Source organism: Schistocerca piceifrons, chromosome 4 (genome assembly GCF_021461385.2).
Source record: "Schistocerca piceifrons isolate TAMUIC-IGC-003096 chromosome 4, iqSchPice1.1, whole genome shotgun sequence".
NCBI lineage: Eukaryota > Metazoa > Arthropoda > Insecta > Orthoptera > Acrididae > Schistocerca > Schistocerca piceifrons.
Window position 1 is genome coordinate 225,709,995 of NC_060141.1, and position 144,179 is coordinate 225,854,173.

The window sequence follows — 144,179 nt, forward strand, 5'->3', positions numbered from 1 at the left end:
TCAGTGCCAAAATCTTGAAAAAATTTCAATCTGTTGTAAATATAATAATGAATGAAAATTCATTATTCATTAGATACAATGCACTCAGACAGAGAGTCATACACTCCTGGAAATGGAAAAAAGAACACATTGACACCGGTGTGTCAGACCCACCATACTTGCTCCGGACACTGCGAGAGGGCTGTACAGGCAATGATCACACGCACGGCACAGCGGACACACCAGGAACCGCGGAGTTGGCCGTCGAATGGCGCTAGCTGCACAGCATTTGTGTACCGCCGCCGTCAGTGTCAGCCAGTTTGCCGTGGCATACGGAGCTCCATCGCCGTCTTTAACACTGGTAGCATGCCGCGACAGCGTGGACGTGAACCGTATGTGCAGTTGACGGACTTTGAGCGAGGGCGTATAGTGGGCATGCGGGAGGCCAGGTGGACGTACCGCCGAATTGCTCAACACGTGGGGCGTGAGGTCTCCACAGTACATCGATGTTGTCGCCAGTGGTCGGCGGAAGGTGCACGTGCCCGTCGACCTGGGACCGGACCGCAGCGACGCACGGATGCACGCCAAGACCGTAGGATCCTACGCAGTGCCGTAGGGGACCGCACCGCCACTTCCTAGCAAATTAGGGACACTGTTGCTCCTGGGGTATCGGCGAGGACCTATCGCAACCGTCTCCATGAAGCCGGGCTACGGTCCCGCACACCGTTAAGCCGTCTTCCGCTCACGCCCCAACATCGTGCAGCCCGCCTCCAGTGGTGTCGCGAGAGGCGTGAATGGAGGGACGAATGGAGACGTGTCGTCTTCAGCGATGAGAGTCGCTTCTGCCTTGGTACCAATGATGGTCGTATGCGTGTTTGGCGCCGTGCAGGTGAGCGCCACAATCAGGACTGCATACGACCGAGGCACACAGGGCCAACACCCGGCATCATGGTGTGGGGAGCGATCTCCTACACTGGCCGTACACCACTGGTGATCGTCGAGGGGACACTGAATAGTGCACGGTACATCCAAACCGTCATCGAACCCATCGTTCTACCATTCCTAGACCGGCAAGGGAACTTGCTGTTCCAACAGGACAATGCACATCCGCATGTATCCCGTGCCACCCAACGTGCTCTAGAAGGTGTAAGTCAACTACCCTGGCCAGCAAGATCTCCGGATCTGTCCCCCATTGAGCATGTTTGGGACTGGATGAAGCGTCGACTCACGCGGTCTGCACGTCCAGCACGAACGCTGGTCCAACTGAGGCGCCAGGTGGAAATGGCATGGCAAGCCGTTCCACAGGACTACATCCAGCATCTCTACGATCGTCTCCATGGGAGAATAGCAGCCTGCATTGCTGCGAAAGGTGGATATACACTGTACTAGTGCCGACATTGTGCATGCTCTGTTGCCTGTGTCTATGTGCCTGTGGTTCTGTCAGTGTGATCATGTGATGTATCTGACCCCAGGAATGTGTCAATAAAGTTTCCCCTTCCTGGGACAATGAATTCACGGTGTTCTTATTTCAATTTCCAGGAGTGTATTTCGAAAACAACCACTATTTTGATTATATATATATATATATATATATATATATATATATATATATATATATATATATAAGTAACCTGTACAATTAGGGTCAATATGATCCCATAAGCACACACACACACACACACACACATATATATATATATATATATATATATATATATATATATATTTTACCCTATAAGCACATTGTAATATGTATATGTTACTGTAAAAGTAAGATGATTCATAACTCCTAGAATTAACTGGTGAAACTGAACTTTTACAGAGGGACTAGTAAGTTTTATGATGTATCCATAACAACCATTAAACACGCATTCATTAAAAAAACCAGCTTAGTAGTTTATTGAAATTTTTTGTATTTGTTATAAATTTATGCATTTTAAATATTTTTGCATTCCAATATGATTATAAAGAGCAATACTCCATATTAGTAGAAAATGTTGTAAAAAAATGTTACCTTGTGAATAATAATTTTTGTAACAAAGCTGACTATTGTGGCATTTATTGTAATTTAATAACCTATACAACCAACTCTTTCACGGCTGAAGTCCTCCAAACAAGAAATCTGAACAGTCAACAAGATAAAAATCCAATTGAGACAGCAATAAAATAATTAAAAAAGCACAAACATTTGCAAGGTGCAATAGAAATGGCTGATGGGCCAATTAAACTTCAAAATTTTAGAACATATTACCATAATCTTTTAAAGGCCGAAGGCCGAAATGTTTAAGCTTGAAAAACAAATTTAAAAATTAATTTTGTGAAATTTTTAACAAAATAAAAACAAATTACCATAAGCCTTAAAGTTAAAGTAGGTTACAACGGCAACCCATCCAGGGGACAGCCACGGACTGACCAACAATTAACGTAGTGAGGTGAAAGTACGTTAAAAACAGGGTGTAAAATACATGATGGCGGGAACACGGGCCACGCACGGCTCACTGGTGTATCGTTGTTAACTGTTGTCAAATCTTCTGTTTTTGCTGCTTCCTCACATGCTGCAGACACACTTTCTACCTCTGTTCCTTCATTCGCTGGCGTCAATTCGTTGACCGTCATTTTCAGTTTCCTTTGAGTCAGTGGAAGTTGTGTTTAATGTTGTTTCCTAGTCTTTTTCAGTGTTTACATTTATTATAAAATCACATGGAACAACTGAGGTCACAAAGACCATTTTCATTGGAACCCCAACCATGGCTTCATATGGTGAACATCAGATCTCTTAATGAAAAGCCCGATTTTCCATTGCTTCCACATACTTCTGCCCTTCAAACTATTCTGAAGCTTCATCTGTTTCCATCGAAGTTGATAACATTTTCAATATCCTGATTTGCTCTTTCGACTGATCCCTGGTACTGACAGTGCCTAGGCCTGTTGTGGACTATCTTTATATTACTCCACAACCCACATAAACCGTGAATGACTTGGCTACAAAACTGTCTACCATTAACAGAACGCGGTATACTTGGGGCACGAAAAACGGTAAAAATATCCAAAAGGTAACATGCTACTTCATCATCCCATTTCTAAATTAGTGTGCGGAGGATAACAAATTTTGTCAAATGATCTTGATATACAAGTATGAACTTTGACTTACTGTCTGGATTTGCCTGCATGTCGATTAAGTCAATTTGGCATCGTGTATTCATTTCACTGTGTATGATAGGTTTCATTACAACGCCACTTTTCAATGTTTTTTTTTGCTTTTTCTGAGATGGCTCACATAATCTCAAATAAGTAACGATTGATTCGACAGTTGCATTCTTGTACTAACGATTCATTTCCGTAATCGTCTGTGTTCGGCTACCTTGGCCTATAGCAATGTGGGTATCATGTAATACATTACACAGTCCATCAAAACAAACGTAATAACGAAATTCTTCTTCTCCAGCAGACACCAGTGCAATGACTTTCTCTTCACCTCCGATGTTGGGAACATCATTGTTGTTGTTGTTGTGGTCTTCAGTCCTGAGACTGGTTTGATGCAGCTCTCCATGCTATTCTATCCTGTGCAAGATTCTTCATCTCCCAGTACTTCCTTCTGAATCTGCTTAGTGCAGTCATCTCCAGGTCTCCCTCTACGATCTTTACCCTCCACGCTGCCCTTCAATGCTAAACTTGTTATCCCTTGATGCCTCAGAACATGTCCTACCAACCGGTCCCTTCTTCTTGTCAAATAGTGCCACAAACTCCTATTCTCCCCAATTCTATTCAATACCTCCTCATTAGTTATGTGGTCTACCCATGTAATCTTCAGCATTCTTCTGTAGCACCACATTTTGAAAGCTTCTATTCTCTTCTTGTCCAAACTATTTATCATCCACATTTCACTTCCATACATGGCTACACTCGATACAAATACTTTCAGAAACGACTTCGTGACACTTAAATCAATACTTGATGATAACAAATTTCCCTTCTTCAGAAACGCGTTCCTCGCCATTGCCAGTCTACATTTTATATCCTCTCTACTTCAACCATCATCAGTTATTTTCCTCTACAAATAGCAAAACTCCTTCACTACTTTAAGTGTCTCATTTCCTATGCTAATTCCCTCAGCATCACGCGACTTAGTTCGACTACATTCCATTTTCCTCGTTTTGCTTTTGTTGATATTCATCTAATATCCTCCTTTCAAGCCACTGTCCATTCCGTTTAACTGCTCTTCCAACTCCTTTGCTTTCTCTGAACATCAAATCGCTTCAAACGTCTGTAGTGAACAGATTTTTTATTGGAAAAGATTTTTGTTTTGTCACTTCACTGAACTGATTATTTTATTGTTCAGCAGTTACATAAAAATTGTTATCTTTCTTCTTATTCACTGACTCATCTAAAAGTTCATAAAATCTCTATCTCATAACATAACTCATTCAGAAGTAAAGCTGCAAAAGAAATACCACTAAAACGAGTCTCAAAGATGACCATACGCACGATGCCCGACGCTGACTGAAACTATGCAGCGGTGAGCTGACTGAGAACTCATAATTGCCAACAAAGAAACTTACCTGAATACAAAATTCGCAACAATCAAACTTGTCCGAACCTGCACGACGGAGGCGGGAGTCTCCGATCAAGAGTTTACCAGTTTTCATTGGTAAATCCTAAGATGTCTCTCAGTGAAAGTTCGAAATCTATGCATATAGTGGGAAATTTCAGACGTTTACGACACCGCGATGTGGGGCGGCGGGTGGAATAATAGAATAAATATTTTGTATTTATGCTGTTTGCCGTTCTCAACACTGGCTCTCTAACCACAATATTGGCAACCAGAAAGTGATTAGCAAAACGTGAAGCCTGTAATTAGAATTCCTAGTACCCACTTCATCTGAGCAATACATTTATAGCTACAGCTTATAGCTCTAAGGAATTAGGAGATTGTCTGGGATTCATAATCAAAAACCATTCTCTCTAAAATGATCGCTATATTCTGAAAATCACGGACCAAAAAGAATCCACACAATCCAACTACCAGAGCAATTCAGAGTCTAATGCGCTGAGGCAACTGTAACTGTTCAAATTAAATGTTTAAGTGAATGCTCGCCATAATTTGATGATAATGTTCATCAAATGCCACGCTAATAATGGTAGAATGTCTGTCCTGCAGCGGCACGTGAAAATACGACATATGCAAACTAAAGATAGATCATTAACTTCATCCCAAAATTAACACTTCACTCGAAAATGATTTCATGGTTACGCATATCCCGAGTAACTTATTACTGCATCAGAGGCTGTTTATATCAACGGTACCGACGCGACGCGACTCCCGGCACAGGTGGTGCGCTAATCAGCATCTGGAGAGAACTGGGGCCTTCCTCTTTTCACGCAGCGTTCTTACATATAAAGCCGCGGTGCAGACGGCTATGGGAACGCCTGATCAAATCTGCTCTCCAGACTTGCCGTTGGGCTGGTAATGCACCACTTTAAGTTATCGAATAAATCATTGCTTCCTTTGCTGATGGCCAATGAAGCTTTCAATTTAATTGTGCAATCAGCACACAAGTAAGTAATCATAATAAAAGTCTGACATGGCTACGTCAAATACTTTGGGCGAGAGAATTAATTTAATTACACTACATGCAGTAGACGAGCTCTGAACTTGCTCTTTGGAGATACGCTATAGCTGTAGTTTTATAGTTATTCTGTTGAATCTTCTCACATGTTTATGATCATAGCGGATCTCCTTCCTACTTAAATTTAAACATCCTAGCTTGATTTATTCGCCTACTTAAACTATTTTGCTTCCTTAATTTCTAAGACAAAAACCAGAAAAACATCAATTTCAACTAAAATTTTAATTTGTGAGATCCAGAATACTGTTTCTACTAAATTATTATGCAAAAGGAATCTAAATATAAATTTTTAAGTTTCTAGCTCTTTTCTGTTGCGCCAATGATTTTTACAGAAAAACATCCAAATTTCGAGAATGGTTAAAGTTATTGAACTGATATCCAACACATACTGATTTTGTATTACTCCTGACATGGTAGAAACGTTTCAGGTTATTTACTTCATTTTGAAGTATTGTGCAGTATTTATGACGTCAGAGCTAGTTACAGAGGACTAGGCTGGCACACAATGAAAAGACTGATGTGAATTCTATAAGGCGTGAGTATGCTGCTTTCCTACATCACCCTCTACTTAATTTTTTTGAATGTAAATGAAAAAAATTAATTACAAAAGGGATGCCAGAGTACAGCTTAACTCCCTATGAAAATTAAAATTGAAATGTAAACACATAGAAATTTTAAAAGAAAATTTATTACCTACTTCAATTATTTAAATTGCTGGCATGTTCACTGCCTCTTAAGCAACATTATCACTCAAAATTTAAGCAAAATCAATGAAACAATTTGGCATACATATTACCTTCGACAGACAAACACACAAAAATATGTAAAATTATGAAAATCTTAAATCCAGTAAATTGTCTGTAAATATTTTTACATACACAAATTCAAAGACAATAACACAGTTATTCATGAGACATAAACAGATAATTATATCTTAGCAGTCTTTTCTAAAGCTGAAAGAAAATTTCACAAATCATGACAATTTCGTTTTTACACACGTGATTGTAGCCACATTGGCTGGCGTTCTACACCTCCATTCACAAGGGTAGAGGAGGGGATGTTGTTATGGTGTGCATCCTTCACGTTCACTCTAAATTACATGGGGAAAGAGGAGGGGTCACTGCGAGATGTGTCCAAGTCATTCCATGCTTTCACGCAGCTACCAGGCTGCCATTATCAGCTTTGTCCTGTAGAACAAACAAAAAGATTGCCTCAGACTCTGTTCACTTAATATCTAAGGGTGGGTCACAATGAAATGGGAATATATACATTTTATCTTTCCATATGTTACTGGAACGAAGTTAACAGAATTTTTTCAATTTTAATCTTGCGGTTACTTAACTGTCATAAAATCGGTAAACAAATGGCTCAAAACGCCATTAGTCATGTACCATAGAAAATTTATGCTCAAGGCATACAATCATAAATCCTATTTAATCTCAATTTATTATTTATGGGTCGGAACACTGAACCTATGCTCGGTACATTCTTAACAAATCTGTATTTTATTTACTTAACTGACTCATCTTCGATTACCTTATTCTTAGAGATAGTATGAGTATATTTGATTAGCAGTTTTCTTCTCAGCCTCTTTGTACATGTGAGTAACTTGTGGTACTAGTACAGTACTGAGTGTTAAAAACACACTACGTTTAGTTGGCTACCAAATCCACTTATTGGTCCTCTGCTGCTGCGTCAGTTCCACATCTGCAGTTATGTACTTACTTCACTGAAGTGTATTTACACTGAGCTATAGATAATGTTTCACGTCTGCCATTATGTTACTCAATTATGTTGCTAGTGTATGTACTTATTTAACACTCACTCTATTAACATTTAACGCATAGGGTAGCACATTTATTTCATATGTATAGTGTATTGCAGCTGATCAGTTTGCTCACGTTGTAATCCATTTCCACTTGATTGGATGCTGAAACCACAGGTAGTTTCTCTCGACCTACCACTAAAGTGCATTAAGTAATTATGGCCGAGCGTAATGCTAAATTCCTTAAACCTATAGGACACCATGAGCTGCTCTGTCTCATCTAACATAAGGGTACCTATGGTCGAATTCACGCCTCCAACTCATAACCTCAATACTTGTAGGTGTGTCCTGTTACACACTACACCAAATAACGGGCAGCTCCAACCTTATAAATATTTCAAGGACGTGTCCTTCACTTCTCAACCACAAACACTGTTCAATTCTATTACACTGCCATTCCTTGCTACACAAGGTAAGTTCATTCTTACAACTTATCTGCATATTTTTCATAACACTAAGCAATCTCTTTTACTATTAATTAGTTAGCTCTACAGCATACAATAGGTTTCACTGCCACTTCAGATCCTGCTTGCACACGAATTTGTATATCTTTTTAAATTACTGTTGGTGGACCATTTCCAATAAAACAACAACTTTGTACTTATAATATTACCAGGGTTCTATACATACTTGTTACTCAAATACCTTTATATCTTAATTACATCATACTTATCTGTTGTTTATGTCACTGTTAGGTTTGTCACATTAGGTATTTTATTCACTAATCGGTGGATAGAATGGTTACAGAACTCATGGCTTGATAGCCATGACGGAAAATATTTCTATTGCAAAGAAGGAGTCGAAACTTTGCTGGATAGGAAAGATCATAGAGTGAGACCTGAAAAGGAAAGAAGATCTCACACAGCTGGGACTGCACAGCTGCCACACTGTATAGAGGTTACAGAACAATTTCCTCTCTACAGAATTCATTAGTTTATTATTGGCTTGATAACCATAACGGAATATTTAATGTGTTGGAAAGAAGAGGTCGAAATTTTAGGTGGATAGAAAAGATGAAGAGAGAGTGAAATCTGAAATGGGAAAGAAGATCTCACACAGCTGGGACTGCACAGCTGCCACAGTGTGTAGAGGTTACAGAACAATCTCCTCCCTACTGAAAGCACTACCTATGAACTTCTTTAGGTCGATCACGTTCCTGAAACCTAATATCTTTTTACTCTTAGGGTACTCTAGCCTATAGGCATTGGCATGTGGTTTTCCTATGATCCTGAAAGGTCCTTGGTATACGAACATGAATTTCTTTGTTTCTGCATTTATTTTCTTTGAATTTTCCTTGGTTTTGACAAGGACTCACTGACCTATTTCAAAACTGGTGGGTACAACTTTTGCGTCATGACGCTCCTTCCTTTCCAATGCTCTTTTTCTTATATTTGCCCTAGCGTTTAACTTCTTCTCGTCTGTGGATATTTGCGTTAGAATAGGGAATTCTACCATATCTGCAATCACATTGTGCGGTTCTTGGCCAAACATCAATTCGCAAGGCGCAAAACCAGTTGCTTCATGCCTTAAGTTGTTAATTACACTCTCAAAATACTTAATGTGCTCTGCCCAACTTGAGTGTTTCCGAGCACAATAAGTCCTGCAAAGCCTATTCAATTCTCTCATAATACGTTCACTCATATTTCCTTGGGGGAAATACGCAGATATTTTCAGATGTTTCACTCCGGCCCTATCCAGACATTCTTTAAATCTGTCAGAAGTAAATTGAGGCCCATTTCCTGACAGCAAACTCTTCGGAACGCCAACGTTCATGAAGAAATCTTTTTCCAACTTTTCTACCAACGTTTTTGCATTTGCTCTTTTAATTGGGTATTGCTTAACATATTTACTAAATCCATCCACAACAACAAAAACATGGGTGTACCCACGCCAAACAAATCACAAGCCAGTAATTCTAGGGTTTCAGTTGGCTCTACTGAATAAATATCCCCTTGTATTCTGGTGTTAGCAGCACGGACTTTCTGGCACACTACACAAGATGCTAGACGCTTGGCAACACGGCGGTACATGTTGTCAAACACAACTTTCTCTTTTAATTTTGCAATGCACTTCTTTGCACCATGGTGCCCATACCTCAGGTGTACATAGTCGATTAGTAAGTCTACATGTTGGGAGGGAAAGCACAGCTTCCACTCAGAAACACCTACCTTTTTCCTCCTAAACAGAATACCTTTATGCAGACAGTAGTATTGCGAAACCTTATGTTTGTTCGCATCTCCCAAATAGCTCTTTACTAATTTCAGCTGGTCATCTGCATTATGCTCACATCTCAAGTTCTTATTCACCCTCTTTAATGCACTTTCTTCCTTTACTTCGTGCAACTGAAACATTCGTACTTCACTTAGGTCTGTTGCTGTAATTCCCGCATCATCACAGAGCTCCGCACTTCTAGATAACCCATCAGCTACCAAATTATCTTTCCCTTGAATATATCTAACCTCAAGGTCAAACTGCTGGAGATACAATGACCATCTTACCAAACGAGCATTCCTCAACTTACAGGTTTTTAAAAAGGTCAACGCCTTATGGTCACTGTAAACAATTATCTTGTGACCTAATAGATACTGCTCAAATTTCTGTACCCCAAATACAATTGCCAATCCTTCCAGTTCTGAGATGCCATAATTCCTCTCTGCTGCCTGTAAAGATCGACTTGCGAAAGCTATAGTCTTGTGCACTTCTTGTCCGTTCTCTATTTCTACTGGGAATATCTCCACAGCTATACCATAGTCACTAGCATCAACAGACATACAGAATGATTTTTCAAAATCAGAATGATGTAAAATAGGACTATTAATTAAAGATTGTCTAAGCACCTCGAACGCCTGTTGACATTCTGCTGTCCAAACCCAAGGGGTATTCTTTTTCAGGATGAGGTGAAGACAGGGCGCATTAAAAGCCTGATCACTAACAAAACGCCTATAGAAGCCGAAAAGACCGAACATCGATCTCAACTGCTTCTTGTATCTGGGAGCCTCAAATTTTTCAATGACTGCTAGTTTGCCTGGGTCAGGCAGAATACCTTTTCCACTTATCATATATCTCAAGTAACCTATTTCCTCTTTAACGCACTCTGTCTTTTCAATCTTTAGTTTCATGCCACCTCTCTCAATAGCCTCTAACACTTCCTCTAATAAAACTACATATATGTTCTTCCCAGGTAGGAGTTGCTATTAACAGATCATCTACGTAGACTGTGATGTTATTAATTAAGGCTGGTCCTAAAACATGGCACATCACACGTACGAAGGCACAAACAGAGATATTAATTCCGAAAGTTACCACACGGTATTGGTAAAACTCCTTCGTACAAGAAAGCTGTGTACTTCCTTAAACTTTCCGCCAGTGGCAAATTCCAATATCCACACGTGATGTCCATAGAAGTTAATAATTTTACTCCCCAGAACTTTTGCAATAACTCGTCCATGTTCTGCGGTCTATCACTTTCCCTAACCACTATTCCATTCAACCAACGAGCGCCCAAGACCAATCTGACACTCCCGTCTCTTTTTGGTACAACAACAAGAGCATTATTGTACTCACTGACCGCTTTTTCAATCACACCCCACTCTAGCATTCTCTGTATCTCCTTTCGAACCGCCTCCTTCCCAGCTACATGTGTTTGGTATGGCTTCCTGAAAAACACTTGGCCAGTTTCACCTTTAATTGACATTCATAACATTTGACCACGCCAGGTCGATTTGAAAATACCTTATGATGACTTTTTAAAACCTGTCTTGGTTCTTCCTTCTGATTAGCTGAAATTTTATCGATTCCCTGCAATTTAGCTTCTATCTTGTCCAAAATAATTGCTTCTTCTTCTGTGTTTAGCTTACTTTTACTAAGATTAACACCTTCGTCCCACTATCTCCTATTTTTCAGAACTCGTATAGGCAGCTCCCAAGTTTCATCATTAGTTACAACATGTTTATCAATAAAAGGTACCGTAATTACTCCGGTTATCGGCAAAATCATTTTTAACTGGCTTCTGTCAGAGTGAACGACACTCTGATATTTTGATAAGAAATCTATGCCAGTTAAAACCTCAATACTGAGATTATTTACAATTAAGCATGGATGATCGATTAAACTACCATTAATGTTAAATGGCAGCAAACCTTCTTGTTTTACCGTTTTTGACACATTGCCAGTAGCACCAATAATTCTTAGTCCTTATACCCTCATTACGGTAAGCTTGTCTTTACTAGGTAATGCATCAAAGAAGGACTGAGATATCGCACTCACCTCACTTCCACTGTCTAAGAGACAACGTATATTGATACCCAACATATTCACTATTATTATAGGGCGGCTTATTCTAGGTTGTACAGGTGGTTCCTCAAACTCATCAACAGTTCCTTTTGGGTTTGTCTCCAACTAAAGTGATCGACATCTGTCTTCATTACATTTAGGTCAAAGTGTGTAGGGGTTTCCTAAATTACATTTTCAGCTGCCTTTTCCAGTCAGTCTATTAATTTTAAATCGAATCACCGCACGACTTCATTACATTTAGTTTGCTGAACATGACCCAAATTACTGTAGTCTGAGCGATTCTGCGCATCCAGACCGGGCATAACACTAGTTACAGCTAAACCACTTTCACTATTATTGTTGGGTTCCTTCTCAGGTGACAACTGGTCACAGCTACTGCGTTCATCGACCCACAACAGGCTACCCTCTACATTCTCACTTACCTACTGTCCTAAATTTATTAGTACAGTATCGACATCCTGCACAGGCACTTTAGATAAGAGCACATCATCCTCATCGTAAATATAAGCATGAATTTCTTCTGCTTCTTCACCTGACAATTCAGTATTTTGTAGCTCATCCCTACCGTTGCACTGCTGCGCCTTCTCTTTCTCTTCCCACTTAGAAAGTGTCTCTAACACTGTATCTATCAAATACTGTGAGTGGTTTAATATTTCTGCAGTATCATTGGATGCTACCGACCCATCATCCGAATCCTCAGTTTGAGTATTCTGATCTGTCACACTAATTACTGTAATTACTGGCTTAGGAAAAGCAACCACCTGGTGAGCGCCAGTATCGTCATAGACGGGAACTAGTTTTCCAGCTTCTTCCTACTACTGTTACCTTTATTTGCATTATAGTTAACTGGCACAGCATTGCTTTCAACACTGTTGTTTACTTGCACATTTTTGTTAGGAACAAAATTACTATAATTTGGATGCCATTGTTGGTTCTGGTAACTATATCTGCAATTCCTACCTTTCTTAGGATGGCGAACACCTACTGTTCTGATGTTTACATTGCCATTCTGCTCGTTCTTAAAATTACTACTAGTGTTATTAGCATTCCTGTTATTATGTGCTTGCTCCTCATTGTCAGCCACACGCTCTACACGTTCCAAATATTCAATGAAACGATCCAGATTGTCTCTAGGGGCAGATATAATTCTAGTTTGGCAATACCATGGCAGTTTGGCTACAAGACCTAGTACTATCAATTCAGGTTTTAGCTTTTCGGCCAAATGTGACAAACGTGTGATCCATGACCTGGCAATCTCTTTAATAGATTCCTTGCCTGCATTGAAGCGTTTCCCACTCGAAAATTCTCTCAACATTTCATTTTGCTTATTGCTAGACCAATACTCATCAATGAAAGCTGTTTTAAATTCCGCTAATGTTTTACACTTCAACACAACATCAGCTGACCAACGCATGGCGTCACCTGCTAAATGGCTTTTAATAAATGAGATTTTCTCTCGTTCAGACCAAGTTGGTGGAATCACATCTTCAGAATCGTTCCAGAAATCTAGCGGGTGGATAATTTTATTTGGATCGAACCGCAAGAACTGCCGACGCCCGATAAAAGCGGCGTATGCAGCTACAACTTGTTGCATACTACCATTACCAGAAGTTACTGAAGCTACTTTACTCTCAATGTTAGCAATGTTAGTACTAATATTTTCTACTCTCATTTCAACATTATCTACTCTTTGCACAATATGATTGGTATCAGTTTTGATTGCGTCTACTTCTGCTTGACATATGTTTACTTTTATATTAACATCTTTAAACCTATCTGGGCACAGTTCAAATTCCGCCTCGATCTTTTCTGGTAACTTGTGCTCCAGCTTCGCATCTTCCATTCGGAAGTCTTTGCGAACCTCAGAAACTTCGGATTTTACTGTTTTATACATCTCAGGTAACTTTTGAGCAACCTTTTTCTTAATATCCTCATGATTGTAACCAATTTTATAATTCAAACTGTCCAGATTCTCTTTCACCTTTTGCAACCAGCCTTGAAGTTATTGTACATTACCTCCAATCGTTTATTAAAATTAGTTTGGCTGGCCACAATCTCATACTTTAATTCAGCATTACTGCTTTTGACCTCAGTTATTTCAGACTTTAATTCAGCTGTCATTTTAGCATTACTGGTAGCTATTGCTTGTAATATAACATTTAAATCAATAGCCCCAGTATTTTTGGGTTGCTCACTAGCTGGTTTTCTATTACACTCAGGTGACGAGAAACTAGCTCCAATACCAGAATCATCAAAACGAAATGAAACATCTGATTGTTTAGTCATATCTAACTTATCCTTTTTAAACTCTACCACCTCTGATGACTGTTTCGTTTTTAACTCATCAGATAAACTATCATGCAATAAATTAACACTTTCTGATTTCTGATTTACTACAGGGGTCTCTACTATTGAATCGTTGCCCTTTTTCACACTACTGTCAGGAGACACTAGTTCGGATTTCACTTTAACATTACTATTTTCATGCATATTTACACCTGAACCGTTGTCTGGATTTACAGTTCCTTCAACAGACATAGGTCCTGATTTAGGTTTAACTTCTGTTTCTTTTTGCGGTTCCATCGCCGACAGTCTTTTAGTGCATGTTAGTAAAAGTTTTAACAGCTTTTCACTTAACTTAGTTCCTTCTGCACGACGTATGGCGTTGCCGGCGCGGCGTACCAGGATTACTGTTGTGACGCGGCGCGTTGAACTGCAGACGGCACCTTGACAACTGCTGTGTTGTGGGCGTAGCCCGCAACAGCAGACGCGGCTCCGGTCGCTCCGACGGATGACTGCGGTGCGGTGAGACAGACTTCTCGCGATGCCAGCAGTGCAGCTAGACTCAGCGCCAGCTCCGTCAATCTAGAAGCGTTGTTAATCCAATCACGTCGTCCACATGCACACGTAACACTGTCTATCACTGTTCCATTGCTCAGCTGCGTGTCGCATTTCACTTCCGAATCCGAATATTTAAAAATCACTTTCACTTTTACTCAGTTTGTTTCCCGGCCGATGCGCCATATGTGGGGCAGCGGGTGGAATAATAGAATAAATATTTTGTATTTATGCTGTTTGCCGTTCTCAACACTGGCTCTCTAACTACAATATTGGCAACCAGAAAGTGATTAGCAGAACGTGAAGCCTATAATTAGAATTCCTAGTGCCCACTTCGTCTGAGAAATACATTTATAGCTACAGCTTATAGCTCTGAGGAATTAGGAGATTGTCTGGGATTCATAATCAAAAACCTTTCTCTCTAAAATGTTCACTATATTCTGAAAGTCACAGACCAAAAAGGATCCACACAATCCAACTACCAGAGCAGTTCAGAGTCTAATGCGCTGAGGCAACCATAACTATTCAAATTAAATGTTTAAGTGAATGCTCGCCATAATTTGATGATAATGTCCATCAAAAGCCACGCTAATAATGGTAGAATGTCTGTCCTGCGGCGGCACGTGAAAATATGACATATGCAAACTAAAGATAGATCATTAACTTCATCTCAAAATTAACACTTCACTCGAAAACGACTTCATGGTTACGCGTATCCCGAGTAACTTATTAGTGCATCCGAGGCTGTTTATATCAACGATACCGACGCGACGCGACTCCCGGCACAGGTGTGCGCTAATCAGCGTCTGGAGAGAACTGGGGCCTCCCTCTTTTTGCGCAGCGTTCTTACATATAAAGCCACAGTGAGTACGGCTAAGGGAACGCCTGATCAAATCTGCTCTCTAGACTAGCCGCTGGGCTAGTAATGCACCACTTTAAGTTATGGAATAAATCATTGCTTCCTTTGCTGATGGCCAATGAAGCTTTCAATTTAATTGTGCAATCAGCACACAAGTAAGTTCAAAAAAATGGCTCTGAACACTATGCGACTTAACTTCTGAGGTCATCAGTCACCTAGAACTTAGAACTAATTAAACCTAACTAACCTAAGGACGTCACACACATCCATGCCCAAGGCAGGACTCTAACCTGCGACCGTAGCGGTCACGCGGTTCCAGACTGAAGCATCTAGAACCGCACGGCCAGACCGGCTGGCACACAAATAAGTAATCATAATAAAAGTCTGACGTAGCGGAGTCAAATATTTTGGGGAGGGAGAATTAATTTAATTACAATACACGCAGTAGCCGAGCTCTGGACTTGCTCTTTGGAGATACGCTATAGCTATAGTTTTATAGTTATTCAAAACTTCTCACATTTTTATGATTATAGCGGATTTCCCTTCTACGGGGCTATTACTAATGATTGTATCAATTTCATAAATTCACTGTAGCTCCATTCATTGACAAATGGTCACGAGACACTACAGATACGTAGAAAACTCATAAAGTTTTGTTCGGCTGAGGCCACACATCAGGTTTCTGCCGCCAGAACGCTCGAGAGTGCAGTGAGAGAAAATGGCGACAGGAGCCGAGAAAGCGTATGTCGTGCTTGAAATGCACTCACATCAGGCAGTCATAACAGTGCAACGACACTTCAGGACAAAGTTCAACAAAGATCCACGAACTGCTAACTCCATTCGGCGATGGTATGCGCAGTTTAAAGCTTCTGGATGCCTCTGTAAGGGGAAATCAACGGGTCGGCCTGTAGTGAGCGTAGAAACGGTTGAACGTGTGCGGGCAAGTTTCACGCGTAGCCCTCGGAAGTCGACGAATAAAGCAAGCAGGAAGCTAAACGTACCACAGCCGACGGTTTGGAAAATCTTACAGAAAAGGCTAAAGTAGAAAACTTACGGTTTACAATTGCTACAAGCCCTGATACCCGATGGCAAAGTCAAACGCTTTGAATTTTCGGCGCGGTTGCGACAGCTCATGGATGAGGATGCGTTCAGTGCGAAACTTGTTTTCAGTGATGAAGCAACAGTTTTTCTTAATGCTGAAGTGAACAGACACAATGTGCGAATCTGGGCAGTAGAGAATCCTCACGCATTCGTGCAGCAAATTCGCAATTCACCAAAAGTTAACGTGTTTTGTGCAATCTCACGGTTTAAAGTTTATGACCCCTTTTTCTACTGCGAAAAAAACATATATCTGGACATGCTGGAAAATTGGCTCATGCCACAACTGGAGACAGACAGCGCCGACTTCATCATTCAACAGGATGGTGCTCCACCACACTTCCATCATGATGTTCGGCATTTCTTAAACAGGAGATTGGAAAACGGATGGATCGGTCGTGGTGGAGATCATGATCAGCAATTCATGTCATGGCCTCCACGCTCTCCCGACTTAACCCCATGCGATTTCTTTCTGTGGGGTTATGTGAAAGATTCAGCGTTTAAACCTCCTCTACCAAGAAACGTGCCAGAACTGCGAGCTCGCATCAATGATTCTTTCGAACTCATTGATGGGGACATGCTGCGCCGAGTGTGGGAGGAACTTGATTATCGGCTTGATGTCTGCCGAATCATTAAAGGGGCACATATCGAACATTTGTGAATGCCTAAAAAGATTTTTGAGTTTTCGTATTTGTGTGCAAAGCATTGTGAAAATATCTCAAATAATAAAGTTACTGTAGAGCTGTTAAATCGCTTCAATCATTTGTAATAACCCTGTACTTAAATTTAAACATCCTAGTTTTATTTATTCGCCTACTTAATCCATTTTGCTTCCTTAATTTCTAAGACAAAAAATAGAAAATCATCAATTTTAACTAAAATTTTAATTTGTGAGATCCAGAATACTGTTTCTACTAAATTATTATGCAAAAGGAATCTAAATATAAATTTTTAAGTTTCTAGCTCTTTTCTGTTGTGCCAATGATTTTTACAGAAAAACATCCAAATTTCGAAAATGGTTAAAGTTATTGAACTGATATCCAACACATAATGATTTTGTACGCAATATTTATGACGTCAGAGCTAGTTACAGCGGACTAGGCTGGCACACAATGGAAAGACTGATGTGAATTTTATAAGGCGTGAGTATGCTGCTTCCCTACAGCGATGGTAAATCTTATGTTTCACTGGTTAATTCTACGATTTAACAATCATCTTGTATATATATATATATATATATATATATATATATATATATATATATATATATATGTGTGTGTGTGTCTTTGAACAATTATACAAAACTGTGCTTGAACTGACACACAATATTTTGTTAGCGCAACGCAATCTGACTTTCAAAATTCCCTACAAAAGAATGGCCCTGACTAACATTAAACTATACCTTTCACAAATCACTTACCTCACAAAAATCTTCGCTGCTCAAGCTACTGCAATACAGCGAGCGCCACTACTGCCAGCTAAATAAAAGATTCAAACTATGGAAGGCACTAACTACTGATAGGGATAGTTAGCAAATGAAAGATATTAATAGAGAACAAACAATGTATTTACCTTGATATCATCATATATAAATATAGCAGTTCATGACAAACTTCAAAACTCCGTCATCTCTCTCCCCACATCCACCACTGCTGGCGGCTCACCTCCAACTGCGCAACGCTACGCGCTGTTCACAGCCAGCTGCCTAACACTACAATGGCGAGTATTACAACAATGCAAAGCAGCCTCAGACTGCACACAGCACAGCCAGTGATTTTCATATTGAGCGCTACGTAACGTTGCCAATAAGAAAACATAAACAGCCTACTTACATAGCCCCCATGCTCCCCACAAAAAATTTTACAAATTTTTTTTGGACAGTGGCCAATAATGATTTGATAAAATTTTTCATAATTACAATAACAAAGAAATCAAATGCACACACTTATTGATACAATGTTGGTCAAAAGCTCAAATTTTCTCACAGTCCATAAAGACAGTCCTGATCATTCATCATAATAGTAATTACAGTTTTTTTACAAAGTCTCATTAGTAAACGAGAATGCACACAGAAGTAGTGGATTTCCATGCAGTCATGAAGAAGTAGTGTCCTCCCATCAGAAAGACAGTGCTGACTCTTGACATGCTGACAGGTAATGGGCCACAACAGAGCAAACCCACAGCAGAGTCATTCGAAGATGATGAATATAGGTAGGTAGGTCATCACAGAGCAGACCCACTGTAGTCCTGGTAGAAATTACGGTGCTGGTGGGCCACCAGAGGTGCAAACCCACTGCAGTCCTTGTAGAAATAATGGTATTGGTGGGGCATCAAAGATGCAGACCCACTGTAGTCCTTGTAGAGATGGCCAGCAGCCATCTGTTGTGACTGTGCAGGTGCACAATCACCATCGAAGAGTCTTGCGGAGAATATAGCAAGTCCATAAACCACCACTTGTGCACTCACAAAGTTTTTGAAATTGTCCTTAGAACGAGCAATGCTGTTATCCAGTCCCTTGCTGAATTATCAACACACGTGCAAACACTAACAGTCCCTACTTCTCACATATTGTCCATATACTATGACCAACAGAAACGTGTGCAGTGAAATGTAACTTACAAGTTAATAATAAGATGAACTGGTGTCAATTACAATTTTATAACATGAGAATACAATTACAAAGGTACAAAATACATCACTAAAAACATAATAATACAGATAACATTTGTAGTAATATGGGCTTTACAAAAGAATAGAAATAAACATATACATCAGTGTTACAGGAATTATGACATTAGTAAATACATAAAAGATCAGAATAACTTTTGAAACATCAATTTCATACATGAGCATTAAAACGAAACAGAATAAATAATGTCTAAACATCTTTACAAAGAAAATAACATATTATAAATGCAAATTATGATTGAGGATAACAGTATTCCTTATCATAGTGAATGTAGCTTAGTATTAGAAAAATTCTACAACATAAGTCTTATCAGATAAACATATGAATACAGGAAAAACATAAATACCCAAGGGTACACAAACATATAGAGGGATGACACCAAAGGGAAAGGACAGGGTTTGTTTTACTACAGTATTTTGCAAACAAAACTTTCTTTACTTCTCAGAGATCTCCCTTCATTCCTCATTATTTCCAAAAGTCCTTTCTATACCTGCTTTCTTTACTTTTCTCGTATAGCCTCTCAGTGCATTTCTTCAAATTCATCGCAACTCACTCTCTTATAGGCTACCCCCTCTTAAGCTAACTTAAATCTACTGAGCTCAGATGCTAAACTAAGGGACGAGGCAATGCAGCAGCGCAAAACAATTAACACAAACAGCAATGACAAAATATTCAAATGGCAAAGCAAGCTACAGTAATTACAACTAATATAAGGTAATGAGCAGCAAACAAAAAAATAGATCTGGCTTAGCAGAGTAACACAAATTAAAGTTCAGTAGCACTATGCCTGGCAAACAGCAGCAGAAAATGAAATACCTATACATGAGAAAGCTCAAGCAGAAAAAATATTACACTAAAAATGGCCATGTCTAATACCTATGTCACATCTTAACACTAAGGTGATGCATCACGATAACTTACTCTATGAAATAAATTAGCAAGTATTGTAAAGAAAATTATGTATGCAGTTCCTGTGAAGGGCAATATCTTTTTGTGCTTTCTCATTTTTTGAAATATATCACAAAACTATTATTTACTGGATCTGTAGACAGAAAATATTTATATTAGTACATCTATAAAATTTTATTTGAACCAATGCAGCAGTGCAGCTAGAAACTAGATATCAAATGAAATAAGCAACTATGTACACAGCAAAGCATAAGAACATCGTTCAATAGCCATGTGACATTTCATAAGTTAGTAGAAAAATCTCTCAACTAGAGAGACAGTAGTCATAATCAGGTGTATAGACATAAAAATATTTCTCGTCATTTCATTAGGCATCCAGTGTAATCATATGTTTTCAAGTTCGACCGTGTCGTTTTTGCGATGCTTTCTACAAAGGAATGTCAGAAGCGAGGTTAATGGCGCCTTTTTTCTTAATTTTTTTTTCTACCTGTGCCGCTGAAAGGCTAATGGCTTTTTTTTTTTTTTTTTTCGTGTGGCTGTCGCCCAGGTGGGTGCCTGCGATGCATTACGTGCAGGTGGTCACTTAACTTTCTTACGGAAATATTTACGACACCAGTTTCCGCTACAGTGACAGTCTCACATAAAAATATTTCACAGGTCAAGAATTAGCGTTGCAAATCTGTAGAAAGAAAATCCTATAAATATAAGTGTCCAAATAAAATATTCGTCGGCATTGTGATACAGTCACGCATTTACGCACATTTCATAACTCTTAAAGTACGAATCTTGGTTTCCAACAACCTTTTTCACAAACCAGAGTCCCTAAACACTACTCATTATTCCTTACCATATTCGTCGACACTTCTTCAATATTTCATCATAACAGCTACATGGCTTAATCAAATAACTCATATAGCATCAGCCTATTAATCATAAACATACCTCAGCGGCATAATACACATCATCGTCGTAAAAATAACATCATAACACCTCAGTCAAATCTCAAAATCGTCGTAGCTTCCTCCAATAATTAAAAAAATTCTCTGCTCATGTCAAAAGTGTCATCTGCCTCAAACGTACTTTAAAAATCATGAATCCATACCAAATATATCATTCAAAGCTCTCATAGTATCACAATGGTTCCGAAAAAATATGAACAGATCACACAGTACAGACAAAATACAATTTCATAAGCGTGAAGTTATCCAACTGTGTAACTGCGTAAACATCTGTCACTGATGTAGTAAAAAAAATGTTTATCTCTCAGTTAAATGATCAGATAGCTGTGTAATTTGTGTGTTAGAGAAATATGGTACCGATGTGTAAAGTTGTATAAGCAAATACCATATTAGCTAGGGTTCCTTGTGGTTGCCACACACATGGTACACAAAGTAAGTGTGTACCCCCTTGAGGATTAATGTAATTATACCCTCAGGTGTTACAGATTACAACATAGAATGAAATGTATCACGGAAAACTTTCTTTGTAATTCAAAAATCTTTAAAAATAAATGTTTCAAGTACAAAATTAATCACTCAAATACGTGTACTGTAGCGCTAAATGTGCGTCTTGTTGCAACATAACCTGTGTGGAAGTGTCGTAGTTATCGTCCTCCGAAAGCTAAGTTCTGCAGAAGTCAATGTACTTACCCCATAATACACAAAAGTGAAATGCTTTGCGTATAAATATCTTAGTTATTACACTTATTGCCATGATGAGGAAAGTACTGTGCTGTAACGTATTGTTGTGCTACGGAAAAGGCAATCTCATTGTAGCTATACCACAAAAGTTACTACTAAAACATGTTTTACTTTGCAGAATAAAACAGAAAAACTGTGCAGAAATAAAACAGAAACACTACAAAAGCAACATTGTAAATCGTCACTCATTAGTAGCGTCGTGATAAAATCGTGTAGCTGTCACATAAACTAACCACTGTGTCATCTGGTATCTCTCATAAAGTACTTTAATTCAGAATGTATATTCAGGTAAACCAAAATGTTGCATTAAAATCTCATTAGCAGTACCAGTATGTGTCCTAAGTATGTAAGCCTGATAGTCGGTACGTAGTCGTGCAACTAACAAGCAAGAATGTACAAATGCAACACTGTGTAGTCTGTTCACTATAACAATGCAGTCGTAATTTCTGTTTAAAAATGTTCCCTAGGTTCTAGACTGGATATTTAACTTCAAACATTGTTGCATGTTAACAGATTCTAAGTCTGTCAAGCATACTAGTAATGTAAAGTGAAAAGTTTTATCGCAATGACAAAGTTAAAAAGCAGATTATCTCTCAGTAAGCGGTTTTACATGTGAAGTGTGGTGCAATCCTTTACTCTTCCTAGTACGCAGACTTTCAACTTCAAAGCAATTATCATGTTGTTTACATCGGTAAAGAATGCTAAATCTTTTCTCAAGGCTAGCGTCTTTGTTATTTTTCCCTGAGCCAGCCGGCGCACGTGGGTGCCTGCGGCGCGAGTCATTGTCTGTCTCTTTGTTGGCGCGCGTTATTATTGGGATTAAGTGACCTAACTTCTACGAATTCACCGTGACGAGAAGGCCCTGCTCTGTTTGAATCCCGCCAGTTCTGATGCAATTCAGGTCTGTCGTTACGATCACATTGTCTGTCGTCATGTCGGTAGGTCCTGTAGTTTCTTTCTTGTCGGTCAAGTGGTGGAGAATTTCTCCCTGAATCTTAACTGCGCGCTGGACCGTTGCGTCTAAAGTTATTCTGTCTCCCTTGATAATAATTATTTTGGTTCCCATATTGTCTGTTTCTCTTATTGTCTCTGTGATAGTCATTACCACGGAGAGGTGATCTTTCCCTGTAGTTATTACTACTCTGCCAACGGTTGTCATACGGGTGGTGTCTGTTTCGGTCACGATTTACGTTGAAAGAATAGGCTTGTTGTGTCCAGTTATTGCTTCTGTCGTCACGAAATTGTGACGGATGTGACTTGTAGTGATTGTTTTCTTGTTTTCGCATCCTGCGACGGTCTGTGTCAATTTCCAGTTCTTGTAACAGTCCCTGAAATGCTTCAATGTCGTCTTTGCAACGTCCTGCTAAAATAATATGTCGTAAATTTTCAGGCAATTTGAGTAAGCAAATGCGGATGAGTTCTGAGGGGCTGTATGGGTTTGAAAGATATTGATTCTTATGCAACATGTCTTCAAAATATTTGACAAGACTGGAAAATTCAGATTGTTCAAAGTGTTTCATCATCATGATGCTATGTTTTACACGGTCTTGTGTAGCTTGAGACCAATATGCTGAGAGGAAGGCATGGTAAAACTCTCCTTCACTGTGGCAATCGTGAATTACCGATCGCATTCTTACAGCTGGTTCATTCTCCAAGTAGCCACACATAAATTCTAACCTGTGCTCCAATGACCAGTTGGGAGGAAAACAATGAGAGAATTGATGGAGCCATGCTTGTGGATGAATGTCGTTGCCAGAATTCTTAAATGTTTTGAATTTACGTGTAGTAATGAACAGCTTATAGTCAAAATCATCATGTCGGCGAGTCGCATATCGGTCATTGTTAGGTCGTGTCGGCCGTTCCATCTCAAAATCCAATGCGCCTTGCCAATTTCTTTCATAATTTCCGAAGTGCCCTGTGTTATTATTTTGTGGTTGTTTCGTATTTCTATGTCCCTCTTCCCGTATTGGAGCGCGAGTGTCCTCTGAAATACGTAATTCTTGTATTACCTGCGTCAACTGATCTTGTACTTCCCGGATTTCTCTTTTGTACTGTGTATTGATTTGATTTTGATTTTGTTTGAATTTTCTTATTTGTTCATACTCTTCTGTGTCAGTGAAGGCTACAGGTGTTGTGTTATTCAAATCATCATCTATCTTTGTAGATAGGTTAGTGAACTGATCTGAAAGTTCGGCTACTTTATCCGATAGTGAAATTATTTCCTCTGTATGTTTTTCTGAACCAAGTTTCAGAGTATCTGCTGTGTCCTTTAAGTTTTCCTGAGTTTTTGCAAGTTGCGTAACCGAATCGGTAGATGCAACTGAGTCAATTTTAGCTTGCAAGGTGTCGTGATTTTCATGAACAATGGTTTGCATTTCTTTTATGGCTGCTTCGTGATTCTGTAATACATTTTCATGCCGCGAAAAAATAGGTTGAAAATGCTCACAAATTTGTGTTTTTACGTCATTACAGACTTTTTGACATTTCGATTCAATGTTATGTAACTCAGTAGTTAAATCTTCACGTGTTTTTTCAAGTGTGGTGTCTAACTTTTGAAGCTTTTGCTGTGTTTGTCTCTGATTTTGTTCCATTGTGTCTAACTTTTGAAGATTTTGTCCCATTTGTTTCTGATTTTGTTCAAGTGTTGTGTCTAACTTTTGTAGCTTTTGTCCCATTTGTTGCATTAACTGTAATAACAATGCACTGGTGTCTGAAACATGTTCCTCAGTGCTTTTCGGCAGTGAATTTGCACCGGCAATATTCACATTTTGACAAGCGGAAAACGTGTCTTGACTCATTTGGGAAAACGGTGAGGACGCAAAACCTGAATCTACAGTATTTGCAAAATTGTGTCCTGTCATTTCGGATTCCTGAGGCGAGCTGTTGCCGACCGATCGATCGATAATGCTTCCCTCTTCACTAATTGTTTCACTGCCTACACCATTGTTTGCCGCCCGCTCCATTTCCCTATGCACAATTACCAAATTACTACTTTGAACATCAGTTAATTCATTACTCGGTGGCGCTAACACACTGCTTTCATTTTCACTGTCATTTCTCAGTTTACTTTGGAGCCTAGTATTAGTTTTTCACACGCCATTATTGTCACAGTATTTCACACGACAACACAGAAAAACACAATTAGAAGTTCAAAAATAAGAGAACACATTAACATAGCACTGAAAATAATATCTAGTTAACTGCAGCTGCGAAATACTTGGTGCAAATCTACATGCATGCCACAACTGTTTTACTGTACAACAATGAAAGTCTGCAACTACAAAGGAGATTTTCTCTACAATTACGCGCTAGCAATAAACAAAATCTACACTAATTACACAAACTACAACAAAAAATCAGAAGATTCCAGTGAGGCATCCTCGGCTAAGGGTCGACATATGAAACGTCCCCTTTGAACAATTATACAAGACTGTGCTTAAACTGACACACAATATTTTGTTAGCGCAACGCAATCTGACTTTCAAAATTCCCTACAAAAGAATGGCCCTGACTAACATTAAACTATACCTTTCACAAATCACTTACCTCACAAAAATCTTCGCTGCTCAAGCTACTGCAATACAGCGAGCGCCACTACTGCCAGCTAAATAAAAGATTCAAACTATGGAAGGCACTAACTACTGATAGGGATAGTTAGCAAATGAAAGATATTAATAGAGAACAAACAATGTATTTACCTTGATATCATCATATATAAATATAGCAGTTCATGACAAACTTCAAAACTCCGCCATCTCTTTCCCCACATCCACCACTGCTGGCGGCTCACCTCCAACGGCGCAACGCTACGCGCTGTTCACAGCCAGCTACCTAACACTACAATGGCGAGTATTACAACAATGCAAAGCAGCCACAGACTGCACACAGCACAGCCAGTGATTTTCATATTGAGCGCTACGTAACGTTGCCAATAAGAAAACATAAACAGCCTACTTACAATATATATATATATATGTGTGTGTGTGTGTGTGTGTGTGTGTGTGTGTATGGTGGTGCACTGGTAGTGATCTGGCCAAATATCTCACAAAATAAGCATCAAACGAAGATACTACAGAAAACGTAACTCGTCTAGCTTGAAGGGAAAAACCAGATGGCGCTATGATTTGGCCACTAGATGGCGCTGCCATAGGTCAAACCTATATTAACAGCGTTTTTCAAAATAGAACCCATATTTTTGTTACACATTCGTGTAATACGTAAAGAAAAATGAATGGTTTATTTGGACCACTTTTTTGGCTTTGTGATTGATGGCGCTGTAATAGTCATAAACATGTGGCTCTCAATTTTCGTTTGGCGCTCATTTTGTGATATTTGGCCCTGGCACGTCGATGGACCGCCCTACGCTTATGGTATTATATTGACCCCAGTGGTACTAGGAGGTTTACAATGTGTGCACTATACTTACTATTTGAGAATGAGTTCATTGTTACATTACTTATTTCTGAACTGGCAGAAATTGGAAGAGTTGTAGCTACCAATTCTTCGCGTCTGCCATAGTCACAAACAACAATAACAGTATTAATTATTGTTATTATTATTATTTCTGTAACACTGTGAGGGCCTTATAGGAATGTAGTAACCATAATATAATTAACATAATTACTGTTGTAGTATAGTGTCAAATAGTTCAGTTATGTGTTGCGAAGTAACTGACAAAACAAATTCTACTTAACTGCCTACGACTCGGAGAAGAATTTTCACGAGATCCTGAAGAATATGTTTCGTACGTGTCTCAATTTTACTTCCAAAGGTTCATGGTACAAAGCAAGAAATATATATGTAGTGGGTGGACTACGTGAGTATGATGTTGCTCATATATTCGTCTCACAATTTGTAACTTCCACCACATTGTGTTACATACTTTAGTTGTATTTGAAACTTAAGGACGGAAGCAACTTTCTCATTATGTGTCGTTGCTAATTAATATCGTTCGATGAAACTTGTAACATATAGAGAAAGACCTGCTACAGTGGTGGTACAGTACAGAAAGTTAGTAAAAACAACGCAGAGTGTCACAAACAGAAATAACACTTTTAAACTGAAATGACACTTTTGTCTAAGACTATAATTACACTGAAGTCGGAGGAATTTGTGATGGTCTACTGCGCTTTATAAAAGGTGGGACGTAGTTCTTAGTAGGGTGTGTGATCACCATGGGCGGCAGTGGCGCTCTCCGACGTGCACCAATGCTACAACGTTGGTAAATAGTCTTTGTGGTAGGGCGTTCCATTCCTCCAGCAGTGCGGTTGACCTCCGCTGAATGGTCGTTGGTGCTTGTGGCCGTGCTGCAGTACGTCTCTCGAACGCATCCCACTCGTGCTCGTTGGGAATTACGTCGGGGGAGCAGACATGCCAGTCCAGTCACTTATAATCTTGCGTCCCAAGAACTCCTCCAACAGTCCATGTAACGTCGTGCCTCCCCACCCTGAACCACTAAAACGACCAAGTTCAACAATGTTGGATATACCCTCATATGGCGAGAGATGGAACCGGTAACGACGGTAATGCATCCAGGAATGTGCACAGAAGACGGTCCAACAGTTGTCAATCGCGCTGATGAAGGAACGGAACGCCCTGCTACAAAACCTTTGTGGTTACCCATCGGAGTACATTTCTCGGTAATCACACGCACTGTTAACATCCATGCCTTGACTTTTGCAGTACCCAGGAGACAATCATGATTTGCGACTACTTCAGTGTATTTATTGTCTTTGAATGAAAGTGTCGTTCCTCTTCACCCCATTGCGAGTTTCTATCGCTTACCTTCTGTACTAAACTTCGAAAACTCAGAGAACTGGCATTTGATACTCACTGCCGAAAGATTCTAGTGCGATTAACATACATGTCGCGTAAGGACCACGAAGATAAGATACAAGAAATTAGGGATCATGCGGAGGCATAGAGACAGTTGTTTTAGCCTCGCTCTGTTTGCGAGTGAAACAGGAGAGGAAATAACAAGCAGTAGTAGAGGGTACCCTCCGCTACGCACCGTACGGCGGCTTGCGGAGTATCTATGTAGATTCTGATGTACTACACTGTAGATGTTATTTCGGGGTTTGTTTCAAGTTTCATCGCGCTGTCATACTTGACAGTGACGAAGTGTCACAGTCTTATGAAACCTTGGCAGCCAGAGGTAGTGGTCATGTTTGTGCGACTTGTGTTTACGTGAATGTGATTGTGCATATTATCTTTTCTGATGAAGGTATGTTTGCCGAAAGCTTTGTTTGACAGTCTTTTTGTTGTGGCTACCGGTAACTCGCAGAAATGGTATAATAGTAATAGTACTTTTAAAATAATTTAGTTAACCACTGCAATATAATCGAATCGTTTAGTTTTTACTCCTTAGAACGTTTTATTTTAACTCCCCTCTGGGTATTTACCCATATGATGGGAACCACTTGTCGGGACATTTTATTCACAGAAAAAAATTATGTAAATACAAGATTCGAAACGGAGTGCCTGTATCAGTATCTATACCCTTACGCGAGTGACAACCTAGACTACACGACAGTGAGAAAAGTTTTGAACCAATGAGAAACTCGTTTGTGACGAATAACGTAACAATTCTACTGGCTCGAATGTTTGAAAACCGAGAAAATATTCCAGGTGTTGTTGTTGTGGATTTGCATGAAGTTTAATATTTTACCACCGAAGCAAAGATCAATAACGACAGAATATTAGGAATAAAATAAAATAAAGAACACCGACACAATTATTATACAGCCTTACTTATTGTGTACAATGCGAAATCTTTCAGAAATCTTGGAGGTGGGTTAGGAATTTTTTAACTCTTAAAGGTAGCATATTGAAAGGTAATATTACATTTTTATGGGCAATAGAAGCTTGTTTTAGATTTAAAACTTGATTCCCAAGAGCTATAGTGATATTTCTGGCTTTACATATGTTTCAGTTGATCACCCAACAGTAAACGACTGAAACGAATGCTTGTTTTCCCGAGAGTGGTGTCTAGGACGAGATAACTGAATAATAAATAATTATTATTCAATACTTTCATGTGGTCATGAAACATTAGTCTTTCTTTTTGGTTAAGAACTTGTCTCCACTAATATTTCAAACGGTTGAACATATTTGTCAGTGTAGTATACGACTCAAATGACAATTTTATTTGAGATTTAAGAATGGGTAAAACGTTCAGTTATAACATCATCCCTAACAGGTGGATCAGAATGAAATATAATTATTCCAAAGAGTTCATTTAAATCCATTTCATAAGTCCTTATAATATCTTACAGGGATTTGTAGTGTTTGTTAGCATTCTCGGTGACTGAAATCACTCGACGCAACTTGTGATTTAAGAACGCATGCAATCCTTACTCTCGGGAAACCGGTAACAGTGTCGTTCGTTTACTTGTGGGTGACAGACTGAATCAGATGGGTCAGTCAGTTCAGCTCTGGAAATACGTGTGATAATTTCGAAATGCATTCGACATAGGTCAAGTAATAAAAATTTATGAGAAGGATTTCCACGTGACAGCTTTGGTACAGCGGCCGTTGTGCAGAATATTTTGGAAACAACAGTTTTGGCTGCAGAATTGATTTCATTGCTTTATTTATTCAAGGCGAACGTTTTGCCTAATACAAAGCAATCTGTGGTTCCCACCACATATAATTTTGTGTCTGAAGACGGCATATTACTTACTGAAGTATCTCCATTCTAGAAACTACAGTCCGCAGCTCGTGGTCGTGCGGTAGCGTTCTCACGCCCGGGTTCCCGGGTTCGATTCCCGGCGGGGTCAGGGATTTTCTCTGCCTCGTGATGACTGGGTGTTGTGTGATGTCCTTAGGTTAGTTAGGTTTAAATAGTTCTAAGTTGTAGGGGACTGATGACCATAGATGTTAAGTTCCATAGTACTCAGAGCCATTTTTTAGAATCACAGTCACAGACAACACATGACGAACATTAAAGATAATGATATCTACAGGAAAATATTGTAACGAGACGATTCATAAAGAATCGTAGAAAGCTGCGGTATAATGAATGGCCGCTCTCTTTAAATACCGGTAAGTGTAAGATAAGGCCCGATAATATCCGATTACGAATTAGTGGTATACATCTTGAATACGTCACGTTGTGCAAATATTTAGGTCTTATATTAAGCAGCGTTTTAGATAAGACGACCAACTAAAATCAGTGTTCGGTTTGGCGAATGGAAGAACTATATTTGCTGTCATAGCCCTGGGAAAACATGATGCATTTGTAAAGAAAATCGCATACAAGACGCAACTGCTATCGATTCTAGAATATTATTCGAGTTTAAGAATGCTGATGATTGGATGGGTAGATCACATAACTAATGAGGAGGTATTGAATAGAATTGGGGAGAAGAGGAGCTTGTGGCACAACTTGACTAGAAGAAGGGACCGGTTGGTAGGACATGTTCTGGGGCATCAAGGGATCACAAATTTAGCATTGGAGGGCAGCGTGGAGGGTAAAACTCGTAGAGGGAGACCAGGAGATGAATGCACTAAAGCAGATTCAGAAGGGTGTAGGTTGCAGTAAGTACTGGAAGATGAAGAAGCTTGCACAGGATAGAGTAGCATGGAGAGCTGCATCAAACCAGTCTCAGGACTGAAGACAACAACAACAACATACGAAAAAATTAAGTAATGTGCTGCCAGGACCGTAATAGGTCGGTAAGGTCCATATGAAAGTGTAACAGAAATTCATGGTGAATTTCAATGGGAAAAACTGGAAGAAAGAAGCGAAGTTCTCTCAAAATCTGGTTGGTTAAATTTGGAAAACCTGTATTCTAAGGACCCTGTGTAGACATTCTGGTGCTACCGTTGTGTATCCGTCGCAGAGGTCTTGACAGTAGAATAAGTTAAATTAGGGAGTGTGTTAGGGCATACTGACAGTTGTTTCTTCGTCGCCCAGTACGCGAACGGAATAGGAATGAAAATCGCTAATCCTGGTACAATATTCCAACCATCATGTTCTGTACATTGGCTTCAGAATATGTAGATACAGAACTGAGCTAGGAAGACGGAACCTGCTGGGTCTCCCTGCACCATCTGTTTGTTTCACTCCTGCTCAAGTTTTGGTGGTTGTATCGTAGAAACGTTTGTTTTCCTACAGATAGTGACGTAACAAGAGCACAGCGCCGGGCTGTCAGGGTGCTGTCGGCTTGAGCCCGGCGCCATTATTCCTGGGGCGGCGTAAGCTCCGGCCGACCTAACAAGTCCCGCTGCGGCCACGGAGGCCCGCCTGCTAATTACGTGACTGGAGTCCCAAGTCAGCCCATAGACCCTATGATCCACCTGTCACCACGCACGTGCAGAAACACCCCTCAGGCCCCAAGCGGAGCGTATTTCTTACGTGACAGCTCGCAGTGTTTATTGCACACCGTGAAGAGTTATTGCTTTTTACGCCGTGAGACTGTATTTACCAGTCTCGACGGGTTTTTATCCCTATGAAAGTTGCTAGCCGTGAAAATTACTGCGCCAGGAAGGGTATAAAATAATGAATCTACACTTATTGCGTCCATTGAGTACAGTAGGAAAAATACATGTCTACATTTCTCGGTGACTTTCAGATATATCCTGTGCGAGTTAGGGTTATGGTACTGCTGATTCTGAACAAAAAACTTCAAATGAACACATGCCCTTTCCTCAGTCGTATCCGACGAACAGCTATTTGAAAATTACGGGTGCCAGTCGCTCGTGTTTCTTTATCAGCACTCACATACGGATACAACTAAAGCGACCTTAACTTACGTTTCATGTGGAGTGGTATTACTGATGACCAATCCATCAACCCAGTGGTTTTACGTTCCTTATAACTGCAGTACGGTATCTTGATGTCATTCAAAATGTGCTACCAGAATACTTGGCAATACGACATCTTGTGTAAGTTCAGCACGATGGCGCTCCTGCACGTTCCGAACGGCCATTGGCACTGTACCTCATCGAAACGATTGCTGGGCGATCGATCGGTGGCCTTGGAGTAATGTCTTGGCCATCTTACTCCATTTGACTTTCAGTTTTGGCTTAAGGGCGCAGACTACAAGCTCTGAGTGGAAACAAAGGAGGATTTTCTCACTCGTATTTTATATGCAGGGGCTCAAGTAAGGGACCGTACAAATGAGCTGAGATCAGCAACACAGCATCTGTCTATAAGAGCTACAAAGTGCTCTCCAGTTGTCGGTGGACTTCTGAATAACTTTTGTAAGGAAATATTCACAATTAAACAAAACATTAGCTCACAATGTTTCAGCTACTGTCACCTACATTTCCCCTGTTATGCATTGCTTTCATCTGTTTCCTCGGTAACTATTATGAGGAGGAAACACATCCATTTGATGTTTTTGTTCAGAATCACTAATAGTAACACCTCTCAATCAGGTACCTATTCTAGCCACTCACCCTGTATACACCAAAATCCCCACCAAATTTAAACATGTACTCTTCCTTTTATACTCTATCGGCACAATAGTTTATGGGTCATTTGAGAGATCCGAACAGCAAACTGACCAAAACAAAGGTCGAAGATCGTCTGTATCGATGTAAGTCAGGACATCACAGCCAATATGCTGTCCTGCGTTATCTTGTTGAAACATAGCGTCACCGATACTTTGAAAACTAGGCATAGCTATCAGCCTCAGCATCTCGAAAATCCGAAGGTTACTGTTCAAATTACCAGCTACGTAAATCGGAGATGACCATGACATGCACGCAATGGCACCCCTACCATCAAACCATGTGTTGAGCTCGTAGCACTATGACGAAATCAATTCGGCAACGTTCATCCACCACAGAGACTTCTGACAAGGGTTTGTCTATCGTGACGCTTAAACAAAACCGAGACACGTCTGTGTCCAATGAAGTCACCGAGTTCATCACTGTCGGCTCCCCTGGCTCTCTCCACTACTGAAAAATGGAAGTGGCAACGACGGCGCCGTGATGACTGTCTGTGGTACCGCACACGTTCTCGCCCAGCTCTCGTCGATACTCGTATTGCTGCATCCTGACTCAGCGTATGTAACACGGCTCTGCGGTCCTTCACAAATGTGTCAACTTCATGTATGTCCTCTGGTGAGTTAGTGCACTGAGGTGGCAGCGATCTTCCATGTGTTTGTGAAGCAATCAATTCTATCTACGTCTACCTCTGCACCTAAGTGATTGTTCTGCAATTTCAACCCTAGTGCCTCTTAGAGGGTTATCTGACCACTTCAGGATATTTATTTAATGTTAGTGGATATGTTGAGGACACTTGGCACGTTTTTACCGCACAATCTTTTGCATGAATGAATTAAGTTAATTATATCATATATGTAATACGATGTAATGTAACAAAATTAATGTAATTAATTCGTAAAAAAGGTAGTGCATTAAAAACATGCCAAGGGCCGTCAACATACTCACTTACTACGCTTACTACTACATATAAAAATCAAAACCATTCTTAGGACATGAAAAAAATTAATTATTCCTAAACTATCTAATTAAAATTTGTACGGAATGAAATAAAATTTTAGTTGAAAATAAAGGGCACTTTTAGCTCAGTAGAACTAATTTAAAAGAAAATTACAGGTCATGAAATTAATTATCATTGTTTTTATAAATTTTCTCATTCCTGATGTTATCTTCTTTATAATAATTATATTGAAAGAATATTAATATAATAAAATAAATAAATAAATAAATAAATAAATAAATAAAGAACTAATTGATAAGAAAAAAGGGCATAAAAATTAGAAAAAGAGAAAAGACATATTTTGGCAATGGAGAAGAAAGACGGCGCTGAAATTAAAAGATATAGAAGAAACAAGTTCATCTGTGTCCCAATGCACTAACAAGTTTTGATACAGAAAAACTCCTTAACAATTAAAAGTCAAATACTTTCATGGTTTTCTCATGACTGAAGAATTACCTAGTCATCCTAGAGAGTACAAGATTGAATACATAATTTAGATACTTCTGATCATGCTGGCTTACAGTGGGGGATATATTGCTAAGTTATTAAATATCTTGGCTTAAGTGAGTTTCATCATAGTAGTCAACGAAAACAAAATGAAGTAATTTTGGGCCATTTCTGTTTACTTGTTTAAAACTGATATCAGATAATTATAAGCTTAAAGATATTTTGAATGTAGTAAATGGATATTTTTGGAAAGATTCTGCAGCCTAAAGGTAGAAAAATAAACTTAAATGTAACAAAACCAGAAATAGAAAATTTAATCAAACAGTCTCACAAAGAATTACATACCAGATTAAAGTAACTAAGGGATATATTGATTTTAAAGGTAGGTGATAAGCAGACCTAAAAGATCCAATAAGCTCTTATGCTACAGCTACCAAACAATAGTTAACAATGGATATGGTACAAAACCTGAATATATAAGTGCTCTAAGAGAAGATCATAACGTTGTAGCCATCTCACTACAACACATCTTAATGAAAAAATTAATCAAATTCTTAGTGATAACTCTAAGAGTATAACAGATTCACTCTACAAAGAAAGGAAATAAAAAAGCTTTTACTGATAATTTCTTAAAGCCAGATTTAACATCATACTTATGCCTGTTAAGTATTCTTCAAGCTAGAATGTGTGACAAACATGAAATAATATTTAATTTTGTTACTGCTGATGACATGAAAATATACATTTGGCTATGATGTGAAATTCAACAGAAGGGTTTAATATGGAGTACACATAAATAGTCACCTGGCACCTAATGATTTGAAAATAGATGGTTGATCAATACAATAATACAAAACTTTCAACGATAGAAATGAAGGTAACAGAACTTAATGATAAATGTTATAAGCCAATTATCATTGTGTCTAATGCTAAACCCTAAATATAAAATTCATGGTAGAGTTAGACTTAATTAACTTCCAGGAATTCGGGAAAAAGTAAGAAATGTAATGGGCCAACAAAAATTTTTGATACTGACAATGTTATTTATGCTAATACTACCACATTTTTAATAAAAGCATTGGATTGAGAAAGAAAAGTAAATTTGTATGAGTATGAACTACGTAAGACAAAACATCCTGATGTGTATTCGGTTGAAAAAGTTCTGGGGGAAAAAAGGTAATCAAGTACATGTTAAGTGGTTGGGGTTTAGTGATTCCTGCAACAGTTGTTAGTAATGGCCGCATTATTTTATAAAGGACTTCGTACATCTTGTAAAATTTGTTGTTGAATGTATCCAGTAACTAATGAATAATAATTTCAGTTACAATCAATATTCCAATTCAATTTTTCTTTACATTCCTTGTAAAAGTTGATCTGGTTAGAGCTATATTCTATTCTTATCATTTCTTCATTATTTCTATGGACATCTTCTACATCTACATCTAAATGGGTACTCCGAAAATCACATTTAAGTGCCTGGTAGAGGGTGCATCAAACAACATTCATAACTCTGTATTATTCAAGTCTCCTATAGCGAGCAGAAAAAAACGAATGTCTGTATCTTTTTGTGCAAGCTCTGTTTCCCTTCCACTGATGGTTTCTATATATTTAGGTTGGCATCAACAAAATATTTTTACATTCTCAGGAGACAGTAGGTGACACTCTGTCCCCTATTTCGTGATAACACGAAAAGTGCTGCTCTTCTTTGAACCTTCCTCAAGTGCTCCATTAATCATGTCTGGTAACGATCCCACACCATACAACAATATTCTAAAATGGGATGGACAAGTATAGTGTAGACAGATCTGTTACATTTTCGAAGTGTCCTGCAAATAACATGCAGTCTTAGTTTAACCTTCCCCACTACATTTCATATGTGTTCCTCCCAATTTAAGTTGTTCATAATGGTAATTGCTACGTATTTAGTTGAATTTACAGCCAGTAGATTTGGATTTACCATCTAACATTTCACAGATTCCTTTTAGTACTCATGTGGATCACCTCCCATTTCTCGTTATTTAGAGTCAGCTGTCAATTTTCGTAATGGACAGATTGTTTTTCTAAATCATTTCATAATTAGTTTTCATCTTCTGATGACTTTGCCAGTCGATTAAAGACAGCGTCATCTGCAAACAACCTATGACGGCTACTCGGATCGTCTCCAAAATAATTTTTATAGATAAGGAACAGGAAAGAGCCTGTAACATTACCTTGGGATACACCAGAAATCACTTCGCTCTACTTGACGGCTTTCCATCAGTTAGTGTGAACTGTGACTTCTCTGACAGTAAATCAGTAATGCAGTCTCATAACTGAGGCAATATTCCATAAGCATGCAGCTTCACCACAAGCCACTTGTGCAGTACAGTATCTAAAGCGTTCTGGAAATACAGAAGTATGCGATCAATTTGAAATAACCTTGCCAGTAGCACCCAACACTTTGTGTAAGTAAAGAGTCAGTTGTATTTCACATGAACGATGTTTCATAAACAAATTTTCACTGTTTGGCAATAGACCGTTATCTTCAAGATAATTCATAATGTTCAAACACAATATATGTTCAAAAGTGCTGCTGCATATCGATGTTAATAATGTTGTTGTTGTTGTTGTTGTGGTCTTCAGTCCTGAGACTGGTTTGATGCAGCTCTCCATGCTACTCTATCCTGTGCAAGCTTCTTCATCTCCCAGTACCTACTGCAACCTACATCCTTCTGAATCTGCTTAGTGTATTCATCTCTTGGTCTCCCCCTACGATTTTTACCCTCCACGGTGCCCTCCAGTGCTAAATTTGTGATCCCTCAATGCCTCAAAACATGTCCTACCAACCGATCCCTTCTTCTAGTCAAGTTGTGCCACAAACTCCTCTTCTCCCCAATCCTACTCAATACGTCCTCATTAGCTACGTGATCTACCCACCTTATCTTCAGCATTCTTATGTAGCAGCACATTTCGAAAGCTTCTATTCTATTCTTGTCCGAACTAGTTATCGTCCATGTTTCACTTCCATACATGGCTACACTCCATACAAATACCTTCAGAAACGACTTCCTGACACTTAAATCTATACTCGATGTTAACAAGTTTCTCTTCTTGAGAAACGCTTTCCTTGCCATTGCCAGTCTACATTTAATATCCTCTCTGCTTCGACCATCATCGGTTATTTTACTCCCTAAATAGCAAAACTCCTTTACTACTCTAAGTGTTTCATTTCCTAATCTAATTCCCTCAGCATCACCAAACTTAATTTGACTACATTCCATTATCCTCGTTTTGCTTTTGTTGATGTTCATCTTATATCCTCCTTTCAAGACACTGTCCATTCCGTTCAACTGCTCTTCTAAGTCCTTTGCTGTCTCTGACAGAATTACAATGTCATCGGCGAACCTCAAAGTTTTTACTTCTTCTCCATGAATTTTAATACCTACTCCGAATTTTTCTTTTGTTTCCTTTACTGCATGCTCAATATACAGATCGAATAATATCGGGGAAAGGCTACAACCCTGTCTCACTCCTTTCCCAACCACTGCTTCCTTTTCATGCCCCTCGACTCTTATAACTGCCATCTGGTTTCTGTACAAGTTGTAAATAGCCTTTCGCTCCCTGTATTTTACCCCTGCTACCTTCAGAATTTGAAAGAGAGTATTCCAGTTAACATTGTCAAAACTTTCTCTAGTCTACAAATGCTAGAAACGTAGGTTTGCCTTTTCTTAATCTTTCTTCTAAGATAAGTCGTAAGGTCAGTATTGCCTCACGTGTTCCAACATTTCTACGGAATCCAAACTGATCTTCCCCGAGGTCGGCTTCTAGCAGTTTTTCCATTCGTCTGTAAAGAATTCGCGTTAGTATTTTGCAGCTGTGACTTATTAAACTGATAGTTCGGTAATTTTCACATCTGTCAACACCTGCTTTCTTTGGGATTGGAATTATTATATTCTTCTTGAAGTGTGAGGGTATTTCGCCTGTCTCATACATCGTGCTCACCAGATGGTAGAGTTTTGTCATGACTGGCTCTCCCGAGGCCATCAATAGTTCTAATGGAATGTTGTCTACTCCCGGGGCCTTGTTTCCACTCAGGTCTTTCAGTGCTCTGTCAAACTCTTCACGCAGTATCTTATCTCCCATTTCGTCTTCATCTACATCCTCTTCCATTTCCATAATATTGTCCTCAAGTACATCACCCTTGTACAAACCCTCTATATACTCCTTCCACCTTTCTGCCTTCCCTTCTTTGCTTAGAACTGGGTTGCCATCTGAGCTCTTGATATTCATAAAAGTGGTTCTCTTCTCTCCAAAGGTCTCTTTAATTTTCCTGTAGGCAGTATCTATCTTACCCCTAGTGAGACAAGCCTCTACATCCTTACATTTGTCCTCTAGCCATCCCTGCTTAGCCATTTTGCACTTCCTGCCAATATGATTTTTGAGACGTTTGTATTCCTATTTGCCTGCTTCATTTACTGCATTTTTATATTTTCTCCTTAATATGGGCCAGTAATTTAGTGGATTACTCCTAGTACTTTTCTTGTGTGAGGGTCATTCATTGACCTACATTTATATATTATTGTTAATTATGGAGCTATTTTATCGGCATACTCGGAAAGGAACCTAACTGGTACACAATCTGGACCATAAAAATTGCTTTTGTTAAGTGATTTAAGTTACTTTACTATTCTGAGTACATATAATAATGTTTGAAGATTTCTTCGTTAGCACCCAATCACATAGTGATCAAACTCAAACTCATTATTAAATAACCGAAGAATGAAGAACATATTTCTCACCTAAATATTTTCATATCTTGGAAACTTGTGGTAAGATCCTATGAGACGAAGCTGCTGAGGTCATCGGTCCGTAAACTTACACACTACTTAATCTAACTTAAACTAACTTACGCTAAGGACAACAAACGCACCCATGCCCCAGGGAGGACTCGAACCTTCGACGGGGAGAGCAGCATGAGTTGCGGTAAGGCACCTAGGACCGTGTGGCTACCCCGTGCAGCAGAATAATCAGTTGCTACAACGACATATGGTTACTTTCCGGTAATTTGTTCAACAAACAATTCTTATCATCTTTTTAAAGTTGTGACTGCATCTCTTCTTTTCTTCATGACACACATAGGCTTTTTTTATGAATCTGTAACTCTTCAATTTGTTCTTTTAATTTATCTATAGTTGATTGTAGTTTGCATTGACCATGTTTCGTGAGTATAAAACTTCTTTAGTTAAGCGTATAGTAAATTTTTCAGCAAGAGAGTTATTTGCTCTAAATATCAACTTACATAGTCGAGATTCATTGATAAATATGCTTCATTTTTCATTATAAGCTAGACCTGGTGAACCACTGGGTCTTGTTACATTTTCAAACCAATCTTTGTTATTACTATTCACATGTTCTCAAATTGCATAAGCAGAACCTTTATACTGCTGTATCTTTTCAAAATACTTAACTTTAAACCAAGGATGATTCTATTTATCAATTAACAACACCAGTTCCTTATTATTATAAAAATACTGTTGTTATCCTGAAATATATTTATTAAAGGTGCTTCAACATTAGATGTACTTGGAGTTGGCTCCAATTAATAGAAAACAATTTTTATTGTGTTTTTTATTTAATCTAATTCAATTTTTATTTCACATATAATGAAACTAAGTGTGGTTTCCTTGATAAATGTCTATGATTTTTCGTTATCTCTTAACTATGAAGAATTCTCTGGGTTTAAATATTCGAATATTTTTATCATGTCCATCAACATGTTTTCCAATTGGAAAGTCATTATCTTTGTACTCCAGTATCTCTACAACATCCTTAGCTTCAAAATATGTGTTATTCTCTGTGTAAGGGATTCACTCACCTTCATATTACAAAATTTTTTTGCCAATTTCTAGAAAGGGCCCTGAATGAGGACACTTCAAACTGTGTAGTTTCATATTTGAAGATGGAGTGGTCATTCCTCCCATGATGAATCACACAATAAAAAATTGTTCTTTAAGAAATTTTATACATAAATGAATGAGAAAATGAACTGTCATATTTTCTGTCTGTAAGTCATCCTGATAATGATTATGTACCCGCATTCTAAGACCAATTAACTGATGACTATATGAATAATTTAGAAAATCTAGCAGGAGAAATATTGTTCATGAATACTTAAAAAACAGAAATAATATTTGTTTTCCACTCTATTCCCAAATATTCCTTTAGTAAAATTAAAGACTGGTGTCCTTCATGGTTAGTACAGCCAGTGCTTTTGCAGGTTGTCAAATTCTTGAATTCATGGAAATCTATATCATTGTAGGGGGTTAAATTAGTTACTCCCATGACATCTTCACAAATAGAGCATTAAATATCTTAAATTTGACTTGAATTATTTTCAGGATTGATGCTCAGTTACTCTGCAACACCTAATGAATATTGTGTATGACACTTAAACTTTTGTTTAAGAGATTTTATATAAACTTGCCTGGTAAAATAAATGCATAAATAAATAATTGCTTTTTTTACAGAGGAGAAATTATTCTAATCTGGAATTCCATGCAGAAAAGCTAAACTATCATTAGAAGTTAAGACATATTTCTCTTCAAATATCGCTTTTCTGGAAACACAATATTATAAATGGAGAGCCTAAAAGTACGTGAATTAAAAACTAGATCAAAACAATGAGGAAAATTAGGTCTTCTAAACTAATTGATCGTATTAACAGCATTAATAACAATAATAATGAAACAATGGCAGCAATAACTATAATAATATGAACAAGAGCTATAGCAATGAGGTGAATGAACTGAAAGCTAGAGAACAACAACTCATGCAAACTGGAAACTTATTCAGATGATTCATTTTATTTTTAAAACATTTAAATTTTGTACCATTATATGAACTATATGGATGTATAATTGTTGATCTGATTAAAAAATGGAGATCCACTTAGTGAATTTCGTTGGGTATGCATCTGAAAGAAAGAAAAATTATCTGAAGATTTTATGGAGAATTTAGAGATATATTAGATTGGTGTAATATATAAAGGTTTAAAAAATTATGTGACGATTTTGTAAGAAAATTCAGGTTAAAGTAAATTGGTCATGTATATCAGTGTATCAAAGGTAATCTCTAGGTTTTACAAGAGAAATTCTGGATAAAGAAAATTATGACAGTATGTCATACCAACCAAAAATATCTGAACACTTCTTAAGACAATTTCAAGAAAAGGTTTTAAGAGAATTTTATAACAGAATAGATCAGGGTCAAATATCAGGTGGACAAATAATGTCTCAAAATGTTATGAAAGGTTTTCTAAATAGAATAAATTGGGAGAGTATATCACTGCTTCAGATGTTAACTGAAGATTTTATAGGAGTATTGCAAGACACATTATACATTGGGTTAGTTTATCATATGAACAAGTATTGTCTGAAAACTTTATAATTGAATTGAAAGATAAAGTTACCCAGTAAAAAACTTAAAGCTGTCAAAATTTATCTCATTCATTCATACATAAAATAATACATTATGTAATAATGGCTGCGTCTGCTGGTAAAGATTGTTCTAAACGTTCAGTTGATCAAAATTAGCGATTTGTGAAAAGAAAATGTTGTCGTATTTTTCGATGTAAGTGCGTTCAAAGGATAAGTAATTATAGGTGAAGATATGGTTCGTCATGGCAGCGAGGTGGGAGGCTGCAGGTCTGGACTCTGTCAGGCTTTGGGACAGGTAGGTTTAAGTACTGGTAGGGCCATGGGCATTAGAATTGTTATTGTAAAGAGATGTGGCATCAGTAGTGATGAAGAGGGCACCATGCAGTAGAGGATGAGAAACTGTGGAGAGTCAGTGGAGCAAATTGTTGGTATATTTCTGTAGGTGGTTAGGTTGTGGGTAATAGGCTGTAGGTGTTGGTGTATGAGATCAGAGATTCTCTCAGTGGTAGCTCAGTAACCAGACACAATGAAGTATCGTGGGTGGTTCGGGCTATGGAGCTTAGGAAGCATGTAAAAGGTGTGGGTGCAGCGAGTGGTAGGGGTGAGGAGAGAGAGGGACTCCAGGGAGAGGTCCTGGGATGAGCCTAAGGATGTGAGGAGAAACTTGAGATCCTGTTGGATTTCTGGATTGGAGTCTCTGTGGTAGGGTTTGTAGGTATATTAATCTGACATCTGGCGGCATCCTGTTGCCAGGTAGTTCTTGCGGTGTAAAGCAACGGATTTGGAGCCTTCGTCAGAAGTTAGAATTATAAGGCCTACGTTGTTTCTACGTTAAATACGTATTTCTGACCTTTTTTATCCGCCACCTTGTATCCTTGCTCCTTCCATCTCCATCAGTACAGAATAGTCTTCTCATCTCTCACCAGAACTCAGTCCAATATACTGTTCCTGCGTTGTTGCCTGGTTAATTTAATTTCCCCAAAAGGCCTTACCTTCAAATTATACACCACAGTTGTCACACTTCCTTCCACAGTGACCTCTATCTGTATGGATTCCACCAGTGCTTAAGCCATACAAACATAGTCCAGCAAAACCTTGTCAGTCAGGCCATACTTCCTTACAATAAGAGTTCTCCATACAGGAAATTCTCTTGCTATGCAATCCCAAGTACCTGGGCCCCACATCACATATTGAAACTCCTGTCCCCTCCAGCAACTCGAGCAATGTGCACAATACCACCTCAGAAAACTATTCAAACTTTTCAATTCCTACTCCCACCTTGGAATACCAGCATCCACCACCTCTACAACAACCTCCAAACCTCCCTCATATCTCCTCACAACTGACAAACCCAGTCATACAGATCTACAAAATTTACCCACTCTCAAGAACTACCTCCCACTACCATAAACAACCCAGAATCTAAACAGATCTGAAACACTGTCATGAACCTTTCATCGAAAAGCCTTAGTCTCACACAAGTAATTGTCCTTTCCTAAGGACCTACCTTTTCTGACACTCCCAAGTTTAGTGATGCAGTACATGTTAAGGACCTTCTCTCCCTCTCCTGATCCATTCAGTAGAAACACTTTTCTGCCACCAACCATAGCAATCAGACTCAACCAAAGATCAATACTGAACACTGTCTCACTCAATTCACTCCTCCATTCAACTGTAAACAACCCCATTGGTCCTAAATAAAACCTTTTTAACTTTCCAGAATATCTTAATCTTGGACCTTGCCTCACCATCAATCCAAAAATCCCTAAACAAATGAACTAACATTACATCTGCAGATAGAAGCGCATTTGACCATCTGAAAACTGATCCTGACCTCATAATCCTACCTGCTAACAAAAGCTCCACCAGTGTTGTTTTAGAACTACAAGGATTGCCTGGTACGAGGACTCCACCACCTGTCATATACCTCCACCAACAAACCCTGCCACAGTGATCCCATTCCAGAAATCCAGCATGATCTTCTGAATGTCCTCAAATCTTTAAACCCATCCCATAAGTTCTCCCTGGAGTACATCTCTATCGTCACTGATACCAATCCAACACCCCTACTTTCTACATGTTTTCTAAAGTCAATAAACACAGTTACCCATGATGCCTCATTATGGTCAATTACTGTGCCTCCATTGACAGAATGTTTGCTCTTGTAGACCAGCACCTTCAGCATATCACTGGCAACCTACCCTCCTATACAGAGTATACCAATAATTTGTTCAACCAACTCTCCACAGTTCCTGTTCCTTTACCACAAGGTGCTTTGTTTGTCGCTACTGATGTCACCTCCCATTATACTGACATCCCTAATGCACCTGGTCTTACTGCTAGTGAACACTACCTTTCCCAACCCCTGGTAGATTTCAAATCTGCAATCTACTTCTGAGTTGCTATGACCAACTATATCCTTTGCCACAATTGCTTCTCCTTTGGAGGAATTACCTGCAGACTCATCCAGGCTATTGCTATGGGCTCCTATATGGCAACATCCTATGCCAAGCTATTGATGGACCATCTAGAGGAATTCTTCCTAAACACGAATCCCAAACCTCTCATTTGTTCATATTCATTGATGACATCTTTCTGGTCTGGACTGAGGATACGGTATCCACATTCATCCAGAACCCGATAACCATCACCCTCATTTGCTGCATCTGGTCCTACTGAATCCCACAGGCCATCCTGCTCAATGGTGAATTTCACCTCAAAGATAGCTACATCAGGACCTCCCTCCATACAAAACCTATCAGCAATACATATACTTTGACAGCTCCAACCCATATGCTCCAATAAGTCTCTCCAGCATAACCTACCCTCTTGTGATTGTCACATATGCATTCATGAGGGTACCTCTCGAAATGTACCAAGGATTTCGCAGAGTCCTTCAGGCCACAATTACCCTCCCAGCCTTGTAGAAAACAAGACCTCCCAAGCGTTATCTCTCCAGTAATTTCCACCTCTCGAAGTTTCAATGTTTGACTACAGAGAAGCATTCCCTTGTGCTTCAGTACCACCTAGGACAGGGGAAACTGTGGAAACTGTATCAAATTATCTGCAAACGTTTGGACTATCTCTCCTCATGAGGAATCTCCTACCCAGTATCCTCTCCACCACTCCCACAGTGATATTACGCCACACCGAGCCTACACAATATCCTCGTCCATCTCTACTCAACCCCTGCTTCCTACCTCTTGCCACTTGGTCAGTATCCCTGTAATACATGGAAGACCTGTCTCATACTTCTTCCCACCATCACTTATTCCAGTTCAGTCAAAAGTGTCACCTATCCCATTCAAAGCAGGACTAATGTAAAACCAGACATGTGGTCTACAAGGTAAGATTTAACCACTGTGTTGCATTCTACATGGGCATGACAACACCAATCTGTCAGCATGAATGGCCACTGAATAAATGTCACCAAGAAACTCCTGAACCACCCAGTTGCTGAGAACATTGCCCAACACCACCTCCTTCATTTCAGTGACTGATTCTTAGCCAGTGACATCTGGATTCTGCCCAGCCTTCTGAATTGTGCAATTGGGAACTCTCCCTGCCATATATCCTATGTTCCCACAACTCACCTGGCCTCATCCTTCGTTAGTCAATGTACATACCCATCTAGCCCCTCTCCTGTTTCCATTCCACCACTACACAGCCCTCTATTCCGCAAATGCACCCTCAGTCTTTTTACTTCTCTCTGGCTGCCCAACAAATCTCCTGACTGCACCTAGCTGTCCTACAATCCCTTCCAACTGCATCTAGTTGTCCTACCCTCTATCCAACTCTTCCCTGTACAGTCCCAGAAGCAGTACTTTACTGTCCCACCCCCAACACTGCTATCCCTCTCCTTCCCCACCTCTGCCTCCTTAGTCCTTACATTTCATCCTGAATTTTCAATCCTTTTATCTAATATTTCAGATATCTACAAAGTGTAGCATTTTAGAGATAAAAGCAACATGCTGTTTAAAAAGTATGTGGGAGACTTCACGAAAATAAAATTAGAAACATGCTCTGTTGGGTTTGAGGCAAAAATATATACAGAAAATATGTAAAAAAAATAGGTACTGACTTAGATCCTGATAAGATAAGAAAATACAAGAAAATCTGCTGTAGCTAAGGTATGTCTAAATTCATTGTGGGGAAAATCTGGACAACGACAAAAAAAGTAAAACTGAGTATGTGACAGGTTTACAACTATTTTATGAGACACTATTTGTTGATGTATTAGATAATCTAGATGGAAATTTTATTAATGTTAATAAGATTCAGATGAAGAACAGTTTCATGGATTATTATGTGGAAAATAACACAGTTATAAATATTTTTGTAGTGTCATTCACCACATCAAATGCAAGACTCAATTTATACGATGTATTAGGTAACGACCAAAAAAGTAAAACTGAGTATGTGACAGGTTTACAACTATTTTATGAGACACTATTTGTTGATGTATTAGATGATCTAGATAGAAATTTTATTAATGTTAATAAGGTTCCGATGAAGAACTGTTTCATGGATTATTATGTGGAAAATAACACAGTTATAAATATTTTTGTAGTGTCATTCATCACATCAAATGCAAGACTCAATTTATACGATGTATTAGATAATGGCAAAAAAAGTAAAACTGAGTATGTGACAGGTTTACAACTATTTTATGAGACACTATTTGTTGATGTATTAGATAATCTAGATAGAAATTTTATTAATGTTAATAAGGTTCAGATGAAGAACAGTTTCATGGATTATTATGTGGAAAATAACACAGTTATAAATATTTTTGTATTGTCGTTCACCACATCAAATGCAAGACTCAATTTATACGATGTATTAGATAAGCTAGGAACAGCTGTTACATGTTTTGATATCGATGTTTTGATATATTGATAAAGATGAAAATACTGTGGGAACTGATACGAGTACTATGGTAGGTGAATGGACTGATTAATTAAAGAAATAACTGCATTACAGGCTGGGCTTGAACTGGACATAAAAGTTTTAATTTTGAGGAAAAAATAAAACTATGAAGATGAAAATAAATGGTTTAACTTTAAACTAAAAGAATATTTAAAACCTAAACGGTGAGTATAAGATAAGACTGAGGATCAATTGACGGAAAAGATACAATTGAATCGGTAATTGGAAGAAGGGAACAAACATCGAAAATAATAAATCGAGATTTTGCCGAATTCGAGTCATGAAAGGGTACACGCAGCTATAGAATACAAGAAAGGAACGAAAACCAACTCATCAAGCCTTGAAAACAAGGTCTGAATATTCCGTAAGCTGGAAGACGGAAACAAAGACTGGATTTCTTTCTGTCTCCCAACTACTGCCACGCATGGCCAAGACATGGCAACATGGCACGGAACAAGTTCGTTCTTCCTCCATCTGCTGCATATCTTCTAACTAGTTAGATTGTAAACAGTTGGTTAATGCGATTACGTGTTCGTGTTCAAATGTTCAAATCAAATGTGTGTGAAATCTTATGAGACTTAACTGCGAAGGTCATCAGTCCCCAAACTTACACACTACTTAACCTAAATCATCCTAAGGACAAACACACACACACATGCCCTACGGAGGACTCTAACCTCTGCCGGGACCAGCTGCACAGTCCATGACTGCAGCGCCTCTCAGACCGCTCGGCTAATCCCGCGCGACCACGTGTTCGTGTAGAGCTTTTACTAATCATTGATTTCTTCGTACTACAACATACTTATATAATGTCATCGATTTCCGAGAGTGATTCTGCCGTGACTTCATCGTTCAGAAACAACCGGAAAAATGGAGTTCGCAATGTTTACTCCTATAAACGTGAAGTACAGAAGAGGCAGCGTCTTCTTGCCTAACAATGTGTGAGAACCTCCACGGATAACACTATTCCTGCCAAATGAAACATAAACATCTCGTTTTCTTGCAATTTGAAATGTACAGATTACTTCCCTCCTGGAGAGAAGAAATATTTTCTAGATAATTTATATGATGCACGAAACAAAAATGAACAAGATTCATTCCTAATGGGTCTGATAAGACGACGTGACCCAAAACGCCGCCGTTCAAAGAACGAATACCCTAAGAAATGAGACAAAGTTTCCGACTTATTGGTGCTGAACAAAGCCAACAAAAGAATTCAAGTTTGTAGAAGTGCATTTTCCGTTTTATATGCCATCAAAAATTAATCGATTTTCCGTTTGACTACTTTAATTGCTTCTGGAAAATCTGCAATTGATAAGCGCGGTAAACATATGAACCGGGGTAATGTGTTACCTTCACAAATACTAGGTGCTATGTATGATCATGTAAATGAGTTCCCAATGCACCATCCTCATTACTGCACTAAGGAAATTAAATGTCTGAGATAGACATAAAATCTTTGCACCACCTGTTTTGTGAGAAATATCTTCATTACGCATTTAGTGTCAAATACGATTTTTACCGGATATAGTATAATGAGCACCATAGATATAGATTTCGGAGCCTCCAAATTGACGTCTGTAGCACATGTGAGAAATTGGAAACGAGGATCAAATCACCAGTTCTCAACGACACCGCAAAACGTGTCCCAGTCGCTGAAAAGATGGTCCATTTACATCGAGCTAAGAAATGTTACTCCAAACAAAAAGAAGTGTTGCAACTGTGCAATGAAAAAGAAGAAGCAGGGTGCCTCGTCTTTGACTACTTGCAAAATCTTCCACTGCCGAAAATTCCGGTGCAAGAGATGTTCTATACAAGAAACCTTTCGTTGAATGTTTTCTATATCCATGATGTGAAAACAAGATCAGCAAATTTCTATACATATCCAGAAGGTGTGGCTAAAAGAGGCCCTGATGTGGTATGTAGCCTACTTTGGTTGAAGATTCAGGACATGAGTCCAGCTGTTAAGGAACTTCACATTCTTAGCGACGCTTGCGGCGGACGGAAACGAAATAATACTGTCGTCAGATTTCTACCCGGCCCCCCGGCATTTCTCGCTCGCCGCGCCAACGTGTCTGGACGCCATGGAAGACGAGGAGAACAAGCTGCCGCAATCGTCAGCCTCCTGGGCCAAGCGCTTGGACTGGACAGCAAGCAGAAGAGGAAGAAACCTTTACAGTGCTTCCGCTGTCAGAAGTTGGGGCACTTCGCCGCGGATTGCACAGGAGTAGTCGCGTGTTTGAAGTGTGCAAAGCCGCACCTCACTCACGACTGTAAGAAGCCCAGGGAAGCCTCTGCTACATGTTGTAATTGCGGCGGTTCCCACGCCGCCAACTACCGTGGCTGCAGTTATCTTAGGAGCCGTGGCCGCGGGAAGGGGCGGAACACACACAGACGGCGAACCACTGCGCAAGAAGAGGTGACAAGGAATCAAGAAGCGGCAGATTCTCTGCCCGCGCATCACGCCACTGGCACTTTTGCCGGTGCTGGCTCGGGTGGTGGGCTGTGCTTCTGAAATCCCAACAGCATTCACAAGATCGATGATGCTGTCGCCAACGCAGTTGCTGCTCTCAAATCTGCCATGGCAGGTGAGAGGGCTGCACTTCGGGCCGAGGTGGACGAGGTGCGCCTTCAGCTCGCGCAGCTTCGCGAGTTGCTGGCCTGTAAGTCTCGCAAGGGGCGAGAAGTTACGACTGCCACCATCGCCACGCAGACGGACGCTCCCCCGGCTCCTGCGGTAACGCAGGGCGCTGTGGGGGTGCCCATGGAGGTGGCAACCAAGATGTCTGCCCCCTCCTCGAAGGAGGAGGCCCAGCGGAAGCAAGATTCCGAATCAGCTCCACCAGTAATACGAGATGACGTGACCAAAGGCATCGAAATGCCCGCCTGCCTTTCCACGGACAAGGCGGGATTGCCGCTGCTGGGAGAAGAAGTCACAACAGCTGCGCCCATCCAAGACCTGGACACAGAAAAGGTAGTCCACACGCCGCCTGCAGAGACAGAGATCACTGCGCCTGAACTGCTGAAGATGGTCGCAAAATCATTGCGTAACAAGACGTTCGCGCATCACAATACCCCGTACCCTTTTACCGCCTCCAATGTTCCTAAACCGCCTCTACCCCATAAGCCTTATGATTTCGGATGGGCAATTGCAAATCTGACCGCCGTCATTCCTAAGAGGGACTTGGACCTTATAAACCGCTTCCCTATTTTTACCGATTATGACTGGCAGCGCATAATCGCTGCTATTCTGAGAGTTAATCAGAAGAAGAACAAACATTCCTCTTCCTCTCGCCGCTAGTTTTCTAGCACTCTTTGTATTTTATCCTGTCAGGCTCAGACAAGTTCTAGCAAACCCTTTTTTATCCCAACCAATTTTACCTTTATACTTGTGGAGTAAATGTCAATTGACAACAGACTCCAATATTGTAGACCACCTCAGAGGAGGTTGTCCATACCAGAGAGCTGCAAGCAAGCAGATTTCTACTTGCCTTGGTATCACTTTGCCTTTTTGCTATAATTCACCAATATTTTCCTATTTGTGGACATTCGTTCCTGCAGTGTGATAGGATCTTTGGTACCGCCAAGCGTAAGATTACGAAAATGGACAGAATATACACTCTGGACCAGTGCTGTGAGTTGATACAAACAGCGAGAGAATCTGGATACTCTGTGAGGTAGTAGACTTCAGAACAAATCGTGAACTATGTGGATTGGTGGCCAAAGTTCTTCAAGAAACCAACGAAGAGTACTGACAAACACTCAAACTTTTGTATTTATAAACACCGACACCTTCAATATTCAACTGATTCGAAGGGTTCTGTAGTAGCCTCCGAATTCATTGATGGCATCCTTCAGACGAGATTCATGCTTAAAAAACCACAGTTATTGAATGAAATAACGCTTCCTACAGAGACTGTATACACAGGAAATATGCCCATAAATAAGAAAAAAATGCAAGACGTGGAGAAGATAATCACTTACATACATATAGAAAGGAAAGACCTCTATGAAGACTTAATGACCTGGCCTACCACCTCAGATCCAGCTGATCATGATTATGAGCAATTTTTGTGTCCTAGTTTTTTTCTCTAAAACTTTCTGTGCATTCTTGGGGTCAAATAATTGATGCCCTTTCAAACTTTTCAGCTATATACATTTTTCCAATAGCCTATGGTGTTCTGTTTTTACGATTTTGAATAAAATTAGAAAGGCATTATTGACTTATTTCTTAATTGTTAGTCACATTCTCAATCAGCTGGAAGAAGGAAACAAATCCATCAACTTTTTTTAATTTTATGAGTCAAAGTACACCACCTCGAAATTGTCCAAACACTGCAAACGGATGGAAATGTTGTTCTGTATGTGCAATAAAAAAAATAATTTCTCGTTCTATGAAAAATGTATAAGTTATACAGTTCTTTTGAATTCCCCAACAAAAAGGTTTATGGAGTTACTTCCTTCTCCCAACTGCCGATTCGATTAGAGAACAACCAAATAACTAGAGACATAAATACTAAAAATTTAATCAACAAACAAGTTCAGAAAGAATTCTCATTTCAATATGGTAAAAGAACAGTTACAGAAATTTATGATACAGATTTCAAGTTTTATTAATACATTTTTATTCCATATAATGGAAACCTTACTGAAGGAGGTCATGAACCCTAGCAAAATTAATTTGATAAAAAAGATTAGAGAGCTACAAATTTATTTTAGATATAACATTACTGGTTGCGAATATTTGACTACTAGACATGGAGATAAAATGTGTTTGGAACTCAATAACGAATTTAAAATTATTTTACCAGTCAGGTATTGGAAATTAATTAGTAACTAGCATTTTCAGTTTTTTTGATGGAGAAAATATTAAACTGAGATATAAAGGAATAACGAAACTTAAATATACTGATAGTGAATTTCACGATCAGACTTTAAATACTCTGATTTTTTCTATGTAATCTCTTGGGAGATGGCCATCATTTTCAGGGTGCAAAAGCATGTGATAAGAATTATTTATGGTGTAAATTCAAGAACATCTTGTAGAAACCTGTTTAAGGAACTCTGTATTCTAACCACTGCTTCTCAGTATATTTATTCCTTAATGAAAATTGGTCCAAGTAATACATCACCTTTTCCAACGAATAGATCAACAGATAATATCAATACTAGGAATAAGAACTATCTACATAAAGAGCTAGTATGTTAACAGAGACAGTTAAGCCAGCTTAACTAAAAATATCTCTCAGAGTTCAGTTTTGACAGCATTTGGTCACAACAGCCAACATTAGATATTTTGTGTATGGTAAATTTATTAAGAGTGCATAACAGTATTTGATTCTGACAGCATGTTAATTCTGTAAATATTATGTGTTCAAGTTTACTGCATTGTAACCTGTTTCGACACTCTCCTAATAAATTAACAGGGTAGTAAGTATTATATTCAAATGTTTTATTTGTTTATGTTATACTTTCTAACATGTTCTATACCCACAAGAATTATCTAATTTTTCGGCTCTATGGAACGAAAACAGAATCTAATCTAATCTAATCAAGATAATTTGGTGTTATATGACCATGTAACACTGAACTTCGTACACCAAAATGAATTTTAAAAAATTAATTCTAGTGCACTAAAATTGCACTCATTTTCTACTAAAATTTTATTTCATTCTGTAAGGATTTGAAATAGGTAGTATTAGAGATAAATTGTAATTTTTTAGTGTTCTCCAAACTGGTCTGGGTTTTTATATATAGTAGGAAATGGGTGTATTGAGCGTACTAGCATGTTTTTAATGGACAAATTTTTTACTAAGTAATGAAATTAATTATACGACATTTTAAATATAATGTTGTAAATATAATATAAGATAATTTAATTAATTAGTAAGAATGACTGTGCATTAAAAACATGCCAAGTGCAGTCAATGTACCCATTCCCCAATAACGTTTCAATCTCGCACTTCCCTCGCGACTGAAATGTCATGAGAATTTGATTGACTGACTGTCACCAGAACTGTCACATCGTATCCATGGCTCACTCTCCTCTATTTCATTATACTAAAAAACTAGCTATCATCCTTTGGACTTTTAAAATGCTTTCCATCAATTCTATCTGCTGAGGATCACGCAATTCAGAAGCAGTTCTCCAGAAGAGGGCGTAGTGTAAGTAGTCTCTATAGTAGGCCTGTTCCATTTTCTGAGTGTTCTGCCAGTAAATCGTAGTCTTTGGTTTACTCTCCCGACAACATTATCTATGACATTGTTACAATTTAAGTTAGTCGTAATTGTGTTCCGTAGGTATTTAATTGAGTTCACAGCATTTAGATTTGTGCGATTTACCGTGTAACTTGTTGTAGAGAGGTTGCAGAGAGTTCAGGGAGAGCATGGGGGAAGGAAATACGTAGAAGAAGAATGGGTAGCTTTCAGGGATGAAATAGTGAAGGTAGCAGAGGATCAAGTAGGTAAAAAGAAGAGGGCTAATGGAAATCATTGGGTAACAGAAGAGCTATTGAATTTAATTGATGAAAGAAGGAAATACAAAAATGCAGTAAATGAAGCAGGTAAAAAGGAATACAAAAGTCTCAAACATGAGATCGACAGGAAGTGCAAAATTGCTAAGCAGGGATGGCTAAAGGACAAATGTAAGGGTGTAGAGGCGCATATCACTAGGGGTAAGATAGATACTGCCCACAGGAGAATTAAAGAGACCTTTGGAGGAAAGAGAACCACTTGCCCGAATACCAAGAGCTCAGATGGAAACCCATTTCTAAGAAAAGACGGGAAAGCAGAAAGGTGGAAGGAGTATATAGAGTGTATATACAAGGGCGATGTTCTTGAGGACAATATTATGGAAGTGGTATAGAATGTAGATGAAGATGACATAGGAGATATGACACTGCGTGACGAGTTTGACAGGGTACTGAAAAACCTAAGGCGAAACAAGGCCCTGGGAGTAGACAACATTCCATTAGAACTACTGACAACCTTGGGAGAGCCAGGTCTAACAAAACTCTATCATCTAGTGAGCAAGATGCATGAGACAGGCGAAATACCCTCAGACTTCAAAATGAATATAATAATTCTAATTCCAAAGAAAGTAGGTGTTGACAGATGTGAAAATTACCGAACTATCAGTTTAATAAGCCACAGCAGCAAAATACTAACACGAATTCTTTACAGACGAATGGAAAAACCGATAGAAGCCGACCTTGGGAAAGATCAGTCTGGATTCCGCAGAAATGTGAGGCAATACAGACGCTACGACTTGTCTTAGAAAATAGATCAAGGAAAGGCCAACCTACGTTTCGAGCATTTGTAGACTTAGAGAAAGCTTTTGAAAATGCTGACTGGAATACTCTCTTTGAAACTCTATAGGTGGTAGGGGTAAAATACAGGGAGCTAAAGGCTATTTACAATTTGTACAGAAACCAGATGGAAGTTATAAGAGTCGAGGGGCATGAAAGGTATGCAGTGGTTGGGAAGGGAGTGAGACAGGGTTGTAGCCTATCCCCGATGTTATTCAATCTGTATATTGAGCAAGCAGTAAAGGAAACAAAAGAAAAAATCCGAGTAGGTATTAAAATCCATGGAGAAGAAATAAAACCTTTAAGATTCGCTGATGACATTGTAATTCTGTCAGACACAGCAAAGGACCTGAAAGAGCAGTTGAATGGAATGGACAATGTCTTGAAAGGAGGATATAAGAAGAAAATGAAGAAAATCGACAATGTAACACTGGAATTTGCTTAATTTTTTAGCTCTTCCAGGAGCTCCTCGCCAGAATAGAAGGAGTGAGCCATGAGGAAACTCTTCAGTTTAGACTTAAAAGAGTTTAGGCTACTGCTAAGATTTTTGAGTTCTTATGGTAGCTTATTGAAAATGGATGCAGCTGAATACTGCACTCCTTTCTGCGCAAGAGGCAAGGAAGTGCATTCTACATGCAGATTTGATTTCTGCCTAGTATTAACTGAGTGAAAGCTGCTAACTCTTGGGAATAGGCTAATATTGCTAACAACAAACGACATTAAAGAAAATATATGCTGTGAGGGCAATGTCAGAATTCCCAGATTTTTGAATAGGGGTCGACAAGACGTTCTCGAACTTACACCACATATAGCTCGAACAGCCCGGTTTTGAGCCAAAAATGACCTTTTTGAATCAGAACAATTACCCCAAAAAATAATACCATACGACATATGCGTATAAAAATATGCAAAGTAGACTACTTTTCGTGTTGAAGTGCCACCTATTTCAGATACTGTTCTAATGGTAACTAAAGCAGCATTTAGCTTCTGAACAAGATCCTGGACATGGGCTTTCCACAACAGCTTACTATCTATCCGAACGCCTAGGAACTTGATCTGTTCCGTCTGGCTTATAATATGCCTATTCTGTCTGATCAAAATATCGGTTCTTATTGAATTGTGAGTTAGAAACTATAAAAACTGAGTCTTACTGTGATTTAGCATCAAATTATTTTACACAAGCCACGAACTTGTTTCATGAACTACATTATTTGTTACTGTTTCAATATTACACACAAGATCCTTCACTATCAAGCTGGTGTCATCAGCAAACAGAAATATTTTTGAATCACCTGTAATACTAGAAGACATACCATTTATATAAATAAGAAACAGCAGTGGCCCCAGCACCGACCCTTGGGGAACGCCCCACTTAACAGTGCCCCATTGGGACTGAACATCACTACCACTCTCAATATTGCGGAGAATTACCCTCTGCTTCTGTTCATAACATAAGAGGCGAACCAATTATAAGCTACTCCCCTTACTCCACAATTGTCCGACTTCTGCAGTAATATTTTGTGGTCAACACAGTCAAACAAAACACCTAGCGTTTTACTTAATCCGTCCAAAACCTCACAGAGAAAAGAGAATATAGCATTTTCAGTTGTAAACCATTTCTAAAACCAAACTGAACATTTGACAGCAAATTATGTGAATTTAAATGCTCCAGTAACCTTGTATATACAACCTCCTCGATAACTTTAGCAAACACCGATGGCGTAGAAATAGGTCTAAAATTGTCAACATTATCAATGTCTCCCTTTTTATAAAGTGGCTTCACTACCGAGTACTTTAATCGGTCAGGAAACCGACCACTCCTAAAGGAAAAGTTACAGATATGGCTGAGAACTGGGCTAACATACATAGAACAATACTTCAGTATTCTGCTAGATACCCCGTCTTATCCATGAGAGTTCTTGGTCTTTGGTGATTTAATTATTAACTCAATCTCCCTCTTGAGTATCATGGAGGAGCATTTCAGGTAACAGTCTCGGAACACTTTTTTCTAAGAGCGCTATATGATTCCCTGTTGGGACTAGGTTTCTATTTAGTTCACCTACTATATTCATAAAGTGATTATTAAATACTGTACATATATGCGACTTATCAGTAACACGGACATTCCCACTATGCACTGATTCTATATCCTCGACCTGTCTCTGCAGACCAGCAACTTCTTTTACGACTGACCATATGGTTTTAATTTTATTCTGAGACTTAGCTTTTCTATCTGCATACCACATACTTTTTACTTTCCTAATAACATTTTTAAGCACCTTACAATACTGTTTGTAATGGGCTGCTGCATTTAGATTTTGACTGTCTCTAACGTTTTGATATAATTGCCACTTTGTTCTACAAGATATTCTTATCCCTCTAGTCAGCCACCCAGGCTGCCTGTTTGTGCTAGTACCCTGTTTTAAACGTTCTAACGGAAAGCAACTTTCAAAGAGCATGAGAAAAGTCTTGAGAAAAGCATTATATTCATCGTCTACTGTATCAGCGCTATAAACATCTTGCCACTCTTGTTTCTTTATAAGGTTTACAAAGGTCTCTACAGCAACTGGATCAGCTTTCCTGAGCAGCTGATGACTATATTTAACACGTGTTGCAGCACAAAAATCTTTTAAAGTTAAAATTTGTGCATCATGATCTGAGAGGCCATTCACCTTTTTGCTAACTGTATGCCCTTCTAGTAATGAGGAATGAACAAAAATGTTGTCTATGGTTGTTCTACTGTTCCCTTGCACTCTCGTTGGAAAGAATACGGTTTGCATAAGATTATATGAATTAAAGAGGTCTACCAGCATCCTCTTCCTTGCTCAATCACTTATACAATTAATATTGAAATCACCACATATAACTAACTTTTTGTATTTCCTATAAAGTGAACCAAGAACCTCCTCTAGCTTTAACAAAAATGTTGTGAAATCGGAGTCTAGGGATATATAAATAACAACAGTTAGAAGTTTAGCTCCGTTAAATTTAACCACACCTGCACAACATTCAAACACCTTCGAAACATCAATTGACTCAAATGGGATGCCGTTTTTCACATACATGGCTACTCCCCCACACCGCAAAGAGCTCCTCGAAAAGCTGCCAGCCAACCTGTATCCTGGTAAAGGATGCCTCTGAATTATCTCCTTATTTAAGAAGTGTTCAGATATACCAATAATTTCAGAGTCAACATCTATAAGCAGTTCACTAACTTTATCTCTAATACCTTGTATATTTTGATGAAATATACTAATTCCCTCATTACTCGGATACCTAAGCTTTGTCAAAAGTGATTCCCTTGTTAGAGAGACTTCCCTTAAGCAGGAATACCTATCAGCTAACTTCAATCTAAAAAAGGTACAGCTCTAACACCCACTACTGCAGGAGTTTTCCCATGAGTGATCACACCAACCCGACCTATGCTGTCACCTATAAGCTTTGCCAACCTCCCCTTCCCATACCTGTTGAGGTGCAGGCCATGTCTAGTGAAACCCGTCCTGCTGATAGACTCTATAAAATTTCCGAAAATATTGTGGAGAGACCGCTGGAAGGGACATTACATCGCCCCTCGCAGCGAGCAAAGTTGAAATGTATCCACTTTGCGAGCTAACTATTGGCTTAGCTAACTCGTTAGAATTCTGTGGAACATACGTTCCTACAAATTTTAAGAAGTTAGTAAGAATTTTTTGATTACAAGAATTGAAAGAGTTTGGTATCTTCGTAACCTAGATACCTAGTTGTTGCTTTCACGTGTACAGGGGCATACCCGCATCCCACGTACACAACCAGGGAAGATGGACTTATATAGTTGTTAATCAAGTCTACCTATTTAGGAACTGGCCTTCACAGGGAAATCCCGGAAAACCTGGAGGCTTAGACCCTAACTAGGTATCACAGATGATGGGAAAGACAGAATAATTTAGAAATTTGAGAGTTATCTAGAATTCATAGGAAAGATAAAATCTGCCTCATAGCCAAAAAAAAAAATCTTTACACATGCAAATTTTTTACAATCTTCTGAAAAATTTTCTTCATCGATGTCTTGCTGAACTGCGGTGAAACTGATCGAACAGGAACATGGGACACAGCACGGAGGACAGGCGTCGCATTGGCGTACCGCACAGGAGACGTAACGGATTTGAGAGACCAGAAGGAACCTCAGGAATAGGTACTCAGGATTGTGGCATGAAACAATCGAAATTCGTCTAAGGAATGGTCAACTATTAAAGATTCCTGGAAGACAATGGTTAGTCGAAATTTTCCAGATTCATTTTGAACTCAAATATGGACCTGATCCATCCAATCTTCCATCTGAGGAATGTGAAAATCCATTCGTCTTATACTTTCCACACTTAGGTGTCTTAATCGATACTGTAGTTGCACCATATCACAACTCCAGATCGGAAAACAATTTTGAAAACATGGATAATTTCATCCATCTTCTTGAGTAAGCCGAAAGGTTCTAATCCTGGTTTTAATTATTTATATATTTATTTATTTTTCGTTGGCTTTTCCAGGTGGAAGTAGATCTGAATCTTTCCTAATTTGGTTTCAAGTACGAATGTGGATAGCATGTCAGAATGTTAAAAACTTTGTTATTGGAGACAATTTAAAAAAAAATTATATCTTACTCATACATGATTAAAATGAAATTTTGCTGAAAGAGAACGTTTGATTAAGTCCTGCTGCATGACCTCTCCAGCTGAAATTAATTTTTCTCTTTTATACTCCAAATGCCGCATTTTCTCATGAACATATATGAATGCAATATAACAATAAACAAATCCAACTGGAAAATGACACATTATTATAAATTCAATGAAGAACTTTCTTATTAACTCTAACTTTATAAACACACACTAAGCTGGTTAATTAAATTCTCTTGAATAGAATTTAGCTCGCTCCAAAAAAAAAAAAAAAAAAAAAAAAAGAAAAAAGACCAGGGAGTCTTTATATCTGTGGACAGTAGCAATCGATTCTAATTTCCTAACGCAGTTCATTTGTTCTCCTGTGAACTGTCAATTTACAAACACTAACTTCACATGCAAGCGCCGTATTCGACCATATAGTTTCAGTAAAATTATTCTCACTGGAGATTAACACTCCCTGAATGTATATTATTTCACACGCACAAGCTTCTTTGGTGATCATCGTGAAGACAGATAAACCGTAAGTCTTCACAGCAGCAATAGCTACAGTTCCACTTACTTTTCTAAATGTTCCTATACTATCACAGAAGCAATCGCTTACTGTTCATTGAACTATCACAGATGCTTGGCATGCTGTCATTTAACCTATCACAGTAGCTGAGGCATACTGTCCTTCGTACTTCATTTTTAACGCCCAAATACTTCATATAGACTTTTCATTTAATTTGAAACACTTTTCTTAAAAGTACCTCTTTAGGTCTACATGGGGAAATAATCCTTTTACTCTTCCAGAATCCGGATATGCTAATAAATACGCACCAGGATTCGGTATATCAACTATTATGTATGGACCTGTATAAATTAGATTCCATTTTCTGATGATCTTCTTCAACCTTGATGTGTCTTCTTAGAAGAATTTTTTGTCCAATATTGAAAGTCTGAATCCGTTTGATGTTTCTGTCATGGATTTCCTTTCGCTGTCTTGCTTTTTCTGATCATTAGACCATTGCCATGGTACATCTTTCCTCAGGAGCCGGTTTAGTGCTTCAGAGTTCATTGCTTGAGTTTTAATAAATCGACGAAAAAATGAAGCCAAGCCTATAAAGCCTTTCAGTTGTCTTCTGTTTCTTGGAGTTGGAAAATTTTCTTTCGCACTAATCTTCGCTTCTGTTGGAAGAATGCCTTTTGCATTAATCATATGTCGTAAGAATTTAATTCTCTGGAGAGAAAATTGGGAGTTTTTTAGATTTGCAGTTATACCAGTTTGTTTGAACACAGCAAAAATCCTCGTAATAAGTTGTACATGTTCCTCCGAAGTTTTAGAGGCAATTAATAGATCGTCCACAAAAATTGTTATTCGACTACGTAGTTCTGGTCCTAGGGCATAGTCCAACGCAGAAATAAAAACTCCAGAGCTGATATGGAGACCAAACGGAACGACCTTGAACTGATAGCTTCTCCCTCCGTATATAAAAGCAGTATATTTTCTTGAGTCCTTGTCTAACTGGATTTGCCAGAACGAACTTCTCAAATCAATACTGGTTAAATAGGATACATCTTGAAATTTCTGTATTAACTCATCGATGTTCTCCGGATGTGTGTGCACAGGTACTATAATTTTGTTAATTTCCCTTGCATCTAATACCAATCGAACTTTTCCTCCTGGCTTTGGTACAACAAGCAACGGAGAACAATATGGGCTGTTCGACGGTTCAATAAGATTCCAGTTTAACATTTTTTGTATCTCTTCCTGAACTGGTCGTTTTAATCGCCAGGGAATGGGATAGTGTGTGCGGCAAAATGTCTTATGGGGCTTAATCTGTAATGTACAAACATATCCTCTAATAATTCCGGGCTTTTCATCGAAAACTGACTCATATTCTGTTAATATATTGAATAATTGTTCCCTCTGACTATCCGTTAGGCAATATGACTCAGCAATCTTCTGTTCGACTGTTTGTCTGAAATCCTCTTCTTGAATTGACTTGATCGGTAGTCGGCACATATTATTATTTTCAGCACAAATCAACTGCACAGCAGCACCACGGAAATATCGCTCATACACTGCCTCCTTCCTCAGTAAGATCAGTGTAACAAATTGATCTTCGATTTTAAAATGCACCTTTCCTTCTACCAAGTCCAACTTGCAATTGCAGGCTTGCAAAGTTCCAATGCCAAGAATACAATCTACTAACAACTTTTCCACTACAAGGAATGTGCATTGTTTAGCTACATTTCCCAATTTTGTCTCTATAAGCGTTTGTATCTTGACGTTCCTGGATTTTGCTCCCACTTCACCTATCAGTTGGCAATTTTGTACTGGTAGGACAGGGATTTTCTTAATTTTACTAATTCTGCGAAACAAAGTTCCGGATACTACGTCTGCAGATGAAGCTGTGTCCAATACAACATTGGTTAAAATTCCTCCCACTTCTGTGATGATCTCAGACACAGGAACCCTTTTATCTTCGACTACACAGGCCTCTAAGTCTCTCGTCAATTCATCTGTCATTAATTCGCCTTCATTATATCTCAACATTGCCACAGAATTAATTTCGTTTAAAACAGGTTTGCCCCTTTTGTATTCCCCAGCCGACTTTACGGAGCATAAAGCGGCCCTCTTCAGTTTAAATGTCGAATATTATTTCCTCTTGAATCATCTACTACTTCTGTTATGACTGGTTGTTGTTGATGACTGGTTGTGTTATTTGCTTCAAATCGAGTGTCAGAATTTCTGTACGCATTATTATTATTTGAAAACTGCTGGATCTGATAATCTCTTGCATTTCCAAACATTGGGTTGTATCCGTTATGACTGGTTGTGTTATTTGCTTCAAATCGAGTGTCAGAATTTCTGTACGCATTATTATTATTTGAAAACTGCTGGTTCTGATAATCTCTTGCATTTCCAAACATTGGGTTGTATCCGTTTCCGTTGCAACTGTTTCCGTTGAATCTCTGACTATTCTTAGTATAATAATTACAATGTTTCCTTTCCATTGTTTAAGTTCTTCGCCTAGTTGTTCTTTGCTTCTCGAAATTAGTATAATAATTACAATGTTTTCTTTCCTTTGTTTAAGTTCTTCGCCTAGTTGTTCTGTGGCTTCTCGAAAACATTTATTAAATAAATTTTCTTCAGAATTCTGGGTTATAGTTTTTCGCCTAGTTGTTCTGTGGCTTCTCGAAAACATTTATTAAATAAATTTTCTTCAGAATTCTGGGTTATAGTTTGTATAGCTGCTCTGACCGTATGTTCAATATTGTCTGAAGAAATGCTTTTCCTTTTTAAACTTAACTGCGAGAATTTTCCCGCGAGAATGTTTACCTTATGATCAACCTCGTCTTGTCTCTCCTTTATGTTATTTATGGATTTATCCAAATTTTGGATGTCCTTCGGGATCTTGTCTTGTGATTGTCTCAAATCCTGCATATCTGCTGACATCTCGTTTACTTGTTGCTTTAACTTATCTTGAACTTCAACTAATACCGGAATTACTGCGATAGAACATTGCATCTGTTCTTGTACTTGAACTATCTGTGGGATTGACTCGATTTGCTCTTTAATAGTATCAAGCTTAGTAGCAACATACTCAGTTAGCTCTAGGGGTAACTTCTTCGCATTTTCATTACACTGCTGAGTGATTTGCTCAATTAGAGCAGCTAATTTTAATTCTGTCTTTTCATTCTGAATTTTCAATTCTTCCGTAGTTTTATTTAATTTATCATCAAGTTTCTGGAAACTCTCTACTAATTTATTATTTAATTCCACTTTATTGGCTGCTAATTGTTCATTTATTTCCCTTTTAGTCTCTATTTGCGCTTTAGTTAAGTCTGTTACAATTTTGGCTAACAGTGTTAACTGCTGCATGATTACAGTCAATGGGTTTATTTCGTCCTGCTCAGATGACATCAAAACACTAACGCTTTGTTGTGGGGCCTGACTAATGCTGCCGCGAGGCACTACTTCAGTTAAGCTAGCGTCTAATGTTTCACTAACCTCAGAAACAGCTGAGGGCTGTTGTGATTCGCTCTGCTGTTGCATTGCCATTTTATAAACCGCCCTAGTAAGAACCATTAATACACCGAACAACAAATATATAAAGTCACTCGCATCTGAGTTAATAATGTCACTGACCTAAATTTTGCATAATACTCACTCATAATAAACACTTCCTGTCTAAAGTTCAACTCAACATTCACTTAATTAATCTGATTCAAACCGATTGACATTTAAATAGTTATTCTAAATTTCTATCTACAAAAATTTAATTGTATATTGTCTGGCCTGAACGACGTTGTCGTAGGTTGTGGCGAAATTGTGACCTCTGGAACGGGCCTCGTCTTCTTTTCTCTCGTGCACATGCAACATAAAATTTACACAATGTTTAAGTAATGCTCAAAAATGTGTCCTGTCACAGTGAAGCCAAATTTAATATATTTTGTATGGGATCTAAAATTTAAAAACCTCTCTGACACCGGCCTGATTTAGCTTCACTGATCAGGATAGTAAAAAACATGCGCATATTAAGGGAATTTTCATTGACAAAGCAGGCTTATCACATTCACACAGTTCAATACTGTTCTATCCTGATTAAATTAAGCTTAACTTAAATTCCATAAGGCAGTGAAGCAATTTCGAAGTCTCGGTGCGACGAATATTGTCAGTCGATCTCCTGGAAACATTTGTAATAATTATTAACTTTCGGTGATCACATGGGGAAGACTGGAGATCTGCTGGTAAGACCATGTTAGCCGATTTATTTGAAGTAACTGGATATCTTGAGCTTACAAAACGGCAGGTTCGTCCAGTGTAAATCAGACGTTCCTCACTGATCCCGTGCAACACAGCGTAGTAAGCAGACACTGTCAATAATAATAATCCGTTAAATAATACGCGAACACACTTACTTTAGTTTAGTTCATGTATTAAATTCCTTCTCATACAGAATCTCATCAAGATGGCGACTAGCTCAACAATACATACATATACATCCTTCTTTTACGACTAATCGGCAAGAAGTCCCCTATTCTTTTTCCTAAGAGGAAACATAGATAGCAGAGAAGCTATTCCATGGAGTAAATGGACGCTCCAAGGAATAATTGGGCTTGAAACTACTTTGCATTGATAATCGGTAAGATAAGAAGAGATATTTCGAGATATGTACTGAGTTATATAATTTATAAAATTTCTGAAAATATCGTGGAGAGACCGCTGCAAGAGACATTACAACTCCACCGACACCACTGAAATGTGACCCATGCTTTCTGTCATCAGCGCATCCCCAAGTCTCATGTTATTACGCCTGACGGCTGTATTAAGATGAGGCAGATCGTGACGCTGAAACAGTTCTACGAAATGCACATTCGTGTTGCCAGTCTGAGTGGCTATCTTTTCCAGGTCACCATCTATGTTATACTCCCCACCCCTACCAATACTATTACCAGCCCCACCCACAATCACTACCTGATCCTCTTTAGTAAAATCCCTACATAACCCCCCTATGTTAACAGTCACCTGAGCCAACCCTGCATTAGGCTTCACAATGCTGGTGACCTGGTACTCACTCCCCAGCACTTCCTGCAACTGCTGGCCTACACCTCTGCCATGAGAACTACCTAACAGCAGAACCTTCTTCTTCCTCTTCGACTTTGCAACTGTTCTAGGTACAGTAACTACTGAGGTCTGCTGCATTCTTCCTACATCTACAGCTACTAGAGATTCCTCTCCACTAGACTCTGACAGTTGGTCATATCTATTGTAAACACCAATAGTAAAACTATCTGAAAATCTTCTTCTCCAAGCAGATCTCTTGCCAACAGCCAGCTCCCATTCCCCAACCCCCTTCTCCCTCCTCATCCTATCTAGCTCCTCCTGTGCGTTTCTCAACTGCACCTGAAGGGCACAAATCTTACGCTCCTGCTCCTCTATCAACTTACTCTTGCTACATAACCTGCAGTTCCAGGAGAGGATCTCACCAGAATGCCCACTGGCTTCCCCACTGCATTCCCCCCAGTGAAAATACTTCGAACAAGTCTCACACCGCAATCCACTACTCACGAACCTACGGCAAAGCCCACACTTCTCACTCATGGTAAAATTTTACGTTTTCTAAGTTCCGCTACTACAATAAGAAGATGTTAAAAACCTGACTACAATAATCACAAACTTACTCTACAAGGGAAGTAGCTACTGTTATTAACAGTATTAATAAACAACAAATGTGAAAATAACAAAAGACTAATACAGAAAGAGAATCAAACGTCTAATGACAGTAACGAAGCTGAAACAGTTCCCAAAAGGTTCTTCTGAAATTATTTCACCAGAAAACACCAAGAACACCAGTTGAAGACTACTAAAGTTCCTAAATAAACCACTATACACAAACAATTAATTAGTACTTAGCTTTCGATGCGCCGCTACAGCTGCAACTGGTCAGCGCGGAATGTAAACACAGGCAAGAGGTTAAGTTGCTCGATACTAGACACTCACAAATATCGGGTCACAACACAAGAAAGGCAGAGGTGAATGAAGAAACCACTAATACGTCACCTATATAGTAAATATTATCACAAAAACCGTTAAAATATGTATCTGAAACCTAAAAATATATGATAACTTAGAGAGCGATCTCACACGCAATCACACGCTTATGACGTCACACCAAAGACCCGTGACCATGGACACTTCTCCTTAATTTGGTCCCACGGAACAATAAATAAATAAATAAATAAAAAATAAAAATAAATGAACATCAACAAAAGCAAAATGAGGATAATGAATTGTAGTCGAATTAAATTGGGTGATGCTGCGGGAATTAGATCAGGAAATGACACGCTTAAAGTAGTAAATGAGTTTTGCTATTTGGGGAGCAAAATAACTGATGATGGTCAAAGTAGAGAGGATATAAAATGTAGACTGGCAATGGTAAGGAAAGCGTTTCTGAAGAAGAAAAATTTGTTAACATCGAGTATAGATTTAAGTGTCAGGAAGTCGTTTCTGAAAGTATTTGTATGGAGTGTAGCCATGTACGGAAGTCAAACGTGGACGATAAATAGTTTAGACACGAAGAGAATATAAGCTTCCGAAACGTGGTGCTACGGACGAAGGCTAATGATTAGATGGGTAGATCACATAACTAATGAGGAGGTATTGAACAAAATTGGAGAGAAGAGAAATTTGTCGCACAACTTGACTAGTAGAAGGGATCGGTTAGTAGGGCATATTCTGAGGCATCAAGGGATCGCCAATTTAGTATTGGAGGGCAGCGTGGAGGGTAAAAATCGTAGAGGGAGACCGAGAGATGAATACACTAAACAGATTCAGAAGGATGTAGGTTGCAGTAGGTACTGGGAGTGTAAGAAGCTTGCACAGGATAGAGTAGCATGGAGAGCTGCATCAAACCAGTCTCTGGACTGAAGATCACAACAACAAGGTCGTGTAACTGAAATTTAGGGATTCCTTTCAGTAACTTTGCGTGTAACTTTGCAGTTTTCATTTTTTACATTACTTTGCCACTTTCTTACACCACAGAGACATCTTGCCTAATTCTCTTTGTAATTCGATTTGATCTTCTGATGACTTTACGAGACCGTAAACACGAGTAATAGTTTCATGTGAAAATAAGATAAGAGGGCTGCTCAGATTGTCTCCTAAAACGCTTATGTAGATTGGTAACAACAGAGGGCCTGTAACACTTCCTGGGAAACGCCAGATATTAATTTTACTTTACTCCATGACTTCACGTCAGTTACTATGTAGGGTGTCTTCTGAAAGAAAGTCACGAATCCAGTCACACATCTGAGATGGTGTTCCATAGCTGCCAATTTAATTGTAATTCGCTTGTGAGGAACGGGGTCCAATTCTGGAAATCTAAAGGTATGAAATCAATCTCACATCGCCCGTCGATAGGAGTGATTACCTCGTGAGAATAAAGAGCATGTTATGTTTCCGAGGAACGATATTTTCTGGAACCGTACTGGTTGTTTGTCAATAAATCGTTTTCTTCGAGGTAATTCACACAGAAAACATTCCAGAATCCTACTGCGAATCGACGTTAGAGATACTTGTCTGTAATTCAGTGGATCACTTGTATTTCGTATTTTGGGTAACTCTGTGACTTCTGCAACTTTCCATTCTTTAGGTACGGGTCTTTCAACGAGCGCGCGGTTGTATATGTTTGATAAGCATAGAGCTATTGTATCAGCATCCTCTGAAAAGTACAATCTGGATTGGATATGTTATCGTAGTGATTTAAACTGCTTCGCTGCACTGATGATACGTGCTTCTGAGTTACTCATGTTGGTAGTTGTTCTTGATTTGAATTGGGGAATATTTACTTGGTCTGCTTCAATGAAAACCATGTTTAGTAAATCTCCTTTAGCAGCATTGTCATCAGTAACGTCGACATTCTCGTAGTGTAGTGAAGGTACTCAGTCTTTCCGCTGGTGTACATTACGTACGACCAGAAATTCCTAGGACTTTTTACCGGATTTCGAGATCGAGTTTCGTTGAGGAAGGTATCAAAAGCATCTCGCATTGAATTACGGACTTAATTTAGATATTCTGTGGAACTCCACCAATCCTGGAAGAATTGCTTTCCTTTACATTAGGCCTGCTTTATTCGTAGCTTCTGCAATGGTGTTCTGACCTGTTTTCCATATTCGCATGACAATAATAGCGTTTCGATCAAAGCGATCAGCAATATATCGCAAAACATAAATCACAGTCTCCAAACGCCCTCCCTATTGTCAAATTCCATGCGATGCTCATGTGTTTCCTTCTTTCACAAGGCTTAATAATGACCTCATCACGAAGGGTGATAGTCCAAATGTGATTTGTAAATGAGAAAACCTTCAAATAATCGTTGTTTAGCTTCAGAATTTAATTGCGTTACTTATACCTACTTTGAGGAATTCCCCTGAAATGCTAATCATTTGTACGCGCCAACATATACACGCTAATGCATGACTTACGTTCTGCCTCAACTGCAATGCGACTCTTTCAATGTGGATGCACACAGTCGCTTATCCCATTGCGGGAATACTGTGAGGCTGCAAGCAACTGTGAAAATAAACCGTGTCGCAACATCAGTGGTGAGCAGCCGTTGGATACTTGAGGCAGACGGACAGCTTGTCCTGGTGGCCAAGACGCTTAAGACATCTGTTTTAGAGAAGCCAAGCATTCCGGTTCGAGTCCTTGTCCTGTCATTACTTTTCAAGTGCACCTGTAGAATTCTTTCAGCTCCAGAAACAGCTCCGTCATACAAATTCCCCTGTAATTAATGTACATTTGTTGTGTTCCGTCTTCGCGGCGTAGCAACAAGGTGGGCGACGTACATCTGGCAAACGTTACAAATGCAGCCATGTCCATCTGCACATTAAATGGAAATACGGGGTGGTTCACGAGTGACCGAAGCGATAACGTCTGAGCCAGCACTCGGGGGGCAGGCTGCAATCACCACACATACGCTTCAGCGCGTCCATCGAACTGAGGCTGCCTTATAGGATTTAGTTGTACAAGAGCAGTTTGGATCGTCCCTGAACATAAGCACCTGTCGCTCATTGTGACTTTCATCACTTCAGACTGGTGCGTCGGTGGTTTTCGTTACCGCATCGCTTTGGAAGCACCTCCGTCCGTCGATCCTGCTTACAGGTGTGGATGAGGCTGTCAATTTGAACACCAATTACTAAAGGCTTGTACTTGTAGGTGAGCAGTAACGGGCCGGCCGGTGTGGCCGTGCGGTTCCGGGCGCTTCAGTGTGGAACCGCGTGACCGCTACGGTCGCAGGTTCGAATCCTGCCTCGGGCGTGGATGTGTGTGATGTCCTTAGGTTAGTTAGGTTTAAGTAGTTCTAAGTTCTAGGGGACTGATGGCCACAGATGTTAAGTCCCATAGTACTCAGAGCCATTTTTGAGGAGTAACGGGCGTACCAGAATCATAACCATCTGAGAAGCTAAATTTGACTCATTATTTTAAACACAATCTGCGTTGAAAATTTACAGACAGACGGGAAAACGTTTGTTAAACACTGAAGTCTGGAGAAATACACAGTATTTAGAATGAGGTTTCAACATTATAAAACATAAGTTACAATAAAAGTTGCAAAATGGTACCATGGAAATCACTATAGGATTGTGACAAGCGAGAGAGGGCGTGACTGTGTGTTATGTATGCAGGTCATAACATTTCGCTGTGTTCTACATCTACATCTACATTGATACTCCGCAAGCCACCCAACGGTGTGTGGCGGAGGGCACTTTACGCGCCACTGTCATTACCTCCCTTTCCTGTTCCAGTCGCGTATGGTTCGCGGGAAGAACGACTGTCTGAAAGCCTCCGTGCGCGCTCTAATCTCTCTAATTTTACATTCGTGATCTCCTCGGGAGGTATAAGTAGGGGGAAGCAATATATTCGATACCTCATCCAGAAACGCACCCTCTCGAAACCTGGCGAGCAATCTACACCGCGATGCAGAGCGCCTCTCTTGCAGAGTCTGCCACTTGAGTTTATTAAACATCTCCGTGACGCTTTCACGGTTACCAAATAACCCTGTGACGAAACGCGCCGCTCTTCTTTGGATCTTCTCTATCTCCTCCGTCAGACCGATCTGGTACGGATCCCACACTGATGAGCAATACTCAAGTATAGGTCGAACGAGTGTTTTGTAAGCCACCTCCTTTGTTGATGGACTACATTTTCTAAGGACTCTCCCAATGAATCTCAACCTGGTACCCGCCTTACCAACAATTAATTTTATATGATCATTCTACGACTGGCAGTAGTCTTCCGGTTAAATGAAGCACGTACATCATTTACATCTCGCGAGCAGTGAATGCCTTACTCGACGTACAAAGGCTTTCAACGATCCAGTAATTGCGTGAAGCCTTAGAACCATACTCTCGCTGACATTCTACCTATCACGATGTTCTAGATACGTGATGCTGGACGCTAGTACTGGCTGCTACAAGACATCAACAAAAGTGCGGCTGAGTACCTATGCTGGATCCTATTTAAGAACTCGGCCCCAACAAGAATACATCAGGTTTTCACGAGGGGAACCATTTTCTATTACCACCCTAAAAGGCCTCTCTACAAAAATCCATGTCCGTCTTACAAACGATTTCTAAAGGTACCCTCCATATGTGTTACGTTGGCATTATATGGCTATTACCAACTGCCAGTTACCTCCCAGAAGTTATGTCGCTTTGGTGATGTCGTCCTTTTTCAAACAAGGATGCATCTCTGACGATCATCTGCCACTTGGTGACCAGTAATCGCTGTGCTGTGCAAGGCTTCTATTAAAATTAGTGTACCTAGAATTATTCCTATACAGAGGCAATGATGACTGGTAATTTCCATCTCACTCTCCCACAGGAAGGCATAGAAATTCATTTTAATTTACAACTTAATTCCCTGACAAAAGAAATGTAGTGTCACAAAAGCTGTGCACGAACTGAAACTTAATAAAGTAATGATAGTAGGACACCCTCCATCGTTCACACACCGCACTCACTCTGATACGTGATCTGATCAAAATAGTGCAACACAAATCAGAACATCAAAGGTGTGATGCAACAGTGAATCGAAACGGTCTCCTACATCTAAAACTACATGAATACACTGCAATTCATACTTAAGTGCCTGGCAGAGGATTCATCATAGTACTTTCAGATTATTTCTCGACAGTTTTATTCTCGAATAGTGCTTGCGAAAAAATGAATACCCAAATCTTTTCCTGTATTTTCTCAGTACGAATATTCGGCCCCCACTTATGAGGATGGGAAATTGTGTTGTTTAGCTTTAACAGTGAATTTTCTATCACTAGGTGCCGAGGTAGATGAAAAAAATGTATTGGCTGTTGGTAAGCTGTATTCATTCGTAGTGAAATGATTACTGTGCTTCAGTTACAGAATAAGACGTAATAAATAAATATTCATACCGTTCGACTTCTCTTCCAAGTTACTTGCTGTCTTCGCCTGATTTATAACGTTGTAAGAAAACTGAATAGTTTTTGTTTCTTTTCCGCTAGTTATAATTCCCTTTCCTTTTTTGATTAGTTTCCACTACAGGTTAACCATGGCAGAGATATAATAACGTCGATTACAGTTACAACCTTGTCTCACTGTGTTGTCAATCACTATCACTCTTTCACCTCCTTCGACTCTTACAATTTCAGTCTTGTTTCTGTACAACTTGCAGGTAACCTTCTGTTCCACATGTTTTTTGGCTGCTACCTTTCGAATTTTAAAGACTGTACTTCATTCAATCTATTCAAAAGCTCTCTCGAAAACTGCAAATACTGTGAACTTAGGTTTGCCTTTTTCTTCAATTTTCTTCAACCATTGTTCTAAGATAAGTCGTGGAAAAAGCATCTCCTCACGTATTCCTACATTTATCCGGAAAGTACATTGCTTTTCTTCGACTTCGGCCTCTGATTGTCTTTCCAGCGTCCAGTAAATAATACGTCTCAGTACTTTGCTACAATGAACTGGTAGTTCAGTAAAGTTCAAACTCGTCGCCACTTGGCTTTTTTGGAATTCGAACTATTAGATTACTTTAGAAGTCGGTATTTCGCCTCTGTCATATATCTTGCACATCAGGTGGAGCAATTTTGTAACGGCTGGCCCTCAAGAGAACCTCATATTTCTGAGTAAGCGTGGTCTACTCCAGAGAGCTAGTTTCATCTTAGGTGTTTAAGTCATCTGTCAAATTCCTCTCGCAGTAAGGTATCTTTCATCTCATCTTTATCTTCTTCCTCTTCCGTTTGTACAATATGGCCTTCAAGATCATTTCTGTTGTACATCCCTTTAATACATTCCTTCTAGCTTTTAGCTTCTAGCTATTTCTTACGAGTATATTTCCATCCGAACTATTGCTGTTCATACATCCACTCCTCATCCTTTGTTTTCTTTCAGTTAGTGAAAGCACGGCTTTCGTCAGTTTGAACATGAATATCATATCTAGCTGCGATTACTCTGATTAGAGTCTCTTTCTTCTCTTGACTTCCTGTTACAATGCTTCTGTTCATTTTCAGAATACTGACCTGCTGTTACCTCCACATAATCATGTCCGAATACTATAGAAACCACTTTGATAAGCGCCCCTGTAGCCGAGGTTGCCACCACGAGCCTTGCGGTAGTTCTTGACTCGTAGATATCCGCTTATAATACTGATGATACAAGGAATTACCAATGCAAGTATTTGACTTGCAAAGGGTGATGTGGTAGTGTAATGTTTCTAACTAGCCTATCAGAATCTTCACTAATCTTCTGGATTCATTTACAAGCCGCTCCACAGTATGCCATGAAGTGTGCCATGTGACATGGATAATGGTGTATCATCCATCGGATATGGACGTTATTCCTGTTGGCCCACCTTGGTGCTGTATGAGATCGGTGGGTTTTAAAACAGCACCAGGTTTTACTCTCTTCCTTGTCTCATTATCAAACAACACAAACACGAAAGGACACACTTGTCTTACAGTCACCAGAGTATATCAGGTTTACTCATAATGAAACTCCCATACACGGCAAGGACTGGAGCTGGATGCTCAAATGGCTCTGAGCACTATGGGACTTAACAGCTGTGGTCATCAGTCCCCTAGAACTTAGAACTACTTAAACCTAACTAACCTAAGGACATCACACACATCCATGCCCGAGGCAGGATTCGAACCTGCGACCGTAGCAGTCGCACGGTTCCGGACTGCGCGCCTAGAACCGCGAGACCACTGCGGGCGGCAGGGCTGGATGCAACATCACTCCGATTAGCTGGCTGATCTTAGCCCCCAGAGACTCTCAGCTAAAGACGCCATACGTTTCTTTTTCTTCGTCACCACTTTGAATATTCAGCATATTTTTCAAGTACGTCGTAGCACCCATTACTTCGGTAAAGCCAACGGGAGAAATCCCTTGCCCCAAACCACATTGAGTGTTCCCTGTTCTACTGACATTTATGATCTGCAATTGTGACTTCTTCGTCAGCCTCAGGGTCAGTAAGTGAGCTCTACTCTTGTCAGATACAGTAATGAAAAATAATGGCTGAAACTTTATCTCTGGAAGTAATACGTGAACTGTTAGAGCTCCATAGTAGAAGGAACTTCAACTGTTTGAACTACAGAGCAGTTCAATGATATCAAAATTTAAGTTAACACACAGTCTGTGAAATGAGGAAATATTAAAAACACGAAAGTGGCTTGACATTTCTATGGAAGCTTCTTTGCAGGAATAGTGACAGGTTTAGGGGGACATGCGCTGCGGTATCTCTAGAAGAAGTAGTAGAGGGAACGAATAGTAGAGGCAGACAAGGATTTGAGTAAAGGTAACAAATTGCTTGCTATGTGCGGAATAGTAGTTGCGTGGAGATTACTAAATGAAAACAAGGGGAGAACAGAGTCAAATCAATGGAAGATTCGTGAATTAAGCTAAAAGGAGATAGATTTCCATCGGAGCCAGCTTGACTGCAAGAGGTGAAACGGGAGCTTTGTATCACCTCCACACACAAGAGGAAAACAAGATCCTCACTCACCCAGTTAGCTGAGTGTGGCGCTCGACAGACACTCACCCCTGCGACTGTCTCCCCTCCCTGCCCCTTCTCCGCCACCCTCAACCATTGTCCAATGGTCAGAGCGGAAGCGCGGACAGATTCCTCTCATCTGTCTGCCGGTGATTCTGCCCCAGAGCACTCAGCTCGCCGACCGGCTCTTCATCTGAACGGTGGTGTGGCGGTCACAGCAATGGGCTGCCTTTCCTGATGCTCGGGGTTTCCTCTTTTCTTTTTCATAACGGTGGTGTTTCGTGGTTTTCCTTTTTCAGCCACGTAGTCGTTGCTGGAAATTTATATCCAGGAAATGTATTTTTTTAGATGACTTAGTCTTCTGACTTGTTGAACTCTGCCTACGAGAATTTCGTGTCCCACACTGACCTCTTCATCTCAGACTAGCAATTAACCGAACGCCTTCAATATTTATATGCTTCAGGATTAACGGAGACCACTCTCTGAAGAGCAGAAGCGTCGAGTTTTCGATAGGCAAACACAAAAGCGACGAAACTTAATATACTACTGGCCATTAAAATTGCTACACTACGAAGATGACGTGCTACAGACGCGAAATGTAACAGACAGGAAGAAGATGCTGTGATATGCAAATGATTAGCTTTTCAGAGCATTCACACAAGGTTGGTGCCGGTGGCGACACCTACAACGTGCTGACATGAAGAAAGTTTCCAACTGATTTCTCATAAACAAACAGCAGTTGAGTGGCATTGCTTGGTGAAATGTTGTTGTGATGCCTCGTGTAAGGAGGAGAAATGCGTACCATCACGTTTCCTACTTTGATAAAGATCGGACTGTAGCCTATCGCGACGGCGGTTTATCGTATCGCGACATTGCTGCTCGCGTTGGTCGAGATCCAATGACTGTTAGCAGAATATGGAATCTGTGGTTTCAGGAGGGTAATACGGAACGCCGTGCTGGATCCCAACGGCCTCGTATCGCTAGCAGTCGAGATGACAGGCATCTTATCCACATGGGTGTAACGGATCGTGCAGCCACGTCTCGATCCCTGAGTCAACAGATGGGGACGTTTGCAAGACAACAACCATCTGCACGAACAGTTGGACGACGTTTGCAGCAGCATGGACTATCAGCTCGGAGACCATGGCTGTGGTTACCCTTGACGCTGCATCACAGACAGGAGCGCCTGCGATGGTGTGCTCAACGACGAACCTGGGTGCACGAATGGCAAAACGTAATTTTTTCGGATGAATCCAGGTTCTGTGTACAGCATCGTGATGGTCGCATCCGTGTTTGGCGACATCGCGGTGAACGGACATTGGAAGCGTGTATTCGTCATCGCCATACTGGCGTATCACCCGGCGTGATGTAATGGGGTGCCATTGGTTACACTTCTCGGTCACGTCTTGTTCGCATTGACAGAACTTTCAACAGTGGACGTTATATTTCAGATGTGTTACGACCCGTGGCTCTACCCTTCATTCGATCCCTGTGAAACCCCACATTTCAGCAGGATAATGCACGACCGTATGTTGCAGGTCCTGTACGGGCTTTTCTGGATACAGAAAACGTTCGACTGCTGCCCTGGCCAGCACATTCTCCTGATCTCTCACGAATTGAAAACGTCTGGTCAATGGTGGCCGAGCAACTGGCTCGTCACAATTCGCCAGTCACTACTCTTGATGAACTGTGGTATCGTGTTGTAGCTGCATGGGCAGCTGTACCTATACACGCCATCCAAACTCTGTTTGACTCAATGCCCAGGCGTACCAAGGCCGTTATTACGGCCAGAGGTGATTTTTCTGCGTACTGATTTCTCAGGATCTATGCACGCAAGTTGCGAGAAAATGTAACCACATGTCAGTTCTAGTATAATATATTTGTCCAATGAATACCCGTTTATCATCTGCATTTCTTCTTGGTGTAGCTATTTTAATGGCCAGTATTGTAGCTTCCGGTGTTGTCGTTTGACCAGCTGGAGTAAAATACGAAACAATTATTTATTAGATATATTTCATTCTCTGCCTCAGTTTAAAATTTGGCTCTCTTCGACACAGTCTAGCACCATGTAAGTTAATCTCTGATGTCGTAGCACATAGCTACAAGAATGCCGTTCTTATATTAAGTATTTTCCTCTCCCTGTGGAGAGCGTCCTCGTCCTGTCCCCATTCGTTTCATCATCCTGCCTTACCACCACATCCCTACCTTCCATTTACCGGTTTTTCTAGAGTGCGTGATTCACTTCCATGGAACGTAACATAGCTGACGTACATCCTCAGAGATACCTGTCCTAATTTATGGCTTACGACTGATACCAGTAGATGCCTTTCGATAATGACTGCTCCAGTTACCCGTGTTACTCGGGTCCATAAGTCCTCCTGGTTTGTTAGCCATAGTTAATTCTGCTTGCGAAACAGCATTTATTCAGCCCATTTTCTTCGCCTCGTCTACCACCGAGGTTCATAATTTTTATTTTAAGGTTGTTATTAATCTCACATCTGCTATTACCTAATAATTCCGCGTTTCTTTGCTTCGCTCGTCTTTTACATATTTTGTTCAGTACATTGTTTATCCTGTTCTAGTCTTTCTAAATAGTAACGGCGTCGCCGAGTCTGTTGACCTAGTTTCAGTTCCACTTTCGAATCCTTCGTTCATTTAATTGAGTGCTTCTTCGTTGGACAGGTTGAATAGTGCAAGAGAAGATTGCGTGTCTTCGTATCTGTTAACTATTGATTGTCATAATGATTATGACTCTAATGGATACACCTACTTTTCTCGAGATATGCTAACACTATTAACTAATAAGTAGGTATTGAATAGAATTGGGGAGAAGGGGAGTTTGTGGCACAACTTGACAAGAAGAAGGGACCGGTTGGTAGGACATGTTCTGAGGCATCAATGGATCACAAATTTAGCATTGGAGGGCAGTGTGGAGGGTAAAAATCATAGAGGGAGGCCAAGAGATGAATACACTAAGCAGATTCAGAAGGATGTAGGTTGCAGTAAGTACTGGGAGTGAAGAAGCTTGTACAGGATAGAGTAGCATGGAGAGCTGCATCAAACCAGTCTCAGGACTGAAGACCACAACAACAACAACAACATACTGTGTCAACCACCTTTTTCATGTTGTCGTCTCCTTCGTCCGGTTGATACATTGTATTGATGTTAAACAATTAAACAATGATGACAGTAACACACTTGCGCGAGGAAGGTAACTATTCTGTTTCACCGACCCGCTTTTCTGATCTCTGCATTCCACAAAAAAGAATGATTTCTGATGGATATTTCCGATAGTGCAGGTTAAGAGACAGCCCGGTTATGTTTCACTTCATAGATCACAAACTAAACGTTGCGTGAAATTTGATCATTTGCCCACAAAGTAGAAAATTGCAATATTTGTTAGATATCGCGAACTATCAAGCTGCATCAGTGTTTACCGACTTCATGCTCTGCAGAAACAAAAATCGTCGTCCTGAAAACTATGCAACTGACAGCATACCAAGACTATCACGACAGTCAGTCCCACGTCGTTAAACAATACTCAGGACGTAACTGCGTCGTGTCTTATTAACCAGATTAACTATTGCTTAAATTTAAGTTATATTGATGGCGAACTTTTAGTCCTTCACAAGTTATGGGTTCTTGTCGCATGCAAATGGTCTTTGTAATATTACTACTGACAACCAAATTGAAGGGGTTGGAAGAGCTAAAAAGATACAAGCACAAAAATCGTCTTAAGTGAAGATAGTTGTCTGAATCGAAATATTGTGACCTCCTGAATTACGTTAAATGCATCAAAAGGTATTTTGAGCGGTGTTTTCGTATCGGGTTCTTTTCATCACAAGACGTATTACGTCACTGCGGGTAAGAGATGGTTCCAAATCCCAATATATCTGAGTAGAACTGGGGATAATTTGTAAAAGAGAAACCAAATACGAAAACGTGAACCACACGAAGGAAGCTAGTCAACTAAAAATTAGTAAAACTGAGGACATGCAAAGAGACGGATAATTTCAAGCAGTTTTGTATCCTAGGCGAAAGTGTTACGTTGCATCAGAAACCTCTTTGTTTACGTAGACTTTATGTTACGAGGAACATGGGAATTTTCAATAGAAGCATTCGATTCGAAATAGATCCATTGGTCGCAACTGATCTCGGATCTATGTAAAGTGCGGCGAGTTGAATATATATTACAAAGCTACCCAATAACCCGCGCCGGATCTAATGACACGGTCATCCATGAGGGGATTAGGGCCTGATTTATTATCATCTGCGTAGCTTCCCTCTCTAAATGTCATCTACCTTCCTTCTGTCCAACAGCGAATCATCGTTTCTGCCACACTGTCAACAGTATATTAGTTTTTTTGGTATCTGTTTTCCTTACATCTCAAAAGGAGACACTAAAAGTAATAGATGAGTGTTGCCGTTTCGGCAGCGAGACAGCTGATGATGGCCGAAGCAGAGAGGATTTAAAGTAAAGACCGGAAAAGGCAAGAAAAGCGTTTCTGAAGAAGAAGAATTTGTTAATATCGAATATAGAGTTAAGCGTTATAAAGGTTTTCTGCAGATAATTGTGTGCAAGTGAAACATGGATGATAAACAGTTTAGACAAGAAGAGAATATATGACGGCTACTCGGAAAGTTTGTTCCGATCACTCGCGAAGTGGAAAGTACAGTAAACATCCGGTAAAGCGCAGCATAGGTGTATTAGACAGTGTGTGCATTATGTCTATAAAGCGCTTAATGTCACTCTTTTCAGTTCTGAGCACACAGTGAACACGTAAATACGTCTAGAAAATAGTGTCTCTAGCCAAGTACGAGTGACTGTGATTTCCCCTGGTTTCATGCAGCCCAAACAACGCAACAGTCGTGCATTTCCTTCTTCATGGCAGTTCTCGGCCGTGGCAACGAAGACGCTCCTGCAGTGTTTGATCACTCATCATACAGCCCAGACATAGTTCCCTCCGATTTTCATCTCTGCTCCCATTAACCGCTGGCTGTGAAGCCAGAATTTTGACACAGACAACAAGCTGCAAATCAGCGTAGAGAACTGGCAGAAAACACAGGCGTGTATCTTCTATGACAAAGGTATTGGACAGTTGGTACAATGCTACGACAGATATATCAGTCGGAGTGGCGACTGTGTAGAGAGGCAGATGGAAGTTGAAGCTAGCTGTTGCAAATAAAAACATTTTTAATTTTCACTGTGGTTTCCATTTCACGACCGGTCGGACTTGCTTTCCGAATATTCCTCGTAAGCTATTGACATGTGATACCACAAAAGAACGCTAGATATTATATGGGTAGGGCACATGAGTGACGAGATGGTACTGAGTAGAATTGGGGAGATAAGAATTGTACGACATACAGTATCTAAAAGAAGAGATCGATTGATGGGGCATATTCTGAGTCATCAAGTGATCACCCATTTCGTATTGAAGGTAAGTGTGAAAGGTAAAAGTACTAGAGGAAGACCCAGAGATGAATACAGTATTGGAATCAGAAGGCTGAGGGTTCCAGTAGTTATTCTGAGATGAAGACGCTTGCATTGAACAGAGTTGCATAAATCTAGTCTTCGGTCTGAAGACAGCAACACAGCACGCACCTATTTCTGTGTTTTTCTACGATCTCATCTGCGATACTTATTACTGCTTGCTCTTCCATGGACGACAGCGGCTAGTCATTACAGTTTCAGACAGGCACATCGTGATTGTATAATAAGTAGTTGGAGGCTGACTCAAAGTATGGACTCATACAGCTAAGATTTGAAGGCGAGATAAATTTTGATGCTCATGTCGTAGTCGGCACCTGAAGTATTATGTTACCATATGGAGAATATTAATGAGTTTTTCATCTCTGTATGCTACTTACCGTATGTGACTGGACTATCTCAGTTTGTGGGCAACGTGAATACGCAGTTGTTTTTAGATTGTCTTGAAAGGACTATTGAAATATGTCAGCCTCAATGTGGGAAACGGCAGGTCTTTGTAGCGAATGTAGATAAGCCATGTGGATTTTTTTGGAGACGTTTGTAATCCATTGTTATTCAAATCATATACTTAGGTGTCGTACGGTCCTACGCAAATATGAAACTTCCTGGCATATTAAAATTGTGTGCCGATCCGCGAGTATAACTCGGGAACTTTGCCTTTCGCGGGTAAGTACTCTATTATCTTAACTACCCCAGCTCGACTCACGCCCCATCCTCACAGCTTTACTTCTACCAGTACCTCGTATCCTGCGAACCTTGCAGAAGTAGCGCTCCTGGAAGAAAGGGCATCATGTGACATGGCTTAGCCACAGCATGGGATATGTTTCCAGAATGAGATTTTCATTCTGCAGCGAAGTGCGTGCTCTCATTCTGGACACTTCCCCCAGGCTGACTAAGCCATGTCTCCGCAATATCCTTTCTTCCAGGAGTGCTAGCTCTGCAAGGTTCGCAGGAGAGCTTTTGTGAAATTTGGAAGGTAAGAGAAGTGGTACTGGCGGAAGTAAAGCTGTGAGGACGTGGCGTGAGTCGTGTTTGGGTAGCTCAGATGGTAGACCACTTGCCCATGAAGGCAAGGCTCCCGAGTTCGAGTCTCGGCGTGGCACACAGTTTTAACCTGGTAGGTAGTTTCATATCAGCGCACACTCCGCTGAAGAGTGAAATTCTCATTCTGGTCCTAAGCAGATTGTTCCACCTGACAAGTCGTATAAAAGCAGAAGATACTCGAGAATCTTGATTTCAGGGAGAACCATCTTGTGCATGTGTGCTGTAAATTTTTTGTACGTTAGTGGCGATAATATTGATCCTTGTGGGAGGCCATCACGACGTTCTCTACGACCGACATAAGAATATTTTCAATTCCATCTATGAATTGTTGTGTGAAATAGTCTTTCTACAGAATGAGCGTTCTATTACTTTTAATGATTATTGCACGAAATTGTTGTGTCTTTTATTCCACTGCGGTTATGATTTTCTTCTATTAAATGTTTCCCACATGTGGAATAGGTAATTCATTCTTCAGTGCCCTTATGTTTCTATTTTTCTTCTTTGCAGTTTTTAAATTATTTTGTATTGTGGTATTTGCATTTAAGGGTAGTCCAGTTGTACACTTATTTGAGATGTGAGTTTTGTAGTGTCAATAGGTCGGTAGGAAAGAACTATCAATAAAGTTTGAACACACTTGATTATGATAAGAAACACCTATTTGGCATCCACTGCTTTCCAAATACCAGAACAACAAGAAGAAGAACAACTCTTGTTGTGACCAAAACCAGATAAGAGTACACAACAATGACAAGAAAGTAATGACCAAAATACTACTCTGCCAATTGGAAATGATCAAAGTTCTACTGAATGCTATGGCGGGTGTCTACTATGTAGAGCCGGCGTAAGTATTGGCTGGAGCTGTGTTACTTGTAGGTACACACTGCTGGTCTGACTCTGCTGGCGCGCTTATATCGCCGATTCGACGGTTTCCTACTCTAGTCACTTACTTTAAATTGGTGGATCAATGTCATATGGCTTTTCACGAAGAAGTTCCGTGTTTATGGGAATATCCTTTTGTTCTTTACGTCCGATGGCGATGTTTCGACCTGAACTCTAGAAGGGAGGTCGGCAGCCCTCCTTGCTTGTATGTTGTGCGGGCCCTGTAAATGATAAGGGGCTGCAAAGACAAATTTCTTTGACGAGCTAGTTGCAGATTGCTTTGGAGTGTCATTTGTACAACGGGATGAGTTTTCTGGAGCGATGTGTATTGTATACTAATGTTATGTTTTAGCACATCTGCAGTTTTATTATTCTGGTTGTCTTATGTTGCTATCTTCATTTTGACAGTGTTATTCTGGTTGTCTTACGTTGCTATCTTCATTTTGATAGTGTTGTGTAGAATGCGCACAGTTATGCTGTTGTATCCATTGCATTGTTTTACTGTAATGTAGAAGTATGCACTTAAGAAAAACGATAAAACGTTGTATCCTATGACTACAATATCGACATGTTACAACTGCCTTGGTTAACTCGTACTGACATTTTAGTATAACATATTGTAGGGGTAGGAAGTTGAATGATCACATGAGATCAGCTGCAGATAATACAGGAGACAGACTGCAATTCATTGGTAGAATACAGGGGAAGTGCTTTCTGTGTGCAAAGAAGACTAGCTACAAATCGCACATGTTACACTCCCAATAGTTTTGCTCATTTAATAGAACCTGTGCCAAATAGGACTGACGCAGTATATTGAATGTACATAGAGAACAGAACATAAGTGCTCATAGATTTAACACTATGACCCATTAGATGTTGAAGAAACTGAACTGGAAAACACTTGAATGTAGGAGCTAATTTTTCTAAGATGGCCTACTCATAATATTTCAGGATCCAGCTATATAAAAAAAAAATCTAGGGATATAATACAACACTCAACAAATCGTTCCCATAGCGATCGTGAGTACAATATTAAATTTATTATAAGATGCACACCATAATGAATGGAATGGAAAGAAGGGCAAATAACTAGTAAAGTGGGAAACACCTCCTGCTATGTACTTCTTAGTGACTTGCAGAAAAAAATGAAATGTGTGTGAATTCCTAAGGGACCAAACTGCTGAGTACATCGGTCCCTAGACTTGCACACTACCCATATTAACTTATGCACAGAACCACACACACACGTAATCCGTGACATGGCGCCTCTGACCGTATGGACAGTCTATAGGGCTGACTTGTAGAGTATGCATATAGATTTAGATGTTGATAATAACTTTTACCCTTTTTGATATTTATTGTTTCCTTGATGTGTTCTGTACTGTCTGTAAGTCACATGCGTGGTTGCTGCCAGTTTGTGAGAATGTGGGTGGTTTGGTTTATCGGGTATAGATATGTCTAAAGTTGTTATTTTGGGCTGAAAATCTTGAAACAATGTGAGTTGTTAGAATTTGTGTTTTACAGGACAAGGTAGTGTACTGTTACTTCCCTCTCCACATCCAAAACGAAATTAATGTTGCGGTGTACTTTATCTGCATGTGTGAACTGTTCATATATTATGTTTCTACCCTGAGGCATATCATATTGTCCACGCATGTGTGCCAGTATAATAATTATTATTTTTTCCCTTCTTTTCTGCTAAAGATCTTGTGAAATGTGTTAGTAACCGCCATGAAGGAGGGATATTTTAGTGAGTGCAACTATGTTCCCTGGTAAAACCGCAATTCCAACCTTCCCTGAATAATTTTCACCTATGCAGAAATATTTTCAAGTTGAATTAACTATAGAGATGTAAGCAATAGCAGCCTAGTTTGTCATATATCTGTTTAATACAGCATCTGAGTGTCAGAGAAATTCTTGAGAAACTGAAGTGAAAGACACAACACGTATGACAAAATGCGTCGTGTTTTTTTTCTTCTGTATTGAGTTTCGATTCCCCCCCGAAGGGGGCGGGCTGGCAGCAGCTTAGTATGCCGCTCTTCAGACTACAGACTTTGTCGTAAAAAGATGAAGATAATAAAGAATAAAAACAGGCGATAAAATCGGAGACTTAAATGGTAACATGGCGAAAAGAAATCGTGGAACTTAAAACATAGAACAAAGGGATGATGATGCTAATAAAATACATATGAAGCACTCATGTAAAATAATAGACAGACAATTAAAAAAACATTTCAACAGTCTGGTTTCTGTTCGCAAAAGACAGAAAATTCACATCCAGCGACAGCATGGTTTCTGTTCACAACACTTTGGAAAGACGAAGAACATGGAACATTCATTTGAAATACTGCACTAAAAAGTTGGCATATATGACAGACCACAGCCGAGAGCAGGTAGGGGGAAATGGGACAGATGATGGAATAAATGGGGGAAGGGAGAGGAAAAACGGAGGAGGGGGAGGGGGGAAAGGAGCCGATGGATGATGAGGACCGCTAAGAAGCGTGGGGGGTGCTGGGCAGATGCGACAGGGAGTGGGGAAGGTAAAGGAGAAGCATATAAAAAGGACTCGTTGGGGGAGGGAGAAGGGAGGCAAGGAGAGGTTACGCGGGGAAAAGAACAGGATGGAGGGGGGTGGGGGAAGAGGGAGCCCAGGGAAAGGACGGAGGAAAGGAGGGGGGAGGATCAGAGTTCATAGGAGGGGGAGAGGGAATCATCCGGGAGAGGAGTTAATGGAAGCCACCGTGGGAAAGGAGATGAAAGGTGTAGAGACGGAGGGTAGGGGGGACAACAGTGAAGGCGTGGCAGGGGGTGGGGATGGGAGAGGAGAGGAGCAACCAGGGGGTGAGGGGATGCTTGGTTGGTTGGTTTAAAGATTAAATGGACCAAACTGCAAAGGTCATTGGTCCCCAGTTTCATAAAAACACAGAGCACATTGAAACAGTCCGCAAGTCAGGCGAAGCACGAAAATAAAAATTCTGGGGGAAGAAAAGCTCCAAGATCAATGGTAAGACAACACAGAAAACGGAGCACAGCAACGAAAACAACACAGAAAGGCTGAAGGAATTAAAACTGTACAGCAGAGGACTGTGGCTGGCTGATCACGAAAATAATAGGATGAGCCAGTCACTCTGAAACAAGTTAAAACCTCCAGCCTAAAAGATTAGGTTGAAGTCGAATTACAACACAAAACTAAGTGAAATATACAGCACAAGAGAGGGTGACGCAATAAAAGCCGCTTGCTCGAATAAAACTTAAAACACGATCTGCCATAGAGACATTGTCACCTAAAAGAGATGATAACTCACCCAGGAGATTAAAAGTTCGCATGAGGTCGGGGGTGAGGGGGATCAAGGCAGCGGGAGGTATAGAGTATGCAGATATGTTCGAGGAATAGGAGCAGATGGGGGAAAGGAATGAGATCATAGAGGATCCGCGTGGGGGATGGGAGGCATATACAGAAGGCGAGGCGGAGTGCATGATGCTCAAGGATATGGAGAGACTGACAGAATTTGGGGGGGGGGGCAGATATCCAGGTGGGACTGGCATAACAGAGGATGGGACGGATGAAGGATTTGTAGGTGTGGAGGATGGTAGACGGGTGCTACCCCCAAGTCCGGCCAGAGAGGAGTTTGAGGAATCGGAGGCAGTTGTGAGCTTTGGATTGGATGGAGCGGAGATGAGGGATCCAGGTGAGGTGACGATCAATGGTGAGACCAAGTTAGGTGAGGGTGGGGGAGAGGCCGACAGGATGGGCGCAGGTGGTAAGAGAGAAATCCAAGAGCCAGAAGGAGCGAGTGGTACGACCCTCGATGATTGCCTGGGTCTTGGAAGGATTGATTTTCAGGAGCCATTGGTTACACCAAGCAGCAAAAAGGTCAAGGTGATTCTGGAGAAGGCATTGGGACCGTTGGAGGGTAGGAGCGAGGGCGAGGAATGCTGTGTCATTGGCATACTGCAAGAGGTGTACTGGAGGGGTGTGTGTGTGGGGCATATCTGCCATGTACAGGAGGTAGAGGAGAGGGCAGAGGACTGAGCCCTGGGGCACACCTGCAGAGGGGTAGAAGGTGTGGGATTTGGATGGTAGCATAGGAGTGGCGGCAGGAGAGGAAGGAGGAGATCAGATGGATATAGTTGACAGGAAGGGCGTAGGTTTGGAGTTTAAACAGGAAACCCGGTTGCCAGACACAGTCGTATGCCTTTTCGAGGTCGTGGGAGACAAAAATGGTGTAGCGACAGGATTTAAGCTGGAGGGAGAGGAGATGAGTGAGGCGTAGGAGTTGGACATTGGCAGAGAAGGAAGGTCGAAAGGCACATTGGATGTTGGGGAGGAGGTGATTTCAGTGGAGGTGGTGATGAATGCGCCTGATAAGGAAGGATTCCAAGAGCTTGCCAAACACCGACGTGAGACTGGTACGACGATTGGAAGAGGCATCAGATGGAGGCTTGTTGGCTTTGGTGAACATCAGGATATGGGACGTTTTCCACAAGTCAGGGTAGAAGCTGGTGGCAAGGATAACATTGTAGAGGGTGGCAAGGAGTGAGAGGAAGGAGGGAGGGCAGTGTTTGAGGTGGCGGTAGGTAACGCGATCATGGCTGGGAGCAGTGTTGTGTTTAGTCTGGAGAGTAAAGCTGATGTCCTGTGTAATGATGGGAGTGTTAAGTTCAGATGGTGGTGTGTGGCTCAAGTACTGGAAGCTAGGAGCAGGGGGAGGAACACAGGTACTTGTACGGTCGATGATGTCAGGGAAGAAGGAATAATCAAATTGGGGATCATCTGGTATGGATAAAACATCGGAAATGTGAGAGGCAAAGTGGGTGGCCTTACTGAGGTTGTCAGGAAAGGGACCATCATCAAGGAGGAGAGGGTACTCGGGGTTGGGGCGGTTCCCAGTAAGGTGGTGGAAAGCAGTGAGCTGAGGGGTGACTGGAGGAGGTTTTGCCTTACGCTTCAAGGAGTAGGTAGGATGTGGTTCATTACAGGTGTTGCAGGAGGGGAGGGAGGTGAGTTTGGGACAGTGCTTGAGAAAGTGGGAAGCTTTGCAGTGGGGACGAGTAGGGAGGTTCTTGCAGGCAGAGGTAACATGGTCATTGTACGAGAGGCAGCGTTGGCAGCAGTAGGATTGGACTGGGGAAGGGAGGGGTCCACCTTATGATGGCGATTGTAGATGAGGGCTTCCTCAGTAAGGAGGCGGTCAATGGGGGAGGAGAATTTGGCATTAGATAAGTCTGCCAGGCATCATTAAAGATGTGATGGACCGAGTAGATTTCGATGTTGGGCTGGGAGTTTAGTTCCACCAACACCTCAACCTCCATGACCATGTGGCTAAGCTTCGTGATCACAGTGGTGAAGGTTGGCGGATGTCGGGGAAGTTGAGGCTGACATGGGTGTGGTAGTGGGTGAGGCCATGTTTGCCAAATTGGATATGTGGTATGCAGGATACGAGATCGGTGTGGAAGGAAGCATTGGGAGATTTAATGAGGACCGAGTCCTTGCAAGGAATAAGAAGGGAGACTTGGGCATTGGGGTAGTATTTATGGATGGCCAGGGTGTGGGTGTGGGCATCAAGGAATTGAGGTCCAGGATTGGAGAGGACAAATGTGTGAGAGGCGTGGCAGGGGTCGGGGTCAGGGTCGCGTCCATGGGGGTGGGTGGGTCACGGGGATCGGGGGTTTTCTTTGAGAAGATTGTGGGGGAAGGGTGAACATTAGGGTGCTTGGAAGGTTTCGCAGTCACGACAGCGTGGTGAGGGGGCTGGGGAATGGGTTGCTGGGGGAGAAGGTGGGAGGCAGTACCGCCCTGAGGACCGGAAGTCGCAGAGGGAGGGGGCGTATGTGGCACAGAGACTGTAGAATGGCGAGCCGTAATCCCTGCTGGCTTGGAGCCTGTTGGAGGTGGTGCAGAGATTGGCGGAAAGTCTGCAGATGTCGATGGCGCCACAGTGACAGGGTAAGGAGAGTTGGGGGTAGTTACAGCCGAAAATGGCGATGGAGTGGGGTGGACAGGGAGGGAAGGACGGACGGGAGTGGGGGTGGAGGATGAACTCCATGTAACTGTGGTTGGAGCAGCGGAGGGGGAGGTGAAATTGACAGTGATGGTGGGTTGGAACGTGGTAGTGGCACGCGAGAGGGGGCGAAGACGGCGGCGGCGGTGAGCACTGGGAGGCGGCGACCAGGCGGCGTCGACGTCGGCGGCGGCAGTGGCGAGCACCGAGAGGCGGTGGCCAGGTAGCGGCGGCAGCGGTGGCGAGCACTGGGAGGCAGCGACCAGGCGGCGGCGGCGGCGGTGGCGGCGGCGGCGAGCACCAGGAGGCGGCGACCAGGCGGCGGCGGCGCCAGCGAGCACCGGGAGGCGGCGACCAGGCGGCGGCGGCGATGGCGGCGAGCACCGGGAGGCGGCGACCAGGCGGCGGCGGCAGCAGCGGCGGCGGCAAGCACCTAGAGGCGGTGGCCAGGCAGCGCCGGCAGTGGTGGCGAGCACCGGGAGAAGGGCCAATTGGCGGCGGCAGCGGGGGCGGCGGCGGCAGTGAGCACCAGGAGGCGGCGACCAAGCGGCAGCGGCGGCGAGTTCCGGGAGGCAGCGACCAGGCGTCGGCGGCAGCAGCGGTGAGCACCGGGAGGCGGCGACCAGACGGCGGCGGCAGCGGCGGCGAGCACTGGGAGGTGGCGGCCATGCATCGGAGGCAGCGGTGGCGAGCCCCGGGAGGCGGCGACCAGGCGGCGGCAGCGGCGGCGAGCACCGGGAGGCGGCGACCAGGCGTCGGCGGCAGCGGTGGCGAGCACCTGGAGGCGGCGACCATGCGGCGGCGGCAGCGGCGGCGACCACCGGGAGGCGGCGACCAGGCGGCGGCGGCGGCGGCGGCGGCGGAGGCGTCGGCGGCGTCGGCGAGCACCGGGAGGTGTCAACCATGCGGCGGCAGCAGCGGCGGCGAACACCGGGAGACAGCGACCAGGCGGCGGCCTCGGCGGCGGCCTCGGCGGCGGCAGCGAGCACCAGGAGGCGGCGACCAGGCGGCGGTGGCAGCGGCGGCGAGCACCGGGAGGCGGCGACCAGGCGGCGGCGGCAGCGGCGGCGAGCGCCGGGAGGCGGCGACCAGGCGGCGGCGGCAGCGGCGGCGACCACCGGGAGGCGGCGACCAGGCGGCGGCAGCGGCGGCGAGCACCGGGAGGCGGCGACCAGGCGTCGGCGGTTGCGGTGGCGAGCACCTGGAGGCGGCGACCATGCGGCGGCGGCAGCGGCGGCGACCACCGGGAGGCGGCGACCAGGCGGCGGCGGCGGTGGCAGCGGCGGCGGCGGCGGCGGCGGCGGCGGCGAGCACCGGGAGGTGTCGACCATGCGGCGGCAGCAGCGGCGGCGAACACCGGGAGACAGCGACCAGGCGGCGTCCTCGGCGGCGGCCTCGGCGGCGGCAGCGAACACCAGGAGGCGGCGACCAGGCGGCGGTGGCAGCGGCGGCGAGCACCGGGAGGCGGCGACCAGGCGGCGGCGGCAGCGGCGGCGAGCACTGTGAGGCGGCGACCGTGCGGCGGCGGCGGCGGCGGCGGGGAGCACTGGGAGGCGGTGACCTAACGGCGGCGGCGGCGGCGGTGGCGAGCACCTGTAGGCGGCGGCGGCGGCGGCGGCGGCGGCGGTGGTGGTGACGACCGGACGACTGGCTGCAGTGACGGCGTGCGGACGGGCGACAACACGACAGGAATGTTTGGGGCTCTTCACGTCGAAGATACATCCTGTGTGTAGCCCAGGCGGTGTGAGTCCTCGATCAGGAAGTGAGGGAATCCAACGCTCGAATTTATGCATCGTTGAGATACTTAGAAAAGTTCAAGAGGCAATGTTCCAAGACGATTTCTAAAACATATTACTTCCTACATCATACATTTCGCATTCTGGATACGATGCTAAAACTGAAGACATCGTAGTTCATACGAAAAGGTTCGGTTAATGTGTCCATTGCTTCTATTTATATACACGGCCAGTAAAAAGTAATACAATTGGAAAGTCGACATCAACTTTAATCTGATGACACCGTATACCCCTGGCTGACAGTAGTCTTACTTATAGTGGTTTCAATGTCGTCAGCCAACAGATGGCGTAGTGGCACAGTTGCTAGAGCGTCAACAGTGTCTGCCGTTTTGTAGGCAATGATTAGCAGAGAGAAGGCTCAGCCTGGTGCAAACGTGTGAAGCAACCAGGCAATCATGTCGTGGAGACGCACACATGATTCCTATAGCCAACTGATCGAGTTTGAAGGGGGTCAAATTGCGGTCTTGGAAGAGGCGGTATGTTCCTTTCGGAGGTTGCCACTTAAGTTTTACGTGCTGCATGAGTTGTGCAACGATGTTGGCTCCAGAAGACGAGGTTCTGGACTCCAGGAATCACAGATGCCCGCCAGGATCGTCATATTGTGAGGGCAGCAGTGGTAAGTCGTACAACTATCACAGCACAGATAAGAGGGCTTGTGAGACCAAAGGTGTCAACACGAACTGTTTCTAATCTGTTATTAGCAGTGGGGCTACAGGCACACGCCTCTAGCCACTCTTCCATTCATGCCGCAGCATCGAGGTGCACGGTTCGACAGCTGTCATCAGAGGATCGTTTGGAAGACGAAATGTACCGCCGTGTTCCTCTGCGAAGAAAGCTGATTCTTTCTGCATACAAATGATGGTTGTATGCGTGTACGATGTAGAGGTGAGTGCCGGCTCCTAGAGTGTATTTGTCCAGGACACACTGGCCCCACCACAGACTTTATCGTCTGGGGTGCGATAAGCTACACCTCTAGTTTACGTTTGTTGTTTCTGGAGGGGACACTAACCAGTGCTTGGTACATTCAGAATGATGTTACACACATTCATTTGCTGTTCTTGCAAGAGGAAGGTGATGTGTTGTTCTAACAGGATAGCGCTCGCCCACACACTGCCCGTGAATCTCAATGTGATCTGCATGATATGCAGCGAACACGATCTTCGGACTTGTCTCCAATCGACCACTTCTGGGACGAGAAATGACTCATTCGACCATTCAACCAACAGCTCTTACAGAACTACGTGAACAGGTCGAGCAGAGGTGGCAAAATATACCCAGGACAATACACGCCATCTTTACGATCTCTGGATGATAGAGTCAGTAACTACATTGTCGCTTGTGGAGGCTACACCACCTACTGGTACGTTTCCGTTGGGGTCGATATTTGGTACCTCAGAACCACTTGTGCTATTGATCTGTAAACGTAATCGTTTCATGTACACCATATGCACTGTTGCAACAATAAAGATAGACTGAGTTGGAAACCGCTGAAAGGGTGCACCAATGTTTTTCCGGCAGTGTCTATCAACAATCTGTTACTAACACATGACACAAAAATTGTTCGCTTTTGAGATGACGTCAGTGTTATTGTACAATATAAGAGGTGTAGCTAATAGGGCAATGAGGAATGTGTCAGGAGGTAGCTTCCAGAGAACAGGCTGAAGCTCAACAGTAACAAAATACAATGAATACGATTTCTGACACGCGACTCTTCTAGGAGCAATATTTTACAGTCCTACGTTGGTCAAACAGTCTGTGAAGTCGACCATTCTAATTGTAGAGGAAAAATGGCAGTTGGGAGGCTTCCTTGTACGTATCACGTTGAAGAGTTTGTGTAAAAAACGAACGCTGTTGTCTTCATTGTAAGAATGGTCAGCATTACCTCTGACAATGAAGCTCGAAATTTAGTTCACTTTCCATACAATCACTCTGTTGTCTCGCATGCTGCTGTATTTCGGGACCACTCAGTGCATTCAAAAATTAGTAAGTAAGATGATGGTCAGCTTGTGTACGAAAATTTCATGTAGGCCGTTGTGCACGTATGCTGGCAAAATCCTTCTACTCCGTACAGGAGTTCTTTACGGTTGTTGACAATATTTGTGATTTATTTTTCTACTGTATCAAGTTTTTTCTGTTTTTATTACTACTATCTTTTATTTCCTCTTGAGGGTAGCGCTAAAATACAATCAATATTCATGGTATTTTTTCTCTCTCTCTCTTTCTTCTTCCCAAAAATTTTTCATATTTTCGCTTTGTTTCTTTCTCCTCTCATCTGGCCAATCACTTCCATTTCCTTCTCTTTTGGCGTTTTCGAAATTCTGCTGAGATTTTCAGTTTCTGGTTTCCTGTACCCATGTGGTCTTCATACCTTTACTATGTTAAAATTATCATGGTAAGTCTATTTTCGTTCATCCTAAGTATGTGTCCTGAGAGCCTTCCTGATGTTTTTGTAACTGTTTCTCTCCGTTCTTACAGGTATTTTGTAGTTCTCTCTCTCTCCAGATCTCGTCTTTCTGAACCGACCCGTAGACGTTTCTCAGCATATTCCTCTCTTGGTTTCCCATATCCTTGATTTTCGTTCTTCCATTGATTACTGCTGTTTCTGAGGCGCATAAGCCCTCTTAGCAGGAGTACTGTGGTATGGTTGCTTAATTTGACACTAGTGGAAATACTCCTTTTGTTGTATTGGTTCCATGTAAGTCTGCATAATCTCTGTAGTTGAATGTATAATTCAGTCCTGTTTTCTGTACAACGTCTCCCACGTTTGTGAAACTTTCTGCTCATGTTATCTTTCCTCGCTTCGTTACCAGGGGTGTCTGTTTATTGATTTTGTGTCCATGTACTGCGTATTCTCGTATGAGATTTGTAGTCCTGTTCTGGCTGAAATTTCGTGTTGTGCCTCTAGAACTTATTTGGCTTCTTCTCGGTTATTTGTTATGATGGCCATATCATCGTCAAATACTAGCTACTTTTTCTTGAAAGTTCTATTCTTTGGTGTCCCCATCTTTACTCCACAGACTCCTTTGTCAAACGTCCTGATTATTTTCGCCAAAGCCGAGTTAAGCAGAATGAGTGGCAGGCAATCTCCTTGCCTCATTCTTGTCTTGATTTCCAATAGTTTCGATATTTCTCCCATCAATTTCACCATGGAAGCTGTATTAACACTTTAATTCATTTGTTCACTAATTTTGTAATTGTCATTTTGGACACTATGAAGTTATCCATTTAATGACAACGTAACACAGGCTCTGATGATCACACGAGAGTTTCTAAACAACTGTAAAAATCTACATCTACATCTACATCTACATCTACATCTACATCTACATCTACATAGATAGTCCGCAAGCCACGGTATGGTGCATGCCGGAGAGTAATCTGTACCATGACTAGTCATTTCCTTTGTTGTTCCACTCGCAAACAGAGCGAGCAAAAAACGACAATCTATATGCTTCAGTATGAGCTGTAACTTCTCGTATCTGATCTTCGTGGTACTTACGCGAAATGTATGTTGGCGGCAGTAGAATCGTTCGGCAATCAGCTTACAATTCTCTAAATTCTCTAAAAGAACGTCGTCTTCTCTACAGAGATTCGCGGTTGAGTGCCCGAAGCATCTCCGTAATACTTACGTATTGTTAAAAACTACCGCTAACAACCCGCCTCTGAATTGCTTCGATTTGTTCCTTCAATCGAACCTGGTATGGATCTCAAACACTGGAGCAGTACTCAATACCAGGTCGCACTAGCGTTCTACGTGCAGTTTCCTTCGCTGGGCCGGCCGCGGTGGTCTCGCGGTTATAGGCGCTCAGTCCGGAACCGCGCGACTGCTACGGTCGCAGGTTCGAATGCTGCCTCGGGCATGGATGTGTGTGACGTCCTTAGGTTAGTTAGGTTTAAGTAGTTGTAAGTTCTAGGGGACTGATGACCTCAGATGTTAAGTCCCATAGTGCTCAGAGCCATTTCGAACCTTTGTTGGTGAAACACTCTTTCGTAAAATCCTCCCAATAAACCCGACTCGACCATCCTTCTCTACAACAGTTCTGACATGCTCGTTCAATCTTATATCGCTTTCTAATGTTATGCCCAGATATTTAAACTACGTCAGTGGGTCTAGCAGGACACTAGTAATACTGTGTCTGATAATTACATGTTTTTTCTTCCTACTCATCCGAATCAACTTACATTTTTCAACTTTTAGGGTTAGCTTCCAGTCATCACACCAAGTGGAAATTTGGTCTAAGTTGTCTTGTATCTTCCTACAGTCACTCAACTTCGACACTTTACCGTACATCACGACATCATAAGCAATCAACCGCAGATTGCTTTCCATCCTTACGCCAAATCATTGGGTGCTATAATACTTCACTGAGGAACTCCTGACGATACCCTTGTCTCTGATGAACACTCGCCGTCGAGGACAACATATATGGTTCTATTATTTAAGAATCCTTCGAGCCACTCACACATCTGTGAAGTTATTCCATAATCTCTTACCTTCGTTAACAGCAATATGTAATAGAAGTAAAACGATTTACCTTCGTACCAGCTAGGACATCACAAGATGGAAATGTAACAAACGAAATTTTCATAAACTGAGTGATTCGACCTCTTATAATGCTTTTAGTTGTTGATTAATCATCATCATCATCAGTTATCTGCTACATTAGCAGGTCCTTTGCCTCTCCATTTTCTGCGATCCATTGCTTCCTTCTTAAGGCTGCTGTATGTTGTGCCGTCCATCATGTCATCCAGTATCTGGAATCTCTTCCTTCCTCGCTTCCTTTTCCCTTCTACATAACCTTCTAAAACTGTTTTTATCAGTCCGTCATTCTTTCTTAATATATGCCCAATCCTATTTCTTTTTCTTCTCTTTATTATATCTAGTAACTGTCTTTTCTCTCCCACTCTTCTCAGTACCTCTTCATTTTTTACTCTGTCCATCCAACTTATTCTTTCCATCTTCCGCCATGTCCAGATCTCAAAAGCCTCCAGCCTTTCTCTGTCTTTTTTCCTCATAGTCCATGTTTCAGCGCCATACGGAAAAACACTCCATACAAGACATTTTATGAGTCTCTTTCTGAGTTCTCTGTCCAGACCGCTACAGAAGATTCTCCTTTTCTTATAAAACGCCTCTTTTGCCATTGCTATCCTTGTTTTAATTTCTGTGGTGCAGTTCCAGTCAGTGTCTATCCTGCTTCCAAGATACTTAAAATTTTGCACCTGTTCTAGTGTTTCTCCATTCAGCACAATTTTTATTTCCTTATTTCCTCCTATTGCCAATACTTTTGTTTTATTTGTGTTAATTTTCATTCCATATTTTTTTCCGTTAGTTGCAATGGTGTCCACCAAATCCTGTAATTCTTTTTCCCCTGTGGCTAGAAGGACCATGTCATCAGCAAATCTCAAGCACCCTACTCTTCTTCCTCCAATTTCTGCTCCTTTGTCATCTAATGAGCATTGGTCAATCATATTTTCCAAGTACAGGTTGAAAAACAGCATCCTTGACTTACTCCTTTCACTAGTCTGATCCAGTTTGTACTTTCTCCTCTCACTTTAACTGAAACTTTTTGATTAAGGTAGAATGAGTTTATAAGTCTTCTGGTTTTCTCGTCCACTCTCTTTTCCCTCATAATAGTCACCAGCTTGTCCCAAACCACATTGTCAAATGCCTTTTCTAAATCGATGAAGCACATATATAGGTCTCTTTCTTTTTCAATAAACCTTTCTCCCAAGATTCGTAGGAGCCCTATTGCATCTCTGGTGTCCATATTCCGTCTAAAGCCAAACTGCTCCTCGCCGAGATTCTCCTCTATTACTTTCTCAAGTCTTTTATTAATTATTCTTAACATCACTTTGGCTGCATGTGAAATGAGGCTGATTGTCCTGTGCTCGCTGCATTTCTTGGTTCATTGTTTTTTCGGTAATGGAATCATTACTGTTGTCAAAAAGTCCTCAGGCCATTCACCACTGTCATATATTTTATTACACAACCTCAATATTTCTCTTATTCCATTGTGGTTCAAGCATTTTAGTATTTCTCCCGGTATTGTATCTGTACCTACTGCTTTGCCATTTTTCATTGCAGCAATGGCAGACCTTACTTCTTCCATTATGATGGTCGGTCCTTTCTCTTCATCACTTACACTGTTGTGTGATTCAAGTTCCAGAGTTTCTGGTTTGCTATTTGTGTCATATAGCTCTTTTATATATTCTTCCCATCTCTGGAGGACATCGTCACGATCTTTGTACACTACCTCTTCGTCTTTACTCAAAATTTCCATAGTAGAACTTCCTGTTCTGTTTTGTTCCCATGTCATAGTCTTTACTCTGTTGTATAGTAAGTCGTATCTTCCCTTCCTGTCCAGTTCTTCAATTTCATCACATTCCTCTTTTAGCCATTTTTTCCTAGCCTGCTCTGTTTCTCTTCGCAGTTCGTTATTTAACCTTCGGTATAACTTTCTTGCACCTTCAGTGTTCTTGTTTTTCAATTTTCTTCTCTCCTCCATCTTGAAAATCATTTCTTGTGTGACCCACGGTTTTTTTGACCTTTTCCCTTTTACATATCCTATATTTTGCTGTCCTGCTTTAATGATTCCTTCTTTCAGCATATTCCAATACTCGTTGGCATTATCAGGTGCTTCTTTGTCTCGTAATGTGTTTAGAAAGTTCCGAGACAGCATTTCTGTAATTTGTTCTTTGTTGGACCTTATCTTCTCTAGATCCCACTTCTTCACCATTGTCGCCTTTTTCAGTTTTTTCATTCTTATTTCTATTTCTGTCATAAGTAAGTTGTGGTCACTATTAATATCTGCACCTGGTAATGTGTGCACCTTCTTGATTCCATTCCTGTATCATTCTTCTACCAGTATAAAATCGATTTGGTTTCTATATTTATCCCCTGGTGATTTCCAAGTGTAGAGCCTCCTCTTATGGTTCTTGAACCATGTGTTTGCCGCTATCAGCTGCCTTTCCCCGCAGAAGTCAATTAACCATTCACCTCTGTCATTTCTCTTTCCAAGATCATGACTGCCACTATGTTTCCCTCTTTCCCTGCCGGCCGAAGTGGCCGTGCGGTTAAAGGCGCTGCAGTCTGGAACCACAAGACCGCTACGGTCGCAGGTTCGAATCCTGCCTTGGGCATGGATGTTTGTGATGTCCTTAGGTTAGTTAGGTTTAACTAGTTCTAAGTTCTAGGGGACTAATGACCTCAGCAGTTGAGTCCCATAGTGCTCAGAGCCATTTGAACCATTTAATCTCTTTCCCTTCTCCCACAACGGCGTTCCAGTCTCCCATTACTATTTTGCAGCATTTTTTATTTTCGTCCATTATTCTCTCTGTTACATTGTACGTTTCCTCTACAATTTGGTCATCATGTTCTGAAGTTGGCATATACACCTGGACAATCATTAAATCTTTTTGTGCTCCTTTCAGCCTTACACCAATAACCCGGTTATTTGCATAGTCTACATATTCCACACATTTAGCCAATTCCTTTGTCATAATCATTCCTACTCCATTAATTCCTTTTACTTACTTCTCCTCCTGAGTAGTAGGATACTTATTCATCTGACTGCAACTCTCCATGTCCATTCCATCTTACCTCAGCAACTCCTACGAGGTCCATATGATTCTTTTCCATCTCTCTTTTAAGGTTTTCTAGTTTTCCTGCTTGTAGCAGAGTTCTGACATTCCAGGTACCAATTCTCGTTTTGAATTTTTGCCTCGTTTCAAGTTGTCCCCCCCCCCCCCCCCCCCCCCCCGGAGATCCGAATTGCGGACTATTTTACCTCCGGACACTGATTTAACATGAGAGGAAGCCATTTTTTGTGTATAAAATGGAGACTGCATTATGCAGGGAAGATAATCTGCGGTGGTATTCCGTTGCCTCCCGCAGCTCTGGAGGCCGCCCCTAACATGGGATACAGACGCCTTTTGCAGCCGCCCGCTCCGGGTCAGACGCTGCATGAGAAGTATAGGTTGGAAAATGAAAGACCCCTAGCCCTCGAAACCTAATAGCGTCAGGGTCGGAAAAGAACAAGAGCTGGCCGAGGGTGGCCAGATAGGAAAGATAAAAGTGAGGAGCCTGGCATAAGTAAGTGGAAGCAATGCCAGGACTCAGCTCGGGGCCCCGTGGTCGCCAGCCACGTATCACTAGGTGCGACTCCCTGACGACATGATTAATACTACACGCAAAATAACAGACCAACAGGAAAGAGCGAACAAGTGTTTCATAAGTTGGCCACCGTGACAGTGGCGTAATACGAGTAACTCTGCTGCCGCTGCCAGAAGTGCTGGGTCAGGCCGCAGAGCGGGCGTTTACACAGCGCTGCATAAACAGGAGAGGCGTTTGGCAGAGCAGGTGCCCGTGCAGCTAGGCAGGGCAGGGCAGCGTTAATCTGGCCGGGACACGGAGCGCGGGGCAGGTGCGGCCGCGGCCCGCGCGGCGAGCGCCGGCTGCAGACAATGGCGGGCCGAGCTGTCCGCAGGGCGCAATCAGCCGCCAGCCGCCGATGAAAAGTTGTCCGCCGCCGCGGCCGCAATTAACGCCGGCACGGGATTGCCCGCCGCGGGCGCTTCCGGCCGCCGACACTGTCACGGCAGCGCAGGCGACTCTTACAGCACAGCTCCAGCGCGTCGTTTTAGCGCAGACGATATCCTCAACAGTTGTTGTCGTTAATGGTGACGCTGCTTGTTTCTAAAATGGGAAGCAGGTTCTCAAATGATTGTACAGCTCGCCTTCAACTGTGATTTTCATGCATAAAAAGACGCCTTTCAGCAATTAAATCTCATTTTTAAGTTGACAGTGCAGGATGTTGTGCACGAGCTGACGTCTTGTTATGTCCACAAATGTCCGATGGACCGGCCCGTGTGGCCGAGCGGTTCTAGGCGCTTCAATCTGGGACCGCCCGACCGCTACGGTCGCAGGTTCGGATCCTGCCTCGGGCATGGATGTGTGTGAAGTCCTTAGGTTAGTTAGGTTTAAGTAGTTCTAAGTTCTAGGGGACTGATGACCTCAGATGTTAAGTCCCATAGTGCTCAGAGCCAAATGTCCGATGGGATTCATATCGGGCCATTTGTGTGGCCAGATCATTCGCTGTAACTTTCCACGAACAATTGCGGCCCACTAACGTGGCGCATTGTCACCCATAAAAATTCCTTCGTTGTTTGCAAACATGAAGGCCACGAATTGCTGCTAACTGTCTCCAAGTAGTAGTCAGTTCTACATAAACGCAGTCCATATAATTACGGGCTGCCACCAGCACGCACAATGCCTTATTGACAACTTGGGTTCATCTAATCCTATCATTAGCCCTTACCAACTGAAATTCGGACTCATTTGACCAGCCCACGGTTTTCCAGCAGTCTAGGTCAAACTGGTATGGTCACGAGCCCAGAAAAAACGCTGCAGGCGATGTCGTGCTGTTAAAAAAGTCACTCGCCTCAGTCATCCTCTGCCATAGCCCGTTAACACGAAATTGCGCTGCTCTGTCCTAAAGGATACGTTCGTCGTACATTCCACATTGATTCCTGCGGTTATTTCCCACCGAGTTACTTGCCTGTTCACACTGACAACTCTACGCAAACGGCGCTGCGTCTAGCGGCAACTAGAACTCCACGTTCAGAGTATATTAATTCCCGTTTTCCAGCCACGATCACTTCGGAATCGTTCTCAGATGAATCACCTGAGCACGAATGAGAGCTCTGCCGATGCACTGCCCTTTTATAACTTTTGTACGCTATACTACCGCCATCTGTATTTGTACACGTCGCTATCCCATGACTTTTTTCACCTCATTGTACACTGGTCTTGCATTCACTTCAAAATGAGAGCAGCTTCCTGTATGACAAAGTGCACCAGGTTCAATGTTTCTTTATTTAAATAATTAATGACACATTCACGGGTTTTAAAAACTTCAATTATGGTGACAGAAATTGAGAATCTTGCAACATTTCGCAAAAATATCGAAGTCATGAGTTAAAGTCGAAAGGCGACGGGAGTGGAACTGACCTCTGGATTAACACCTCCCTCTCAGGCTCTCATTCCACACTCTGTCCTTATAAGCAGCAAGAAGATTAGCCTATGCTAATAAGATGAAACGTATTATCTGTTAACTCTGATTTATGCGACACAGATAAAAGATCAGCTACAATTGTTGTAAATGCCAATGTATCCTAACAACTAGTGTACCAAAAGGGGCTTAAAACATTGTTTTGAATTTGTGTAAATATTCTTACTTTCGCCGGCCGCTGGTGGCCGAGCGGTTCTGGTGCTACAGTCTGGAACTCAGCGACCGCTACGGTCGCAGGTTCGAATCCTGCCTCGGGCATGGATGTGTGTGATGTCCTTAGGTTAGTTAGGTTTAAGCAGATCTAAGTTCTAGGGGACTAATGACCTCAGCAGTTGAGTCCCATAGTGCTCAGAGCCATTTGAGTCATTCTTACATTTGTTAACCAGCTTTGCAGAAACAAGTAAACATTCAACAAAAAACGGCGGAGCCTGGTACGAAAGCCTAAAGTCCCACTTGGCGGTGTTAGCATCGCTAGTGCTGATTCCTGCCATCTTACCTCACGATCTTAGCATATTTCTCAGACACTTATGCGGAAAGTTTTAACTTCATTGAGCCATGCTTGACTTGCGTTCGTTCCATATTTCATATGACATCCTGTTTTTACTGTACTACCACCTCGTTATCTTAGTTTCAATTATTGGTGTCACTGAGTTGCCGCCTTGCCTGCCCGTGAGCGGCATCAGCGGCACTTATCGATATAGGACATGGCGTATTATCTTTGCTGACTGCTATTACTTCCTGGTTGTAGTGTGTTCGTTGTTTGTTCGGATCTGCATTGAGTTGGGAGGCCAGCAGGCAGTTCGGAACTGACAGTGTTTAAGTTGGCATGTGGCACAAGTTGCCAACACACATGATTGGACTAGAGATGATTTTGGTTGGTCGTCGGTCGGTCGTCTTGACGTACGACGTGTATTCGGCCGGCGATCGCTTATGGGTTGGCTGTGTGTGCCGACTCGTGATTCGTCCCTGTTATTGTACACTGTGTGTAGTTTGTGTGATTTTGAGTGGCAAGTTATATTAAATGTTGTCTCGGCGTACTGGCTCTGTCGAGTCTCTCGGTTGGCGTGGAGCAGCGACGAATTCTCGGCGGGGCGTAGTTTGGCCGGGGCTCGCTGGCGGTCTCTACGCGGTGTCGGACTGTGTGGTGCTGTTCCCATTGCTACGAGGTCCATGGCTCTCCGACCCTGGACACGAGAGTTGAGTTTTGATTTCACCTACCAGCAAGCCAATTAGCTCTGCAGATGATGAAGAAATTGACGAAATGTATGATAGATAAAAGAAATTATTCAGGTAGTGAAGGGAGACGAAAATTTAATAGTCATGGGTGATTGGAATTCGAGAGTAGGAAAAGGGAGAGAAGGAAACATAGTAGACGAATATGGATTGGGGGTAATAAATGAAAGAGGAAGCCGTCTGGTAGAATTTTGCACAGAGCATAACTTAATCATGGCTAACACTTGGTTCAATAATCATAAAAGAAGGTTGTATGTATGAAAGAATCCTGGAGATACTAGAAGGTATCAGATAGATTATATAATGGTAAGAAAGAGATTCAGGAACCAGGTTTTACATTATAAGACATTTCCATGGCAGATGTAGACTCTGACCACAATCTATCGGTTATGAACTGTAGATTAAAACTGAAGAAACTGCAAAAAGGTGGGAATTTAAGGAGATGGAACCTGGATAAACTGACTAAACCAGAGGTTGTACAGAGTTTCAGGGAGAACATAAGGGAACAATTGACAGGAATGGGGGAAAGAAATACAGTAGAAGGAGAATGGGTAGCTCTGAGGGATGAAGTATTGAAGGCAGCAGAGGATCAAGTAGGTAAAAAGACGAGGGCTAGTAGAAATCCTTGGGTAACAGAAGAAATATTGAATTTAATTGATGAAAGGAGAAAATATAAAAATGCAGTAAATGAAGCAGGAAAAAAGGAATACAGACGTCTCAAAAATGAGATCGACAGGAAGTGCAAAATGGCTAAGCAGGAATGGCTAGACGACAAATGTAAGGATGTAGAGGATTATCTCACTAGTGCTAAGATAGATACTGCCTACAGGAAAATTAAAGAGACTTTTCGAGAAAGGAGAACCACTTGCATGAATATCAAGATCTTTGATGGAAACCCAGTTCTAAGCAAAGAAGGGAAAGCAGAAAGGCTGAAGGAGTATATGGAGGGTCTATATAAGGGCGTTGTACTTGAGGACAATATTATGGAAATGGAAGAGAATGTAGATGAAGATGAAATGGAAGATACGATACTACGTGAAGAGTTTGACAGAGCACTGAAAGACCTGAGTCGAAACAAGGCCCCAGTAGTGGACAACATTCCATTAGAACTACTGACGGCCTTGGGAGAGCCAGTCCTGACAAAACTCTACCATCTGGTGAGCAAGATGTATGAGACAGGCGAAATACCCTCAGACTTCAAGAAGAATATAATAATTCCAATCCCAAAGAAAGCAGATGTTGACAAATGTGACAATTACCGAACTATCAGTTTAATAAGTCACAGCTGCCAAATACTAACGCGAATTATTTACAGACGAATGGAAAAACTAGTAGAAACCGACTTCGGGAAGATCAATTTGGATTCCGCAGAAATGTTGGAACACGTGAGGCAATACTTACCCTACGACTTATCTTAGGAAGTAGATTAAGGAAAGGCAAACGTATGTTTCTAGCATTTGTAGACTTAGAGAAAGCTTTTGACAATGTTGACTGGAATACTCACTTTCAAATTCTAAAGGTGGCAGGGGTAAAATACAGGGAGCGAAAGGCTATTTACAATTCGCACAGAAACCAGATGGCAGTTATAAGAGTCGAGGGGCATGAAAGGGAACCAGTGGCTGGGAAGGGAGTGAGACAGCGTTGCAGCCTCTCCCCGATGTTACTCAATCTTTATATTGAGCGTGCAGTAAAGGAAACAAAAGAAAAATTCGGAGTAGGTATTAAAATCCATGGAGAAGAAACAAAAACTTTGAGGTTCGCCGATGACATTGTAAATCTGTCAGAGACAGCAGAGGACTTGGAAGAGCAGTTGAACGGAATGGACAGTGTCTTTAAAGGAGGATATAAGATGAACATCAACAAATGCTAAACGAGGATAATGGAATGTAGTCGAATTAAGTCGCGTGATGCTGAGGGAATTAGATTAGGAAATGAGACACTTAAAGTAGTAAAGGAGTTCTGCTATTTGGGGAGAAAAATAACTGATGATGGTCGAAGTAGAGAGGATATAAATTGTAGACTGGTTATGGCAAGGAAAGCGTTTCTGAAGAAGAGAAATTTCCTAACATCGAGTATAGATTTAAGTGTCGGGAAGTCATTTCTGAAAATATTTGTATGGAGTGTAGCCACGTATGGAAGTGAAACATGGACGATAAGTAGTTTAGACAAGAAAAGAATAGAAGCTTTCGAAATGTGGTGCTACAAAACAATGCTGAAGATTAGATGGGTGGATCACATAACTAATGAGGAGGTATTGAATAGAATTGGGGAAAGAGGAGTTTGCGGCACAACTTGACAAGAAGAAGGGATCGGTTGGTAGGACATATTCTGAGGCAACAAGGGATTACAAATTTGGCATTGGAGGGCAATGTGGAGGTTAAAAAAATAGAGGGAGACCGAGAGATGAATACACTAAGCAGATTCAAAAGGATGTAGGCTGCAGTAGATACTGGGAGATGAAGAAGCTTGCACAGGATAGAGTAGCATGGGGAGCTGCATCAAATCAGTCTCAGGACTGAAGACCACAACAACAACAACCAGCAATCAAGACTATTCGCATCGTGTCGTTTGGAGTTCGTTGTCGGCAGTTGGATATTCCCACGAGCAACAACTTGGTTTTCAAGTTGGAAGGTTCTAGCCACCCTCTGGTGGAGTTTCACTGTATTTGCTTATTTGAATTGAAGTGCACCAGCGGAATCTTCTCCCTTGTGGCCGTTAACGTTGCGGTTACCTACCCTGGGATTGACGTAAATTTCAGGCAGTGTAGTTTCCTCATCGTGTTGTTGCTGTCCAACACGGTGTGCAGTTTGACAGCTACGTGTAAGACTGGTTGTGGGCGCCAATATCTTCTACGTTGTTCCGTTGAACTTCCTTGTTGTGCCGTAGTAGGGTGAAATGGAAGTTATCTTGTCAGTGGGTCCACTGACTGTTGGTCGGTTGGGTTGTCGTCGGATCGTGAATGGTTGGCCCGACTGCCTGTCTCACCTAAGCAAGATTAAAGCTGTGTATTTAAAAAAAATTTTGTGCTTGTGTAATGTTTGATCAAATAATGAAGTTGTATGTACGAGTGTATCTGACAGCCCCTTATTTTGGCCCCTTTCCACAATTTATTCTCTCTGTCCTGTCCCGCGGGTTCAGCAGGGCGTCTCAGTCGTCATTAACAGAAGTTATGTTGATATATTCGGTGTTTCTGGAGCTTTTGAAACTTGTGAAAAAACTTGTTGGAAGATATCCCATTCGATATAAGGCAGTCCATGTGGTACCAAAGTGACAGACGTCGCGTCCATTGCAACTCAAGCGAACGTTTGGAGATCGGTGGATTAGTATCTTAGGATAAAGAAATTGGCGTTTAGGCTCGCCAGATTGAGCCCGTTTGGTCATTCATCTCTGGGAAAAATTAAAACGAGAGATTATAAGGAAACATAAAACGCCATACAGCACGGGCCTGTCATGCAAAAACTATAAGTGAAATTCAGCGTGCAGTATTATGTCTCTGAGATCGCTTTTTTGCGTTTATCAGTGCTCAAGGTCAATATTCTAAATACTTGCTGTGAAAACCAGAGTTACGTGTCTGCTTACATTTATTACAGTAAGAAATGTGTTTGTACGACCTCTTCCCAAGAAGGTGGGACAGTGACATTAGGCGCTGGTGCCTTGTTACAATTACTTGATTGTAGACCTCCTCGAAGACTTTTTCTGGAGCCACAGGAAAAAGCATATAGTTACATTAAGAAATTGATGTCACACGCGGAGATGAAGATAGTCGTGGGATAGTGATATGCACATCTACAGATGGCGGTAATACATGTGGGGCATTCCATTTCGGAAATCGTTAGGGAATTCAGTATGTTGGGATTTACAATGTCAACAGCGCACCGAGAATACCAAATTTCATTCAGTGCCTCTCCCCATGGACAACGCAGTGTCCGATGGTCTTCACTTAACAACCGAGAGAAACTGCGTTTGCGGCGAGTTGCCAGTGTTAACAGATAAGCAGCTCGACTTGAAATAATAGCAGATGTCAATGTAGGACGTACGACGAACATATCCGTTAGGATAGTGTGGCGAAATTTGGCGTTATGGGGTGTGTCAGCAGACGTCTGACTTGAATGCGTTAGCTAACACCACGACATCGCCTGCAGCGCCTCTCCTGGGCTAGTGATCATGTCGGTTAGACCCTAGACGACTGGAAAACCGTGGCCTGTTGAGATGAGTTCCGACTGCATATGGTAAGAACTAATGATAGGATTCGTCTCTGAAGCAGACCTCACGAATCAATGGTCCCAAGTTGTCTACAAGGCACTGTGGAAGCCGATGGTGGCTCCGTATTGGTATGGGCTATGTGTACATAGAATGTATTGGGGCCTAAGTTCCAACTGAACTGGTCACTGACTAGAAATTGTTATTTTGGGGTATTTTGTGACCATTTGCAGCCATGTTTTGGTTTCATGTGCCCAAACCACGAGGTAATTTTTATGGATGACAATGTGCTATGTCATCGGGCCACGATTGTTCGCGGTTGGTCTCAAGAATATTCTGGACAATTCGATCCAATGATTTGGCCACACAGATCGCCCGACATGAATGCTATCGAACATCTACGTTACACAGAGAGGCCAGTTCGTCCACAAAATCCTGCACCAGCAACACGTTAAGAACTATGGACAGCAAAAGAGGATGCTTGTCTCAGTATTTTCGCAGGGGACTTCCAACGACTTGTTGAGCCCATGCCACGTTAAGTTACTGCACTACGCCGGGAAAAATTAACCCCGACATGATTTTAAAAGGTATACCATGACTTGTTACATCAGCATATTTCAGAAGATAAAAGTATAAAAGTTATTAGAGTACCAATAGAATTCGCCTCATTGTTCGTTGTAGATTAGTGAAAATCGCACTTCTGCACATTTACTCGTTCTATATACGTTTTTGATGGTCCGTCTCAGATACCTAACTGTCTATGCAATAATGTTTTTCTATACATACGGAAATGTAGCCTGCACAATGAACAGCTTAAATGGAGTGAAAATTTATTTCACGATTTATTCTGCCAGTTGGCTTACTGGTATCATTAGCACAAAACTTTTTTTCCTTTTCTTTTTTACAAGTAGTAGAAACACGAACCTGCTTGTAGATGTCCAAATAAGCAGCCGCGCATGAGAACACCTGAGTTGATGATTGCTGTAAATGGCCGATACATCCAGGGGGAAGCATGCCACATTCACTCGGCGATACTCGCCAAGCAGAACTGCAGACCATTACATTTTCTCTACGGGTCGACAGGTCATCCTGTATTCAGATCTAGTGATCCATATGTTCATCCTTTTCAGGAAGACAAATTATTTATTGAGACTCATGCACAGTATGGATAGAAATATATTGTATGGCCTTTGACAGTTTCGCAGCGGCGCCTTTACCTCTGTCGAGGTACTCGTGGTACAGCTCTGACATGGTGACGGACATGCAACCCGCTGCCTACGCGACCTAGGAGTGACCCAATCCTGTGCCTTCACGACCTCAGTGCGTGCCACCACTGTGCAATCACGATGTACCTCCTATCCATGGCGTGTCTGTTATCATTTACGCTGATACTATACAGATAGAAAAGGAAAAGAAGGGTCTGTTAGATAACAATTAGTATGGCTGAAACTCACCAGAGAGGCAGTTCCTACTTCAAATTGGAAGCAAAACTTACAAAAATTCATAGAATCTCGCAGCTCAGAGAAAGCGTCCAAGAATGTAAAATGGTGCAAAATCTTTCTCATCCTCAGAGAGATGGTTATACACTATACAGAAAGATGGTTCATGTATTCTACTCTATAAAGACAAGCCGTTGTTTAAGGTTGATACGAAATAAGTCGAAGATTTCTTGATTCATATACTTCAAATTCTACATGATACTCTTGTGAATATACAAACGGACATAGGATATTTGTTTTTAAGGAAAAGTTACCAAAAATCTGGAAACACTCTTGACTGATTTAACTTAACAGTGGTCGATTACAAATGACAAATGAGTCATACAACAATGCGTAAGGTGTACGTTTGACGTTAAACCAACTGTACCACTCAGTGTGCATGGATGTACAAGTGTGATACCGTTAGTTACGTAAGAACATCCAACACGGCATGGTCATATCACATCGGATGGGAAAATTCGGTTTTTATCTGTCCTGAGCCGAAAAACAGCATAAAAAGCTTCAACCACATCGGATTTTAATTGTCCTGAGTCCAAAAACTGCATAAAAAGAATCAATCAAAATCAAATCGGATTATTAATTTCCGTTTGACTGGTGCAAAACACGTTCAGAATGCTGTTCACCGTTTTCTCCAACAAGTTGAAATTGAGAAACAGCATGTTCCGCAACTGATGAAAGTGTTTCCGGGGTCACGTTCAGAATGTGTTGCGCAATGCGTGCCTTCAATACAGCTGGGTTTGCAATCGGAACACTGAATACAACGTCTTTCATATAGCCCCACAGCCAGAAGTCACACGGATTAAGATCTGGGACGGCCAGGCTGTGGGAGATGGCGACTGATAATTCTAGCATTTTCGAAATGGCGCTTCAGCAGCTGGATTTTGCAATGTGCGGAGGTGCGCCATCTTGCATAAAAATTATCCCATCCACACGTCCGCGCTGTTGGAGAGCTGGAATGAAGTGGTTGCGCAAAAGAGACTCAGGACCGGAAGCACCTGTCTCTTCGAAAAAATATAGTCCTACGATAAATGATGCCGTAAATCCGCACCACACAGTGACCTTTTCAGGATGAGGTGGTACTGGTTGATTTGTGTGTGGATTTTCCGTAATCCATAAACGATAATTCTGTGTACTGAGAAATCCTGTCAGATGGAAGTCGGCTTCGTCTGTCGAGAAAAGTCTTCCAAGGCCAATATTGTTTACTTCCATTCGAGCAACAAATTATAAAGCAAAGGACTCTCTTAAACGCAGGTCAACAGGAAGCAACTCGTACACATGGGTAATTTTGAATGGATACCAAAGAAGGACGTTTAGTAGGATTTTAAGCACCGTGCTCACGGGTATGTATAATGTTCGTGCAATTCTCCGCGCGCTACTCGTTTGCACACCACCACTCGTCTCCTCCTACATTAGTATGGCCACTGCTTCCACTGACGTTAAAAATGTCGTGTGACTAGGGCCTCCCGTCGGGTAGACTTTTCACCGTGTGCAAGTCTTTCGATTTGACGCCACTTCGGCGACTTGCGCGTCGATCCACTGACGTTGAATCAATTCGTTTCGTACCTCTACCAGGTTGCACTCCAAAAGAACCCATCTGGTCGAATTTCCGAATCCCTTGCTCCAGGCGCACGGCAGTCATCGGACTAACGCCTTTTTCCAAACCCATCAGCGTCCGGAACTACTGCAAAGCGACGTGTGCAGTCATCACTCTTGTAATACAGCCTTACAAACTGAGCGAGATCCTGCACTGAGACAGTCATCACGAACGTCGCAGACGCGAATGGAGGTAAAGCCGTGTACCCGGCGTGTACATACTAACTTCAGTGGGTCGTGCGCGTGACTGGTGTTTTCATTTACGTATTTTGACACATACAGCACCATCTATTGATCAATTTTCATACTATTTTTTTTCTCTTGCCATATGTTTTCCTCCTTCTCCGATAATATTCCGTTGCAGTTTGACGTCATTCTGGGCAGTGGTGTTATTTCTACAGCGTTTCGAAAGTTTAGCTTTAATTATAATCACCATATATATGAGCGATTGAACAGACGTAGGCTACCTGTTTTTAAAGGTACATCACTGATAAAATTTTTACGTGATACTCTAACGAACATTCGGGCCGACATAGGCTGTATATTGTTAATACATATGATGTGGTGGTGGTTGTTGGGATGTTTAAGGGGGACTAAACTGCTAAGGTCATCAGTCCCCCATCATATGATGTATAAATATACGTGTAATATATAAAGGGGAAATGTTGTTAGTAAAAATTTCGAAAAAATCCTGACGAAATTACTTCAAAATTTTGCGCGAAACTCTAATGAATATTCAGATGTTGTATTAAAATTATGCAATGTTTAAAAGAATATGTAGCGTATAAAGAGGAAACATTACCGAAAATTTCACGAAGTTCCTGGCCGTTTTACTTCATATTTTTAGACGGGGATCTATTAAATATTAATATATTACATATATTTTTAACATATGTCATACACAAATGTATAAGAAATGTTTTTTCCAAAAATCTCGAGCAGTTCTTGACCATTCCTTTCTCGTTTCAACTTCTATAGGAGAACATGTAACCCATTAGACAGATTGTTTCTTCCATAACTATATCTTCTTTCATTTTGTGTACATCTTCAAATTCATTCCGGACAATGCGGTGTTTTATTTGCTTGCTTCCCGTTGATCTTATAAAAAAAATTAAAAAAAAAGAAAGGGAAGGAAGCTGCTAGGGAATCTGAATCGTCAGACACGCATTCGGGGGTGAGAGGACAGCGAAGGGAAGGAGGAAGTAGATATAGAGAGGGGACAGCACTAGATTGACAAGGAGAGGGAGCAGGTGACGCATTTAGAGATTGATGGAAATGTGTATCCAGTTTCGCGGGTTTGCTAGTATACAGTACATACAAGACGAAATGAGAGAATAATACAATGGAAGGCCAAGAGAAAAGTACTGAGATGAAAAAAGATGTATGTCAAAGATACACTCGTTTTCCTGTACAGCTCAGGAATTGTAAGAAAGATACAAACGTGGAATCAAAAATAGGAGTGAAAGATATTAGTGACAAGATTTGCTGACAATATAGCTACCCTCAGCGAACGTCAGTAAAATTTGCCAGAAGTATTTATAACCTCCCCCCCCCCCCCCCCCTAGTTTCGAACCGAGCTTTATTAGTCGCATACGCTGAAGATGAAGTTATATTTAATCAATTAGGCATAATATGTCATCTTCATGAAACTCATGGTCGTGCCCTTCTGTTCTTGTGAAATCAAAGGAAAGCCATTAAATGATAACATCTCCTTTCACAAAGACTGGTTTTTATTAGTTAAAACACTCCTTTTGTAAACCAACATTATAAACACTCAACAGAAATCAAATACTGTATGCCATTACGCCTACATTTTGCCATAATCTCCAGCCTCGTTACCGGGCAACTGTCGCTAGCCTGTCGCACACCCGCCTTCCACTCACGGACTCCCACACTCGACTCCCAATCACCCACTAGCACAGTGTTGACTGCACTGCAGTCTTTGCTTTATTTTATGATCACTGCATAGTGCATGATCGATACTACGTAAGGGTACTGTACCCTTGCATATTGTGTGAATGTGAACACAAAATATCTGTTGGAAAACCTAGTGAGCTCAGGATATGGATTGAAAGCAAATCAAAGACAGACGAAAGTTCTGAGAGGTAGCGGGAATCAGATTAGCGACGAACTTAACTTCATAACTGGGGATCACGAAATAGACAAAGTGAAGGAATTTCGCTACATAGTATTGTAAGCGAACAAAGAAGTACGAAGAAAGACGACCAGCACAAGAGATGAACACCCTTTGCCGGAAGACGTATATTAGGGTGAAATATAGAGCACAGCTTGAGAAAGAAATTTTCTAAAGTAAGGCATTTTGTGGAAGTGAAACATGGTCTGTGGGAGACCAGAAACGAAGGTGAGAGAAATAGCTAGAAGGAAAGTGTTTCACCTTACCGGGCTTAGGTTTTGTTATGACAGTGGCTTTACGCCAGTGTCTGGAAAACGTGCCATCTCCCCAAATGCGATTATACGTATCAAGTAGAAACTGCTCGCCTGCAAGAAAATAGTGTTGCAACACTTGAATGTGAAACTCGTCCGGCTCTGGGGTGGAAGATCGAAATGATGTAAGAGATAGTAAGGCCGACGTTGCCGCTTTCACCATTCTAAGAGGAGAAGGATACCGTCTGAACCGCACTCTACCCGTTTCCGAGGGAGGGAGATGGGACGATAGTGGCCTTTTTGCTGTACACCCAGCTCTTTATAACGAATACAGTTGGCCATCGCAGGATGACGGTTAAAAACGTGGAGAGCACGTCTGCGTGATCGAATTGCGTAGCGGCATGCCTCTGTCGACCAGGGGAGAGGGACACGACATGGTAAAGGTGAAGGGCGAGGTAGGGAACGTTCTGCGGCGGTAAGGAAAACTTTCTTAAGGTACCCTACTTGGTCATCACAACGGGGGAAATGTTGTTCGTCGAAGGTTGCCAGGGAGGAGAAAAGCCTCCAATCGGTCTTAGAAAGCTGCTCATTAGGTTTACACACAGGCTGGGTAGAAGTCAGCAAGCAGATAGCACATGGGAAATGTTCTCTCGAGTATACGTCAAAGCGAATGGACCACTCGAGGCAATGGGCAAGTTGGGCAGTTAAGAACGAGAGGTCCAAGTGGGAAGATATGTGCGTCCAGTCTGAAAGGAATATGGGTGCTCCAGTGTTAAATCAGATGAGGTTGAGTCGAATGAGAAGGTCTTCCAAAAGGGAACCCCTCAAGGCCGGCCAGTGTGGCCAAGCGTTTCTAGGCACTTCAGACTGGAACCGCGTGACCACTATGGTCGCTGGTTCGAATCCTGCCTCGGCCTTGGATGTGTGTGATGTCCTTAGGTTAGTTAGGTTTAAGTAGTTCTAAGTTCTAGGAGACTGATGACCACAGATGTTAAGTCCTACAGCGCTCAGAGCCATTTGAACCATTTGAACCTCTCATGCGGGTTTTGGAAAAGCCCCAAAGGCGATGGTGCACATTAAAGTCACCGAGCAGGAAATGGGAGTGAGGCAGTTGACCAGTAAACTAGAGGCAGTCTGCGATGTTGATAGTGAATGATGGAGGGACGTAGAATTAACAAAGAGAGGAGGTGAAGCAAGAAAGGATAATGCAGACTGCAACAGCTTGCAACCGAGTGTTCAGTGAGATTGGCTTAGCTATGAATTTCACCCTATATGACGACCAGAATGACTCTCCCATGAGAGTGTCATCCTCGGGGGTAGGGACAAAGTTGGCCAGAAGGAAATGCGGGAGGTCAAAGTGGTTGCCAAGAAGCATGTTTGCTTCTCGGAGGCAGAAAACAAGTTGACGTTGCGATTTCACTAGCATCCGTAATTATTCTTTGTTGGATCTAATGCCATGAACATGAACTGAAGAAGACTCATAATCGTGAATCGGAAGGAGAGAATAAATGAAGGATAGTCACCTTGGTGGCTGCCTTCAAAGACCCACTGCTACAGGGCGCTGGTTCTGGTGGATCCTGATCCACGAGATCTACAGAGACGTTGGAATGTTTCCTGGGTTGGCCTGCGGATTTCAGGACAGATAAATGGTAGGCAATGCACACCGGTGAAATGGAGGATCTTTGAGTCGTGGAAGAACGAGACCGTTTGCCTTTGATTTCGTAGAGCCCTTGCGGTTATGAGACGAAGAGTCAGATGTTTGTTGTCCATTGCTAAGGGCTTTACATGACGCCTGCTTACTTTCATCCCAATTAGAAACATAGGTTCCTCTCCAAATCATTAAGGGGGCCAGCTAACTGTGCAAAACTGTGCAAAGATCTACGAAAAAAATTGACCGTTAATCTGGCAACATCTTCCTTATTCTTATGTGCAGGGAATTTGCGCAAATCACTATTTCGCTCCTGATCAGTCCTAATGCCGTCTGCAGAAACTAGACGCCCTAAAAGAGAGATCTGAAGGCGTGCTAACGTGATGTTAGATGGCTTCCTCTCTAAGACGGACCAGAACTGCCTCCAGCTGTCGCAGATGTTCCGAAAAAGTCACGCTATAAATGACCACGTCATGAAAGTAGTCATAGACACACTTGAACTTAAGACCATCCAAAACACAATCTAGAATACAGGACAAGGCAGCAGCTCCCATTGACAGCCCAAAGGGGACCCTGCTGAATTCGTATGGATTCCAATCAGTACAAAATGTGGCAGTGTGCTTGGAATCCTCAGTTAAAGGAATCTGATGATATGCCTGGTTGAGATCAAGAACTTTAAAAGACTGGGCCCCAGCGAATCAAGTGAAACAATTATGTAAATCTGAGAGTGATACAGACTCTAGAATCACCTTTTCATGGACTAACTTATAATGAAGCACGGGACGGACGTCTCCACTCTTTCCATTACATACCAGAGACAGGAGTGAATTACATGGTGATGTGGAAGGCCTGATGATGACCTCGCGCAACATACTATGAATCAAATCATGTAAATTCGTCCTCAGCGGAGAAAGCCTTTACGGAGCCTGCCTCGCCGAGATCTCATCTGTAAGAAGAACCTTATACTCAGTTTTATTGGTAATCCCCACTTTGTCTGCCGACACCTAGGATAGCGACTAATGACTTCCAAAAGCGATTTTGCCTCGACCAGATGCAAACGGCTGACTTCAGATCTTGAGATTTCCGACAGGAGCGCAAGGCCAACCTATCAGCAGCATGGAACTAAAAGTAAACAACTTCATTCCAACAATCCAACATCAAACCCGTGCTTCAGATAAAATCACAACCCAAAGTCAAGTTCACTAACAAATCGTTAACCACCACCTACTTAATCGACCACGGAAAGTGCGAAACACTCAGTTTCACTCGCAACTCCCCAACCGGAGGTGACGTCTGCGCTTAGACAGCTCGACATCCTCGGGAGGAAGGACACAAGCAAGGGAACCTACAAATAGTCCTAAATTCCTAGTCCCACTTGTAGTCAAGGAGGGAAACAGAGCTTTCTGAGTCAATAAGTATGCACGCAAACCCATGATTAAGGCAGAGGCTGCCCCATCACAAGAAAGCCTGAATACCAAGATAGCGTTTGAGCCTCCGATGGCGTCAGCAGTTGGTCTCTCCATCCGATGAATAGGGCACTGACACATGAAATGCTCCTCCTCATTGCACCGAAAACAAGCCTGGCGCTTGTCCTTTCGCAATAAAGGAGTTTTAGGTTGTTGGAAATCCACCTGCGCATCCTGATTTTAGACTGTAGCCCCCCCCCCCCCTCCCCATATTAATGGTGGTGGTGGTACGTTCCTATGGGACCAAAGGTTAATCCGTGAAGCTCAATCCTTAAACAGCGCAAAACAAAGCACCTAATAAACAAAAGTCGAAGGTTTACTGAAGAATATAATACATCAACAGTCCTCCTGCCTCATGCTGTCCAATATTTTCAGCCGGCCGCTGTGGCCGAGCGGTTCTATGCGCTTCAGTCTGCATCCGCGCTGCTGGTATGATCGCAGGTTCGAATCCTGCCTCGGGCATGGATGTGTCTGATGTCCTTAGGTTAGTTAGGTTTAAGTAGTTTTAAGTCTAGGGGACTGATAACCTCAGATGTTAAGTCCCATAGTGCTTAGAGCCATTTGAACCAATATGTTCTGTTACTTGCAGCTCCGTAACATGCAAATCCAGTGGTGAGAAGGCAATCCGAATCTCCTCAATATACCTGGATAAGGTCTCGTGGGCGGCCCGAACCCGCCAAAAATGTTTCTTCTCAAATTCACTCTTAAGGTGGGATGATAATTTCAACCCGATAATACGTTTTCGCAGATCTTTTAACTCCTCATGTTAATCGCAAAATTTCAGAGAATATGCGGCTGAACATGATGCGCGTTAATGGGTACAAGAACCGAAATGAAATTCAATTCTGTCGGCCAGAAGATGGATTCCACCAGGCTCAAACTTCCGACAGGAGGTTCCCCAGTCCCCTGAAGCAAAACGCCATCTGGTTAGGCTATTTACTGAAGGAATCCCCAGATGGCACCTTCACTGCTCCTATGACATTATCACTACTTCCGACAGGTAGCTGTACGGTATAAGACTACAGCTCCCCATTCATTGCCCCTAAGTCATCTAATCCCACGTGATTTTCCCTATATTGCAAATCTGGCACCTGTTTATGCAAGTTCTGGGATAATTTAACCTGTACAGTATTAAGATCAAATTTGAATATCACCTCAACGGCTTTCCCAATGAACAAGCTGCGCCTGTAGGCTCTAAATTTGCTTACGGGTGGGGTGGCTGATTTCTGCAAATCCCATGTTCTGACGCAAGGGTGATATAGCAGCGTTACAATCAGCTAGCGCGGTATCTGCCTTGCCATTCCTGTCAGCACTGATAATCAAGGGGCTGTGCAAACCCATGCGCAAGCGGGCCGCCAATTCAGTAACATTTCCATCACACGGAAGACAGCGTTTCCTAAGCTCGTAAGCCACTTTTTTTCTGTTTCAGAGTGGACAAACCGGGACAGCCACGAGGCCCCATGCTTAGCAGTAAGTATCTAAAAAGACAGTACTCAGTTACTTCCAACATATAAGACCACAAATCTAACCAAAGTACGAACAGAAAGAAAACAAGCAATGCTGAATGAAACAACGAGGACAAACTTCTATTTTCTCCCAGGAGCAACTAGAACCATCATTCAATTGCCGCTCGGGCACTCAGAATAATTTACATGAAAGGACTGGACCGAGTTAGGGTAAACATCATTTAGCGTTTATATGGTTCAAATGGCTATGAGCACTATGGGACTTAACTTATGAGGTTATCAGTCCCCTAGAACTTAGAACTACTTAAACCTAACTAACCTAAGGACATCACACATATCCATCCCCAAGGCAGGATTCGAACCTGCGACCGTAGCGGTCGCGCGGCTCCAGACTGTAGCGCCTAGAACCGCTTGGCCACTCCGGCCGGTTATCGTTAAGAAAATATATATTATAAAACAGTGCAAGGCGCAAACATCCAATTTTACAAAAGGAAAACTTTCTGAAAATACCCATTGGCTATTGAAGCTTAATTAATTTAAAATAGAGTGAACCCAAAAATATCCTTTAACAATTTAAGAACAAGTCTACAGTGCACTTAAATAAGACTTGAAACAGAAATAAAGGAATTTACTCTAATTTTGAGTTTACGCACTCAGTAGAAAAAGGGAAAAATAAAACTATCACTGTCAACATGTGGCAGAATCATTCTGATAAAGTGGACAAGCTTGACTACTAGAATCTTATACCACAATTCGAAATGACAAATGGGGTCGCGACCAATATGAAACCATGAATATAATGGGTAATAAAGACATATACTTATAAATTTATCTCGTTAAGATATTTCCCCTACATTTAAAAGCCCAATTAATGAAGAAAACTTGGCCAGTGCAAGACAATAAAATCCAAAAAATGGAAGAAACGGCCACTTACAGCTGTTCAAAGATTTAAACCTGGCTGCCGTCAGATTATATAATTTAAGGAAATTTAACGAACTAGGAACGTCTGTCCATGCCACTGCGATCCATTAACCCTACAGAATGAAACACTTAAACTCACATTAATTAAAACAAGAACTAGGATAACATCTCTTTTAAAAAAGGAAAATGAAACCAAAAATATTACAATTTTTGCGGTAGAAGCCCGAAATAAGATTAGGTAACTCAATTCTCTGTGGCTTGAGGTGAGGCAGGAGACGGAAGGCTCAGCGAAGACGGTCTTGGCAGTGTATGCACGCAGGCGGCCAGTCCACAAGATAACTTTGGGGCCAGCATATTCAGCGTGTCACAACAGCCGTAAAACTGGAAAAAACTTAAGAAGCATCTAAGTTGCGGCACACCAGCCACTTTCACAACCTCCCGTAATCGTTAATCGCGTGTTCAGTCAGGAAAAGATGTCCTTAGCAAGCACCACCTCAGAAAAATTCGACAGTTCTCCGCACAAGTAGTCACCCATCATTTGTAAAATGTTAAATATTTTCACGTTGTCAGATTTACTACTGCGCATAAGAACCAACAATACGATTACTAGAATCATTCCTCAGGTATTCTAGCCCTTTGATTCTCCCCAGCACCGGGAGGCTAGATACCGGCACAGTAAACAAACCCAGACACCACGAATATCGCCTTCTCGTGATTTAGCCCATCTAATGTGCTTAACCAGCTTCGGGCTTACTGTACCGAAGGATAGCACGGTAATCCCATAATCCAAAGGCCAAGCTCGTAATGAATCAGAGCCTCCAAAACACCAGCCTCGCCGTACATTAGCTCATACAAACTGAATTCCCAAATGAGAGGAAAATTACTTGAACGTACAAACAAAATAAATTTTGGCCCTCAGGAAACGGACAGGGCCAAGATCGCTTATAATAGTGCGCATTCGGGAGTAACGATGGAGAACCGCCGTGTCAACATGCCTTGTACCAAATACTATCGGCCAACTTGATCAATTGCAGACTTCACACAGCGCATCATTCCCAGGCGCTGACTGCAACCTACCGGCCGCTCACGTCGCCCGGACCGCGCCCCCTAGTTGGAAAGCGCTGTATGAAGTGAGGAAACACTAGTTGTCTGGTGCGCACGACAGGAGATTTAAAAGAACGTTTCCATTACTAAGCCGCGCTGGATTAGCCGAGCGGTCAAGGGGCGCTACAGTCATGAACTGTGCGGCTGGTCCCGGCGGAGGTTCGAGTCCTCCCTCGGGCATGGATGTGTGTGTCTGTCCTTAGGATAATATAGGTTAAGTAGTGTGTAAGCTTAGGGACTGATGACCTTAGCAGTTAAGTCCCATAAGATTTCACACACATTTTTTTCCATTACTAAAAAGGCTCACTAAGAAGGATTGAAGTAATTTGTCAAGATAAATTCAATCAGTAAGGGTGAGCAGAGCTGCTACCAACAGCAATGTCAATGGACTTCCTTAAGTCCTCATCTTAAATCTGTCAACGAGTGTCATAGGTTTGGTGAGGGCCGACGATGAACACATGGTAATCTAATTATCTTGCTGAGATTAGAGGCTACGTTTCAGTTTTCCCACGTATGCGTGTTATTTCTTTTATCTCGAACTTCTGCACACTCAGTACTTTTATTTGTCATTTGCACCTGTATGTTCTGTACCTACTTGCTGTGATCAGTGCCTGTCATATTTACTCCTGAAGCTTTATCAATTTAAAGGTTCGACTGTACAGTGTGGCCAGCAGTTATTCATTTGTGGTTCGACAGCCTGTCATGCTTGTTGTTACATTGCGAATTCTTGATGCATTTCATGTACTATAGTTACGCATACTGACAATATACCCACCCATATACCATGCACAAAACACCAAGAATACTTAATATGGCCAGAGAACATACGGAGCATGAGATAAGGCACAATATTAATTAATGAAGCTTCGAAAATAAAAGCAAAACCACAGAGCGAGAGAGACATATAGAAGTCGAAACGTATGGATGTCTCCAGTGTTTACTGTCTACTCTGAGGCACTGTGTCATTACTTTTCATTTCCAGTCAGCTTCAGTCTGTAATTCATCCATTCTTTCTGTTGTAATTTTCCTTTGTGGCACCTTTAGCTGATTCATAATAAACCACTCCTAAGCAATAAAAAAATTAGGTAATCACTTCACTGTTATAGCATACTTTTATATTTTCCATAAAACCTCATATTCTATCCACTCTATTGCTGGTGTGGCCGAACGGTTCTAGGCGCTTCCGTCTGGAACCGTTCGACCGCTACGTCGCAGGTTCGAATCCTGCCTCGGGCATGGATGTGTGTGGTGTCCTTAGATTAGTTAGGTTTACGTAGTTCTAAGTTCTAGGGTACTAATGACCTTATATGCTAAGCCCCATAGTGCTCAGGGCCATTTGAACCGTTTGAATTTGTTTGTTCTTATATTTGTGGTAGAATTCGCTTATCAGTCTTATCTCTATTTCCTACTTAATTTACTTGTTAATCATAGGATTACCAGAAGTTGCTTGTTAATGCTGGCGTGTGCTGAAGCGTGACGCACAAGTGAGGGACTGACACATTTCATGTACAGTTGCTATCGATTTAATTAATCATAACCCTTAACATGTTTCCACCGAAAGATGTACATTTGACACCCATTATATGGATGATATAAATGATTTTTAAGATCGAGCCACAACGAACACATGGCATTGTTTCCCTCTACCTGCGTAGTTCATTGCTGTCCCTTAGTTTTTCTACTGTAGGAATCTGGCACAGCCGTGTATGGGCCCACAGTAGGAAGCGCAGGGCCTACAGGTGACCAGTCCCTGGCGCTCCCTCGGGGAGAATAGCTGACTTGTAAAGATTAGGTTATTTGGATCAGGGAAAGGCAACTCGAGTGAAGACCACCAGGAAGGCATTCACGCGACCAGTATTGCCTGCCTCGGGCCAGCGAGGCCTGTGCAGTCAAGATTTCACAAACTGCAACCTCGCATTGCGCAGTCCTGGGTGCTGGCTTAAAATCTCAGCTTAATGATCTGTGTCGTGAAATAATTCGCAGATTCGAATACGGGCAGCCTTTAGCTGTGTAATAGAATGACGACAATGAAAATTCGTGCGCGACTGGAACTCAAATCCTGATTTCCCGTCTATCGCGAGTGATCACCTTACCATTTGGATATCCGAGCACATTTCACGACCAGATTCAAATCTCCATTTACCCTCAGCAAAACGCACACAATCTGTTGTCGTATGATTATTACTTATATTCCCATACCGGCGAGACATTTTTAGTCGAAAGTCGCTTTCCTAAGTGACAAATGGTTCACGGCGTACAGACGTTCGTATCTGATTGTGAAGTGTGCTCGGATAGCTTAGTGGTAAGGTGACACCTCACAATAAGCGGGGTATCCTGGTTGGAGTCCTAGTCCACCACAAATTTTCGTTGCCTTCATTTCATTGTACAGCTGATGGTTGTCAATATTCGCAACTGCAAATACGTTTCATGTATTCGATAAAAACTGCAGTCGCCACAGTGCCTATTGAATCTTACTTCTGAACAATACAGGCACTGCAGTATCGTATCGAGGCATGTCACATACTCCACCAGTCCAGAGTAAATTTTTCTTAGAAGTAGGCATTTTTGCTCAAAGGACAGCATGATGGACTGTTGTTTCCATAGGTAACGCTTCTCGTAGAAAATAGGGTGGTGCCATGCAGGTAGGAATATGTTCATCTGTGCTTTCTCATTGGAAATTTGGCGGCCGTTGATTGTTAAAAGTTTTTTCTCCTCCCCTTGTGAGGGAGGAAGTGTGAGCTGTGTGTTATTCTTTGCGGAGTGAGAATTTCTCTCTCAAACAATATGGGAACTGTGCGTTCCATAAAAAGTTGTAACTGGGAATTTAGGACATCATTTTCTAAGAATTTTCTGTGCGGGAGAACGGCATATTGGGTGAAGTAATAAACCTGAGAAGTAGCAGTTCGTAGCTCGGTTTTCTCAGAATTGTGTACACGGGAAGGCAGCTCATTGGATAATTAATAGATCATTTTCTATGTGGAGCATTACTTCATTGTTCTAAGAAAAAGTATAACTCATGGTTGTCTACCGAAGCCACCTGGCAGGTGAAGTATCTATTGTGCAGATTTTGAGCAGAACAGAAAAACAGGATGGAATTTTTCTGGCACTGAGCGGATGCTCAGAGGAAATTCTGGAGAAGCTGCGGATGCAGACTTGTATCCCAGGGAGCCGCATCCCATCACATTGATGGTGATGAGTAGCGGTCATCAACAAGGTCGACCATGTGCAGGAAAACTCTCTCCACTTTTTTAACTATGGTCAGAATATCTGACAGCAGACGCTACTCAGAAATGACAGCAGTTAGGGGTTTTTCAATGCATTGCTTTTGAACTCACTTGGTTCCCATAATTTAAAAAGCAAACTTTTTCATTTGCATGCGGATTTCATATATCTTTCTGACACGATCGGGGCAATCACTGCAATGTTTATAATTGGCAATTTCTCTCGCTTCGTACCTCGTTAATCACGTTCATGTGTAATTAATTTAGACTTTGTTGATGTATGTGCCCTCAAGACTAGATTTCTAATCTAATGATTCGGTTAAGCCCATTCTAATTAGCTGAACTTTACTATTTTTTTAAAGCACCAACACCTGAATCCTACTTTTTCAGTTCATTCAATCTCTAATGCCACAATAGGCAGTATGTAGTGTCTATTTTCATCTTTTCCAGCTAAATCTGTCATCTGTTCAGGCCTTCTTATGTCCACATGAAATTTTTATGACAGGGATTCTTACCAAATTTGTGTTAGTGAAGCAGAGCCCCGAAATATGTTCTGTGTCAAATGACTGTAATGAATGTTAAATTTTTCAGCCCATCGTAATTTTTGGTAATTTGTGGTAACTAATTATGATTTCGCAATTTCCTTATGATATCAGTGATCTTTCGTGTAACTCATATACCTCTTGGGTCGTATTTTGATACTGCGCCCTTAAACTTACCTTAAAATTTCCTTGTTTTGTTTCCAAATATCTGTATATCAGTAATTCTACCAATTTTCACAATCACCAAACCACCTATAGTTTTGCAGCCGAGTTAGAGTTTCCGAGTTTTCCCTTTTTTAATTAAATGTTTTGTTCTTATTTGTTCTCAGGCGTTTTGTGTGCTTTTTGTTTCTGATTAGTTGGTAGATGATAAACAGATCACAAGTAGCTGTATAAAGTAGGTTGATACTTGAATATGTTCGTAGCAAATACATGACTCCTGATGCCTCACTTCATTCCCGTGTAAGGTGTGCTATCAGATTTTGTTGCTATGTCACGAAGTTTTCACAGAGACTGAATGTCTTCTATTCTGTTACTTATATGTGTAACATGTCGTCAGAAGAAGTTAAGAAATAAGGCTGATTTCCATTTTCCGTAACTCGAATGTTTACATTGTGACGGCGATTGTCACTGCTGCGTTACAGAAAGATTTACATTCATTCACAATTTGTTTGATACGACATAGTTAAACTGAAATTTCGTGGGCTCATCTCCAAGAGCATCTTACATCAGTTTTTATCATTTTTGTGACGGTTAAAAATGTTCTTAAGATACCACATTTTCTTCTACTTTCTTACAACATTATAAAATATGTTCACTTGAATCTATTAATGTTTGCTTCAGCTCGTTATTTTGTACATTTATGACATGTCTTTTTAGAGTGCAAGCTATTGCCAGAAAAGAGAAATAAGGTCTACATGTTTTAACTGTAATTGTAGTGTGGAGGAAAGAGTGTAAAAATGTCTGTGTAAATATTCGCCGTGTGTGTACTTAGTTATTTACGTTACATCTTCGAAAGCATGTTGTAAATTGTTATAAGAAGGCAGAAGGGAATTGTAACAATTTATGCGTCTGTACAGTCTTGCCTGAGACTCGTTCAGTGTTCCCATTTCGGCACTCTGGGACTTCATGGCTGTTATTGTAATCTATTCCATAATGATTGACTCCTAGATACATGTTCCTTCCTCTTGCAGTTCCATCTTATGATGTGGATCGATGTGTCGTATCTCTACGAAATTGCGAAAGTGTCTTTTTCCATTTTATATATTGTTCCATAGCGCATATGCTGGCACGCTTCCGGCTGGTTAAAATCATTGCAATGCTGGTTATGAAAGTAAGTTCATGGTGGAGTGCAGCAGGAGTGCATGGTGTTCTTGGACTTGGAGGGCTTTATAGAATCCAGAAGGAGCGAAAATCCAAACGATGCTGGCTTAACAAAGGATGTTGTGGATCAAGAATTTGTAGGTGTGAAAGCTGGTGAAAGGATGCAGTCCCATATCTGGCCAGACAGGGGTTTCAGGAGGTGGAGTCTATTGTGGGCTTTGTGTTGGATCATAAGGAGATGGGGAGTCCAGGTGAGGTTACTGTTGAGGGCGAGACGAAGGTATTTTAGGGTAGGATTGAGGTGGATAGGGCGACCATCAATGGTGAGGTAAAAATCGTGGAGCTGGAAGATGCAGGTGGTACGACCTGTGATGATTGCCTGGATCTTGGAAGGGTTGATACGAAGGAGCCGCTGACTGCACCAGGTGAACTGGTCGAGGTGGGTTGGAAGGGTACATTGGGACCATTTAAGTGTATAATAAAGTACTAGGAAGGCTGTGTCATCAGCAAATTGGAGATCATGAAAAGGTTTAGGCATATCTGCAGTATACAGCGAATAGAGGAGAGGGGAAAGGATGGATCCTTGAGTCACGCTGGCAGTGGGCTAAAATGTACGGGAGTTCTGAATAGTGACATAGGAGGGACGATGGGAGAGGAAGGAAGCAACGAGATGGACGAAATTGAAGGGTAGAGCATAGGTCTGGAGCTTAAAGAGGAGCCCAGGATGCCAAATACACGGTCGTAGGTGTTCTGCGGGTCGAGGGAAACATAGTGGAGCGATGAGAGATAAGTTGGAGGGAAAGAAGATTGGTAAGTTTAAGGAGCTCACAAGGAGGGCCAGAAGCCACACTGGGTAAGCGGAAGGAGGTGGTGCTGGTTAAGGTGGCGATGAATAGAGCGGGAGAGGATGAAGACCTTACTGAACACTCAGGTGAGGCAGATGGTACGATAGAAAGAGATGTCAGCTAGGGGTTTGCCACACATCAAGGTAAAAGCTGGTGGAGAGGAGGACGTTGTACAGGGTAGCAAAGGAAACCAGGAATAAGAAAGTTGATTCCTTGAGGTGGCAGTAGGTGACACTGTCATGACCCGGGGCTGAGGACTGGTTTGATGTCGTGTGTGTTGATGGGAGTGTTTATGTCTGAGGGGGGTAACTGATACAAGTGCCGGAAACTAGGGATGAGTGGAGGACCAGAGATATCAGCGCATTCAAGGATGGTGAGGTGGAGGGAGTAATCAAAATGGAGATCGTCAAGAATGGAAAACAAAATGCTTATCCTTAATGAGGTTGTCAGGGAAGGGCAGTTGTCATGGAGAAGATGGTAATGTGGGGCGGGATGCCTACCAATAAGGCGACTGAGTAGTCGAGGTGCAGCAATAATTATACTGGCCGCTAAAGACACTATTGGCCAGTGTATTCAGGTGCCTACACAGTGGCATACGCTCTAGGCGAGTGCAGTGCTGCGGCGACACTGTCCTCTACCGTCCATTAAGGTCCATTGCTCCTTCAGGCATCCATCTCCCTCACAGCCCAATACGAGAAATAGTGACTAAAGACTGAAATGTATGCTTTTTCAGTACTGCATTAGTCGCTGTTACACGGAAGGTACATCAGGATTATGTGAATGATAATGAAGTTATGCTAGCTTTTGCGACTGTATGAAACCTCTAAATGTGGAAAATGCCTCTCAAAATCAAAAGGACAACATATAGATGAACCAAGTCAAACATTTCCATGCAGCCTTGAGCTAATATACCAAGGAATCAATCTATATAACAATCTAAATGTAAGAATCTTTTGCCTAACTAGGAAGACCTCAGACATGTGACACGGCCAATGGATTTGGCTCATATTTGGCAGGTCGCTTTGTGCAACCTGCAATGAAAGACTCAGACAGATTTTGGTTCAATGCCTCTTCTCCACTACCCCACTCCTCCTCCGCCGCCGGCACAATTTCATGACAACCACCCCTAAAGGTCATGACGCATAGTCGGAAATAGTTTACTTGATCGATATATAATTGAAAACTGAGCATTTTCCATCAACGTATGTGGCAAGCGCATATTTTGCTAGAAACCAAAGAAAGAAATTGCTGCGACTGCCGCTTATGTATCCATAATGTAAACACCGGAAGAGCCGCTGGCGTAACGAACAAGGCATCTGGATGGGGAGCAAAGAACCTGTACTCGCCTCTCAAATGAATTCTGCAGTTTTTTTTCTTTTTTTTATCGAAATTGGTAGGATTAGGAGGGTCAATGAGACAATCAATAAGAAATAACAACAAGAATGGAAAACAAATTTCTCGTACAGCATGGATTGGTAAAGGTTTAGTCTTAATCCTTGTTGTACGAAAACAATATTCCGAGTAATATTGGTGTGGAAAAAGAAGAGGGAGAGAGGAACAAATAGGAAAAGGAGAGACATTTACAATAAATAGTTGTTGCTCCCACGAAAACGTGTGTGTTTTGGATGAGTGCTTTTTTTCGGTCATCAGTCCAGTCTATGGTTCTCACTGATATGCGTAATATGGATAGAGCTGTACATGTAAAATAAAGTTAATGATTTCTGTGTCGGGCTACCAACAACTCGTCAGTTATGGAGCATTGCACGCTTACCTCAATTCCTCAGGCTGTAAACAACAAGATACCATGGCAGGGCACTGATCTATAAGGAATCGATATCAGATGTATGTCGTGCAATAAAAAGCGGTAAAAATTCATTTCACGAACGGTAACAACAACACGAAAATAATAATAATAATATGAGAAGAGCGAAAGGAAGGCACTTCACTATCTCGCTGAAAGAGCGCGCAGAATTTTGAAATCACTGTGCAGCAAAAAGGCCGCGAGTCGAGAGGAATATTTCTCAGCACGCCACCGGGCTAGCAGCACAAACCGACAAACCGGAAAGCGCAGGGGAGGTGGCACAACAAATCCTGTGGGAGCGGAGCAGCTCCTAGAGCTCGCCCCCGCTTACTAAACAGCACACTGAGGCGGCTCCGCCCTTTCCGCCTGCGACTGATAGTGCCGTCCTTATTGAAATCTTCAAAGCGACGCCGACGCCGCCGCTGACGCGGCGCCCATAATCGCCGTCGCTTTTTCCGCCAGATGACGGCTGGCTGGCTTATGCCGACTCGTCCGCCGCCCGGGGGCGCACAGTAGTTCCGACCCTCCCCCCCCCCCCCTCCCCGCCATCACCCGTCATCCAGGCCCACAATTCTCGGTCCCATCCTCCACATCCTTCAACTCACTGCCTCCTTCAGAAAGAAAATGAGGGGTCGGAGCTCGAAAAAGAATGGTAGGGCCTGGGGGGTGGCGACACTTAGCAGAAGAAAATGTTGGGCCTCGCAAAATGAACACCAGCCCGTTTATATTGCGAATGGCTGTCTGCGAGGGGGAACGCTGCCGAGAAACGTCTTATTAAAATCCGTGGCAGAGGTGAGGGCAGGACAGGGCAGGGAGGCACAAAAAGAAAGCAAAGACCGCCATCGTTCTTCGTCACAGGCAGAGGCCTCTGCTACCAGCAGCTTCTTCCGGAGAACAAGGAGGTTGTGGCCTAGCGGAGCCTGAAGGACGGAGTTTCGTACCCCGGTGCTGTCTTTATGTACATGTGCTGTAGTTTTACACATAAAAACTAGGTATCGGCCACAACTACATTACTGGGCATTAAAATTGCTACACCAAGAAGAAATGCAGATGATACACGGGTATTCATTGGACAAATACGTTATACTAGAACTGACATGTAATTACATTTTCACGCAATTTGGGTTCATAGATCCTGAGAAATCAGTACCCAGAACAACCACGTTTGGTCTTGATACACCTGGGCATTGAGTCAACAAGAGCTTGGATGGCGTGTACAGGTACAGCTGCCCATGCAGCTTCAACACGATACCACAGTTAATCAAGAGTAGTGACTGGCGTATTGCGACGAGCCAGTTGCCCAGCCACCATTGACCAGACGTTTTCAGTTGGTGAGAGATGTGGAGAATGTGCTGGCCAGGGCAGCAGTCGAACATTTTCTGTATCCAGAAAGGCCCGAACACGACCTGCAACATGCGGTCGTGCATTATCCTGCTGAAATGTAGGGTTTCGCAGGGATCAAGTGAAGGGTAGATCCACGGGTCGTAACCCATCTGAAATGTAACGTCCACTGCTCAAAGTGCCGTCAGTGCGGACAAGAGGTGACCGAGACATGTAATCAAGGGCACCCCAATACCCTCACACCGGGTGATACGCCAGTATGGCGATGACGAATACACGCTTGCAATGTGCGTTCACCGCGATGTCGCCAATCACGGATACGACCATCATGATACTGTAAACAGAACCTGGATTCGTCCGAAAAAAATGACGTTTTGCCATTCGTGCACCCAGGTTCGTCGTTGAGTACACCATCGCAGGCGCTCCTGTCTTGTGATGAAGCGTCAAGGGTAACCGCAGCCATGTTCTCCGAGCTGATAGTCCATGCTGCTGCAAACGTCGTCGAACTGTTCGTGGAGATGGTTGTTGTCTTGCAAACGTCCCCATCTGTTGACTCGGGGATCGAGACGTGGCTGCACGATCCATTACAGCCATGCGGATAAGATGCCTGTCATCTCGACTGCTAGTGATACGAGGCCGTTGGTATCCAGCACGTCGTTCCGTATTACCCTCCTGAACCCACCGATTCCATATTCTGCTAACATTCATTGGATATCGACCCACGCGAGCAGCAATGTCGCGATACGATAAACCGCAATCGCTATAGGCTACAATCTGACCTTTATCAAAGTCGGAAACGTGATTGTACGCATTTCTCCTCCTTACACGAGGCATCACAACAACGTTTCATCAGGCAACGCCGGTCAACCGCTGTTTGTTTATGAGAAATCAGTTGGAAACTTTCCTCATATCAGCACGTTTTAGGTGTCGCCACCGGCGCCAACTTTGTGTGAATGCTCTGAAAAGCTAATCATTTGCATATCACAGCATCTTCTTCCTGTCGGTTAAATTTCGCTTCTGTAGCACGTCATCTTCTTGGTGTGGCAATTTTAATGGCCAGTAGTGTAATTAGCCCTGTACATCCACTAAGCAAGCTTCCTTAACAGGCGTTAGTGTGTGTAAGGGATTGATCTCTGAGTCACGTGCTTCCTGTCTTTCTAGAGACATGGTATTACCTTCTCCTTCTCCTTCTCCTTCTCCTTCTCCTTCTCCTTCTCCTTCTCCTTCTCCTTCTCCTCCTCCTCCTCCTTCTCCTTTTCCTTCTCCTTCTTCATTAACATTTTCTGTTGAAGTTGCGCTAGAGCTTTCATAGATCGCATTTACTACTTCTCTTCCCAGAATATCTCCATGTTCTATGTACTTCTGTACCGCTCTTCTTCCTAGGTCTTCAACATCCTTTTGCCTGTGCAACTGATTGATCCCCTTTCTTTTCCTGTGTACTTCTCTGCCATTAATCTGTGGCATGTTGCTCGGTATGTACTTGCTTCTCCAACTTTCCTTCCCTTCCACTTCGATCTGCAGCTCCGATCAGTTCTTCCCGCGTTCAATAGCTTACTTGGTTCTTGTTTTTCTTCTTGTCCTCCACATTTTTTCCCGTACTCTTTCCGTCATTCTATTCATGTTCATCCCAATTACGTGTCCCGCTAAACTTGATCTATTCCGTCTGAGTGGTCATGACAGTGACATTATATTCTGTGACAGTTTTTCCCTATGTCTTCTTATCCATCACTCGCTACATCTTCTGTTGCCCAGTTCTGTCCTCAGTGTTTTACTTCTTTCTTTCTCTAGTTCTTCTGAGCCAGCCCTCCTAGAGTGGTAGTCCTAGCCACATATAATACCACATTCCTTGTGGTGGCCTTGTCCGTATATATTTTCCAGCTATTCTATCTATCTCTTGTTTTACCAGAAGCTGACATCTTCTTCATTCTCTTTTTCCCTAATACCTCCTGTTCGTTCTTGTTACTAATTCCCCTAGTTATTTACATTTGCCCGGGTATTGCAGAATGCCTTCTGGTGTTTTCCAATCCCTACTGGTATTCACTGTATTTGTGCTGTTATAGGTGATCCTCAGCCCTACCCCAGGTTGTCGGTTTGTTTCTTTGCGTCTTCTGTCTCACTCACTGTCGCTATGTCGTCCGCAAAAAGTAGGCAGCCCACTTGGGCCCTATTTGGTTTTGTCCCCCATGTGCCTCTTTGGTATTCCTATTTCTCGTTCGTTGTTGTACACAGAGGACATTGCCCTATGAAGCAACAATACACTGGAAGATATGTGGCTAAGGGGACAGGCGCACTCCGTTGCTTTATTAGGAAATGTAGTTTTCCCTGGATTTTGATTGGCTGTGGGAGACAATGCAGATGCTCCTGCAGTGGTGCAGCAACACAAAAGAGGAGACCTCGTTTGGCGGTTATTAGGTGTGAAAACGATGGGATCGGTCGTGCATATACAAGTAATATATGTTATTGTACAAACAATTTCTGTTCATAGACCATTACTGTGAACTTTCTTGTGCGGACTAGTGAAAATCATATAATAATAACTCGCCATAATTGCAATACTCTGACTCATTTATCCAGTGCAACTCAATAAGGTCTTGGCAAGTTCAGCGAAGATTCGGGATGTGTGCTCAATGAGCAGGTGTCCACCTGTGACACCCCGCGTGAACTTTATAGGTGATACAACCAGTCACACTCTCACGTCCTTGGCAGTAGTGTCGTCTGTGCTATTTTTATAAGCTAGTATCGCAGCTGCCTGTATATGGCGCGCTTCGTAAGTTAGTATCATTTATTTAAATATGGGCGCCCCACTACCCCTCAGTGAACGACCTACATCTACATCTACATCTACATCTACATCTACATGGATACACTGCAAATGGCATTTACATGCCTGGCAGAGGGTTCATCTAACCACCTTCACAATTCTCTATTATTCCAATCTCGTATAGCGCACAGAGGGAACGAACACTAATGTCTTTCCGTACGAACTCTAATTTCCCTTATTTTAGCGTGGTAATCGTTTCTCCCTAAGTAGGTCGGTGTCGAAAAAATATTTTCGCATTCGGAGGAGAAAGTTGGTGACTGAAACTTCGTGAGAAGATTCCGACGCAACCAAAAACGCCTTTCTTTTAATGATGTCCAGCCCAAATCCTGCATCATTTCTGTGGCACTCTCTCCCATATTTTGCAATAAGACAAAACGTGCTGTCGTTCTTTGAACTTTTTCGATGTACTCCGTCAGTCCTATCTGGTAAGGATCCCACACTGCGCAGCACTGTTCTAAAAGAGGACAGACAAGCGTGGTGTAGGCAGTCTCCTTACTAGATCTGTTACATTTTCTAAGTGACCTGCCAGTCTTTGGTTAGCCTTCCCAACAACATTTTATATGTGTTCCTTCCAATTTAAGTTGTTCGTAATTGTAATACCTAGGGATTTAGTTGAATTTACGGCCTTTAGGTTAGACTGATTTATCGTGTAAACGAATTTTAACGGACTCCTTTTAGCACTCATGTGGATAGCCTCACACTTTTCGCTATTTAGGGTCAACTGCCAATTTTCGCACCATTCAGATATCTTTTATAAATCGTTTTGCAATTTGTTTTGATCTTCTGATGACAGCGTCATCGGCAAACAACCTAAGACGGCTGCTCAGATTGTCTCCCCAATAGTTTATGTAGATAAGGAAAAGCGAAGGGTCTATAACACTACCTTGGGGAACGCCAGAGATCACTTCAGTTTTACTTGATGACTTTCCGTCAGTTACTACGAACTGTGACGTCTCTGACAGAAAATCACAAATCCAGTCACGTAACTGACACGATATTCCATAAGCACTCAATATCACTACAAGCCGCTTTGTGATACAGGGTCAAAAGCCGTCCGAAAATCCAGAAATACGGAATCGATCTAAAATCCCTTATCAATGGCACTCAACAGTTCATGTGAATAAAGAGCAAGTTGTGTTTCACAAGGACGATGTTTTCTAAACCCATGTTGATTGTGTGTCAATGGACTGTTTTCTTCGAGGTAATGCCCATTGTTAGAATAAAATATATGTTCCAAAATCCTGCTGCATATTGACGTTAACGATATGGGATAAGGGGATAACTCCTACTACCTTTCTTGAATATTGGTGTGACCTGTGCAACTTTCCAGCCATTGGGTACGGATCTTTCGACGAGCGAACGGTTGTACATGATTGTTAAGTATGGAGCATACTCGGAAAGGAACCTATTCTACGTTACTCTTTTTGGCAGCTGCTCTCCATTCGAATTCTGGAATATTTACTTCTTCTTCTTTTGTGAAGGCATTTCGAAAGGCTGTGTTTAGTAACTCTGTTTTGGCAGCACTGTCTTCGATAGTATCTCCATTGCTATCACGCAGAGAAGGCATTGACTGATTCTTGCCACTAACATACTTAACATACGACCAGGTTTCGAGACATCGTTTCGTTGTGGGAACTGTTATAAACATCTCGCATTGAAGTCCGCGCTAAATTTCGGGCTTCTGTAAAAGATCGCCAATCTTGGGGATTTTGTATCTGTTTAAATTTGGCATGTTTGTTTCGTTGTTTCTGCAACAGTGTTCTAACCTGTTTTGTGTACCATGGAGGTTCAGCTCCGTCGCTTGTTAATTCATTTGGTGTAAATCTCTCAATTTCTGCCGATACTATTTCTCTAAATTCAAGCAACATCTGGTCTGCACTTACATTATTAATTTGGAATGAGTGAGATTGTCTCTCAGGAAGGCGTCAAGTGAACTTTTATCTGATTTTTTGAATCCATATATTTTTAGTTTATTTGCGTTTAGCACAATTTCGAATGATATTTTATGGGTACCACCGGAATTAAACATGTATTTTCGACAACATATCGAGGGTAAATTAAAGTCACCACCAACTATAATCGTACGAGTGGCGTACGTGTTTGAAATCAGACTCAAATTTTCTTTGAACCTTTCAGCAACTGTACCATCTGAATTTTGAGGTCAGTAAAAGGATCCAATTATTATTTTAATCCAGTTGCCAACAATGACCTGTGCCCATACTAACCAACAGGCAGAATCTACTTCAATTTCGCGACAAGTTGAACTACTTCTAACAGCAACAAACACGCCACCGCCAACCGTGTTTAGCCTATCCTTTCGGAACACCGTTAGGTTCTTCGCAAAAATTTCGGCTGAGCTTATATCCAGCTGTAGCCAGCTTTCAGTGCCTATAACGATTTGAGCATCAGTGCTTTCTATTAGCGCTCTGGTACTTTCCCAACACTGCGACGACAATTTACAACTGTTATACCAGTGGTTCCTGTAACTACGTTCTTCCTATGTTCGGCCTGCACCCTTTGTGACTGATGCCCTTCTTGTGTTTTCCCGAGACCCTCTAACCTAAAAAACCGCCCAGTCCACGCCACACAGCCCTTGCTTCGCGTGTAGCCGCCTTCTGTGTATAGCGTGGACACCTGACCTGTTTAGCGGAACACGAAACCCAGCCACGCATTGGGGCAAGTCGAGGAATATGCAGTCTACACAGTCAGAACCGTCTGAGCCTCTGATTCAGACCCTCCGCTGTGCTCTGTACCAGAGGTCCGCAATCGGTCCTGTCGACTATGCTGCAAATGGTCAGCTCTGCTTTCATCTTGCAAGCAAGACTGGCAGCCTTTACCACTTCCGTTATTCGATCGAAACCAGAGAGAATCTCTTCTGATCCAAAGTCACACACATCATTGGTAACGACATGAGCAACCCCCTGCAGTTGGCTGCACCCTGTGCATTCCACACATGTGGAATGTATACCTGCCCCCATTATCCGTCTACAGAAGCCGTTACGGAAGCAGAATGTAACTGTTAAAATTTTTTTGTGCTTATTTAAAATTCTTCACTTACTTTAAACACCAGAGAGTGTGAAGAACGCACAACGATGATTCTTCTGTATGAAAACGACTTGAGAGTAAACGAAGTTCTTCACTTGATTAGTAAAATCTATGGAGGAAACGGTGTAAGCGATGAATTGATACGAAAGTTGGTTGTTAAAACATGGTCGTAATAAAGTTCAGGAAGAAGTGTGAGATGGGGACCCCGTGTAAATACATTTGTGCTTAAAATCTAAGCAGCATGTGATGCAAGCTGTGGACAGAAGCTACACTACTACTTTTATTGATCTCAGCTTACCAGCAATAGCAAACGGCAAGAAATCAGCGAAAAGAGAGCACGGCAGATTCTTCGTCGCCTGTTGCACCTTCCAGGTGTGACACTGCGTACATCTAGTGGATGCCAATAGCCACAGTCAACTGGGAGTGTCAGCTTTATACGCCCAGCAACAAGAGTAGAAAAGGATGGATCTCTCACCCTGTGGCGTTCGCTGTGTTATTCGGTGGTTTGGTATTTAACTAATTTGTAATTGAGAAAAATGGCTCTGAGCACTATGGGACTTAATATCTATGGTCATCAGTCCCCTAGAACTTAGAACTACTTAACCTAACTAACCTAAGGACATCACACAACACCCAGTCATCACGAGGCAGAGAGATGTAAATGAAAACGATAATCTTATTTTATTGCAGTGAGTAATTACTAAATAACTATTCTGCCGGCTGAAGATTTGGTCAAGTTGCTAAAGAACTCCAAGTTAACGTTGTGTTAAAGTGTTGCCTGTAAGTTGTGTAAGTTTCACTAAATCACAATTCATACAACAGATTCTATACAACTACTGATTATGATGGAAACAGTTATCTTCAGCAAAATGATCATTAAAGCCACCGAATATCAGCCGCGCACAACACTGACGTATGTTACCTGAAACAATATTCTTCGCAACTCGTGCGTAATTAATTTCGGCTCCATACATCAGCTAGAAATGTTTGTTATATGGATAGTGCTATGGGCACTGTTTATAAACAACCAATCTAATTCGAATTATTTTCATTAAAATGAGTTCGGGACCACCGGTGCACATTTATTTTTAAACATTTTTATTAGCTTCGGCATTTATGTCTGCAGAGTTGCGTAATTTGAATTTGCCGCTGAGATAATTGTTAAGATGGCGGCAGGCAATTGATAGAGTCTTTCTATTGTTAGAGTAAATCTCCTTTTAACATGATAAGTATTTGAAAAGCTTATTAAACTTTACGTTCATATTGTGCACTCTTTAGACTAATTTCCATCAAGCAAACCTTTGAAATTTTCGTAAGAAAAACAGATAAAAACGCGATACAACTCGCTAGCATCAATGGCTGCGCTCCTTGCAGAGGAAAGAAATAATTAACGCAGATAATGCTTATTTAGAGAGGAATTAAAGTGACAAACAATTATTCACTCATATTTATAATAATGAACTCAATTCTCGAGTAATAATTAACAAATAATTACAATTTCTTAACAGACCTCACTTTGACATGCGTCTTTCGTCCGCAACCTATAAAAGCCAACCAACAAAAGATAAAAACAAAGGAAGACAAACGCAGATCATAAAAGGAATTTACAATTATCATTGTCTTTGTATGATACACATCGATATGTCCAATTACATCATAAAATGTTATATAAATAATTAATATTTATTTCACTGTTTTTTCGTATGTCGGATAGATAATGTTTATAACTGTTAGAGGCATAATTTCCTCTCATCGCACTGTAGCTAAAATTTATCTCGTGGATGCTACAACCCATAGTAGAAATGCCTGGCAATGAATCTCTTCTAATTAATATCTAAAGTTGTTTTATCACCCTCACTCCATTTGATCGTTAGTACCGATAGTGGACTGAGTAAATTCAAGGCGTGTGGCTGTGTTACTATCCGCTTCACACAGCTAAGAACGCAAAACTACATTGTAGGGGAACCAAGAAAATTTTAGCAAGTAATCCAGTTTTTTAGATTCAAGCGAGCAAAAGTGTAAATACTTTTCCTGAATTAAGGGCAATTTGGAAGAGCTGTCATACCAGTGTCGCTCTTAGAACATACATGTGTAGGTTGAACATCCTGATATTGTCACAAAATTGGATCTCCATTATTGAGATCTAGAGACTTGCCTTGGTTTCCTTTCTAGAACCCTCTTTCACAACTGGGGTTAGAAGATTAGGGCAGGTAATAATAATTACAAGTGTACTCAATCTTCTCAGCAACTTACAGAAGCCGGTGAAATTAACGATTACTACAGAGTCGTGTGAGAGCCTTTATAACACTTACCCCTTACGCTTAAGGTCTTTGGCCCACCGCAAGGAAATTGTTTGAGCGTCCAGTGCAGTACTGTGAACGGTGGGCTACATTTTGTTGACGGCTCCGTGTAACGGCAGAGAGACTTGCTTCGGCAGGGGATCTGATTGGAATGTCGAGACGGTCGTGTTGACCGCTAACGGGGCGGCCATGCTGTTGGAAATTTCTGTTTGCTTCTTATTTGGGCAGCGGCGAGTCGCGATTCTGAGTGTGAATGCCTGGATACACTGTCTTGCCTGGTGGACAGGGAGCTTTTGGCGGCTTTAATTTGATCAAGGAACAAAGTGGAAACTACGGTAAGCGTCTCACTCCGATGTTAACTGGTATTTACAATTCGTTGTGGCCTCTCAAGCTGGTGGCAGTTTGGTAATTGCCCTTCGGTGTATTCTTTGGTTTTCGTTTTACTGCCTGAAGACTAAATACCAGATTTGTTTGATGGATTTTAAATCCAGATTTAATTCAGTGCATTTGTCAGACTAGTACTGAAAAACATAGCGACTTTTGGTGCACTGTTTATAGGACTTGACACTGTAAGAAATTTAAATTCTTAAGAAAAGTACCAGCGAAGGGCTTTGCTTAATAAAGGTCTCTATTCAAGAGCTGCTTTCTTAGTTTTTGTAACTAATCTGAAACGGGGTTGGTTACCTCAGATGGAAACTATATTCTGATTTGATTGTCTGCAGTGGCGGTCAGAGGAAATTATACTGACAATTAACTAACAAAATTAATACTCGCATTGCTTGTAATACTGCAGCTACAGCCACTAACAGTGATAATAATAATAATAATAATAACAAAACATCCCAATACCACAACAGATAAATGCAGACTTAGCAAACAACAAATAGAAACAGTAGACCACATCACAAGCGGATGTACAATACTAGCAAATACAGAATACCCCAGAAGACATGATTATTATTATTATTATTATTATTAAGCATTACAATCCATGAAGGCTTTTTGCTGCAGAATGGACAATGTTGAACCACTTTGCTCTGTCTTTACAAGTAATTTGCCACTGTCTGTCATGTCCTAGTTTTCTGAGATCGTCTTGAATATTGTCCAAGTATCTCATGCGTGGGCGTCCAAGAGGTCGTCTTCCGGTGGGAATCTCTTCAGTCACTTTCTTGATGGTCCTGTTTGGTGGTGCTCTGATGACATGCCCTATCCATTTCAGTCTTTTGGCTTTAATTTTGGCCACTATATCGGAGTCTTTATATAATTTGTAAATTTCATTGTTATTTAGCAATCTCCATTCATCACTGATCCTATCTCTTATGGGTCCAAATATTTTTCTCAAAATTTTTCGTTCAAATACTCTTAATCTGTTTTCCTCTTTTTTTGTGAGAGTCCAGGTTTCAGATCCATAGGTGAGTACTGGTATAATCAATGATTTGTATACTTGTAGTTTGGTGTTCCTAGAAATTAACTTGCTTTTGAAAACTGTCAAGAGACTATAGTAGCATTTGTTAGCCTTCTGAATTCGTGATTCTATTTCAATTTTTATGGAGTTGTCAGAGGTTACTATTGTACCAAGGTAATTAAATTCATTTGTCTTTGTGAAAGCTGTGTTATTAATTTGCAGTACATTATTATTTGATGGATAGCGGGATAAGATAAAGTACATTGTTTTGTCTGTATTCAGCTGGAGGCCTGTGCCATTTGTGGCTTTAATTAATTGTGCTGTAAGAAGCTTCAAATCATTCTCACTGTCAGATAATAATGCAATGTCATCAGCGTATGCTACAATGTTAATTTTGCTTTCCAGTTGTGCTCCAATTTGTAGTAGCTTTACTTTTTGGATTATTCTATTGATTACTATGTTAAAAAGAACTGGTGAGAGTGAATCCCCTTGTTTGACTCCAGTTTTAACCTCAAAGTCTTCAGAAAGTTTGCTAGCTACTTTTATTTTGTATTTTGAGTTTAAAGTGCAAGATTTTATTAAATTTATCAATTTGTTAGGGATGCCAATCTGCCTCATGCACTTCCATAAATATTCCCTGTTGATACTGTCAAAAGCTTTTTTAAAATCAATGAAAAGCATATGTACATTTTGATTGAATTCATATTTCTTTTCACCCAACATCCTTAGGACATATATATTGTCAATAGTCGATCTGTTAGGTCTAAATCCACATTGGGCATCATCTAGGGAGTCTTCAACGTAAGGGCTTATCCTTGCTAACAGTATATTTGTCAGAATTTTATATGTTGTGTTTAGTAACGCAATTCCTCTGTAGTTTGAACAATTTGTTGGGTCCCCCTTCTTGTATATAGGGCACACAACTACTTCTTTCCAATCATGTGGGACCTGTTCCTGCTTCCAGATGTTGGTGATGATTTTGTGTAAGCAGTTTACAAAAGGAAATTTACTGAGCTTCCATATATCTGTGTCTATACCATCACTTCCAGGAGCTTTATGTCTCTTCAGCTTCTTGATGCTTTCTTTAATTTCTGCTAAGCTGGGCTCTTCGTCCGATGGGTCAGCAGTAAGATATTCATTGTCATCTTCCTGAGAGACGCTTATAGTTGGAGCATTTAGTAACTCATTAAAATATTCCTTCCATCTGTTAGCAATGTCACTTCTTTCTGTTAGCAAGGAGCCATCTGGGTCTGTTATGAACTGTCCATAATTTTTTATATTCCCACTTTTAAACATATTTATGCTCTTGAAAAATCCTCTGGAGTCTGTGGTACGGTCATTCTCAGCTCTTTTTAATTTGTAATTCATAAAATCCCTTTTCTTTTTCCTAATGAGTTTCCTGGCAAGTTTCTGTTTCTCTTCAAAAATAAGTTTGTTTTGTGTTATTGGTTTTTGTAGGAATTTTTCCCTTGCTAATTTTCTATCTTCGATAGCGTTCGAGCACTCGGCATCAAACCAGGGGTTCTTAGTTGTAGTAAAATGTCCCAAAACTGAGGTAGTTGCTCGTGTGATATTTTCTTTCAGAGCGTTCCAGGCTTGATTAGTATCATCATTGTTAATTTTACTTTCCACTTCAGGTTTGTGTGTTTCTAATTCTCTAATGTACTGGTTGAGAATGTTTGGGTTTTTCAGTTTCATTGTATTAAACCTAGGAACACCATTTAATTTAGACCATTTATGTCTTGAGAGTGAGATCTTGAACTTGGCTTTTACAAGAAAGTGATCCGAATCACAGTCTGCTCCCCTTTGACTTCTGATGTCATGTATGCATTTATGATGTTGTTTTTCGATTAATACATGATCAATTTGATTTTTTGTGATGCCATCTCTTGAAGCCCATGTTTGTTTATGTATATCTTTATGTGCAAAATATGTACTTTTGATCAACATGTTTTTGGAAGTGGCAAAGCTAATAAGTTTTGTTCCGTTTTCATTACTCTGCTGATGTAGACTATGAGGTCCAATTGTAGGTTTATAATGATTTTCATGTCCTAACTTGGCATTGAAATCTCCTAGAATTATTTTAATTGAATTTTTCGAGAATGTATCATATACCTGTTCCAATTTGTTGTAAAATTCTTCTTTAATATTGTCCTCTTTATCCTCTGTTGGAGCATGGCAATTTATAACATTTAAAGTCTTATATTTGCATTGAATCGTGATGTGAGATATCCTTTCATTCACTGCCTCAAATTTCCTAATAAAAGGTAACAATTTGTTGTTTATTATAAATCCTGTCCCTAGTGCATGTATTTGTGTATCATTTCCCCCATACATTATTGTATACTTATTTTTGTTTATACTTCCATTACCCGTCCATCTGGTTTCTTGTACTGCAACTAAATCCATTTTATACCTTTCAAGTTCCTGTATGACATTTATCAGTGATCCTGATCTATAGAGACTTAATACATTCCATGTTCCCATATTCATAACCTTTAAATTTTGCAAGTTCGTCATCAAGTTTGGTGGCCCAGCATTCTTGTCATTCTGATTCGTAGCAATCCATTTTCTCCTACAGGATCCTGTGATAGGGTCGCTGGCCCTAAGCACAACCCCCAACCTGGAGGACCAGGGTCTTGATTTCGGGGATGCCTACCCCTAGAGCAGTTGCTTTCACTTCAGCTAACGAACTTGCTCTGCCCGGCCTGTTGGTCCGCGGGAGGTATTTGATTTCCCTCCTACCACCCATATCTGGGAGGCGTTCCCCGATCCGCCACCTGGGGACGCGCCCTCTAGGAGTTACAGGCTCTCCCGAGGGCCAGAAGACATGATAATGTAGCAAAAATAATACATCAACAACCTGCCATACAACATAAAGTAATAAAACAACACGTTCCCACTTAAAAGTATGCACCACAAAATGTACTGGAGAATGATGAATACAAATTATACTGGAACAGAATCATTATAACAGATAAAACAACACCACATAACAAACCTGACATCATACTCACCAATAAAAAGAAGAAATTAACACAACTAATCGAAATATCCATACCCAGTACAACAAATATACAGAAGAAAACAGAAGAAAAAATTGAAAAATGAATCCAACTGGCTGAGGAAGTCAAAGACATGTGGCATCAGGATAAAGTTGACATCACACCAATTATACTATCAACTACAGGAGTCATAGCACACAATATCCACCAGTACATCAACGCAATACAGCTCCATCCAAACGTATATATACAACTACAGAAATCTGTAATTATTGATACATGTTCAATTACCCGAAAGTTCCTAAATACAATGTAACATATACCGTACAGTTAAAAGGAAGTCACGCTTCATCAAGGTCCGCGTCACTTTCCATTTTTAACCAGACAGGAAAGAGAAATAATATTAATAATAATAATAACTAATAGTAATAATGATAGTAATGACAATAATTGTGCTGTTAATAACAGTAGTGACGGTGCAGGTAAAAGAAGGATTTACAGGTCTGTAAAACAGACGTCTTCTGATATTGCGAGTTTTAGGAAATGGAAATTTTAAAGCTGAGAATACAGGGAAGTGAGCAAGATCAGGTTGGAAAGAGGGATGTACAAGGGTAACGAGGGCGTATGGGGACAATGATAATCCTATCATTGTTTTAGTTGATATGTTATAAGCTGCCCTCTAAAGATAGAAATGTTACTTAGTTCTCTAGTACGATGTGGGAGGGTGTTCCAGAGTCTGGTTCCTATTGCTTAGGACTAAGAGAAAGTGTCTGAAGCATTTAGAGAGGGCAGGGAGGCATAAAGGATATTGCTGGCAACAGCTGTTCCTCCGTATTTTTCGGACAAGTGCGTTAAGATCGAGAACATTTATGAGAGACAGTATTTATTGATAAGAGAATAAAGAACACAGATAGTTTGGAAATCTCCCCGTTTGTCTGCGCGCAGACGGGAAAGATGTGCATATGATGATGAAAGTTGATCAAAAGGTCAATCATCACAGATGTAACGTACACAGGTATTCATAACTAGTTCCAGGCACCATGAGCTTTCCTGAGAAAGGCCTTCAGTGATAACATTGCTGATATCAATAACTGAAGAATTAGTGTTTGTACAAGTTTCTTTCTCGGGGCAAGAGTGAAGAGCTTTTTATATTTTTGTAGGGCATGGAGAGGTGCCGAAGCCCTCTTGCACATTACAGTTACATCTTCAGTCCACTTCAGATTTTCATCTATTAATACTGCTAGACTTTTTGATGATGGAGAGCAACTGATATTTATTCCATTTAGGGTTAAAGATCGTAGGGATTACCAGTATTTCGGGCTAACGAGCCTCGAATGACCAACCAGTACCGTTTTGGTTTTGGATAGGGTGGACTTCAACCTTATTTCCTGCGTCCATTTTGACAATGCACATAGGTCAGTACTGAGATTCTCGATACCTGTCTTCAGATTTATACGAGCTATAAAGGAGGGCTACTATTTGTAACTGTTTGAAAATTTCATTTAAATTTGTTGGTCGCCATGGAGCCCCTTACTTGATTACTGTGTTTCTTTATCCTATTGCCTTTTAGGGTACTAATGCTGCAGTGGTGTCTCGTTGTTTATCGCTTGAGCCGTCATTATTCTGACTGTATACTAGAGCGAAAAAGGCGTTAGAGTGTAAATTGTCTTACTAAAGTGTCGTCCTGGTAAATTAAGAGAGCTAAACGATTTTTTTGTTTTTGGTATTTCATTTCATTGTTACTTAAATTAATTGCAACCCTAATTATTCGCTTGATCTCTACAATTACAATCATTACTATTATTATCATTAAAAAAGTAAACCCACCAAATAAGTTTTCTGTCCCGCTTTTCGTGTTTTATTGCAAGTCTGACACTTCCAAAAGCTGCCCCAGACTGCGTGATGTATTAGCGGGTAATACCGATCCCAGTGGATTAACTTTCAGTAAATGATGACTAACTGACAACCTCAGCTGCCGACAGGTGTTGTTGTTATACCTCGATGTGGACAGCTGAAAATGTGTGCCCCGACCGGGTCTCGAACCCGGGATCTCCTGCTTACATGGCAGACGCTCTATCCATCTGAGCCACCGAGGACACATACGAATAGCGCGACTGCGGGGACTTATCCGTTGCACTCTTCCCGGGAGACTCACATTCCCAAATGTCCACAATTCTACATATGTATTGTACCTTATAGACATTTGCCCACCCACTCATTACTCGCGCACGCTTTGGCGATTCCCGTAAGAGTTTGGGCAACCTGTGCGCATTCGCACAGGCGAAGGTCAATGGCTGGGTAGCCTTTTAACTATATATATGAATACAGTAACTTGTTCTCGAAAGAACAGTTACTGTTGATGACCGTGCAGCTTTTCCCTGGAATAAATGATGACTAACTGACAACCTCAGCTGCCGACAGGTGTTGTTGTTATACCTCGATGTGGACAGCTGAAAATGTGTGCCCCGATCGGGGAATGTGAGTCTCACGGGAAGAGTGCAAGGGATAAGTCCCTGCAGTCGCGCTATTCGTCTGTGTCCTCGGTGGCTCAGATGGATAGAGCGTCTGCCATGCAAGCAGGAGATCCCGGGTTCGAGTCCCGGTCGGGGCACATATTTTCAGCTGTCCACATCAAGGTATAACAACAACACCTGTCGGCAGCTGAGGTTGTCAGTTAGTCATCATTTATTCCAGGGAAAAGCTGCACGGTCATCAACAGTAACTGTTCTTTCGAGAACAAGTTACTGTATTCATATATAACTTTTAGTAGTTTGAAAGTTTTATCTGACGTATCCCAGATGTGGCTCAAGGAGCGTAAATGGAATAAGATAAATGTTCGATCTTTGAAGAAGAGTGAATGCAATGCTCGTTTATTTCATTGAAACACTGATATAACTGATCGTTGGGTTCGGACACTGTACACAACGAAAACATCGCCACAATGAAAACAACAAATCTGTTGTAGAACAAGTCATATTTGCTGTCTGTGGGGCATCTAACAGCAGAAAAGTGGTTGGAAGGGAAGAGATCGTAGAATCTAAATGAAGACCGAAAATAACAATTATTTATTTGCTGTAATGATTGACACAAAGTACCGTAAATTTAACGGAGAGCAATCTTCTCTGAAATGCAAATCAAATTACAAAATGGCTGTAACACCGTGCTGAGGTACCAAAACGAGTCGAGGACTGTATGGAGAAAGTAAATCAAGATCTGCTCGTTTGGGCAGCGCACAAACTCGAGGTTAACGTTTAACAGGATGCTAGAAATTATAAACAGAGTTTAAATCGCTCTACCACGATTTGCGAATGTTTAAATTCTCCAAATCAGCTAGTTTGCACCATTCTGCAGCAGACAGAGACCACAGACAACTTCCTATCAACGACGGCCCAGAGGCATCGCCCATAGTCTAAGTTCAGCTCATCAACTGTGTAGTCACCACTATGTGGAATACCTCGTTTCCTAGAAGTAAAGCTGACTGTTCATGCAGCAAGAACACTGTTTAGCTAACTTTATGATTCTACAATGAAATTTGTATACGGATTCATGGATTTTATTATCTGACACCAATGCTTTTACATCATCTAATAAAATACTGCAAATGCTTTTATGAGCCTGATGATGGTCAATGGACCGATACTAGTTGTTTAGAGATTTTATCAATAGCTCTTGGCGGTGACCATGACATTCGTCGGAAATCTTGTAGTTCAGGCGCTCCTGACGCCCCTGTCACCTTTGCGCCATAGGCACGGCTTGTGCCTTAAAACGGCTCTTGACGGTGCGCAGTAAACCGCGACGTCAAAGGACCGTAGTAAGCCATTAGAACTGCGAAAACAAAATGGCACAGCCCATCTCCACTCTGTCCACGGATTACAGAAGTGCAACTTCAAACAAACAAAAATTTAATAACTTCAGTTTATTTTTTCGAGCTGATGATAAAATCTTTATGACTACCCCTCGTCAACGATTTATCGGACAGCCTCGCTGGGATTCACACAAGTTAAAAGCAAACCCTTGGAACAGCTTTGAATACTTTTCCCCAGACAAAGATTTAACTAAAACGCTCTAAATCGGCAAACTCAGTAACTCTTTGTTTGCAAGAAGCACCTAAATCTATGATGTTTAATGTAATACATTGATTCCATAACTCATTGTGAACCGTCTTTCGGCTTTTTAAACCATCTTCAGAGAACTTAAGAGCAAAGAGATAGTTCACATCACATCAGTGACATTTTGTAGCTGTACGAAGATTGTTTATACATAGATATATTATCTTTTACCTTTCATCGTTGAATGATATCGTATATTTCAATTTTAATAATTCTAGCTTTCTTCAGGTACCGGCAGAATATTCGAAAAATGATAAACATTTTAACCGTAACGTTTTAACTATAACACTTTAACCGTAATACAAGTAATATATGAAAGGTACAGGAAGCAACCATCTTACACAAACTCATGTTTTCTGGTAGAAAAAAATTAATTTCTATGTGTATATTCTTTCTTTGACATGTGTATAGTGGTATTCTAAATGAAAATATGGAAAAGGGAAACCTTGTATTGTGTGTAAAGTGTAAATCATCCATACTTCAAGTTTTTTCAACGAAAGTCTAAAACACTGAGTATTCTTTGTGCGAAAGTTCATTTTAGTCACACCTATTTCGACATAAAAATGAATTTTTTGTGTAAAACGGCCATTGGGCACCGCTACATACAAACAATGATGAAATAAATGTCCCAAGATGAGAGTCTAACGTTCTAAATAAGTGGTGGATTATCATAAAAAAAGTAATTGCGGTAGTGTGTTCGCAGTTTCAGGGATAGAAAGGTAACAAGTTATCTTTATCCGAAGGGGGAGGGAGCAGTCAGCACTAGCGGAATGACACTTGTTAGGGTTCCATACTTCATTCCGTAAAAACGGAACCCTAATAACATCGCTTTATTGTCCGTCCGTCTGTCTGCCTGTCTGTCTGATTGTTAAGACCAATGTTTTTCACGAACGGGTCGGCGTATCAAGTTGAAATTTGTGTCACTTACTATGACCTACGGGTCATTAGCGATGTAAAACATTTTAGCTTCTAAGTCAATTCAATCAAAAGTACGTCCATTTATGTAACGTTTTAGCGAACTCACTTATCAAAACGTATAGAATCATGAAATTTGGCAAGAAGCAGGGTTTTACAGTAAAAGTAACGCGAAAACTCGAAAATTGTAGTTATATCACATAAAAAATATTTTTCTGTCATTAGAAGTTACAAGGCAGTCATCATCCGTCAAGAAGTATAATAGAAAAATGTTACTGCGCACAAACATAAAATGTAAGCTGTAGCTATTTTTATAATTAAATAAAAATATTTTATCAAATATTTTCTATCTAGACATATAAACTAACGCCTTCTGCTCTCTTCTTTTGGTATGTCCAGGCTAGTCTCAGGAACAACAGTATAGGCTTTGACATGGTCTTGGAATCTTCTTAGTATTGATATCGATGACAGGCAAAAAACGTCACGATTCTTGATTCCCTGGATGGATGAACTAACTAAATACGTGATTCAGTTTGTACAGAAACCTCAGTGCTCGAATTCTGCCCGCACGTGGCCCACATTTTCTTCAGTTTCAGTTTTTCCCATAAGTCTTCCGGCTGGTTTGACGCGGCCCAGCACCTCTCTTGTTCCAAACTTTTCATAGCATAGTACCATTTGCGCTTAGCTTTCTGAATTAATTGTTGGTTATATTATAATCTGTACCTTCTCATACGGTTTCGATAATATACAGCCACAAGAAGTATCATGGCGGATATTTACGTCCTAACACATTTTCTACAATCCTCTTTGTCAATAATTCCCACGTGACCTTCTCCTCGTAAGTTCTGAGGGGAGACTTATTGGTTATGTTATCAACCCACTTAGTCATCAACATCTTTCTAGAACACCATATTTGAAGTGTTTCCATTCTCTTTTTGTTCCGGTTTTACCGCATCCATGATTCTCTCAACTACAGTGCAGTGATTTAGACATAAATTCTCACACCCAAACCTCCAGATGTCAGACCCTCAGATCGACACCGAACGTTGTATGTCGATGGAGTATCAACCGAAACATCGATTTAGTTCGTGCTATGTGCTGCCATCCAGTAGAACATGCATAAATGGTAATTAAAAGGACACCAGAATAATGGATCAAAGGAAAAGCGAATCTGTTAACAACCATTGCGTATATCTTGCGTGGATGAGTTGGTAGAGGGTGAGGTCGTTGTATTAAAGATCCCACGTTCGAATTCAGCGATGTCAGTTTTTGTTTGTTTACGCGTGAAATTGTTACATGAGAGAACATTTTTCTGACATTTAAAAAGACTTTTTGGAGTTGGTAGCAACGTTCTTTTTATAGTCTGCTTTCGCTTCGTTAATTGAAAGTAGCAAACGTACAGAGTACGTTTATGTAGATAGGTGTGGTGTCCTGTCGGACATGTGCTACAGAACAGACAACACTTGTGGCGAAACTGGTGGTGCACCTGTAGTTTCACACAATAAACATAAACAATCGGAACAGTAGAATAAACAATTGTGTCACGCGTGCAGCAGTATTAATTATAATAATAATAATACGTACAAAACTATCAGATGAAAAACTCACAATTCACATAGTTCCAGCAAACACAAGCTCCAATTGTCAACCGCTATTATTATTACTATCATCATTGTTATTATTATTATTATTATTATTATTATTATTATTATTATTGTTATTAATCCCGAATTTGTGAAGCAACTGTTTCTTTCTTTTTCTACGCTGATCGTATATTCTGTGGAACTACAAATTTACTCCATAGGTTTACTAGTTTCAAACAAACGCAGCGAAATCAGACTGCAAAGAGAACATTGCTGTAAACTCCAAACCGCCCTTTTACATGTCCTAAACATGTTGTCCGGTGTAAGACATTCACGCATAACACCGCAAAAATGTTGTCGCCATTGGGGTATGAAACCAGCACCCTTGATTCGACAATCCAACGTTCTAACATCTTCCCCACACAAGCAGCACGTATTGCTTACTCACAGTTCTACTTTTACTATGCTCCGCCGTTCTGGTGTTACTTTTTACTGACGTTTGCGCCCGTTCTGCTAGATGACATCACATAATACTAACTAAATCGGAGTTTTCGTTGATACTCTATCAATATATATAACGTGTAGTACC

General features: G+C 41.4%; 2 non-coding genes across 2 annotated transcripts; one reads left to right on the forward strand and one right to left on the reverse strand.

Annotated features, from left to right (window-relative positions):
* Positions 1–139,005: 139,005 nt before the first annotated feature.
* Positions 139,006–139,079, reverse strand: Trnat-ugu. Its single transcript has one exon. It is a non-coding gene; the product is annotated as a tRNA-Thr (tRNA).
* Positions 139,080–139,520: 441 nt separating this feature from the next.
* Trnaa-ugc lies at positions 139,521–139,594 on the forward strand. The gene has a single exon. It is a non-coding gene; the product is annotated as a tRNA-Ala (tRNA).
* The last annotated feature ends 4,585 nt before the right edge of the window (positions 139,595–144,179 follow it).